This window comes from Meleagris gallopavo, chromosome 7 (genome assembly GCF_905368555.1).
Source record: "Meleagris gallopavo chromosome 7, MGAL_WU_HG_1.1, whole genome shotgun sequence".
NCBI classification, from domain to species: domain Eukaryota; kingdom Metazoa; phylum Chordata; class Aves; order Galliformes; family Phasianidae; genus Meleagris; species Meleagris gallopavo.
Window position 1 is genome coordinate 35,277,265 of NC_139410.1, and position 114,014 is coordinate 35,391,278.

Below are 114,014 nucleotides of genomic sequence, written 5' to 3' on the forward strand. Positions count from 1 at the left end.
TGTGACTGACTCTAGGTAGTGTGTAATTTCCAAATACCAACCACAGCTGGCCTTTGGAGTTGTTGTGCTGAGTCTCCACAGTCTGTAGAAAAATTAAACTCAAAATCTAGTATTTTTCTAGACATGATCAAATTTTAAAATGGAGGAATTAAGGAAAGAAGGAATGATGATACCTCTGTGGTGTGTGAACACGTAGATTTCAATATACACCTACAGAGATGCTGTCACCTCAAACAAAGAGTTTTGTGCTCCTTGGCAAGAGCTTTCCAGGACTCAAATGCTTGTTAAAACATGACTCAGATCTACTTATATCCAAATCCATGGGTTATGGATTGGTATCTCAGGCCTCCTGGCCCTTTGTTTCTGTGATTCCACACGGCAAATCCTATTGTCTGCAGGCAGATTGCTTGCATGTTGCTATTAGATGCTGCATGCTCCTCAAGGTTTTCCAAGGTCTGTAAGGTCATCAAGTTCAACCACTGACCCATCACCCCATGCACTACCATACAGCACACACCTGCAGGTGGAAACACTTCTCTACAAGCATCCTAAATCTGCTTGGAGGCCCATGGGCACGATGTCCCTGCCTCCCAGAAGTACTGCTATGACCTCTCCTTGATCCGTTTTGCTGCGTAAAAAAGAAGAGTGTTTCTATTCTTCTGACAACTACAAAGCTCTCACTTCTCTATTACAATGATCTCTGCATCCCTGCTTGGGTACCAGGCACAGTCCTGCTGGTTGCCTCGTGCACCCCATCTCCTCTGGTGGAGCAGGGGCCATTGGCCCCACTTGGGCTGGTTGACAGCACAACAGTCTTTCAGGACTTCCAAAATACTAGGTTGAATCAATGGCAGTCACAGTTTCTGAGGGGTTGGTGCCTTGCTAAAACCCTTCCTTGTAATCAATCCAAAGACAAGGGGGGGAGCTCAGCATGGCCAAGGTGCAGGACGCTGCTTGTTGATCAGCTTCAGAGCTATTGCATTTGTGGCACTTGTGTTGTAGCACAAGTTTATCCTATTTTCCCCAAAGCCTGCATAATATACATATAATATACATTTAATTAATGTATGTGATTTCATTTTCTGCCCAGGATACGACAAGTGTTAGGTATCATTAGCTAATACCTGCTGTGCTCCATTTCTCAATAATGCCGTATAGTTTTCCTAAAGCCATACGTTTCTCACTCTACAGTTATCCCGTGGACATGCTTTGTTCAAATTAAAGGTGGCATTTATGTATAAAAGCAGTCACAATGTACCATTGGGACAGGAGGCAATGCGACAGCAAGCAAATGGAGCATGCAGAGACAAAACTGCTGAAGATAGCACACAATTTCCTCCTTTCTTCGCCCCCCCCATGAACTTCAGTGCATTGGAGTTAGGTGGTGCTTACAGGGTATGAGGCACATAGGGAACAGCAGCACCGTGTTGCTCAGCTGGTGGGAAGAGAGCCAGATCATCTCAAACGTATACCCTCCATCATCTCTGAGTTTATATTTGGCAAAGGGAAAGGGAGATGAAGGCCTTGTTAATGACGCAGGGGTTGTAATGAATGCTGGGCTGGGTTTGTGAAACTCTGAACACATTTTGAACGCTGTGAGTGGCAGTTCCATTACACACACAAATGCCCTCATTGGCAGTCGGGTTTGAGAGTGTCTTGCTTGCTGTCAAACAGCCAGCGGTGTTCTGGGAGCCGAGTGAATTAAAGGGAACGGCTCCTTCCTCCATATCCTGAACTTGCTGGTTCTGATTCAGCTCGTTCTCTTTGCTTGAAAACCTTTGAGTAGTTCTTACGTGTAGTTAACATTTACAACACGGTTGGCATTTTTTGTTCCTGTGGCTTCTGAAACACAGCAGTCAACCGAGCGGTGGGATGGCCTAAAAGTGATGGAGAGGTTGGGTCAGAGGAGCAGCTTCTGGTGAATGCAGTCTTGTAGGCAACATATTCTCAGGGTAAAAGGATTTTTATGTCTTTCCAACAGAGGTTACTCTACCTCTACTCTACCTGACATTTCCCATTGTCGAGGATCTCATGGAATTGTAGAAATACAGAATCCTGAAAGCTGGAGAAACCCTCTGGGATCCCCACACCCAACACCATCCACCTCCCTATGGCCACTGCCCACATCCCTCAGTGCCACATCCCCACAGCTCTGGGACACCCCCAGGGATGGTGACCCCCCACTCCTTGGGCAGCTGTGCCACTGCCTGACTGCTCTTTGGAGAAGAAATATTTCCAGATGCCCCACCTGACCCTCCCCACCCTGTTAACCCTTAGCACAAGGACACTGCTCCTTTAAGTTGCATGTGAGGCTTCAGCTCAGATGGGCATTTTTCCTTCTGTCTGCAATGTCGGTGACAAACAGGAAATGAAGGCAGCTAAAATGAAAGCAGGAAACGGGTGCACTCTGAGCAGATGCTGGCACAGGCTGTGAGCACAGAGCAGCGCCTGGTGCAGGGCAGCATGGCTCCCATCGGGCATGAGGAGCCCAGAGAGCAGCGGGGCCCAGCAAGACCCAACCTGCCTATGCTAGAATAAAGGACATAAACGTGATAGATGGCTTTGTGTATTTTTCATATCATGTGCTCATGACACTTTTTTTCCATGTGCTAAAAATACCTTCCATAGCTACAGAATGGGTCCCCAGCGGCTCATGGCCGGGCTGATGGATACGCTTTGCCCCGAGCCAGCCCAGCTCCCTCCAGTTCCTCCCCTTGGGGTCTACCCAGCTACAAGCACTCTATTATTTGGCATTAAGAATAAAACAGGTGGGCCACAAAAGGAACCGACCCCCCAGATCCATAGCAGAGGATGAACTGCGTGACCTCCAAGGTCACTAGCTCTGGGTTTAAGTGCAGGAGGAAAGAGAGAAGATGGAGCTGTTGAAACTGCATGTGGGTGTGCATCGTCCTCACCCAAGCAAGCCCTGGTGCTTCAGCTTCCCATGGATACCATTGCTTCCTTGGAAACCCACTGTTTTCCCAGAAATAGGCACTACTTGAAGTCACCGATTCACCAGGCACTTGTTCAACATCACAGAGCTGCTCACAGTGCTTTTCCCATGCTGTCCATTCCTTGCTGTTTGCTGGCTTCTCTTGTCTTTTGTCCAAGAGCCCCACGTTGCCATTTTGGTGCTGGGAAGCGTTGGTGCAGAGGAGGTGGGAGCAGGGCAGTGCTGTGCTGGCTGTGGGGAGCTGGCTGCAGCCCCAGCCACACTGTGGTGTGCTTGTGGAAAGTGAGCAAGTTTAAACCCTCATTATGGAGGGGATGCTGCTGCATTATGGTATCAAAGAGCTGGGAGATGTGAGGTCCCTTGGGGCCACGCATCACTGTCTGCTGAAATCAGTGCAGCAGAAGGAACCGTGCATGCACAGATATGGGAGTGAGGAGAGCTGCAATGGTTCGTTCCTTAATGGTATGTGATAAGGGCTCAGAGCCTGTGCGTTTGGAGGGGCTGCCCACCTGGGTGTGAGCTTGAGTGTCTGCAGGGGATGCTTCCATAGAGTCATGGCCTGAATGTGAACCCTGCATCATGCAGATCTCAGCTCCCGATGTGCACCTTTCCAGCACTGTTTATTATTAGGAAGATGTGGGAAGCATACAATTAAAATTGTGTGTGGCCATCGAGAGGGATTGAGCTGAGTACCTCCAAAAGGTTATCTAAAGGCAATTGCAGCTGCCAGTGAGTTTGTAATATGTGTATCTCTTTTAAAGCATTGAACACCACTGGCTGTGGGGAAGTGGCTAAGATACATCCTGGTCTTTGTTCCGGGATATTAGTGCACATTTTGAGCTGAAAGAGTGAAATCCATTATCTCATGTTTCCCAGCTTGCTATCTCAGCCCGCTGGAAGCAAAGGAGGCTGCTTGTGAGCCAGGGATGTGCAGACCCAGGAGGATGCTCTGTAGATGGGCAGCAATGCTGAGCTCTGCCCGAGGCTCTGCTTCATGGGCACCTCTTGGACACTGCTTTCACCCAGGCAAAATTGCTGTGCTACCTTTGAGAGTGTAAAGCACACCAGATGTGCACCAGCCTAAGGTGAGGCTGCTCCAGCCCTGCTTTGGGGGAGTTGGGCTCATGGTTTTTAATTTGCTGCATCAGTAGCTAATGTTGTGCAGCTGGGGATGCTCTGCCCATGGAGGTGTTCAGGGCTGTCCTGGATGGGGCTTTGGGAACCCAGTCTGCAGGTGTCCCTGCCTTCAGCACAGGCAGGGACCATTTGGGCCAGATGGGTTTGAAGGTCCCTTCCAACCCAAACCACTCTACCATCCTACAGTTCTCAATGAGTGACCATGAAAGGAATTACCCCAGCTGCCCCTCTCTGGTTGGGGCTGTATGGATTTTGGGGCTCGTTGACTCCAAACCAGCCATTGAGAGGCTGCAGTGATGTCCTGCTGGAAGTCTTGTGAGAGGGTCCTTCTGCAAAGCCCCCCCTGAGCCAATGGCCATCACAGAGCCCCACGCAATGGAGAGCTCACACCTATCTGTAACAACCAAGGGCCACTCAGCCCAACCACTGCCCCTCTGGGAATGCCACCAAGGGAAACATTGCAGAGGAACCAGAATGCTCCTCGCTGAATCCCCTTGGATGGTGATAAAATCAAGTGCATTCTACCAAGGACAAGCACAAAGAAGTGACCTGGTTGTCCGTATTGTCTTGGAGCCAACCGTGATAGGACAGGATCCTCCTCTGGGGACTCCTCTGCTCTGTCATAGGAGCTGGTGTGGCTTTGGCCATCCAACACCCAACGCTTGCTAATGGGTTGGGAGTGATGGGTTGGAAGCACTGTGCTGGATGGAGGCTCTCATGTTAATCCCCTGGGCCACGGGCAGCTGCCTCCTGGGCTGACTGCACTGCTACAGAGCCAGGACTTTACCATCCCTCAGATTTACAGCACGGGAAAAAACTGTGACTTCTGGCAAATGTTAATTAAAATGTCTTACACTTTGCTATAATTAATAAAGAATACTTAATGAATCTAGTGCTCAAGCAGTGCTCGGGTACGCAGTGCCCTGCTGCAAGGCAGGCTACAGAGCAACTGTGCTGCATTACCACCAAGTGATGCGAGTTAACAACTTGGAGGTGTTTTGTAATCAGCAAAACATCCCTATTAGGAGTTCTGCTTCTTACTGTATTATTAAGTGCTGCATTATCCAGCATTAAGGGGTAAAGAAGGGAGGAGAGCTTTGGTTGCGTTTCTCCCTACTGTTTCAGTTGATGGATAGTTCAGTAACATTTCCTTTGATTTAATGACAAATTCCACAGCATATTTGTTCCCGGGAGAACAGGCAGATCTGTTCTTTTTCTTTCCCTTAAATGAGTACACGGCTGAGATTTCTGCTCATCTCAGGGAATTACAGCACATTGCGAAATCCTGCTTGGTTTCATTTGCTACCAAAAGTTTACTCTCCGTCTGGAGGCTGCCTCAAGCTCCAGCTGGATTCCTCTTCCCAGCCCAAAAAGGACCTAAGTTCCGGTGCTCATTGTAAATATTACATTTCATAGAATCACAGAATGGCCTGGGTTGCAAAGGCACACAGTGCTCATCCAGTCCCAACCCCCTATTGTGTGCAGGTCGCCAACCAGCAGCCCAGGCTGCCCAGAGCCACATCCAGCCTGGCCTTGAATGCCTGCAGGGATGGGGCATCCACAGCCTCCTTGGGCAACCTGTTCCAGTGCTTCACCACCCTCTGAGTGAGATTGTTCCCTTCAGCCACGAACCATCAAAGAGGAAACTTCTCTCAGCATCTCCTGCCGATGTCTGTAATGATTTGTGCTCTGATCAGCCCTGGATAAGCCGAGGGACAACGGGGCAGCCCCAAAACCCCGCGGCTCCGGCAGGAACCTGCCCGGCCCGGAGCGGTGCTGCGGCACAGCAGGGGTGCCGGGAATCGGATCCCTCCCGCACCCATCCCCAGCGCTTCTGCCGCGTCCGCTGCTCCTACAGCAAATGTGGCCGTATTGATTTCTGGCTGGCAACCCTGGGGGATGTGACAAATAGCTCTGCCAGCCTCTCACAGAAAGATGCTATCCCTATGAAGGAAATGGACGACGGAGTAAAAAATTTATCAGAGCGTGAATATCTCCCCCTTAAACGCGGCTGTAAGAAGTCACCTGTTGGCGAGGCTTTCGGCTGCCTTAATAAAAAGCCTCGGTGCCGCTGGCCTGGACGGGCAGCACGGGGCTGGCCAGGATGGGCAGCACGGCCATTCGCGGGGCCGGAGGGGTCCCGCCGCATCCCGACCGCTTCGCGGAGCCGCCGCCGCCCCCCGCTCCCTCCCGCTCCCCCGGCCGCGAGCAGCCCGGCTCTTAACGCGAAGGAAAAGAGCAGCCCAGACCTGTTGCCATCAGAGCGCGTTTTACTTCGGCACCGCGGCTCTCCCCGCACCTCGGGGCCGCGGTGCCGCTCGGAGCGGGGCGCGGACGGGCGCGGGCAGCGCTGCGGCGGAACGCTCCGTGCGGGGCCGCCTCGTCGGGGCGCGGGGAGCGGCGCTCAGTACGGTCCCACTACCACCGCCTCCACCTCCTTGGACGGCCGCCGGTCCTTCACCAGAAAGTTGATCATGCCCTCGGACTTGATGAGCAGGTTACAGCCGAGGAAGAAGATGCCGAAAACGACGGTGAGAGCCAGGACGCACATGACGGCGATCTGCACCACCCGCATGATGTAGAGGCTCCGCTCGTCCGCCGCCGCCGCCGCCGCCGCCGCCGCCGCTCCTCCGCCGCCGCCGCCGTCGGTCACCGCGGAGGCGGCCGTGCAGCAGCGCAGCGCCCGCTCCAGCTCCAGCGCCGCGCTCCCGGCGCCCGCCACCAGCCCCGCCGCCGCCGTGCCGCCGCCCGCAGAGCCGTTCATCCCGTCCGGCCGCCCCGCCGCCGCCGCCGCCGCATGCAGCGGGCCGGGCCCCGCCGAGCCGAGCCGAGCCCCGCCGAGCCCCGCGCCGCGCCGCTGCCCGCTCCGCCCGCCCCGCCCGGCCCCGCCCGGGGGTGGCACCGGGACTCGGGGTGGGGGGAGAACGGGTTTCTGTGTCGGGGTTTGAGGGCTGCGTGTGCGGGAGAGGATGTGGAGGAGGGTTTGTGGAGATGGGGCGGAGGGTTTCGGGGATGGGGCTTAAAGGAGAGAGTTCTGAGGGTGGGTTTCTAAGGGGTGGGGTTTGGGAGGGACGGGCTGGCACAGGTCGGACGTGGAGGAGCGGCGTTTTGCGGCTTGTTTTGCTTCAGGAAGGAAGTTTTGGGATTGCACGGGCAGACGGTGATGGGACGGGTGGGAATAGCTTTAAACTAAAAGAGAGGAGATTGAGGTCAGATGTTAGGGAGGAAATTTTTATTCAGGGTGCAGTGAGGCCGTGGCACTGCTCAGAGCTGTGGTTACCCATCCTGAAGGTGCCCCAGGCCATGGATGGGCCCTGGGCAGCCTGAGCTGGGGGGCAGCCAGCCCACGGTAGGGCTGGGGGCTGGGAGGTCCTTTCCAACCCAACCATTCTACGGTTCTGTGGTCTTTAAGGTCTCTTCCAAGCCAAGCCATTCTATGCTTCTGTGATATGGTTGCGTGCTGGGACAGCTGGGACCAGCATGGTGGGACCAGCATGGTAGGACCAGGAGCAATGTTTGGGGTATGGAGTGATAGGGGACAGCTGCTCCTTTCCTCAGGCTGAGCCAGGGCTGGGGGTATTTCTAAGCTGGGATGTGGACGTGGGCAGTGTCCACGGCTGGCTGGGAACATGGAACATTACACTACAGGAATGAACTGACAGGGAGCTGAGGGCCAGGCCAGGGAAATGGTGTTTCCTGAGTCCCTTGAGGTAAATTCATCTTAAGCTTGGGGGGCTGCAGCTGCTCACAATCACCCAGGGCTGGGGGTGCCGGTGCTGTGGGTCCCCCCCAGGCACCTGAGGGCCCTGCTGGCCGAGGCTTGCAGCCTTATCAGATGGGACACGAGGAGAACATTCTGTTTTTACTGCCGGAGGAAGAAGATAGTATTAATTCTAATTAGCAGCGGGAGTGCTGGCAGTTGTTTTAGGCAGAGGAAAATGCTGGAAGAGAAGTTCAGCTCCGCACAACTCCTTTGTGCAGAGCGCAGCTCCCTCCTTCTCCATTTGGAAATGTTTCCTAATAACAGCCTTTGCTCCTCGAGGCAGCAGCAGCATCTGAACTGTTGTAGAGACGGGGCTGCCGCAGCCAAACAGGGCAGTTGTGAGAATACGTGCAAATTGTGCCAGGAAACTGCAGAGGACATCTCTCTTGTTGTGTGTGTGGTGTCTCTTAACACTGAGATGCCACCTACTTTGGTGTTCTGTGGTGAGGAACAGATATAAAGAAAAGTTCTTGCTCTGAACAGGCACGACTGTGTGCTTGTCAAACCTCCCCACTGTGATCTAACGGCAGGGTTAAGGCAAGGTGTGCAACTTAACTTCTTACCATTCCTATCATTGCCTTTGTTCTCATCCTTCTGATTTGCAAGCCAGAACTGAGGAGCTTTGAGGAGCGAAGTTTATTTCAGAGTGTCTGTTGGAGAAAGTGTCTAAAAGGTTTGGTGATGCCGATTTCAGGTGATGCAGATTTCAGGTGATGCAGAGCACTTGTAGGGTTAGGATAGGGCTCCTTCCTCTCCTCTGCTCCAGGCTTGGAGGTGACCCCAAATAGGGGCACCCAGAGCTCACCTGCAGAGCAACCTGGGAGTTTGGGATGGAATGGGGGTGCGGAGAGGAATTATAGGATGGGGATGGGAATAGAGGTGGGAATGGGGGTGGGAGTGTGCATGGGGTGGGGATGGGATGGTCCAGAGAGGGAAAATGAGATGGAATGGGTGTGGGATGGGTGTGAAGATGGGGATGGGGATGGGGATGGGGATAGGGATAGGGATTGGGATGGAGATGGGGATGGGGGTGGGGGTGGGGAATGTGATGAGGATGGGATAGGATGGGGATGGGAATCGAGATGAGATTAGTTTGGAAATTGGATAGAAATGGGGATGAGCTGAGGATGGGATGGGGATGGAAGTAAGAGGAATGAGAATAGGATGAGGAAAGAATTGGGATGGAGTGAGATAGGGACTGAAACAGTATGTGAGTGGGATGGGGACAGGGGTCCTGAATCTATCTCTTAGGCAGCAGCTGGCTTCCAGGAGCAGTCACAAAGACACTGATGGGAATGGGGGACACCGGCCGAGCGCTGCCTGCACCTTGCAGCCACCGGGACCGCGGCAGTGAACTCGGCGGCTCCTCTGCCCGCTCCTGCCGCGGGTCCGGGCCCGGGACACGGCGGCTCCCGGGGCGGGGATGTCCGAAACCCCAGCCACGATGTGTTCAGACCGGTGCGGGGCGAGAGCCGAGCGCGGATTTCATGTCGCGCAGTGACACCTAGCGGGGCCGGGGGCGGGAGGGACAGGCTGCCTCCGCTTCCATCGGGGAAAAGCTGCGGGCTTTTCCGATGCGAGAGCCCATCGGAGCGGTTCCAGGGAACGTCGGTGGCTGCCCGGGCTTCTCTCTGCTCAGTGGATCATAGAATGATAGAATGGCCTGGGTTGCAAAGGACCTCAATGCTCATCCAGCTCCAACCCCCTGCTGTGTGCAGGTCACCAACCAGCAGCCCAGGCTGCCCAGAGCCACATCCAGCCTGGCCTTGACTGCCTGCAGGGATGGGGCATCCACAGCCTCCTTGGGCAACCTGTTCCAGTGCCTCACCACCCTCTGGCTGAAAAACTTCCTCCTAATATTTGAGAGAGGGAAGATTTAGGTTGGATGTCAGGGGGAAGTTCTTTCCTATGAGAGTGGTGAGTCCAGCACAGCTGGCCAGAGAGGCTGTGGATGCCCCGTCCATCCCTGGAGGTGTTCAAGGCCAGGTTGGATGGGGCCCTGGGCAGCCTGGGCTGCTGTGAAATGTGGAGGTTGGTGGACCTGCGTGTGGTGGGGGGTTGGAGCTTCGTGATCCTTGAGGTCCCTTCCAACCCAGCCATTCTGTGATTCTGTGATAATATCTAACCTAAACCTCCCCTGTCTCAGCACACAGCTGCCCCTCAGCAGCCTTCTGAAAAATTCACTTTAAAAGTGCTTGTAGCCATGGCTGTTCCATCCCAGCCTCCAGCTGAGCTCCGTGCCAGCAGCCAACACCTCCCAGGACCTGTCGGGTCCTACGTGCAAAGAGTCACACCTTCATCCCCCTCCATTTCTTTTATACAAAGTGCAAAAACTGGTAATAACTGCAGGGTTTGATTCCATTCACAGCATGGATGGTGCAAAAGGGAGTGTGAAGAAATCGAGCAGAACCAGTGCCAGATTGATGCAACTGGGTGTGTGCTTTATCCATGGGGTCTGAAATCATCAGTGTGCAGAAAGGCAAATGCAGCTGTGGTTGGCTCCTAATGCATGCATCTCTGCTACCAGCACCCCTGCTTTGTGCATCCATGCTTTGTGCATCCCTGCTTGTGCATCCCAATTGTGCATCTCTGTTTGTGCACCCTTGCTTTGTGCATTCCTGTTTGTTCATCCCTGCTTCATGCATCCGTGCTTTGTGCATCCTTTCTTCGTGTGCCCCTGTTTGTGCATCCCTGCTTCATGCATCCCTGCTTTGTGCATCTCTGCTTCGTGCATCTCTGCTTTGTGCATCCCTGCTTTGTGCATCCCTGCTGCATGCACCTCTGCTGCATGCATCCCTGTTTCTGCACCCCCACCACATGTATCCCTCCTTTCTGCATCCCTGTTTGTGCATCCCTTCTTCGTGCACCCCTACTGTGAGCATCCCTGCTGCATGCATTTGCTGCATTCACCCCTGCTGTGTGCATCCCAGCATGCAAAGCAGCGATGCTTCTTAGGGTCAAGACCTGCTCAGATGAGTTTACAAGTGCTATTTGAATGGAACTATTATTAGCAATTAAATGCGAAGCCATCAAGCGATTTTTAATAAAATTACTTCTAAAAGGGGATTTAAAAAGGGCGTTTTAAATGAAACCAATTTCCTCCAACCCAAACAGGAAGCCCTTTGGATAATAACGGAGTTGAACAAGCTAAGTGCAGGAATGTTAAAGATGAGGGAGGAGAAAATGGCATTTCTTTATGTGAAAGAAGGCAGCTCTCTGCAGGATGGGGTTACAGCCTCTCTCCTCAGAAGAGCCCCTGCTCTCTGGTTAAAAATAGGGTTCTTGGAAAGCACTTTATACCACCCCATTAGGCTTACGGGGCCGTAATAATGCTTCTTTGCCTGTCCGAATGTAAAAAGAAAAAAACAGTAATCAGTCTCTCTGCAGCCAGTTGTTGTTTAATGCTCTGAGTGCTGCAATGTGGCCCAACGTGCCACGGGGAAATTTGGTTTCTGCGGGGTTGTGCTGGGGGAGGCAAAAACAGTGCAGCATCTGCCAGGCTGCCTTCACCCCAAGTGAATGGGATGCTAAAAACAAGGGCTGGTGTGCAAACTGCCCTGCTGTTATGGCTGTGTGCAGAATGGGACATGAGCGACGTGCAAGGAACCTGGAACCTTAGGTAGCATTTATGATGCTGGTTGGAGGCAGCCCAAAGGCATGAGCAGAAGCCCTCGCTGTCGTTACACATTTTACCCCTTGCAGCAGCTGGGATGGCAGCAGTGGGATGGCCTGGCAGCTCCTGGGCTGCTCCTCTCATGGCAGTCTACAAATAAGCCATAAACATCAAAGCATCAACAGAGTCAGACAAAAACGCAATCAATATGGTTTACATTTACTTAATTAAATAGTACCTGATGCCTGACCTCCAAGTCTTTCAGACTGAATTAGGTTTGATATCTAATTATCAGTCATGTATTGATTTAAAGCAAGGATGTTTAAGTGGTCTGGTTGCCAGATATATTTAAAAATAAATCAGAAAGCTTTCGTTATTGTATATGGTGGGTCCTGGAGAAAGCTTGAAGAAAACCAAAACAGCTTTAAGGTAGAATAGTAGAAAGCTAGAGGAGGAAAAGCTGTGCTGAGGCTGATTGGTTTTGCTGCCTCTGTTGTGGTTTTCTGACACTTTTTTGCTTTTTTATTTGTTTGTTTGTTTTCCTTAATTAAAACACAAGGAAGTCTGGCAAATGCGTGTTCAGTCATGGAATGATTAAGGCTGGAGAAGCCCTGTAGGATCTCCAAGCCCAACCCCACCCACCCCTTTGTGCCCACGTCCCTCAGTGCCACATCCCCACAGCTCTGGGACACCCCCAGGGATGGTGACCCCCAGTCCCTGGGCAGCTGTGCCACTGCCTGACTGCTCTTTGGAGAAGGAATGCTTCCTCATACCCAACCTGAAAGGAAGGACGTGGGAAGTGTGCTTTTGCTTTGGCTCCTCTTGCCTAACAGCTTATTCATTTTTCGTTTCGTGTTTTCTCGTATAATGGCTCTACTGGAAAGCACTTGAACGGCAGCACCACAATGCAGCAAATGGAATTAAAGGATAACCGTAATTAAAGCATCAGGGGACAAAGAGCCTTTAGCTGTGGGCTGGGCACATCTGGAACATCCCAAATCAGGAACGCAGTGGTGCTGAGCAGCCCTTGGCCACCGGCTGGCCGTGCAGCTGTGGCTTCGGTGGGTCTGCACAAAGCTTTTGGTGGCTGTGTGCCGTGGCAAAGCAGGGCTGCTTCCACCCCCAGCAGTGCTGGTGGCGTGGGGCTGCAGTCAGAGGGGGATCTCCCGTAATTGCACAGCCCAAACTGGCGGGGAGATGTTGGTGACACAGGAGCAGAAACCACAGCATTGGTGCTGGGAAGGCTTCATGACTTTTGTGCCAAGCAGTGAAAGAAACGGGTATGAAAAGGCAGGGCTGTACTGGTGCGGTGCAGGGTTGATGCTAATTCCCAGCCCTTAATCCAGCTGAGATCATTATTTTGGGTCCTGTGCTGCAGGATGTGCTGCTGCCAGTTCCTGACTCATTGCTCCCTTTGGGTACCCAGGCCCAGCAGATTGGGCAGTGGCAGGCAGCAAACAGGAGACAACGCATTGTTTTTTTCTTTTTTTCCCCTGAAATCCCACCCTGGCTCACTTGGTTGCAGACGAGCAGTGGTTCCACTAAAGCGGTGTCTGGATTTTGAAAAGTGAATGAGTCCTACACAAAATAAGCAGCTCCTTTGCTGTGCTGGATGGCAGCCAGACTCGGGGCCTCGTGGAGCAGAAAGCAGGAAGGTGATCCACTGAGGCATCAGACGTGCAGCTATGGACATTAACTATTAACATAAGAACTCTAGGAGTTCAGCACGGGGTTTGCAAGCACTTAATGTGCTCGAGGAACTTTAAAAATTAAATCAAAGACGCTGAAATATTGAAGCAATGCATTTAGAATGTAACCCATGCATTGCTTTAGGCTGTGCCATGGGGCAGCCAGCTCAGCACCCAGCACGGGGCACTGCTCTGCATGCAGCAATGCTGGGAACATCCTCAGCACCCACAGGCAGGAGGTACCACAGTCAAATAAATGCACTTTTCATACCTTCTTGTAACTTCCCAAAGTAGGTGGGAAGAGCACAAGAGGATCAAACTAGAAAAAAAGTTGCATTTAAGTAAGTTCCACTCTGGGGAGTGGGGCTGGGGGGGATCACCATCCCATCACCATCCCTGGGGGTGTCCCAGAGCTGTGGGGATGTGGCACTGAGGGACATGGGATGGGGTTGGGGTTGGGCGTGGGGATCCAAAAGGGCTTCTCCAGTTTCTATTCTATGATAACAGTATGGTAATAGTAACACAAACATATTTAGTGACTCTATAGGGAAGCCTACAGGTGCATCTTAAAAAGGGCAAAAGAGGTTTTCCATGTGCTCTGCTTAGAAGAGGGTGTGAATGCTTTGCTCCCCCAGACCCAAGCTCAGCTGTTCTCTGCTCACTCTGCTCAGCTGAGCAAAAAGTGTGGACAAGTGATTTACGTGGCTAGCGACATTCAGACAACGAGCACGTGCTTTTAATTGTACATTTGTATACAAAGAAGGACAAACATGAGAGACCATCACCTACATTTTAATTATGTGAGTAATCGCAGCCCTCCAAACAAGCATTTGGAGCCAGAAAATGAGTAGTCTGAGTTATTTCATCTTTTTAGTTATCATTAAAAATGTATTTTTATCAAGAGTCAGTTAAAAGGTTAAATTTAAAGCAGTCCTGCCACTCGCTATCATTTTTCAAACAAACATGGCACGGCAGCAGCAGCCACAGCTCTTCCAGTTTGCTTATGGAAAGCTTCACTGCTGTGCCTTAATTCATCATTTTTAATTAGTGCTTTGAAGCAATGAGCCGTCCTTTGCATGGCAGCTCTTGATGTTAGATTGCATCTCATTGCACGGTGCTACCAGGGAAGGTCACCTGGCACATTCTGGGTTTTGCTGCTTCCTGGCAGTTCCTAATTCCAGCATAACATTGATCTTTATATTCTTCAGCATCCTCTCAGGGTTGTTTGTGGCCAGAGCCGAGCATGATCCCAAGTTCTCTTTGTGCAGAAGCCATGTGAAGAGCAGAGCTAACTGAGTGCTGGCCAGGGCACCCCGAAGTTGTGCTGAGAATGGGACACAGCAGCAACCTTCTTGGAAGGGCTGTGGGATGCACTGCTGGTCAGGATGTGAGGTTTTCTCCTTACAGCAATGCATGGGGTGTGCATGCAGGTAAGGCAATTTCTAGTCTCAGCCACGTGGTTGTGGACAGAGTGAGGAGTTTCCCATCACTTAAAAGCCTTCCTCTGACTCCTGGAGGAGTGCTGTGCCATCCAACCCCAACCCAGCAGCAGGGTGGGCACATTGTGAAGGGAAATGGTGGTCTGTGACTCTCACACCGCCTCACCGATTAGTGAAGAGCAGCACCAATTAGTGAAAAGAAGCGCTGCATCTCAGAAGTTTTGGTTTTAGACCCTCGGAGATTAATCACATGAAAGTAGGTCTCATAAATTATTCACCGTTGCTGACTTAATGCCTTTTTTGTGCAAAGGCCAATTATCAAAACAAACATTCAGCCTTCTGGTGATCAGTAAATGAGAAGAAGTCGTTCCCATGACACGTAATATACGTTTCCATTCCTACATCCCACCAGCACTCACAACTTCAAGTGTCTGCCCCTACACTTTTTTAAAAGGTCCATTAAAGAATAATAATAACAAAAAGGAAGAAAAGGATGTGGTAAAAATTCACCTGCCAAGAAAGACAAAACCTTAAAGGTCACGACAGCTGTTTTTGCCTCCAGATTAATGGAACTTGATACTAACCAAACTTATTTTACGGGCTTGTGTGAACCCAATTTTTTGCTCCAAAATGGCTCATTGGGGATATGTGTCTGAGAGGTGCCCACTACTGACTCTACAGGGAGATACTGCTGGCCTGCCCCAGCCTATCTCATGGAATCACAGAGCCATGGAATAGTTGGGTTGGAAGGAACATTCAGGATCATAGAACCATGGGATGGTTTGGTTGGAAGAGACCTGCAAGCCCCAACCCTGCTGTGGGCTGGCTGCCCCCCAGCTCAGGCTGCCCAGGGCCCATCCATGGCCTGGGGCACCTCCAGGGATGGGGCACCACACTCTGGGCAGTGCCACGGCCTCACTGGCTCTGGTCAAAGGATTTCTTTCTAAAACCTGACCTAAATCTCCTCTCTTTAGGTAAAAACTTTCCCCTGTACATGCAAGGGAACTGAGGACAGGAGCTGGGGAGGACTGTCTGATCCTGTGGGGCTGTGCAGGACTGGCCGGTTTTTGCCCAGGGACCTTGGCTTCAGCTGCCTCCAGTTCGACTGCTTCCAAAGATCTCCAATAGGGCACTGTAGCAGAAATGCTAAGTCAGGGCTTGAAGCAGTGATGGAGGGAAGGCAGGGCCAACCCAGGGGAGCTCAGGTGCATGCAATGTACCTGAGTGGAAGGGCTGGAGACAGGATCCACCCCTTCCCAGACCTCATTTAAGGGTGGGTGGTGGAGATGAGGGCATTTCAGTGGCATGCCCTGTGTGCTTGTGGTCTTCTAAAGGCGAGCAGCTTCTTTCCTTTATTTTTGTGCCTATGCCTGTTGCATTTGAGCAAATCCTTGCTGCGGTCTGGGTTCTTGCAGTTCTGCTGTCACTCCTGTGCTTTCCATCATGTTACAGGCACATTCAGCGTAAGGCAGTGAGAATCACATCAGGCTGGGTTATCTCACTGCTGGCTGATGTGGAAATGAACCTGGGGTGTGTTACACTGAGATGGTAGCAGGAGATCTAAACCATTTACAGGCTTAATCAGGCTGTGGGTTTGTGGGAAGGGATGGCTCTAAAACTGTATGCCTTTGGTGCTTGGTATTCAGAGAATTCCTTTCTCTTGAGCAAGAAGTGATGGGATCTGGGGGAGCTTCTGCTTTCCTAGATGAGGTGTTTGAGTGATTTTAGTGACTTTGTTGATCTTGCAGAAGAGACTTTCGAACATCCTTCACTCCTCTGAGAAATATGTGGTTGTGGAAAGCTGTTAGGCTTTTACCATTATTGTTTGGGTTGTCTTGAGGAAGGATGGATGGCCCTGTTCCTCTGATCACAAATCAGTACCGTAAACACTGTGTTCTGTAATTGCATTTTGTGTAATAACTTACAGGTCCTTTAGCAAGAACGTGCCTTATGGCTCCTAAGACAGAAGCAGTAGAAATATTTAGCTAATGGATTTCTCTAAGCTGCTGCAAAAAAAATTTATTTGCATCATAAAAACAGAGGGTTTGGAGAAGTTATACTTGTATCCATTGCCAAAGCAGAGCAAAATGATTTTCATCAGGTCCATCACTGAGGCTTAGAAAGTGGAGGGGATGGGCAGGAAGGGCAGGTCGCCTTACAGCTTGAGTGCCTGGCTGGTAGGAGGGCACTTTGCAAGCTGCCTATTGCATTGGGGCCAGGTGCTCTGGTGTTTCCTTGCAGCCTTTCCTAATGATTTTCCAACTTTAATCATTCTGTAATTCCATTGCTTGTTTTACCAGGAAGATGATGTTTATTCATCAAGTGTGATCTCTGGAATCTCTCCCTACAGATCAATCTGTCTTGCTCTGGTTATCCTTCCCATGTTCAGGCTCCTAAGACAGGCTGGTAAAACTTCAGCTATAGCAGAGATGGTTCTGCCTGAGCTCCTGACAGATGCTGCAGAATATTCCATCTAATTAACGATTACCAGGAACAAAGGTGCTGTGCCTGAACTTAACCTGCAGGGCTGACTCTGGTCTGGGCTAAGATACATCTCCAGGATGCACTGCTGCCCATCACTGCTCACCCAGACACCTGCTGGAGGTTCTGTGGCCATTGGGAAATACCCAGAAACCAAGCACCAGAATCATTAGCTGATAATGAGAAAAGAAAAAACAGCTGGATCCTTACTTGTCTTTACTTCTGTTATCTTCTCTGCTCGTTGCTGCTCACTCTCAGCTGTCCTATCTAGGTTAGGTGTTTGGGGATTCCTCTCTCCTGCTGTGATATCTTTGTGTCTGAGTTTGTCTTCCATAGACAGCCTTTCTGCCTGTGGCTGGCAGGGCTTCTATACCGGGGAGAGGCTTTCCTGCTCCTGCCTTTGCCTCCTTTGTCCCCAGTGCCTCTTCTCTCCCTGGCCAGTCCTTTCTTCCCCCATGGAGGGCTTGTCTCGCTTTTCTTTCTCTTTTATTTTCTTTTCCTTGCTACCCCTGTTACCTGTGCTTCACTTTATCTCCTGTCTTTATGAAATATTTACTCCCTTGCTGTCTCATGTGATGAAGATGGGGGTAGCTATGGGTGCACTGGGGGGAAATGGAGCTCTACGTGGAGCAACACAACCAGGAGCAGCAGGAGGTCCATGCAGCCATCACTGTAAGTCCCTGTGACCCCCCTGCAAAGCACTCGAAAGGGAAATTTGGAGAGTTATTTCCAGCAGTCTGACTTGTATCAAGCAAGTGCAACTTGCAGTACTAGGGATGTAATAAGAACCACCAAGGCGTTTCAAAGAAAGCTGGAAAATACGTCTCCCATTTCAAAGCTTTATGACGTCCAAAAAGTTGGTACTTGTTGTCTTGCCAACCTTGGTCTATTTTGCTCTCTCTGCTGTGGTCTTCAAGACTTAGGTTGTGTGTTATGGCAATAATGAGTACAGTGTACAGAGTACTTCAGAGATTTGTGCTCAGTAGCATCTAGATCTTTTTTTTTTTTCTGAGAACAATATCTAGGGTTTCATCAGTGTGCAGTCTCTACTTTTTGGCACATTCTTTATTTATCAATACTATGTGATCTGACAGTCTATCAAATTGATGATTTGGCCAGAGGCTCTCAATTATAAAAGCTCTGGAGTTTGACAATGTTTTTTTACAGTCTTTTATAGTCCTTATAGTTCAGGTTATCCTAACATTTTTTTCATCTATAATTTCCTGGATTCTTGTAGGTCTGAGTATTATTTGGTTGGAGTTGTGTACCACTTCAGTTTGTTGGTTTGATCTAAGCTCTGTTCTTTCACTTCCAACTGTCCCATCTCGTCTATCTCCTTTAAAAATAAGGTATTTCTCCAGCGTCTTCTGTAACAAAACCTGCATGGATGAATACTTCAGCTTCTCAAGAGAGTCTTTAACCTACAAAACTACTTCCTTTATACCCGTGTGGCTATGCCACCCTCTTGCTTCCTTGCAACTTGTCTGCTCCTGAGGTAATTCAAGTTCCCCTCTTGTTGGCTGTCTGATCTTTTCATTCTCTCTCGGCTCATCTATTACATCCTATGCTTAATTACCAGAGTTTGTTACTTCTACATCTTTGAAAGTAAAAGATGTGACACCTAGCTTGTGCTGTTGGCATGATGACCTCCAACCTCTACCACTCCATTCTCAGCTGTTAAGCGTAAAGAAAAAGATGCCTTATTCTCCTACTCCTTGAAGGGTTGAGTGATATTTTTTTTGTCTTTATTTCTTTAACAACATGTGGATTTTTTCAGACTGTATGTCTTTCATTGGTGCCCACTGCGTCAATGTTGAGCAGTAGGGGAAATTTCAGAAACAAAACGGGCATCTTAACTGCTGTGCTGCAAAACATGGCGTTCATCTCAACAGAGGTGACACAGCTTCTTTCCACTAAGAAATCATTGTTTTTTTTTTCCTCTCCCAATGGACATTCTTAACATGTGAAAATCCTTTACAATGTTACCACGGTGTTGGGAAAATGCTTATATGTTAAATAGCTAAAATAGGCATGTTAAACCTTTAATTAGTACTTTACTAAAGCAATGTCCCCTGTTGGCGCATCTCTGGAGCCCTTTCAATCTTTTCTTTAGGAAAATATTTTATTTCTTAATAGGAACTTAAAACTGAAAGTAGATAATGCTAAAAACAGATAAAGACTTATTTTTCATAACATTTAACGTGGCTTTTCACAAATAGGTAAGCAGAGTGTTATTATCAAGATGATGGTCTGAGGTGACGATTGCCCCAGATATTTGGCTGAACAAATAATTTTTTCCTAAATGTGAAAATTTCAGCTCATGTTTTCCCCCATATGTTTGACCTACAGCCTAATAACTATTTCATGTGGACGCTTGTACCCAAAGCATTCCCAGCCATGTGAGCCTTTTCTCAGCACAGGAAAGTACAGAGCTAAGCAGTCTGGGGAAACAAAAAGGCTTAAATCTGAGTGTTTTGTTTTTTTTTTAAAAAAAAAAAAAACACCCCAAAAAGTGAAAAGAAATTGTACTTGACAATAGGCATGCACATGAAAAGACAATGGAAACAAAACTGCAATCCAATCTCAGAGCATATTATGAGAAAGGAAGTTATGGAGAGGAAGAATTTGTTGCAGCAGTTCCCTGAATTCTCCACATGTTTAACTGCTAGTTCAAAAGGAATAGCAGAGCTGTTTCAGCAATTAATTCATTTATCCTTAATTTCCATCCACAATAACGTGGCAGTCAATCTCTCCTGCCCACACTGTTTCATTCCCATGACATTTCTCTCCTTTGCGGAGCTTCCCCTCACCCCCCACCCCCAAAACACCCCAAGCCATGTGCATGGATCTGTGTAGAGCACAAATCTGATTTCCTTTGATATGTGTAGCGACTATCACTGCAAAATTTATCTCTGAGAAATATTACCTCAGAAAACAGCAGTAACTCTGGGATCCTGACACTTCTCAAGTTAACCCATGTAAAGCTGCAGGGTGTAACACCACCTCCATTTCTCACATCATTACTTGATGGCCATGCCTACCTAATGACAGGCTAATAGATTCCCCATTAAAGCTCCTTTTTTAAAAAAAAAAATCAAAATCTGACATATAATCACCACAATAGATGTAAGGTGGTATTTTTTTAATGTTTCTGAGATGCACTAAGCATGAAAAGACTATTTTTTTTTTTTTTTTTCCTTCAAACCTTTCAAGAAGAGGCCTTTTCTCCTTTACTCCTTTCCCAGAGCAGTGATGAGCAGACCCATAGACTCAGGTCCCTTAGGAATAAAAGCACTGAGCCACTGAGAGCACAACCCATTCATTACCCAGGCAGTATATATGGGGGAGTATATTGTATAATGGAATACATATGTATTAACAGAGGCTTTGCAAAGCTGTTGCTCACACAGGATAAGCTGTAACATTAGAAATTCATTGCAGTAATGGCTGGTTTTGTCAACTTGGTCCAGAATGCTCTACTACTGTACTGCTCATTTACTCTTTACTACTGTTAAAGCAGTAAATGAGGGAGAAATTGAGTTGCTTACAAGTTATGCAACGTAGTTAACATTTGCTTAGTTTTATGTAATAATATTGCATTTTTAATGAGAACAGCTATAAAACGTAAAAATGGATGCAGCAGTTGCTCTTGCTGCATTAAGGTTTTGATCCCTTTACCCCATGCCAACAGCAGAGGCACCAGATGTAAATGGTTTCCTCAAGTAACACAGTGTGCTCAAGAACCTATTTGTTTTTTTTTCCTCTTCAAAGTTATTCTCAGATGATAAGCACCCAGTGGGATGTGTTTACTCATGTCTTCGAGTAGATTAGACATTTCTCCTGGGCACTTATGGGTTGTTCTCTGTTATTAGGCTTTTATTCCATCAATAACTTACTGTCACTTCAGACCCCCGCTGATTGGGACACCACATGGAAGAGATTTCCAGGAGGTCTCCAGGTGAACCTTAATTCCTACAGCTTTTTTGTTGTCTCTCAAAAGCCTCCGTGTCCTGAAAAATAGGGATGTCACCAGCATCTCCTGTCCTCATACAACAGTGAGCAGGCTTGCCATCCTCCTAAGTAAATGATTACAAATAATTAAAAGCATGCTGCAGTCATGCAAATCACTGTTATGTTAACTCAAAGTGGTTTTGAAGCCACCAGAAGCAGTGAAATCCCACTGACAGTTTCATTGACAGAACAATAGCCTACACATGCCATTCTAGAACAACATGAAGTTTCAAGCAGCTTTTACAGAGCATATGAATTGAACACTACAGATAACTTGCAGCAATGGCCCTACACTAGGGCTTGTGCCTGTGTAAGAATAGCAATGTAATTCTAGAATCTTACTCTTTGTTTTTAACAGAGGCAGGATCCCTAACATTAACTCTGTGCCTGCTGACAGCTAAGATGCCAACAAAGTCGTCTTTGAAGCCTTCAGAGAAGGGGTAGGTTAATGCTACGTTCTCCTGAACTCAATCTCAATTAATTTTTTTCTGACCTCACTCCTCAAAGCTGCAGAAGAAGGATCAGTATCACAAAGCTCCTAAGGTGTGAGGATAAGAATTCAGTGTTCAAAGCTCCATGGGCAACTTGCTGCCTGAAGAACTTCTGCCCGTGGAAGGGGAGCTGAAGCAGAGGCTGTGAGGATTTCTTGCACTGACATTGGGCAGACATAAGAGTAAGGAAACGAGGGCAGAAATGAAATGTAGATGCTATTGGCAAATCACACAGATGCAAAAGAACGTATGACTGGCAGAGAAAACAAACAGCTGTATGTTGGTATTGCTGAGGTGCTATGTTGTGATGAATGACCTGCTTCAGTGTGAAGGCTAAAACAAAATTTAATGGTGAAAGGACACACACAAAAAATGGGATTGGAAGAGTATTGGAAGAGTTTTCTTTGATATCTCTTCCATGTGACAATTATTAATTGGAGAAATGAAATAGGGAAACCAAAGGTAACAAATGATAGCAAGTTTCCCTTTCCAAAACAAAACAGAGTATTGAGAAAAATAGACAAAATGCCAATGGTCCTTGAAGATTGGACAGGGAAAAAGGCATGTTTGCAAGGACATGGTGTGAAACGCTTGTCACGAACTCAAATAGGTACTGAATTTGTTTGGGGAAGAACTCTTCATAGATTTCTATCACTGTGTGCTGTGTTGTTGTAATTGACAATTTCTGGGGGTAGAAGAAAAAGGGTGACAATAGGTTACATATGATGAAAAGGTTTCCAAAAGCTATGGGAAATAAAGTTTGTCTTTCAAATATTCAGAGACATTTAAGGTGCTTCCTTTACTAGCAGTTTTATTTTCGTAAGCGCAGAGTAATGAGATCAGATTGGGGTATTTTGTTTCTGTGTGTCTGTGCTGTCTCCCCATGCTGACAAAAAGCATTATAAAGGAAGAGGCGATATTACAGCTTTGTGGTAAGAAATCACATTTTGAATTCAGATGCCAACAGCATTCTTTCAAATCGGAGCTGATCAACAGAAAGAACACGGCCAGGATTAATTGGCTGTCGTGGGAGGCTAATGACTGCAGGAAGGAAAGCACTGTCAGAGCTGCTAACGGGAAAGTAAAAACCCTTGAGATTCTGTAATATTACTGAAAAATAATAATTAATAAAAGAAGTTTCATCTTAAAAGGAACAACTGGAATAGAAACAATCAGCAGGTTTTTTAGGGTAAAAGACTGCAACTCTATACAAGGGTAGATAATGGCAGGACAAGGGGAAATGGTTTGGAGTTGAAGGAGGAAAGATTGAGGTTGGATGTCAGGGGGAAGTTCTTTCCTATGAGAGTGGTGAGGTGCTGGAACAGCTGCCCAGAGAGGCTGTGGATGCCCCGTCCATCCCTGGAGGTGTTCAAGGCCAGGTTGGATGGGGCCCTGGGCAGCCTGGGCTGCTATGCAATGTGGAGGTTGGTGGCCCTGCGTGTTGCAGGGGGGTTGGAGCTTCGTGATCCTTGAGGTCCCTTCCAACCCAAGCCATTGTATGTATCAACAGGAAATCTGGAGGATGTGAGTGAGCAGAATAGAGGCTTGGTCCTACAAAGTGCTCCTTTGCCACATAACCCAACAAACCAGTGAAGTCTGGCTCCATACTAGTGTGTCTCTGCTAGCAGAGCTGCAGCAGTGTGCTGGTGTTTGGAGGTGCCAGCTGACTGCAGCCCAGCACCTGCCTGTGTACATCCCCTTTCATTCCAAAGATGGAAATGGGGAAATGGAGCTGTTAGAAGGCATGCACCTATGGATATCACAAGTACAATGTCTGCATTAAGCCTTCCAAGTCCTGCTCTTAAGGAGAAATTTGTAAGCGGTTTGTGTGCTGTTTTATGCTTACATCAGATAGAATAACTTTGAATGATGTCGATATGTTGAAACAGTTCTCTGATTTTAATTAATTGATGGAGAGGAAGAAAAAGTCTCAAAGTAACCAATTCGTAGTTGTAAATAACACACCCTGTTTTGTAAGAACTTAATTAGAAAGCTTTTCCTGTTCAGCAGTGGAACACTCATAATTCTAACAGTCTGAAATAAATAAGCTCAGAATTGGGCAGCTGTGCACAAATTAGCACTGTCACAGAGCTCAGCTTTTTTTAACCCTTTTGTTACACAGACTCAGAATGTACTTTAACTCACAGTACACTGCTGTACTTGATGTTTAACTCCTTCCTTGCTGTGTGCTTCTTCAATATAACTGAGTGCACACAGCCACCCTGCTCTGCTCAGGGCACACAGGGATACAGAAGAAAATACTGTTCTTCCCTTCAGTGAATCTGCAAACCTCCCCAAGCAAGGGACGTGTTAATGGCTGACAGCAGCCAAACCCAATCCATCAAGTGCACAGTGCTGGTAGCAGTGCTGGAGGAGGCAATTAAGTCCCTTCCAGGTTGGAATGGTACCTGAGGGCTGACTGTAGCACTGCTGATGCTCTCCTAAGGTGTGGGTAGTGTTTTCCCACTGCAAGAAAGATTTCAATGAGCGGCAAGGTTTCAGATGGATTCCTGTAGTGCCTTGCAAAATTAAACCAAATGAATGCATATTTTAACATGGGGAATTCTGCAAGCAATACAGATGGCATTTGGGTACTGCCTTGGGAAAACACTTGGGAAGTGCACTCACAAAGGGAAACTTAGTTTCTGATTTCATTTCACTTCATTTTCTACAAATAATATTTCTGCTATTACTGTTGGCCAAACCTCTCTTCGTTTAAATGGAATAAATGCAAATGTGCTGTGAGACACTAAGTTTGCACCACAGTGGGTAATGTCTGTTCATTTATTCGTCAAAAAGAACATTTGTGGTTTACTTTTGAGCCAAAAAGATTGCTGGCCGTTGTTACACATACAAAAATATGATGTCTCATTTAAGATGTGGCAGCAGTTACTGACAATAGCAAAACGAACCCCCGGAAAGCACTGCACATAGATGTGTTTTCCAAATATGAATGATGCGATCTGTGTGTTATTAAAATCAAAGATTTCCCCGGGCAGAAAGCCATTAAGCCTGAATTAATGTCATAAATATCTAACAGCTCCTTCAGGTGAACAATCGATCAGAATACTGCTGCAGTTATCTCGAATCACACTCCATTTGTATCAGTCTGGAAATGAGCAGCACGGTGCTGTGCAGGTGCTAACGTGCCTGCAGGTGTAATGGTGGACAATGTGCAGTGTGTGTCCTTGGGCCTGTGGCTCCGGCACAGCCTCAGCCCAATGGCTGCGCAGGATGCGAGGATTTGGATTCCATTTCCTTCCCCGCCTCAGAGAGCTTCGACCTGCAGCTCCCATCTCCCCAGAGAGCTGCCTAATGAAGCAGGAAGGAAATCTCTCTCCGTCCGTCCTATTAAAGCCGTATCGCTTTGTACAGAATCATTAAGTATTAACTGGGCCAGAAAGAAGGCAGAGGGAGGCTGTGGATTGTTGAGTCCCAGGCCTGCCTCCAGTCAGGCTTCCTTCAGAGCAGGGACCCAGACGTGGGCCTGCCCATCCCTGCCCACAGGGATGAAGTGACTGTGCCATGCTGATGTGCCCAGGGACACGGGGCCTAACGCCAACCTCACAGGAAGATCCAGCTCCCCATTCACTGCCTGGGTTGCAGTGCGGCTGTGCCGAGGCCTGCCAGCCTCCCCCTCCCACGTGATTTATTTCTTTTGTGACTTATAGGTTGTTCCAAAGCTAGATCACACTCCTGTTACCATTCCACACTTCCAAACTTAAGACTCCCGTTGCTATACTGTTTTACTTTAATTTCAGGAGCTCTAATTGAGTTTGTAAAGCATTATTTTTCCTCTGAGCTGAGAGCAAGATGACAGTAATCTCCGTGATCGATGCCTGTGAAGTTTCCAAGAGAACATGCTGAAATCCCAAAGGCTGTTTTATGGTGTGAATTCAAGATGCTTCCTATTTCTAACAAGAAACCCTTATGATTTCAAGTATTCATAGAGCATTATTTCTATGTAAGATTCTGAAGTACAGTTTGTCCTTCACGCAGATATAGATTGGAAACACAGATTAAGGGGAAAAAAAAAACAATTGATGGGATGATGCTGGCAGCAAAGGTTTTAATTTTAAAAAAGAAGACCATTTGAAGGGGAAAAATAAATGTATTATGGGAAGACAAAAAAAGGGTCAAAGAAAATTGAGTTGTACTAAAACGATGTCTTAATTCATCGTATAAAGCTTTCCTAAGAACCAGTCAGATAAATGGCTATAGGAGATGTGAACAAAACTGTGACTGAGGTTTCTCAAGGCAACAGGTCCTTATAAAACCTCTGACAGCGTAAAATGTTTGGACTATCAAAAGTAAGTATTACGAACACAAAGATGTGATGCATTTCAGGACAGAGGACCAGATTCTGTCATGCGTAGTTGAAGGCCCATTAAACTTGCTTGTGACATAAGGGGCTACAATTGCTCCTGTGCTGCCCAACAAAAATGACTTTTATACAGGTTTTTGAGAACCTTTACCCAAAATTTAGGATTTGGAGGTAGATTTCTTGAGGCTTCACTGTACCGGTACACTAAACTTGCCTGGGACCGTTCTCTGGCAATGCGACCACCTGGCATGGGATTTAGTATGTCTCTGGGAGCAAGGATGTTCTCAAGGAAGCACTTGGTAAAGGACTTGTGTTGCTATCATCACTGTAATGGTGATACAGATGCAAAACCATCCTGTTACAACACAACCACTTTACTGAGTCTTCTCAGCAGTGATTTTTATTCTGCAGCACATCAGAAGAATGACTGACACAGCTTCCACCTGGGAAAACATCATGTAAACCTTCCCCTCCCACCCTAAATGAGCTTTCTTAGCTTAACTGACTTCAAGTACTTTTATGCCATCCCTGTTTTTAACAGCTAGTCAAAATGAAATCACTTCTGGCCTAAAATGAATGATAAGTCGCAGGTAATGAAAAATCTGTACTTCAGACACTCCCACAATGAGTGAAAAAGCTTCGCTGAGGAGGGTATGGAAGTAATAAAGTTGTAATAAATGTCAGAAAGATGCGAGCTCTTCATTGGAGAAAACTCATGTACTGCTTTTAACAACTGAACCTGTCAGTTATATAAATGATAATGTGCACTGAGGGAAAGTAAGCTATAAATCCTTTATTTCTGAAATGAAATTCCATCAAACGTGAAGAAATAGGTTGGCGACAAAATTAATTCTCTGTTATGTCAAATATAGATGCATCTGGACAACTGTGTTTTGAATTCAGAGCAAAATGAATCACAGAATCACAGAATGGCTGGGTTGGAAGGGACCTCAAGGATCACGAAGCTCCAACCCCCCACCACAGGCAGGGCCACCAACCTCCACATTTCATAGCAGCCCAGGCTGCCCAGAGCCCCATCCAACCTGGCCTTGAACACCTCCAGGGATGGACGGGGATCCACAGCCTCTCTGGGCAGCTGTTCCAGCACCTCACCGCTCTCATAGGAAAGAACTTCCCCCTGACATCCAACCTCAATCTTCCCTCCTTCAACTTCAAACCATTTCCCCTTGTCCTGCCATTATCTATCCTTGTAAACAGTTCACCCCCCTCAGGGATTCAACCAAATTTGAAATTTCCCAACTGTTTTCTTGCCTCACAAATGCTCTGCATCCAGAAGTGCCTGTGTCCTTCAGATCATTCTCATTTTCAAACTGTGAACAATTTGGGAACACTATTTTTATCACCACTAACTGGTTCAGAGACATGAGTGCCAGTTCCAGCACATAGATATCCAGACAGCAGCAGGCTGCTGCACTCAAGGAATCCTGAGAAGGAATGCTCTTTGCCATCCCCAAGGCAGGCTGTTTCGGTGAGTAAATACCTCAGGGTGCTCAGTAGCAACTTCTCATGCGCTTCCCTTCCATTCTAGAAGGGCAGGACCACTCTGAAGTAGCCTTTATACATAGAGAAGGCAAGGCAAGGGCAGTTCCTACAATGGAAAAAAATATAAATTAAAAAAATCAAATGAAATCACAAAGATGACATGTGTCTAGGAGGCTTGAGGAAACTGAAGTCTAAAGCAACGGAATCACTGCCAAATGTACATAATTTATCATTACACACACCTGCTATATCAGATGAGAGGACTCAGTGCCACATCCTGCTTTAAAAAAGCTCTAAGATTTGTGTTCAAGGCATAAAGTATTTAAATGCAAGGGTATTTAAACCTTCTCATATAAGGCAGGGAAATTTATCTCAGAGGTTATCCAATTTGTTTTCAAGTGGTAAAACCAGGCAGTGCAGTTGTAAAGGAAGCCGCTGTCGGAGGCGGTGTGGGATTAACGGGTGCAATAAGTGTGATGGCTTTAATATTACAAATGATAGTTCCATGAGTTTGATGAATAGTTACTTTTGGTTTACCTGTGGTCCTGCGTTTGAGAAGATAATATAGAAAAAGCAATAAACTTGAGTAAGTAGAACAGTATAGGCTGCTGTTTGCTAAAAATAATAAATGGATTACACTGAAAGGCAGCACACATGCAATAACTGTCAGTCGGTTATCTATCAGCCCATTTTATTTCTATTAGGTGCTAGGAAAGAATACTGTATTTTGTGTAATTATCGATGTGAAATTCAGATGGAAATGAATTGGCTCTTCCTTCAGCTTTGTTTTCCTTTCTGCATACGACCATACACAAGTCAAAGAATCTGCTCCAGGAGATAAATATACATAAAATTTGTCTCCAACCTCATCTGCCAAGAAGAAAAGGTTACCTTCTGGCATGACAGATTGGTTGGAAGGTCACAGTAGATTTTCCAGTAGAGCTAGGAATACATTTTTTGGCACAATGATATGTATATACATTTTAAATAGCACAACACAATATTTAAAAGTACTTGTCAAGAAAAAACACCGGTTGTATTTCAGTGCTATTCGGTTCCTGTTCAAGCTTAGTGGATGTGAACTTAGGCAGGGCAGAAAGCCAACCTGCTGCTGAGTGGTCTGACTGTGCTGCTCATGCCTCTGGGCAGCAAGGGGTGGTCTGCATTCCTGTTTTCTCTGGGTGGGAAAAAATATATATAGGGAAAGAGGGGAAGATGAATAGCAGCGAAGCTGCAGAATGGCTTCTGCATAATGGGAAACTGATGAGACCTGGGCTTCCCTTCTGCCTGGGAAGGGTGAGGAAAGATTGGAGTGTATGAGATTACAGAGACATTTGTCCGCTGTTTTCCAAAACACAGAATGGAAAGCCCACCCAGTAAGAATACTAAGCAGCAAGGATAAAGCAAATATGAAGCTGAAGTGCTTTCATACAAAAGGTACAATTATTCTTGGAACTCTTGTGGCTCAAGCTGGTATTGAAACTAAAAGTTAAAAGAGATCAAAACTCTTAAGACGTTAAAAGAAAGAAATTTATACACTTCCAAAAAATAGATGCTACATGCAACAGTTTGAATCATAGAATCCTGGAATGGCCTGGCCTGGGTTGAAAAGGAGCTCATCCAGTTCCAACCCCCTGCTGTGTGCAGGTCACCAACCAGCAGCCCAGGCTGCCCAGAGCCGCATCCGGCCTGGCCTTGAATGCCTGCAGGGATGGGACACTCCCTTGGGAAACAGCTTTCTAAACTTTCAAGAGCTCTAATACCTAATGTCATTATTAAAGGTGAACAGAGACCACTTGGCTCTTCTGTAGGCAACGTTCACTTCTGCATCTCCACGCACTGTATGGAAAGCAATTAATGCTTACAACACCCATGTGAGGCTGGAGATAAGAGCGCTGCAATGCAGAGGAATTGACTTGCTCAGCCTGAGAGAAACACAAGATGGATTTCATGTCCTGGGCTCTACGCACCAGACTAAGTTCTCTCCTTCGTCCATACTAAGTCTGTATTGGGAATAATTTAATACTTTAATTTACGTCGCACACACTGAACTGCCTTTGCACCTCTGCGGAGGCGTTTTCTCCAAAGAGCAGTCAGGCAGTGGCACAGCTGCCCATGGAATGGGGGATCACCGTCCCTGGGGATGTCCCAGAGCCGTGGATGTGGCACTGAGGGACGCGGGCAGCAGGCATGGCGGAGCGGGGGATCCTAGCGGTCTTCTCCGACCGTGACACGTTTACTCTCCCTTCAGCGCACCGCTCAGAACAGACCCTCACAGCGCGCGCACGGCGGCACTGCGGGGCGGGCCGAAGCCTCTCCCCGCCATCCCGCCCGCCGCTATCGGCGAGGCGCCGCCCCGCACCCGCCCGCCCATCCCTCGCTCCGCGGACTCGCCGCTCGCCGGGTCCGCCGTGCCGGGCCGCAAGTATCGCGGGAGCCAGGCGCTGCCGCAGCCATTGGGCGGAGGAGAGGCGGCCACCGAGCGGCCGAGTCCCCGTCCCGTTCCCGGCGGCCATGAGGAGGAGGCGGGCGGCGGCGCCGCGCTGCGCCCCGGGCGGGGGCGGCGCTGGGGGGCGGCGCTGAGAGGCGCTCCTCCGAGAGACGCTCCGCCGCGGGTGAGCGCTGCCCGGAGCCGGGTCGGGCGTTTGACAACTTTCGGTGCGTGGCGGCTGCCGCCGGCTCAACGCTTCCCCAGGTACGGATGCACCGCGGCTCAATCCCGTCGCGGGTTTCCCCCTCGTGAGCCGCCGGTGTCTCAGCTTTCGGAAATAGGCTGGGAGAGGACGTGCGGGCGTCCCCGGGGAGCGCGCTGTGTGCGGCGGGTGCGGGGTGACGGCTTGGGCTGCGGGGTGACGGCTTGGGCTGCGCGCTGCCGCCTCCTGGGCGGCCGCCCCGGGCGCTGAGCCGGCAGCACCGGGCGCGGCGTCGGCCGGAGAGCCGCTGCTGTGAGCCGTGTCCCGCTGCGGGGCTTGGGCTGAAGGCGCTCCGGAGGTCCCTTTCTGCCCGCACGGCGCTGTGGCTCTGTGCTTTGCGGAGCACTGTGGAGTTGGGTATCTTCGCTGTGGAGCGAGAGTGGGCTGAGTGATTTGTTTGGGCGCTTCTGGAAGCAGCGAGAGGAAAGGCGAATGGGTAAGGCGCGCTTGGGATGATGCAGAAGAAAGCAGGAGGGCTTCTGCCGCTGGGTGTTGGGCACCGTGTCTCGTGGGGAGGGAATGGGCCTTCGGTCTCGGGCTGCTGTGGAAGCAGGCTGTGTAAATCCCTCCGTTGGCCGTGCAGTGCGTGCTGCTGGAGCTGTGCAGGGCTGCCGCAGGAGCTGCGCTCAGCTCCCGAACTGCTGCTCCCTTTGCAGGCGGTGCTCTCGCTTGGCCTGTTGCTGCAAAGCAGGAGCGTAATGTGGCATGCGTTTGGGTTCCCCTGGGATCAGCTGTGCGAGGTTGAGGAGTGATTTCTTCACCGGAGCGGTGCTCGAAGAACCCGGATCTGTGCCTGTGGCTGCGTTGGTGTGTGAGAGCTCAGTGTGTGCAGGTTGCGGAGGATGAGTGTGCGTTACGGTGAGAGCTGGTGCCGGTACGGCAGAGGGAAGCAGGCTGGCAGCCTCCTCTGCCTGTAGGTGAGTGTTAAGGAAGGACTGTGACCAGCTTTGCTTCTCAGGCACGAATGAAGGTCTGTGTGAATGCAACCCTGCGTGGCTCCAGGCTGTGTTGTTAGCTCCTGCCTCCCCCAGCAAGAGAAGTCTGATTCTCCCGAAGCGTTTCGGAAGGGGAGAGGTAGCGTATCTGTTCCCACTCTCCGTGCCCCGAGAACCCTATTGTAGGGGTAAGTGAGTTGTAGAACCATTCTTTACGGTCTACAGCAAAAGCTTACTACCATTTTATGTTTTGAGCATTGCTTGCAGAATCAGAGCGCGCTGCTTTCCTCATAATGCAAAGTGCTGCTGCTTTGGGTTGAGGCAGCGTACAGCACAGCGCTACCTGTGTCCAGTGATGGGAAAACTAAGGCCAAAGAAGGAAATAAGAAACTTAGAAACCTGGAAGCTGCCTACAATTCATAGAATCATATCACAGAATCACAGAATGGCCTGGGTTGGAAGGGACCCCAAGGATCTTGAAGCTCTAACCCCCCTGCCACAGGCAGGGCCACCAACCTCCACATTTAATATCACCACAGGCTGCCCTGGTCTACTGTTAGTATAGAAGGGACCACAAGGATCATCACCCGACGCCCCCTGCTGCAGGCAGGGCTGCCCACTGCTGGGTCAAGTACTAGATCTGATTGCCTTGGGTGTTTTTTTTGTTTGTTTGTTTTGTTTTGCTTTGCTTTTTCTTAATATTATTTTTTATTTTTATTTTTTTGCATGTGTGACATTGGTGGATGAATTTGACAGAGTGCTTGCACTGAAAATATGGGAGAGTCGTTTTTATCAACATAGGAAAGCATGGTATCCAGTGTTTTTGTTCAGTGTAGTGAGGCGTGTGGTCTTCTGGCAGATCTATTTTTCTTCAAAAACACTGAGATTATATACTCTTTCTTTCTGTATATTCTACTATCTCTTGGTGGTTCGCTTTTAAGTTAGAGCGACTATGATGTGAAATAAAAATTTGGATTGTCAGCAATGGCCTTTTCAGTATTCACAAACATTGCTTTTTGAGGGGCTTGTTTTGTGCGATTGGCAGTGAGAGAGCTCTGATTTCTCAGCACTGGAAATGGGTTTCTTTGGCATGTAGGAAAATGAATGAAGAGGCCATTCAGTTCACTAGGTGGGCAGACTACGTGCTTCCAGGTGATGCAGCTGCCGTTGTTCCTTTCAGTGAGCTCCCCAGCTTCACGTGGGCACAGCACCTAGCAGAAAACCGATTGCATTCAGCAGCCCTTGTTTTGGTGTCAGAGGAACGCTGCTGTTGAGCACATTGGTGGAGGCTGTCGCAGCTGGTTCCACATCTCTGTGGGATGCCTGGCACTGCGCTGGCATTGCCAGAGGAAATCCTTTGGTACATGGTTGTGCTGCTTGTACCATTCCTCGGGTGCTCGTCCCTTTGCTTTTCCCCTGGCTGTTGCCTGGCTTGTTGTACCATTTCATCAGCTTTTGAAGGGCTGGAAAACTGGTTCTGGGTGCTATCTGTCAGTTTGTCAGTACCACTCGAGTACTTGTTACTTCTTAATTTCAGTGGTCTGTGTGGGAGAACACCCACCATCTGAAAGCACAGCACATGCAGTCAGGTTTCTCTGTTAATTAGCTGCAGGGAGGCTCCAGCAGCTTGCAGGGGGATCCCTGCCTGTTTCCTGCTGGGGAGGGTGCAGGTTTGGGGAGGCACCACCTGGCTGAGTTGGTGCCTGTCTTCCTTTAGGTCAGCATTTTAATTGGGTTTACAGTTTTAGCGCTTTGGGCCAACAGATCTGTGCAAACAGCACGTCTTGGTGCAAGAATGTGAAGGTGTGGACTAAAGGCAAAGGAATCCTTTACCATTTTGCCATCACTTGCAAGCTCAGCGGTGTACAGCGAGTTTGCTCTGAGCACAAAAAGCTTTTCTTATCTGGATGTTGGGAACCTGGGAGGTTCACTGCATTGAGGTATTGATTCTGGGAGAAGCTGGTGCTAGGCATATTGCTTGCCTCTAGTCTGAACAAAGCAACAGAAAATAGAGGATAGACTAACAAATAAGTTTGATTAGGTGAATTAATAAGCCTTTTCTACTTTAATTTCAGAGTCATGGAACCGCTTTTTAAAATGAAGAATAGGTTGACTTTTAAATGTCAAGTTGTCTATTTCAGGAAAGGAAAGAGGGGGAGCAACTCAATCTTAAGACACAAAGCACTGGGTAGCTCTAACCTGATACACCTGATTTTCTTATTGAAAGTGAAAGCTTCCTGTATTAATCCCTGAGATTGGCAGTCTGAGCATTCTGAGTTCTTCAGGAAACTGTACATGAATTAATAAACTGCTCGCGGTATTTGGTGATGATTCATGCATTTTTTTGGAGATAATAGTATATATTTAGGTTTGATTAAACGAGTGTTAACTCTTGGGAGGCAAAATGTGTTTTAAACGTATTTAATATGTCACAGAAAATAGGATTGCAATCCTTAGTAGTTTTCTAAGCAAGTTTGCTTCCTCAGCTTTTTAATGATTATTTCTCTGGAAGCAACTCTAATGGATTTTTATTTATAACGCAGGGTAGCACATACTGCACCAAAACAAGGGCTTTGGTTTGTGAGATCTCGTTTTGTGATGTGCTGGCCCTGGCACACGTGGGTGCAGTTGTGTTTATGTACTCTGTCACTTCCTGCTGGCCAGCTGCCATTCGGTGCGGTGCTGCCCGTGTTGCATTCTGCTTCTGCAGCAGAGATTGGCAAAAATAGTAACACCAAACCATTCTCTTAGCAGTACTTAAATGTTGTAAATGAGCTGGGTTTTTTGTATACTGTACTCCTGTGGTCAGGATCACAGTGGTATCTGCGGCCATCCTGAGGTTTCTGGTTCTTAGCCTCTAGCCCGAATGTGCTGGAATGCAAGAGGAGAGCTGAAGGCTGTGCGTGGAGATGGCTTGTGAAAATACAGAGATGTCAAGCAGGGTGAGTTGCAGCCCCGACTGAGGTGGTGAAGTTGCATGCCTCAAAAGCACAGCCCGTGTGATAGATTCACTGGAGAAGGCAGCATATCTTGGTTGAATAATGAAAAGGCAGGAAATTACCTCTGGAGTCATAACAGTAATGCAATTCCATCCACTTACTCTTCTTCCTAAAGCACCTGTTATCTGCAGTCTACATGTGATAATTGAAACGTAGCTCTGAAGGTCAGTGGAAGCAGTTTTCTGCCCCCCAGCTCCTAACAGCATGCTTTTCCCTCAGTGTTCATAGTTCAGAGGGGTGTAGGAGAAGAATAGGAGGTGTTCTTCTTGTTGTGTGATGCTGCTGGAGAATAGTCTCTGTGGAAGATGTGGCCCCAGTTCCAGGAGTACACCTAGCATGTAGGTGCACTCTAGGACTCTCATGGTGCTTTTCCTATTAAATCAGTGAAGGTGCTTAGTGGGCTCTAGGTGATACTTCTGATTTTCTTTGGAGGATCTTCTGTACTGAGTTTATTTGAGTCTTGCCCAAGGCTTAGAAAACTTAACGCATACTCAGTTCTAAAAGTGGCAGTAGATTAAGGGGCCTATCGAGGGCGTGCTCACACAGATTGCAGACACTGGCCATTTGGAAATATGCAGAGATAAAGCTCCATACATTTTTCTGGATGCAGTTTTTGCTTGCAGTCCCAGGTGCTGCTGCTGTACCTTGCTCTTACCCTCACTCCCATGTTGCTGAAATTGCTGTCTTGCATCCGCAGCTGAGCCACGCTGACAAAGGCTGAGAGCAAAAAGCAGTGAGAGGAAAGCGCTGGGCTGTGAAATGGATGGATGCTTCAGAGAGGAGCATGGCTTGGGATAATCAACAGGTGTGTTGCAAACAGCGCTGGCAGGAAGATGCTGGCACTGAGGTCTGTGGTTTGTGGTGGGATCAGTGCACTGGCGGGGCTGTGTGGATATAACCAAGGAGCGCTGCCGGTGCTGGATGCTCCTCTGAGCCCTGACCCCAATTGATGCTGCCATTATTTTTAATGAAAGGGCGATTCTTTTGGTCTGCAATCTCAGAGAGATGGCATGAAATTAAATTAAAAGCTTTTTAGGCAACTGGACAGATGAGTGCTGAATGCCACGGTGTCGAGTCCCTGAGGAACTGAGGCGGGCTGCAGGGAGCAATGCTGAGCATGTGCTTCATGTCCCCAGTGCTGGGTGGAAGCAAGCTCTGCAGGGGACTGTTTCAGTACCAGATAAAGGTGATGTGAGCTTTTAACTCTGCCAGTTGTACAGAGCTTGAATTTATAACCTTTGTAAGATCCTCTTAGCGCTGCGTTTTGCTGTGGCAGTTTTAGGAAAGCCTGGCAATGCAGCTGAATTCTAAATTTGCATCCTGTTTTCTATTATAAAACCCTGCCTTTATTGCTTCCAGCGCTGCGAAACTGCAGTGTTTTGGGGCAGGGATTTCCCTGCTTTGTTGCTGCTGCCTACTGTTTCAGATTAGCTTTGTTCTTTGCAGTGGTAGCTGGGAGACCTGGCATATTTCTCTTCCCCATCCTCCCCTAAAGCCTCGATACTCCAGATTTTAGTAAAATCCCAAATCGAAGCAATTTAGGGCCGGAGTAATGGGGAGAGCTTGGGGCCAGGGCACTTGGCAGCTGGTGTGTATTGCTGCATAGGAACTCGGTGGCCCAGCATTAGTTGGGCTTCAAGTGCTAAAGCAGGTCTGATTTTTATTTATTTATTTATTTATTTTTCTTTTAAAGTAGTGGGATGAGTATTTAATTGAAATGTTAATTATTAAAAAAGCAAAGCCAAACTATAATTGCCATTGACTTTGTAATTGCTTGTCTGGCTGTCTTTATTTTAACCCCTGCAAACTGCATAGCTCCTGGCCACAGTGTTACAGAGGCGGTGGTTCCTGCACAGTCGGTTTAGAAACTGCACAGGTTTGGGAATAGGAGATTTTCCCACTCATCCCTCCGACTGCTACACTGCTGAGGTTCACTGGGTTGTATTAAACCAAGAATTGATGAGGAAAAGAATTCCTCTGTGTGATGAAGTGCTCAGGGAGGACGTGCTTTTGTGTCAGCTGGTGCTGAGCAAATAACTGTGCTACTCAAGGCTACAGAAGCCAATGACAGCTGCTGTGGTGATGGGCTGCGTGGGGGGGTGAAGGCCTCTGCTTGTTCTTCTGGTTTTTTTCCCTAATAAAGATCTATGTCATTTTTCTGTTGTTTTTTTTTTTCTTTGTAATTTTCTTCCTATCACTAAACCGTTCCTGTTGACTAGCATGAAAATAAATTGTGCTAACTGGAAGCAAGTGTTCCAGAGCCCATACAATTTTAAATCAACTGGCCCTGCGTCGCTCTGGTGAGAAAAGGAGCTGCTGGCTGTGTTTACATGGCAGATGAAGAGCTTTATTGATTATTATGTAGTAAAATAGCACTTCAAGCAGATTTCTAAAAAGCTCATTTAAATTGTTCTGTCTCCTCCGTCTCATTTGTTCAAATGAAGTGAAACTTAAACGTAAGTTTATTTATAAAATGTGTTGAAACTAAGATAAGTGGGTTAAAATGAGGACACAATTTATGAGAATGTTCTTTCTGAGAATCACAGAATGTCTTGGGTTGGAAAGAACCTCCAAGATCATCCACTTCCAATCCTAAAAGTCCCTTGGCTGTGTCCCCTTTCCCTTCCTACTGTGCCCCAGCACACTTGGGGCACCCCTAGGAGCTGGAGGCTGCGCAGAGACAGCAGCAGGCAGCACTGATTCCTTTCCATCCACCCCACAGCCAGCTCAGCCTGGTAGCAAATACTCTGTGAGTTTCTTATTCCCATCCTAGGAAAGGCAGTGGAGCAGTAAGGCCTGTCCTGTGTTTTGTTTTGCAGGTGCTGGGACTGCCATCCTGTGGTTCGGCTCCAAGGCTGTGCGTGGGGACGTGGCTGAAGCACAACTCCCAGTGCTGGCGTGGAACGCAGCGTGTAACGGTACGAGTGAGGTGTCCACATGTGGTCATCTGGCCTAGCAGACAATCCCAGAGCTCTGGGGGCTGGAAGGGACCTCTGGAGCTCCTCCAGACCAACCCCACAGCAGTTCCCTACAGCAGCTGCACACGGTGCCCAGGCAAAAGAGGCTCCCCCACCTCCCTGGGCAGCTGTGCCAGGGCTCTGCTCCCTCATAGCACTCAAGTTCTTTCTCACATCCCGTTGGGATGCACAAAGCATGGATGCACAAAGCAGGGGTGCTGGTAGCAGAGATGCATGCATTAGGAGCCAACCACAGCTGCATTTGCCTTTCTGCACACTGATGATTTCAGACCCCATGGATAAAGCACACACCCAGTTGCATCAATCTGGCACTAGTTCTGCTCGATTTCTTCACACTCCCTTTTGCACCATCCATGCTGTGAATGGAATCAAACCCTGCAGTTATTACCAGTTTTTGCACTTTGTATAAAAGAAATGGAGGGGGATGAAGGTGTGACTCTTTGCACGTAGGACCCGACAGGTCCTGGGAGGTGTTGGCTGCTGGCACGGAGCTCAGCTGGAGGCTGGGATGGAACAGCCATGGCTACAAGCACTTTTAAAGTGAATTTTTCAGAAGGCTGCTGAGGGGCAGCTGTGTGCTGAGACAGGGGAGGTTTAGGTTAGATACTATCACAGAATCACAGAATGGTTGGGTTGGAAGGGACCTCAAGGATCACGAAGCTCCAACCTCCCACCACACGCAGGGCCACCAACCTCCACATTTCACACCAGCCCAGGCTGCCCAGGGCCCCATCCAACCTGGCCTTGAACACCTCCAGGGATGGACGGGGCATCCACAGCCTCTCTGGGTAGCTGTTCAGCACTCACCACTCTCATAGGAAAGAACTTAAAACTATTAGTGAGAACTAGTGGTGATGAGTGGATGGTTGGACTGGGTGATCCTGTGGGTCTTTTCCAATCTTGGTGATTCTCTGATTCAAATGTATTGTTGCAAGGAAGAGCCTAAAGAGGTGGGTGGGTAACTGCTGTGTTCTTTTGCAGGTGTCTTTGGTGCTCTATGACAGTACTCAATTTTTTTCCTTCAGGATTAATTAAAAAAAAGAAAAAAAGTAAATTGCTTCTAGTCCTTGCAGGACATATTTAAAGCAGCACTATAAACACAGTATTTGAGGCAAAAGAAAACTTCTTTGTGTTAATGTCTAATGTTCAAAAAAGTTGCTGTGTGTTTTTTCTTGGAGTCAAGAAGTGGTTGCAGTACGGGTTAGAACTGTCTGTTAGCACTGCTTTGACCTTTTGCATGTTCTTTACTAAAATATATTACATTGTATTAGAATACCATTAGAATGATTGAGGTATACATGGTGTGCTTCTAAATAAAAGCACAGTGGAGACTACCTATGAAATCTGTAAATTTAAATAGTTGGTATTCATGGACGAGGGTGGAAAGGGCTTGGGCTGAAACGTGAAAAGTGCCAGCATGCTTCACGTGGAAGTACAGTGTTGAGATGTTCACTTTTTTCAATTCAGACTATATTTGTTAGCTAATTGAGCCCTTTTCTTCTTTTAATCGCAGTGGGATGCGTGCCTTTGCTTCCATGTTGGATTTTAGCTGTGGGAGTTTGGTGCATCTCGGCAGCAGCGTTCTTTCTTTAGCACTTTAGCTGGAGAGGAAGCAAAGCGATGAGGAGATTTGTTTACTGCAAGGTGGTGCTGGCCACTTCTCTCATGTGGGTGCTTGTGGATGTCTTCTTACTTCTGTACTTCAGTGAATGTAATAAATGTGATGACAAGAAGGAGAGGTCCCTGCTGCCTGCTCTGAGGGGTGAGTGCCAAGTCTGAGCCATCTCTCGTGGCCACAGATTTATTATTATTTTTTAAATTATCTTTCTCATACCTTTCTCTGTGCTTCCTAAATTATTTTTACAATTCAAACAGACAGAATACCAAGATCTGAAGTACTCTGTTTTATTTCGCTGGTTTCAGAATTGCAGATATCTTAGTGTCTGACCTTTTACCATATTGAAGCCTGAGCCTTGTGCATTTTTTTTTTCTGCAAAAGCAATATAAAATGTCTGGTGCATTGAAGAGGAAAAAAACCAAAATAATTATTATTTGGTAATCCAGTATTTGAAGTCATTCTTACGATTAGAGAGGAAAGATTCTGTTTGTGTAGAATGTACATAGAAGTAAGAGGTAAGTAAGAGGAAAGTAAGCTTTCCATGCCTTTTTAGTCATAATTATTGCTCTGTAAATGATTCATGAAGACAACTTTGCAGTAGGTGCACAGTGTAAGTGGTGACAGTTCACAGACTGAACACAGCTGTCAGAAGTCCCCCTCTGATGTGTGTTGCATCTTGAAGCATACAAGTGACAAGTACAAAAGCTGGGTGCTGTAACAGTGAGCTGTGCTGGGTAGTGACATTGCTTAACAACGTGCAAGTGTTATCCCAATTAACACAGAGCTGGCTTCCAGTCAAGCCGTCTTTACTTGTATCTATTTTTGTACCACGATTGAAGAAAAATATGCTTATTTCTTATACCTGTTTTCTGCCCTAGAAGAAAATTAATACTGGTCAGTATTTAGCAGTCCCTGCTTATCAATGACGTATGCAGAAATTTTGTGAAAATGTCAGCATTCTGCATCCTTTTACCATGGGCTCTTCATCTGTAGGGTTGTGTTCTGCTCTTGCTGCTTTCCCCATACTGATACTGCAGGATGCCTGACAAATCTCAAGGTGACAGAGGAGTAACTTCCCAGGACGTGGACCAGACAGGGTGTGGGGATGCTCTTCCAAAAGCAGTCAGTAGAGTCAGAAAAGGTTTGCAGTCCTTCCTTTCCTCAGAGGCACCTCGTGTCTTGTAGCAAGCTGCACAAAAGCAGAGATTTCTCTGGAAGCTCAAGTTTTATCTCGATTTCTCTTACAGAAAAGCTGTAAGAGAGGTAAGTTTTATGGAGAGCATCGCATGAAGTGGGGGCTGGGTCTGGCCTATCTCTGGACTGAAGCACACTGAGGCAGCCAGTGAGAGGGGTCTCAGAGGGCATCTCTTGGCTTGCATGCAGGGCTGCTCCCCTCTACTCCTTCCTGCAGGAGCAGGGACCACAGCTGTTGATGTATCTGGAGCATCCAGAGCCAAGGTGTGCTGCTCGAGCCAGGGCTCCGGGGGGAAGAGAAAGTTGGCAAGTTTGCAAAACGGTCTGTGAAATACAGTGTTAGTATTGATGACAGTTCTGTTTCAAATGCTTTTTAAAAGATATAAGGACAGCTCGGTTCTGAACTTCTGTGGGTTTTTTTGGTAGTTTTTTTTTAAATGGGTGAAATGACAGAGATGAATGCAGAAGTTGCTGGCCCAAGGGAAGAGGTTGGAAATGAAATCTTATGTTGTGAACTAATTGCATTTAATCTAATATTTCTAGCAGATGGTTCTTCTGAAACATGCAAGGCTTGCAAAAGGCAAGGCAGGGTGCCTTCAGGTCTGGCTGAAGAAATAATCCTTCTAGTATTTAAAGCAGGAGTGCTTATGTGTGGACTGGAGGTCAGTTTGCTCAGCACGCTGAGCTTCCAACAAAGGAAATGCTGTTTATGCCAAGGTAGTCCAGTGGCCTGGAGCTTTATCAGTTCAGCTTTATTTTTGTTTTCCATTAATTGGAATAGTTCTGAGGGACTCGAGAGGCTCGTGCTTTGGTTCCTGTAGCTCCATCCTTCCAACAGCGGTGTCTGGGAGACCAAGTGAAGGCCAGCATCCCTTTGGGTTGTGTGCTGTGGGGGGACTGAAAGCTTAGGATGTGTCTGGGGGACAGAGAAAGGTGCTGTGGATTTGGAATGGAGAAATACTTTCCTGCAGAAAAATACTCGGATCTCTTAATTTCAGAATCAAAATTGTTAATTAAAGACAATATTTTCTGTTACAAAAGCTGTCTTAGGAGATACTTGTTTAGAAGCTTTTGGAAAAAAATACATGTTGAACTTGAGGAAGTCAAAGTCTCCAAGCAATAAAGCAGGGATCATGTGCATTGACTGAAATAGTAATTGTTAGGGAGTGTGATTATTTTAATTAAAATGAGCGAGAGTGATGAGATGGAATTGTATTTTTGAATGCTTGTCTTTGCAACATGACTCATGTTTTTGTAGTGTGCCGTATGCTTTAGACTTCCATAAAGTAGTGTCAAATCCTTAATACTTTTGTCTAATGTTTTAATGCAGATTTCTGTTCCTGTATTATGAACTGTATTCTGAAGTAGTACAAAAGGGCTTTCATAAAATTGGTACTAGTTATTAAATTGCTATTTTGAGGACAACTCGGTGTAAAGGAAAGGTTCATTTATTCCAACCCTGTAATGTATTTGTGTTTCAAGAGAGAAAAGGTCTGTTGTGATCATGTAAAGCAAGTGAATGAAACATTGGGCTGCGATATGAAAAGTTTGGGGTTATGGCCAAGTTTAGAAAAGAAGGCATTCATTTTGGTAGTTTCCATAGTAACGTGTTTATCTGTCAAATTACTGTATGCATTGGGCTGTCTGCATTCACAATGGGAGCAGATATTTTTTAATAGCATGCCATAAAGATTTAATGGCTGGAGGGATGAATGTGTACATTGCGCTCAAGTCTTGCCACAAATTTGTTGACAAATAAAACTTGAAGTGCTGACTTGGGTATTGTGATGGGACGGTAGGCTAATTTCTAGATCAGTTTCTAAAGATCGAGGGGAAAACTAGAGCACAGCAGATGCTTTTGTCTGGTTGCAAGCATATAGAAAGAAGCAAAGAGAAGAAAGCTTTCCTCAGAGATCTGGTGCCCCCTGATCGGAGCAAGCAGGCTGCGGAGGAGCCACATTTTCCAGCAGGCTGTGGAGGCCCAATGGCAGGATGCTTCTCACTGCAGTGATGGAGGATGAGGTGTTGTAGGTCAGCTTTGCTTTGGCGATGGCAGGATGTGATTTCCAGCTGATGGGTGGGTTTTTAGGTTTCCTTTTTATGTTCAGATGATTCATAAAATTACTGGAAATTCTTTCCAGCCAGCAGCTTTCCTTTTTTTTGGAGTACCTGTCACCTTTTAGACCCGCTTGCTTGCACATCCCTTAGTTTTGTGGGAAGTAATAAGTGATTCTTGGAAGCTGTGTGCTTCCAGCATCTGCTTTAATAATGGATATTGTCGATGAATTATGGCTCCTTTTTGTTATTGATGCCATGCTTTAGGCCTTGAATGAAGCTTCATTGATTCAGGAAAGCTCTGCAAACATAGTCTGCGTGCTCAAGCCCGGTTGCAAGAGCTGAGGCTTAAAAATGAAGCTTGATTTGCCATCGGCCTCTTTTAACCCACTGTTAAACAATCCTTAACTTGTTCTGAAAATAACAATGTAGCTGAGCACGGAAGAGCAGGTTTCCATCCTAGTGAGCTCTGTGTAGGTGTTATGAAGTGCAAGAAGACATTGGAGCAGTGAGATCTGCGGAGAGGTCATAGAGCACTGGAAGGTGGCACAACAGGTTGGGTGGCTCTGTGCTGCAATTCTTCTGTTTTGCAAAGGGACAGAAAGGTTTTTATAATACTGGCTTTAAGCCGTGGTTCTTGTGATTACCACTGTGCTTTTTTTTCCCTTTGTGAAGTATCAGTGATGTGGAATTGGGGGGCAACTTTTGCAAGAAACACTAATTGGTGTTATCACTGAGAAACGCTTCTCAATTATGTTTCTCTGTAGTAGTGCAGTATGAGACTTGAATAACAATTACAGATCATGATGTCTGTGTGAAGCCCTGGTTGTTTGTGTATCTGAGGGCTGCTCCTGGAGACTGTTTTCTGTAGCTGTCGTGCAGAGTACTTCTCTATCTGTAATGAAAGTTTTCAGCTGCAGACGTTCTCAGGAGCCTTGATTGCCAAACCTGACAAGCTGAAGTGTGCATTTATCTGCATAATAAAGAGTGAAGAATCAGAGTGGAATTTATTCCAATGTCGTCCTTCTTGTCCTTGGGAGCCTAGTCTGTATTAAAAATCAATTAATAAGAAAACGAAGCCAAAACAAGAACCCCAGGCTCTTACCATGCAGAAAAATGAGCGAGGTGAGTGAATACCATTGGGTATTTTGTGCCCTCTGTGATATCCCAGCTACAGAGAGGTGCTGTTCACCTTCTTGTTGGGGTAGGAAGGCCTGTGATTAATGAGAGCTCTGGGTGCCTCCCAGTTCCCACGTTACGTGGCGGTGTTATAACAGTGCAGTGCAGAGGCTGTGGATGCCCCATCCCTGGAGGTGTTCGAGGCAGGTTGGATGGGGCCCTGGGCAACCTGGGCTGGTGTTAAATGTGGAGGTTGGAGCTTGGTGATCTTTGAGGTCCTTTCCAACCCAAGCCACTCTATGATTCTATGGTATGAATTTCTGCATCAAACCGGTGTAACTTCTTACACCTTTGTCTTGTTACAAGCTTTTCTGAGGCTGAGCAGCAAAATCAAACACATAAATATATTTTTGTTCAAATGGTTGATGGGGTCATATAACTAATGCTTGTGTGTACATTATGTGGAGTTTCTTCCTTTTGGGAATTGGACTTGATGATCTCTGGAGGTCCATGAGTGATTCCTTTTGGCATTATGCTGCAGAGCTCCTGTCAGGGCTCTGTTAAGGTCGGAAGCAGCCTGGAAACATTTAGCCCCTAAATCTCTTAATAGTTTGTCACCGTGCCGGGGCTTAGCTGTGGCAGAAATAGCCCTTTCCTCCCGAGGATCATCATTAATTACACACTCCATGGCTGTTCTACGTGCAGAAAACCTGTAGCAGTGCTTTAAAAATTGGAACTTTGGGGTGGGATAAGGGAGAGAGGAAAGCTGCATGTGTGCTGTGTGCTTCCTGAGGAGCCATTCTGCAAAGCCATGCGGACGGAGTGTGAATGTACACCTCGATGTCTTCGCTCCCTCCATTCCCCGTTGCTTCTTTCACCGATACCACACAAGATGTAATCTTGCTTTCCTTTCATTGAGAGAAAACAGCAGTTGCTATTGAGATGACAAAAACTTGGCTGGCAAACAGGCCTTTTAAGAGGAATTCCGATAAACATTTGGTAGAGGGGGCTGCTTCTTAAATGCACAAATTAAGAACTGGAATTCAATTATCACTTGGTCAGTAAGGCCTTATTTCTAGGCTTGTAGGAGTAAGTATAGCACTGATCGCTTAATTGGCTTTTGGCCCTTCTTAAACTCGAGTGTTGCATGCATTTCTGTGCCAAGGAAGGTGCACACTGCAGTGCTTTCCTCCTCTCCTCCGTGGGAACAGGGATGGGTATGATGCTGTCCCTGTGCTGCCTGATTCCTGGGTTTACACACTCCTGGAGAATCTGGTGTGGTTTATTATAATACCCATTATTGTGCTTTGCACAGCTTGCTCTTAAATGTTAAGATAATTTCAAATCTAAGCAGCTGGAAAGCATTTTTATATGCAGAATGCCTGTTTGTATGCTTTGTGTCTCACAGTGCTGCAGTCCAAGAAAAAAATATGTGGAAAATGGTATTTTGTGGTAATTTAAGCAGTGCTTTGTCAAATTATGTTCTGAAAGTACAGTGGTCAGCAGCACACCGATACTGTGCGGAAGGGTTACGTTTGCTGTGTTGAGTTATGAAATATTTTCAAGTACAAATAAGCTATTTTTTAGTTAAAGGGTGTTTATTTTGTAAAGAAGCTGTCTGTCTGTAAAAGTGCACTGATGCTTGGTATAGGCTCTATAAAAAGCAATTTTTAACACTTTGGCACTGCTCAGTGATGATGTGGTTAAAAACAGAATCACAGAATGGTTGGGTTGGAAGGGACCTCAAGGATCATGGAGCTCCAACCCCCCACTGCATGCAGGACCACCAGCCTCCCCGTTTAATTCCAGCCCAGGCTGCCCAGGACCCCATCCAACCTGGCCTTGAACACCTCCAGGGATGGACGGGGCATCCACAGCCTCTCTGGGCAGCTGTTCCAGCACCTCATTGCTCTCATAGCAAAGAACTTCCCCCTGATACCCAACCTAAATCTTCCCTCCTTCAACATAAAACCATTTCCCCTTGTCCTGCTGTTATCAAAGAGTTGAAAACCTATCTTGAGTGCCCATTTCTCATTAGCTCTTAAAGGTGGTTGTATGTAAACGTGTGCCTGTGTCTTGTGCCCAGTGCCTTGGCCAGTCTTGGCTTTGTTTAGTGGAGGGTTAGTAGAGGACATTGTCCAGTCACGAAGCCTCGAAGCTAGAGCTGCCATGTTCTTGGTAACTTCACATTCCCACATCTGCAAGGCAAGAGTGATAAAGCTGTGTTTGTCCAAGTTTTGTTGCAGAGGCAGATGGAACGCCAGGCTCTGGCCTTGGGACCTCGGCATCACTGCACTCAGTGTAAGTGCAGAGGGACTGTGACAAAGAACATCTAAAACCAAACCAAAATGATCCTCACAGTGGTATCAACCTCCGCAGTGTGGTATGCTGTGCGATTAGTGCAGTGAGTTCAGCTGTGTGTTCCTTGCTGCTGCACGGAGATAATTCTGCACTCCGGAGTGCCTTGAATTGCAGGAGCAATATTGCTTGAGTGATGTTGGTATCTGAAAACCAAATAAAACTTTAATCATAAAAGACTTTCTCCATTAAGCGATAAGAGCGCTTTGTAATAAAAGAACTTGTCAGTCTTCCATGGTTTAGGAATAATTTAACCACGTTAAATTCCCTCGATTTAGGCTTTATGTAATGGCAATTTCTCCTACTTGCTACTCGGAAGTTTAAATACAGCATATAGGGACCTTACTGCTGATGGGTTCAGCAGTTGGTTCCACTTTTGATAGTCTTAAAATTTAACTGCATGAAATTGCCCCGTTTTAAACTTCATAAAACGTCGATTTGCCTCATTCTTCTACTGGGTGGAAATGATGATTTTGGATTGAATGTATCGTAGCATTAACATAGGCAGCGTGCTGGTCTGTGGGATGGCTTGGTGCTGTCTGCTTGACAACATGTATGGTTGTGTTTGTGTAACTGTCCCTGGGATTGTGACCTCCTCTGTCACCAGGACCGACCCATTGCAGTGGGATGAGGTCTGCGTGACACATCAGTGATGCTGGGCCGTGTTCGAGGCCTTTGGGTGCCTCAGAATAAGATATGGGTGTTGTTTCCTTAGAGGAGAAGTGCAGAAGTGAGCCCAGGCGGGGTAGGAAGAGGTATTGGTTGGGCCTTGTTTGTTTTCTTTCTGGTTTGTCTCCTCTAAGGTCTGTCGCTGTTTTGAAGATTAAAGATTTGTATCGCTGATAAATATTTCCTTTAAGCATTTCATTTGATTTCCTCAAGGATCCTCTATTTACTGTCGTAATTATTTATGTCTCTGCTTAGCCCTCCGTGTTAGGTACTTTAATCCTTATGTGACATGACAAGACAAGGAAAATGGGAACATACGCTGTGTGAAAGAGCATTTATATTTAAATATAATGAATACTTGAATCATTTCGCTTTAAGAATGATTGTTAGATGGTTCTGGTGTGGATGCTGAGCAGAGAGAGCTCAGTTCCTTCATATCTATTGCTGAGCAGAGAAGAAGATCAGCATCTCTTGGTGGGTATGGGAGGATCACGGGATCACAGAATGGCCTGGGTTGGAAGGGAACTCAAGGATCATGGAGCTCCAACCCTCCTTGCTGTAAGCAAGGCCACCAACCTCCACATTTCATAGCAGCCCAGGCTGCCCAGGGCCCCATCCAACCTGGCCTTGAACACCTCCAGGGATGGACGGGGCATCCACAGCCTCTCTGGGCAGCTGTTCCAGCACCTCACCGCTCTCAGCAAAGAGTTGTGTGCACATAGTTGTTGTGTATATCCCTTGCTGCTTTGTTTTAAAGGTGCTAATATTCAAGAAAAATGTTTTGCTGTTTCTGTGGTGCAGATTTCTTGCACTGTCTTCTTACTGCTAGCTTTAAAGCCAGCTTTAATTAAACTGCTGTGCTTGAAGTGATTTTCTTATGGGACTGTTTGTGACTTTCTGTAGGTGTAGAAGTTGCTCTGACACTACTTTGAAAAAGAGCCAGGTGTCACAAATGAGACAGGGCACATGCTTCACAGAAATGTTGTTCATCTGGTGTGTATTTTATGGCAGCATGAAGAATAAAGTGAGAGGAAAGAACTGCTTCCCCATGAATAGGTCACGCACCTCAAATTTAGCCACTAAACCAGCCTTGGTTTGTGTACTGACCATCAGTGGCCCAAGGTACAAGGAGTGAATAAATAAATCATTTAAATGTATTAAAATTACTCAGTGTGATGAATATATATTATTTCAGTCATTATCCTTTCTGGTACTGTAGAAAATGAATCTTGTAGGTAAATACTATGGAATGAACTTTGGCTGTAGATGCATAACTTTGTCATTCATTTATCTGAGGCCATATGCCTCTCGTGTCTCCAGGCAGACATCTGGAACCACGAGGGAAGGTAACCTGCCTGGTTTTTGGGTTTTCAGAGGAATTAAATAGTCGGCTTTGCTGCTCTCATCTGCTCTGGGTGAGCCCTTCTGGGGCTGCAGGTGGGGGGAATGGTTATAGGTTAACTGTGCATGAAAATAGAATGATGAGAAAATAATGATGCATTCAGGACTTTATGATTCTGTTTCAGGTGTTGTTATCAAACAATTAAGAGATAGCTGGTTCTTTTTTATATATTAAAGAAAAAATCAACAAAACAGCCTGTAATAGTCTGTTTCTCTTGCAATATGATAAAGTATAATTAAAACATGCTGCCAGAATGGAAGTGTAATTGCTAATGTCGATTACTGTACCGAGGAGACCTCCAACAAGGGAAAGTGTTGGGCATTCAGTGGCAGTTTGGAGCTCCCATCTCTGTATTTTCAGATTCCTGCTGCTTTTATGGTCAGAATTGTTATCCTGTAAGCATGGAAAAAGAAGAAAAAGAACTTTCCTAAACTATCACAGTGGGTACAGTTAAAGCCAGTTCTTGAAACAGTCTGTAGATAATGGTGCCATTGTAAGCCTTAATTTTAGCTTGCAAAGGCCTGTGCAGGCATTTTTAATTAAAAATACCTTTTGCTTTGAGGTTTCTATAATTTAGGGTGGAATTGATATCCAGGCTGGATTCCATGAAATCCTTGCAGTTACAGCAGAAATTATAAGTTAGTACCAGATCTACATGCTTTATGTTGTTCTACCCTGCCCAGTCTCCTGTGGGCACACTCCAAGCTTTGGAATGCTTGTGATGATGACATTTAGGATTTCCTGTGATTGCTTGCTAGGAGTTGAAACTCTTGTAACCAAAGGTGAAATTTTAGTTGGAGTGAAGGGAGAAAATGAAAAGGAAATCTTTACAGTTCAGCATGATGGTCAATATTTGTGGAGGTAAGAAGTGTTAATATTTCAAATGGCCTAAAGCTGCTAGCAGCAGATTAGGGAGGCTGCTGGTGTGGGAATGAGGCAAGCTGACCCACATAATGACTCTGACTTTATTCCCAGGCCTCCTGCATTGTGACCTCTACCTCTGAGGGACGTTCATGGGATTTGCTTGGCTGTAATCTCAGTTGGCTGGTATTGATTCAGGCATCAGAAGTCATTCTTCGTGCAGGTGCATGATGCTCCAAAGCCCTCTGCTAAGAAGGGAGAAAATCTCAAAGGAGGCTCTCCGTCCATTGAGCGTTTGGAAGCAGTGAACTTGTGGATGAGAGTCCCCAGTAATGGCAGAACCTGCTCAGTGGATCGTTCAAGTGGCTTAGCAGCAGGTTACAAGCCTCACCTGAGGGTATACCAGGTTATGCACAAAACTACTGGGTTGGAGCTGTGGTCATGGAGAACACAGTGTTTGCTCTCTTGAAAACGCTGCGTTGTAAACAAAACTTGTGTGTTGTCCAGCAGACTGAGAGGCAGCTAATGGGATTTACCTAAGAACCTCTGGGAATTGCCCACTGGTAAGCTCATCATTAATTCCACATTAGTGCAGACTGCTGTCGGCCACACACGGTGTCTGGTTGCTGCTGGGCATCTGTGCTCACGGCAGGTGGGGAGAGCAGGAGTGTGGCTGGGTGTGGGAAGGAGGGGACAGGTGGGTGCCGTGCATCTGTTCTGGGAGAGCCTTCCTTCCTTAGGTCAAGTTCTTCATAGAATGGCTTATGTTGGAAGGGACCTCAAGAATCAGTGAGTTCCAGTGCCTTGCTGTGGGCTGGCTGCCCCCCAGCTCAGGCTGCCCAGAATCCACTCACAGCCTTGGGCACCTCTAGGATGGAGCACCCAGAGCTCTGGGCAGCACTGCCAGGCCCTCATTGCCCTAAGTGTACATTCTGAAGTTATTTCCCGCATTGGCACCAAAATCATTTTGAGAAGGTGTATTTTTCTGGGCTCAGTGCTATCCTTCTCCACATACATAATCTTCAGAATTAACTTCTGGGGTTGAGGTGTTCACAGCAATGAGAACAGCTCTGTATGTTTGCAAGTATTGGTGTAAGTAGTTCGAGAGCTGTGAAACTAATGGGAAATAAAGAAAAGGGAAAGAAGTAAGGATTTGCCTGCCTCATCAGCTTGGGAATAATGAACAAACATGAGAGACAGTCGGGTGTGTTTCAGTAGGATTATTCCTAATTTTTTCTCCAGTTTCCTGCCATGGAAGCATCACATTCAGGATAGCTTTAGCCCTGCTCAAGCATGGCTGCTGCCTGTGGTGCAGGCAGGGCTGGATTTATGGCTGCCTCGTCTGTGCCAGCTGGTGAATGGCAGTGATGGGATGTCACTGGGACAGGAGCAGTGTGAGCCTTATTAGTGCTTGGAAATGTTGCTGGCTCTTAAGAGGCGAGACATATTAACCCATTTATTAAACAGTATCAAAATTAATTTTAGTTTCCTTTTAAAGCTTGCTGTTATTCTCTTCCTTGTTCTGAATTATTCTGCAGTCAGCCTGCACAGCTCCTTCGCACCGCAGGAAGAGCTCGAGGCTTTGTGTGCTTGACTTTGCTGTCTCTCTTTATGAGAAATTCCCCTGGATGTCACAGCTTCAGTCAGCGCTGCTTGTGCTGAAAATGTGTGCTCCTAAATGGGCTCTGTTCAGGGAGCACAAGTAATTACTCTCCTGCTTTTGTGTTTGCTACCTGTTACTGCAGTCTGTGGAGCTGTTGCTTTAGAATTTGTTTGAAGTCTTTTAATCTTTAGACCCTGCACTGTGTGCTACCATAATGATGATACTAACACATCCATTAATTTAGCTAATGCTTCACCAAATTTACAGTTGTCTCATCTGTTGCAGCCGTACAAAGCTGCTGAAACACGCACAAGATGTCACACCCCCACAGAACCTCTCCAGAAGAATAAACATATTTATGTCCCCTCTAAACGCATGCTGTCTGTTTTCCTGCAGGCTTCGTGCTGTGCTGGAAATAGGTTTTACTCAGTTTTAGAGGTACACGTTTAAAACATAATTAAAGTGAGTTTGCATAGAAATTACTTCTTTTTTTCCTGCTCACCCCCACGTGTGCTCAGACGCACGCTGTTTGCTTGGCTGTGAGTCTGCTTTTGGGTTCATTTTGTCTGAGATGTGATCATCTTTGACTGCTAGGTTTCTATTTCTGCATTTTACAAGATTTTGTTGACAGCACACTTCCTGTCCTTTTGCTATCTTTCCAAATTAATTTTTGTCACTGCAATTTTCAGACTTTTTAGCCTATTCTTCATATATGTATTTTTTTTTTCCTAAATTAGGTTAGTGCTCTGCTTAGTGTTTGGACTTTGTCATCTCACTGCCTCTCATAAGAGACTCATTTTTATTTTTAAATCTGATCTGTGTGATCTGATGTATGTTCATGCAGTTCCATGGCAGGTGTTGGTGCAGTGGGCAGTGGCTCTTAGTGGTGCATTGGGCACATGGTTGGACTTGGTGGCCTTGGAGGTCTTTTCCAGCTGGAAATGATTCTATGAACCAACAAGCGAAAAATCTGACAAAATAAGTAACACATCAATGACTGTTCTGTAGAGCTGGCAGTCTTGTACCAACTGAAGGCCCAAGCCCTGCTGTGGTTCTTTCTACATTCTACAGCCCCGACTGGTGATAAGGGAATAGAAAATGCTATTTTTGCAGCTCGAGCCCCAGCAGCTCTGTGTTTCTGACATGGGCAGCAGTGAGGACAGGAGCTAAGTGCCTGCTGCTAATCCCTGGGATTGCAGCCTGACGGGCAGAAAGCCTCTAAGTGGGAGATAAGCACATAAGGAGGGATAATGTGTGTGTTACTGCTCGGCTGAGGAAGGAAGAGGCACAACGACCTGACCCCACAGAGGTCCCCACCTCTCATGACAGCTCTTCCCTCTTGCTCCAATTGTTGTTGTGATGAGTTTATTGGAAGCAGAACCAATTGATGAGGGTATCTCCTTGGTACTTCTCAGCAGCTGCTCCATTCTCACTAAGTGAGATTGTGTTCAGGATGAAGAATTGCTCTCAATTTGTACCTGGCTGGCAGACTGCTGGGTTGCTGAGCTGATCGCACCCAGAAGACTGCTGCCGTGGGTCTGGGCCCTTGCTGTGGGGCAGGCAGCGATGCTCGTGGGGGCAGCATCCTTGGAAGGTGGCACAAACTAACCTGCAGCTCAGCGCTGCCTCATGTAAGGGCTGTAATAAATCAGAGAGGGTCTACTGCCCAATGCAGAGCTGCTGGAGAGAACTGGGTGCCCTCTGGAAGTGCTTTTTCCTCTCCAGCAGCTGGAGGAAGGCTTTATCAACCACTGATAGGTAAACTTAAATTAGCTTAATCCAACATTGTTTGCCTGTCTAATGTTAATGAGATCCAGGTAGCACCATCTGGTCCCCTAAGAATCACAGAATGGCCCAGGTCAGAAGGGACCTCAAGGATCATGAAGCTCCAACCCCCCCGCCACAGGCAGGGCCACCAACCTCCAGTTGAGTCCCCTAATGAATGATTTTTTCTTCCCAAGATGTAGACAAACGCCTGTCTTTGAGCGTGCTGGAGCTAACGTTGAGCTGTTTAATGAAACCACAGGCACTCAGTGGTGCGTGGATGCTGTTTCCCTGGTAGGATATAAAACAAGGAAGAGAAAGTAGACCTCCAGATGAGTGATGTAGGAGGCGGTTGGGTGCTTTCCTTCAGCCTCAGGAGCAGGTGATCCACATTACTCTCTTCCAAAATAGCAACCCTGATTGCATTTCAAAATAGAAAACAGGTCAAATAAAGGGCATAATTTCAAGCTTAGCTTGTTTCAGTAGAGTATTGGAAGGTGTTTTATCATCAATATAGAAAAACTAAAAAAAAAAAAAAAAACAACACAAAAAAACATGATCTGGTATCAAAGTGAGAAAGGTTTTGTGGCTCACATCATCTTCACGTTTTTCTCTTTGCTCTTCTTGAAAGGAATTAAGGTTAAGACATGAAGGTTTTCCTCCCCAGGAGCGTTATGGCTGTGGGAGATGGAGCTCTGTGCAGTGGTGTTTTCAGTTCCCTCCATCTGGTGCCACCTCTCCGTGGTTTCTTTCACCATCCTGCCTGCACCAGCTGCCTCAGTGCACTCCTGCCTCATCACCTGCCTCGGCTTCCTTAATTGCCGCATTGATTGGAATTAATGGCATTAGTGGAACAGCTGGCATGTTGCAATAGAAAGGAAAATTAATGAAGGAGGGCACAATTACATCAGCCTGTACCCTTGCTGGAAGTTTTCAGCAGTAAACTGCTCTCAAACTATTATAGATGGAAAATAAGGCAATTCCTGCCTCGGTTTTGCTCTTCCTACAGAGGGAGAGGGAGCCAAATTTAAGTGAGTATTAGAAATGCTTTGTTCCTCATGTGGGTGCGTTCATCCTCACCCTTGCTTAGTGTAATGGATTTCCCAGTTCTGTGGTGCAGGTTGAGCGCAGGTTACATAAGAACAATTAATATGTGGCAGGATTTGTGAGGAGGTGAATCTTGTCAGGCAAATAAGAGATTCTTCTCAAAAATTCATGTGGTTCAGCTGGGAAACTGACAAAAGAAAAGCTGCATAATTTAATTATATCACAGAATCACAGAATGGCCTGGGTTGCAAAGGACCTCAATGCTCACCCAGTTCCAACCCCCTGCTGTGTGCAGGTCACCAACCAGCAGCCCAGGCTGCCCAGAGCCACATCCAGCCTGGCCTTGAATGCCTGCAGGGATGGGGCATCCACAGCCTCCTTGGGCAACCTGTTCCATTTTACAGTTCTGGTTTTCCACTGAAACAAGGAGCAGGCTGGAAGACATTAGCTAAGGTAGTGCTTTAATTTAATTGGATCCAATTATTTGATTGTTTTTCTTTCTCAGTACTTGTATTTAAATGAAAAGCCATCCTATGTTTGTAGCTCTGTGTTTGGAACTGCTCTGTGTTCTCTTCCAGGAACATCTTTCAGGAAATAAAGCTTTCATTGTAAACCATAGACTTTTAAGATGCACAAAAGTCTGTTGTTAGCATGCATTGCTAATGGCAAATTAGTTTTTATATAATTTTAGGCATTTTTTCTTTTATCAGCTCTCTAAGAGAAAGGAACGTGCCTGTGAGTTACGTCTTACTGTGTAGTTTGCTCTTATCAAGGGTGCAGTGCTGTGTTGATCAGCACCAGTGCCTTACATACATGCTGTCAACCTGTCTGTCTAGACAGCACCTTTGATTCCCCTTCATCTATTTCAGCAATTAAAAATGCACTTCAATTAAGACGTGTGCATACAGGGTGGAGTTTCTTGAAGAGTGATCAGCTGTGTGTGTGTGCAAAGAACCATTGGCTGTGTCTGCAGGCAGATACCACACTGCTGCTCAGCACCAGGGAATGGAGCAGAACATGTGGGTGTGCACTCTGTGCTTTCTCATTAAGAAGAGTGAAAGTTCTTCTAAGTTGTAAAGGAGGCAGAGTGAAGGCTGCTCTGGGTTTGGAAAGCCAGCTTGTGCTCGTGGTTAAGTGCAAGTTTAAATTTTCTGCCTCTTTAACTGTTGGAAGACTCTCCAGCTTAAGCTCAGATTATTTATGTTATGTTTCTTCGTTGTTTTTTTTTCTGTGCATCTTAAGGTGTAAACTCTTTTGGCATCATTTGACTTGTTGCTTACTGCATAGGCTGCTCGGTTGGCTGCGTATGGAGATGGGAAGTTACTGATTAAGTAAGCAGTGGTGGGATATGTTATCATTATGAAAACAGTCATGAGGTCCTTTCTTCACCCTTGGACAGTTTCTTCTGACAAGAGAAGGATGTTACACATTTGATGCAAGTGAGACAGAAATATCTGCAGTATTGAATGTCTGCAGGTTGGTTTTTTTTGTTGTTGTTGTTGTTTTTTTAAGCTAGTTAAAAAAAGCTGTAACACAGCCCCAAACTGATTTCCTTTCTCCTTGTCTGTAATTAGAGATGAGGCTTTTGACTCATGGTTGTTTTCAGGCTCCAGGTGTTGCTTATGGAATCCTGGTACACTGTTGCATCACCTCTTGCTGAGGAGCAGTCAGCAAGCCTGATGTATAACCCTGCCCACAGCGTTAGCACTTGCTGGTGCTTTCCAACAGATGTGTTACAGAAATAGGAACTCTTCCCCTTTTGCATGTGTGGTTTGTCATTAGGCATCTGCAGCAGTGCACTTACACTGCTCACTGCTTCAGTCAGTGCATGCACAGCTCTTCTCCCCAAGGAGATGGATGGTTTTCTGTCTCTTTGCTTGCTTACTCCTTTGTTAAGCATGGTTTGCTTTGGAAAATATCCTTTACTATAAGGCAGTCAGTTAGATGAACAGTCACTGACCTTAATATGAAGAATCACAGGTAAGGGTTTGTTTTATTCATAACTTAATTATTTTTCTCAATTATGGGGGTTAAGTCTAGAACTGATGGATACACTTACAACATTCAGAAGGCCTAACTTGATAGACCTGTGTCATATTGTGTCTGTGAGAAGTGGAAATCAGTGTTTGTTAAGAGAGCACGTGCGTTTTTAAAACAGTGCCAAATCTAGCAGGTCTTATTGCAATAATTAAATAGGTCGTTAGAAGTGTTTTTGCTGTAGAACAGCATTCCACAATTGGAAGGGAACAGTGATGGGTGCTGCCCTGTGATGTGGGGTGACCATCTGCAGGAGCACGGCCATAGATCCCTATCTGCAGATGCACGTGTTGCTTCAAGTGACAGCTGTCCTGAAAGCAGTTAAGTCCAGCACAGGTAGGTAAATAAATGGGATTTGGGAGAGGAATCACTTGGGCTGCGGTGGGGCTGCTGGGGCTGGCAGCTGGCAGGGCTTTGGGCACTGCAGTAGAAGGACATACAGCTATTGGAGAGCATCCAGAGGAGAGCTGCGGAGATGGGGAAGGGCCCAGAGGACAGGACGTGAGGAGTGGCTGAGGTCCCTTGGTTTGTTCAGCACAGAGCAAAGGAGGCTGAAAGGGGACCTCGTGGCACCACTGCTCCTCGTGGTAACCCACAGCTCCTCGTGAGCAGAACAGAGAGGCAGGTGTTGAATGAACATGGAACTGTTTGTGGGACAACCACAAAGAAGAATCTTGCTCTGAAGATACGTGTAGATAAATCCAGGTAGCTAGCAGACGCTTCCTTTTTCAACACAAAGCCTGTTGATGAAAGCAGTTCACAAGACCCTGAAACAGGGAAGCTGTATATCTGTAATGATTGGACGTTATAAGACCCTCTGAAACACTGGACTGCCAGCCAAGGAGGTCAGGAATGCTTTAAAAAATAAATGCAAGTCCTTTTGCCTTTATTCCATTCAGTTACTGCCAGCTTAGTGTTACCTTGTGGAAGATTGCTTTTCCTGCTGCCATAAATCATGCATTCGCTGCTCTACCCTCAGTGTTTTTTGCTTCATTTGTAAGGTGAATTTCTCAGAATAACTGCTGCTGCTGTCGACCAACACGGCATGATGTTCTGTGTGCAGACTTGTTTGAGGGCTGCTTTGTGGCAGACTCATCAGCGTGCCGTCGTGCCACCATGGAGCTCCTCCATGCTGATGGGACCAGCTCCAGCAGCAGCAGGTGCAATCTGCTGGCTTTTGCTTGCCTAGCAGCTAGCATTGGGGTTTCCATTACATCTTGATTAATATTGATATGTTAACGTATCTTTCCTGAGCTATTGCTCTTTAATTATTATTTGGAGGGAGGTAGCTCATACCTGGTTGTATGCACAAGCCCAGAATTCATTAATAACAGCCATAAAGGTGACAGATGAGCATCTGACTTACTGGGATGCCATGTTTTCCTTCAAGGGAAGGGGGTTGTGTCTGCTCACTGCAGCCTCTCCTATGGGCAGCAGTGCTGTGTGAGTGGTGGGATGCTGCAATGCACTTCAGAACGGGTGCAGGCCTTGACAATCCTTCTCTTGGATTTTGCTCCAGGACTTATTTTTATTTATTTACTTGCTACAATGAAGGAGTGAGATGAGTAGACCAAACTTTTGCTACTATTCTTGTGAGCTTGATCTTACAGCCCTGTTTGAAGTATCTGAATAGCTTATTTAAATTAGGAGTCGTCACTTTTTGTCTTGCTTTATGCAGCTTTGCTTCTCTCTCTCCTGAGTGTGAAACCACAAAGAAGAAAGAAATAACTAGATGTTCTAGATGATATCTCATTAGGCTTTGAATTTCTGTCAGTATCACAGCTGTTAGCATGGTGCAAACAAGGCCAGTAATGGTGGAGACCTTTAGCTTTACGAGATTGCAACGTGTGTGCAGGTTCCTTAGGAACTCGTGAGGAGCATCAGTGCCTTCCATCAGCTCTCTTAAGGCAGCAACCAGCTATAAGCAGAGCTCATGTCCTTCCTAGTGCTGCTTAAATCTGATGTACGCTTTGTTTGCACTGCTCGTGTGGGGCTGGCAGGAGCAGTGTGGTCTGCTGTGTCTCTGGACAGCACGTGTGGAAATGCTATAAAAGATATTTATGGCAGAAATTGCAATGAATTCTGATGCTTCTATTATTATTATTCAAATGCAACTTTTTTTTTTTTCAAATTTGTGGAGCTCTTGTCTTAGAAGACATCGTAAAGCAAATGACCTATATAATGATGTTTATGACAACTTTGTGGGATTTGTTACTACTGTATAATTAAAGTTAGAATTCTTTATGTTCCGGATTAAGATGAGTCTGAGCACAGTTCTGAGCAGCAAAAGATATATCATCCAAATGGCAAAGGACTGCAAATTGAGCCTTTAGTTTATTGGATTCTGTATGGAGTTTATAACAAATTACTTGGGCATAAACCAGCAGAATAATATTGAGTGTTAGAGCCACTGTGGAGGTGCAATGAAGAAAGAATTACTTGTTCAGGATTCTGGGGGATTGATTTCATGCCTTCTGGTAAGATATGATGAGGAACTGCATAATGCAGGACTGCTTGGGAAGGGCCTTTGCTGGCAGAGGCAGCAGGGCAGGCAGCTCTGCCTCTCTCAGATCACATTTAAGTTACCACTGGTTTTATTTATGTTTTATTTATTTATTAATTCTTCCAATTGCAGTTCTACTCAAAACTGTCTCCCTTGGGCATCTCTAGCAGCTACATGGATGTGGTCCTTGGCACCTGGATCTGAGTGGCCCTACTCAGTGGAGCAGGCTAGGACCAGATGGTCCCTGCCAACCTCAGCCTTTCTGCTCTGAAAAATGAACATAAGTCATGTTCTCTCAACATCCTCAGCATGAGTAGAGAGACACTGTCGTTTACTGGGGTGTTCTTACCAGTGAGCCATTCACATCTTATCTTCTAGCCATTGTGTTTCGGAGATGTCTGTGAGCACAGCAAATTGGGCAGACGGCAGCTGCTCATGGCTTACAGCCCTTAAGCTACTTTCTTCCCTATCGCTATCCGAAGATTGATTTTATCCTCACCTAGTTATTTTTAACTTTCCAAACTACAATGCCAGCATTCCATTGATTTCTTAGAAAGCTGGGAGGTTTTCTATTCACACCGCACATTTCTGGCAGCTGCAGAATGGAGATTTGGGCCGAAGTCCCTCCCTGCAGCACTCTGCCTGTTTTGAAGCCTTCTGACTGCTGCTGTTGGGGAGCATGAAGGCTGTATCATAGCTGTGCTGGGCATCAGTGCTATTTCCAGCTTTCTCCTTAGTGATTTCAACTGATCAATAATATATGAAGAATGACGGGATGACGGAATAGTTTGGGTTGGAAGGGACCTCAGAGCCCCCACAGCCCTCGATGTGCCCCACCAGATAGGGCTGCCCAGGGCTGTGCTGGGAAAGGGAGACGGGATAGGGATGGGCGTACAGGGACCCTACTGCCTCTCCATCTGCAAAACAACATCGTTCCAAAGCACTGCTGTGGAGGTACAGGGGCTTAAGCCAAGGTATGTGCAAGGCAAAGAAACCTTTGGAGAGAATGCATGGGTGATGAGTCCTTATATCCCCTGTGTGTCAACACAGCAGCAGTCCATGTGCAGAGTCCTTACTGAATCCTTAAATAAATTAAATGCTTTCAAATCTATTGAGGTCAGCTTTATTTTTCCTTTTCTTATCTTGAATTTTGTGCTTCGAATTCTGTACTCCACCAAAGACCTCAGTGCTTCTGGTAAGCCCTTGTGAGGAGGCTGTGTTCATTTCCAAAGCAGGCCTGTTTCCTCTGACAGATGATGACAAATGTCTGCAGGCAGAATGCTGGATAAATAGCATTTTTATTCTTTGTGGGCATGCTTCGTGTCAGTTCCATTATGCCTGCATGCACCAAGATGGTCACTGAGGAGATGAGAGTTAATTCTTGTGCTCAGAAGCGAAGCTATTTCTGATGGACACTTTTTTTTAAAAAGCACTTTTTATTAAAAAGCACAACCTCTGAAATCTGCTTCAGTGAGTTAACAAACAGAAGTGCTGAATCACTGCTCCTCGCTTGCAGCCTTTAAACAGAATTAGCTAAAGCATGGTGAGACACGTGTGGATGCCTTCTGGAATGGTGGTCAGTGTATACAGCTCCTTGTTGAAACCATGGGTGTGACAGTATTCCTAAGGAGCCCCAGTTCTCCAGTTTTTATGTCTTTAGCTCGTGAAAATTCTGTTTCCTCAGCTGGGTCAAGGCAAGAGTATAATCCACTTACTGCATTGCTTGGATTTCTTGGAAGGCTGTAAAATATCCATCAAGGTAGATACTAAATTTGTGCTGTGAGTGTCTTAAGTCCAGTTAACTCTGTGTGGGGGGGGGAAGCTTTGGTGACCTTCTGAGATCTGCATCCATCTGTTTGTGTCATTTCCTTCCATCCTGTGTGTAGACAGTAGCAAGAAGACTCCACGTTTATTAACCATCGTGATTTCCAGAGAGGAGGAGGAGGACAGATCTCTGCTTTTGCAAGGTTTTGACAGAATTGAGTTGTTGGTGTTGAAGGACAGAGCTTGTTGCAGTCTTTGCAGAAAGAAAGGTATGAGGAGTGCACTTACCTGGCAGCAGTCAGTGGGTTAACGTGGCAGCACATACATTCAGCCATCCTTCTCTGTATTTATCATTGAAGATCATAGAATCACAGAATGGCCTGGGTTGCAAAGCCCCACAGTGCTCATCCAGTCCCAACCCCCTGCTGTGTGCAGGTCACCAACCAGCAGCCCAGGCTGCCCAGAGCCACATCCAGCCTGGCCTTGAATGCCTGCAGGGATGGGGCATCCACAGCCTCCTTGTAAAACATGGCTTAGCATGATGCTGCACAAACACAGCAGCAGCAGGAAGAGGCTGATGAGGAGTGACTCACCTTTCTCAAGGTAAAAAAGAAGCTTCTAATGAAGGCATCACTGTTTTCCTCTTTGATGTTAGTATTCCCATTCCATGGCACTGTAGCCTTCCTTGCAGCACTGTTGTGACTTTGTGCCTTTTGAAAGCTTGGGTGACATAACCTGCAACCCATGTGTGTCTTCTCTGCAGGCTTGACAAGCTGATGTTGCTGCAATTAGCAAAATTAAACGTATTTCTTGGTCGCAGCGTTGCATGTAGTCTGATTGAAATGTAGTCAGGTATCACTTTGCTTTGAGTAAAGCCGTGAGAGTGGGAAGGCTGATCAGGAAATTCCCAATTAGTTTTGTTGTAAAGCTTCACAGAGCTGCTGCTGTCCTGAGCTTTGTCTCGATGAACCTTAGCAAGCAGCAGAAGCGCATGGAATCTCTTACTGAAAACTCAGTTTTACTGCAGGGTGTATAAATAACCGCTGCCTTCAGGAAGAGTCACTGTAAGTTTTCAGCTGAGATGAGTGTGAGGCAGTGTTATGGGGCACTGCCCATGTATTGCTGAGCTGGCAGTGATTCCTGCAGCAGCACAGCACAGCATCCTGCTGCAGCACAGCATCCTTGTGGTGTTTGGATGGTACCCCACACAATTTCAAGAGATACGGTTCTGTTAGATGGTTTGCTCGGAGAGGCAGCAAACTTCCAGTTATAATGATGACTGTTCTAATAATACACCGACAGATTTTTTTCTCATGTCTGTTTGCTTTAATGGAAAGCTTCTGATTTCTACGGAAGAAAACTGTCACTAAGATACTTTCAGCCAAACCCAGAGTACGTCAGCATCCCGAAACGAGCCCATTTCCTGCTGTCTTACTGCCTCAGCAGTGTCTCAGCATGGCTGCTTGCTCCCTGCTGGGCTCTCATTGAGCACGGGCCCTTGGGAAGCAGGGAGCTGCTCCTGCAGAACTGCCAGGGGAAGGATGCAGCCCTCAGCCTTCTCCAGCCAAAAAGAGGCAGAATTTGCTTCCATAGCCAGAATTTGCAGCTTGAAGGACCATCTCTTCAAATTCCAGTGTGCAGACTCTCCAAAAAGTGATGGCAGAACAGAGTTTAATTACCAACCGTTAGTTCCGAGTACTTTATGTCTGCATTATGCATTGCATTAATATCCCTTATGAAACACTCCAAGGGGAATTGAGTTGTGTGGACAGCGTGCAACTGGAAATGCAGCTTCACGCACAGTCGTAGTGAAAGCAGTGCGCTGTGGGTGCAGCATCCAGCAGTGCTTCTGAGCAGAGCAAGTCATAGAAATATATCACTGGGAAGGTGTTTGCTGCTCAGTGAAGCATACACTAAACTGCAGGCAGAAACCTCCTGGGTAAATTTCTGATATTCTTCTAGCAAGTGTGTCTAGACTGTGTTTCTGAGGATGACTGCCTTTTGCAGGGTTGAAGGGGTGTTTGTTTTTTAAAGGACAGGTTTATAATGGCATGTGCCATTCAGTTGGGAATAAATTAACAGCAAAAGAAATAGGTCAGAGTGATTTAATTCATGTGCTCTTCAAATACTTTCAGCAGCTGTACAAATGTTGCCCAGACCTTGTGCTTGCAGGATCTCCCTGAGAACCTGGTGCTGGGTTTTAATCCTTATGTGAGTCTCTCAGGAGGATTCATGCACTGTCACTGTGATTCCAGCTGAAAGCTGCAAATGCTCAAAGACACCCCAGTGTTCAAAGTTGCCCTCTTGCTGTCTTGTGTTGCAGCTGTCATTTCCAGAAACCAGGAAGGACCCGGTGAGATGGGGAAGGCGGTGCTCATCCCAAAAGACGACCAGGAGAAGATGAAAGAGCTGTTTAAAATCAACCAGTTTAACCTTATGGCCAGTGACCTGATTGCTCTGAACAGAAGCTTGCCAGACGTGAGGCTGGATGGGTGAGTGGTACTCGGGGCTCTGCTGCAGGTGAATGGGGCTGTGGCTGCAGTGCATCGTGGGCTGGCTGCGGGCAAATCCTCCTTGGCTCCGGGTGCGTTGCTGGGCTCTGGGTGCAGCCTGCTTATCTGGAGCTTACCAGCTCTAGATTTGGCTTCTTGTAACACACGCTGAGGCAAAGAGTTAGTGCATCACAGATGTGCAGTTTATTTTGTGAACTGATGAAAATTTCCAACTTTCAGTATGTTGCACTGTGGCACGTAACGCAATGCTGTCTGGTTTGTCATGTTGCCTGCACTACTTTGTTATTACTTTTTTTCTCCTGGAAAACTTTAAGCTTTTAAAGTGATTAAAAAAACTCCCACCGTTGTTGACTTCATAGCTTTTTGTAATTAAGTTATTGGCATTGAAAAGTTGACGTGTTAATTCTGACAGGAAGACAGCACTACCAGTGCCAGAAGTTGTCCTGCACAGTGTAACCTCCTATTGGTTCCACCTGTAGGCTTTTCTGGGATAATCCTATTTTAAAGAATCTTTTTCAGAACACTTTGCACTTGTTTAAATCTGAAGACTTTAAAGTCTGTTTATTCATTTAAATCTGATAACTTCTGATAGCCTGTTACGTGACTGCTGCTGGCTCCCCACCTTCTGGGCATCTGCCATTCCTGGAGGGATGCTCGGAGGTGACCTCTCCACATAACTCCCATTTTTGGCAGTTCTGCCCTGCCTGGTTGCACAGCTACTTAAACCAGAGTGGTTTGGTGCAGTTACAGGCTGTGGCACTGAATACTGATGCCTGTTGCTGAATTGCTGACATCCATACCATACCTTCTTTTGACTAGGCTTGATAGCAGCAATATGCAGAAACCCAGCTGCTAAAGGCACTGATGTGTTTTCAGTGTGATGGGAATGGAAAAATCAGAGGCTCCACACAGCAGCTGCTCTCTGAGCAGGTGAGCAAGGCAGTGAATAGTGATCTGTCGTCAGGCACCTGTGCTGGCAGCTGGGTGGGCACTGACTGTGCTGCCCTCCTCTCATCTCCCAGCTCTGCAGTGCTGGTGAGGTTCTGCCTGCACTCAGAGTTCCTTAGGGTGGGCTCAGCAATGGATTGATGCACCTGAGCGTCGGCAGATTTAGGAGAACTGTAAGGCAGAGCTATAGATCAGAAAAACCCCAAATGTTTCCCGTTTTTGCACAGCACTTTAAGGGTCACAGAATCACAGAATGGCCAGGGTTGGAAGGGACCTCAAGGATCATGAAGCTCCAACCCCCTGCCACAAGCAGGGCCACCAACTTCCACATTTAATACCAAACCAGGCTGCCCAGGGCTCCAAGGATGATTTTGTATCCTAGCATTATAATTGCTGCAGCTTGCAAGAAATGCAAATGTAGAAAAATGTGAGCTGATCTAAATGTAGGCAAGTTGCCAGATATTCTAAAATTTCCCATTTCTTTTACTTTTTAAACAGAGTTGTCACTTAGCTGAAATCTTGCTAAGATTTCTTTCCAATTAGATTCTTCAGGTCCCTATGAAATTTTAAATCAAATAAACACTACCTCCCTCCCATGCATTTTATTTGTGTCTGTAAATAGCATAATTGTTCCTTAAAAACCACACCTAGTTCACAAGCAACGTGAGCGATGCTTCTCCAGTGCATGACCATTTGTAATCTGGTGATGCTCGTTTTCAGTAGAACAGCACCTAATGTTACTGCCAGCAGAGATGCACTCTGTGCAGCAGAAGCACCAGGAAAGCTTTACTGCTTATCGCTGCTTTGCTCCCTGTTGCCTGCGCTTCCCTGTGCAGGAAGAAGGAGCCAAGAAGGCACTGCTTGGTCAGCTTCAAAAGCTCCGTCCTCCCCCTGTGAGTGATAGTTGAAAAGAAAAGGAATAATGAGCAAATAGGTAAAGTTTTCATATCAGTGAATGGCTGTGCTTGGTGTAAGGGAGATGAGCTATGTAGTGCTGAGATAAATCTGCCTGCGTGCGTTTCTTTTGTGAGAAAAGCTTTCACACTCTATCTGCATTGAAAAGACAAAGTATTTGGGGATTTCAAAAAAAAAAAAAGCATCTTTTTGTTTTTCTCTTCTGAGATGCTTTCATTACGTGTCCTGTCTTTAAGGAGGATTAAACTGTTCCAAATGCCTACTTACGATGCTTTGCTCTTAGGGAAGAATACAGTTTTTCAAGGCCAGGCTGGATGTGGCTCTGGGCAGCCTGGGCTGCTGGTTGGCGACCTGCACACAGCAGGGGGTTGGGACTGGATGAGCATCGTGGGCCTTTGCAACCCTATGATTCTATGAGTTTTATGGCTAATGCATTTAGTATGCAACAGCAACACCTGCAGTGGGTGCAGTGGGGCAACAACCTGCCAGGGGTTGGAGATGTGCTGCAGATATGTGGGATGGCTGAGCCTTGTTATAAGTGCAAACTTTTCTTTCGGAACCAGGGAGTTTTCTGGCAGGACTTGCCCTGCTGCCTGGTGCTGATGAGCTCATGGCACTCAGGCTGTGTCTCTGGCTTCCCACTGTGCCAGGGGATCTCAGCCCGTGGCCTGAGTTGTGCTGGTAATGGCCAGCCTGAAGGTGTTAATCAACGTCAGGTCTAATTATGAACAGTCAAATTCAACGTAGAAATGTGTAATTTTGTTTCTAAGCATGTTCTCTCTTTCTCTGAAGGGAAATCTATCTTCAGTCTTTTCTGAAAGAATAAGTTGCCAGTGCTATTCTGCAAATTGTTAAGCCTTTAGTATCAGATTTCCTTATTATGGAAATTTAGGTTGAAGTCAGCTGTTGTGCTGTGTCTCTGCTTCCAAGCATGCATACAGCTCACATAAGAAAAAGGCTTTTATTTTTCTGCTCTGGGGAACCTTTTATAAAAGCAGCAGTCCTGGGTGCGCAGAATTTGTGCCCATTATCAGTAACCACAGTGGCAGAGGTGCTGCATAGAAGCCAGCAGACTGGGCAGGGCTGTGAGCTGTCAGATACCTGCATGAGTAATGTTTATGCTGTCAGAAGCCCTTCTGGGGGTTATCCTTGACAGCCATGCTCGGATCTGGCTGGCCTTGTTGCCTGCGACTTATGGATACCTGGGAATATTAAGGGACTTACCCCAGCAATGCCACTTCAGGTGAAGGTAAGAGAATCCGTTATAAAATTTCAGGCAGTAGTCATAATAAGCAGTTAGCACACTTCTGAAGGACTGAAGGTGATCAGCTGCTGCTCTGGCACTCATTACAGTGCAGGTCTGGTGGTCACTTGGTGGTGGGTTTGTCCGATCGTGGTCTAGACGTGGTCATTGCATGTCTGGGAGGCCTCTTAGAAAGACTTGGTAGAAAACATGAGAAGCAGAAGCAGTGCTTTCACTGTCATCTTGCTTAGCTTCAGCTTTTTCTTAATTGTAACTCTGGCTTGAGTGCAAAGCTGTGGTTTTGTGCTGCTTTCTTCAAGTCCAAAGCCTTGGCTGTTGTATGGCTCTGTGTGCTCAGAGCAGGGAAGGGACTCTGGACAGAAGGAGCAGCCATCGCTGCCTGAAATCCTTCAGTGCCTCCAGCCCTGTGCCTGGGCAGGGAGCGTCCAGTTCAGCCCTGAGAAGGGAGAGCCAATTATTTTGATTTCTGGTGGTCTCATCTAGTCCATTTGTCTCATGCCATGAAGTGTTGCCTTATTTCTTCTTCCAGCTCAAAGTGGTCACTGAAGTGTGTTCAGGTTTTACCTGCTTACAGCTTCCTATCAGTAAAAGCTACCTTGTTTTTAAATATTTTACTGTGCTTATAAAGTTATGCATAGAGAAATTCTAAACCGTCCCTAAACAAGGAAGGTCAGAGAGAAATTAATCAGCGCTTTCAGCTAGAAAATGTTTGTGAGTGACACATAAGGAATTATTTTGCCTTGTGTATGTGGAGGGAGAATTTCCTGGGATGACAGCCTGCAGGGAGGAAAGGTGCCCATGGGTAATCTGCACAACGTGGAAGGGAGTTCCTGATGTCAGATAGCAGCAGTGCCTCAGGAGGTGCCTACAGCCCCTGCAGTCCCATCAGCTTCTTCCAAATTGCTGAGCTCACAGCCCCCAATGCTGCCAAAGCAGCTCTGGCCTCAGTGAGGTCCTTATGTGTGGGATTGCTGCTGAATTTAAAGATGCCATAGCTCTGATAGGGGGCGAGGGATGCAGGGGACCTCTGAGCTCTGCCAGGTGTGCTCAGGCTGCTGGAGCACTTCTCACAGGTGGGCTTTGGGTTGTTCCTAAAGCCATGTAAGACCAGAGCTTTGCTTTGTTTGGCTTTGCATTGTTATTGCTCAGTGGAAAATGCTGCTCCTCCAATTACTTTATCACAGTGACAGTCAGTTATTTGTGGTCTTGGCACGGAGTGAGCAGTGCAGAGATGAGGACGTTACATGTGTGCCAAACAGAGCCTGCTCTGTGTGACAGAACACAGGCACAAGGGGAGGCAATCCGGGTCAGGCACCAGCAGCAAAACACCCATGTGCAGGAGGAGAAGAAGAAAGTGTGAGTGCTCAGCAGGGCTGTGTTTGTACTGCAGGGTTAAATCCAAGTGGCTTACTGTTGTTCCTCTGGAAATGGGGGAAACTTCTCTGTGCCAAAGGGGCAGAAGTGCTGCTGGAGAGAAGGGAAAGTACCCTGGGCTTGGCTAAGTGCCTGCGGCTGCTGGCCAGGTTTTGGTGCTCGCTGGTGGCCAAGAGCAGGGCTGTGCTCCCTGTGCCACCTCTTGGCTGTGTGGGGATGGCTGTCCTGGCTTCTTTATATATGCTTCCTTAATAACTGCTTGTCCATGAAAAGGGGTTGCTGTAGGACTAGAGCAGCATAAATCTCATACTAACTGCAACCAGAACTAAAGGCTCTGCCTTGGGCAGGTGGCAGAAGCTGCAGCTGCATCCCAACGAGCATCCAGCCGCAGTGGGGCTGTGTCCATCTGTTAAGGGCAGGTGTGAGGTTCAGCCATGCCTCTGTGGGCTGCTGTCCCACCCCATTGACTCCTGTGCTTTGATATTGCTGATGGCATCAGAAAGAGTTCCCTTTGTTACTGAGAGCTCCAGGAGAGCCTTATAGAGAGCGTTAGCATCAGGGTATGTCTGCTCCGCCAGGCATTTTGGGATGGACGCAGTGGTGTCTTGTTTCCTCTACTGCACGTGTGAGCAAGAGATTTGGGGATCCAGAGTTACTACTTGCTAAAATATTTTGAAGAATACATCAGAAAGTAGTGGAAGGTTAAGGTTAGCCTGGTATTGTAAAGTGGGAAAGATTCAGCAACGCTGTCATAAAAAGCAGCGCTGTAAATGGAGCAAAACTAATGATGAAAAGCTGTCCAGGAAAGCCTTATCTGATGAGTTGTGAGCGCTGTTACAGGTTTGTCCTGAATTAAGGCTGCTGTGTTCAGGTTTGTGGGGGTATTGATGCTTTCACTTGGAGTTAAGGTGAAAATCCCCTGAGCTGTCTGCTGGAAGGCTCAGGATGGCGGATCTGCAGTATTGACTGCGGGTTCTTTGCTTTTAATAATGCTGTGTTGTGCAATTGTGGCCTTCCTCAACATGAAAATAACTTTGAGCATTCAGTAAACAACTTGGGAAGTGATTTTTAAGATCTCAAAGCAGAGTTTGGGTGGAAAATCCCGGAGGAATATTTGATATTCAGGGCTATACCTGGAGCTTTATGAACACTGATAGCTGGAGGGATGAGTGAAGGGTTGCTCCTACCAAGTGCAAACCTGCTTGTACTCTGTAATGAAACACCAGAAAACAATTTTCATGCATCTTCACATCCTTCATCTGCTGGCTATAAAAATTGATTGGCGCTGGGATTTATTGATACAATAAAATTCAGTGAGACAGCACGGCTGCAGTCCTGGCACTCTAAGGGAAATAAATTCCTTTTCAATTATTTTCTATTTACCTTTCATTTGCATTAATTTCAGTCTTAAAACAGGAACTGGTGCAGTTCAAGTGAATGTATTGAAGCAGAGCTCCAACAGGTGTGTGCTGAAGTGATGGGGCAGGTGGCAGCGGTAGGGTTTGCAGTAGGGAGAGGTGACAAATTAGTCCTAAACCAAGTCTTTTTTTATGCACCTGCTCCAATGAGCTTTTCTCCTGCTCAAGTGTCGTACCATGCATTTCCTTACAGCAGTTTAAATTTCCTCACAGGTCTTATATACAGTATACAGGAGAGAAGTGTGTTTCAGACAGCAGGATTCTCTGAGCACAATCACTTAAGTAGAAACGAAGCACTGCTGACTGCAGGTAGCCTGGTGGAGCTCCAAAGTGCAACTTCTAGAAAGGATTGCACCAACATCCAGCCTTTTCTATGCGTTTCCATCTTTATATTCTCAGTAATGCAAGGTAATAGTGGGTAATGACTAAATAATCATCAAAATCCCCCAGCTCGTATAAACTACATCTATTTAACACAGTTCTTTATGTTCCCTAATGCACCGTATCACAAATACTGCATAATAAATTCTACTTACTGGTTACGTTCTCATTTTCCCTCCAAGTGTTTTGCTTTCCTGCATGATTTTCTGCCTTGATTTTCTTTCCTGAGTGCCTCAATATAATTCTGGAAGAGAAAAATCACAGCACAGCCCTTCATGTTCGTGCAATTTGCACACAGCCAACGGGAAGGATGGTAAATAGTCTCACTGTTTCCATATTACTGATCTTGGAAAATGTGTTTTTCCTGCATTTAAACAGCTGTATTTACTTCATGTGTATTTATAAAGTAACATCTGATGAGTGCAGAAGGAAAACCCATGTTTCTGGGGAAGTCTTGCCAGCATCAGTGTGTGTTAACAACTCGTGTGCATCGTAAGGAGTTTTGGGGGTGGTGGAGTGGCAGTCCTTGGATCTGTGCATAGCATGCAGTGCATGGCTTACCTTTATCTCTCCTTCAGCGAGCTGTGTGTTCCTGAAGCAGAAAAAGTGCAGTGTGTGTCAGTGCAGTGGTTGCAGTGAAGGGAAGATGTTATCTTCTGTATGGTTACAAACACCTCCAGGTGACGGTGCTGTGATGGAGATTACACACACGATGCATGGCTGTAGCAGTACTGGCACGTCTTGTTTAGCTTCCAGAGCTGAGTGCTGGCACAGGACCCAGGGAGCAGCACATTGCCTCCATGGGAGATGCGTGAGCAGCTTGCAAGTGTTAGGTAGCCAGCAGGTCAACGTGCTCATGGAGTTATTGAATCCAAGCAATGGATGTTCTCACCATGGGACCGGTGCTTGTGGACTGAGGTCATCCCAGCAGCCAGTACAGGAATCACCTCTGTTACACTCATCAGTTAGCAAGCACTGATGACTTTGTGTCTGTGCAGTTTGTCTGCTCCAGAGCAGCTGCTTATTTAAAATTTGATCCTTAGGTCACTTCTTTCCAAGGAGAGGGGCTGTGGGCAGCCTGAGCTTGTAGGGGCAGCCAGCCTACAGCAGGGGTGGGCTCCTTCCAGCCCAGCCATTGCATGGTCCTGTGATGGTTAAGGCCCCTTCCAACCCAACCATTCTATGGTCCTGTGATGGTTAAGGCCCCTTCCAACCCAACCATTCTATGGTCCTGTGATGGTTAAGGCCCCTTCCAGCCCAACCATTCTATAGTTCTGTGATCTTTAAGCTCCCTTCCAACCCAACCATTCAGTGGTTCTGTGGTCTTTAAGGTCCTCGCCATCCCAAACTATTCCAAGTTTCTGTGAATATTCTGTAAGAAATAAAACAAAATGCAACATGAGCTATCCCTTGAGCTCAAAAAGCATACCAAAACATTAGTGATAGCTAAAGCACAAACGGAGACGATCTCCAGTTTTATCTTTGTTCACAGAGTTGCTGCTTAGGTGATGCCTTGCTCTTGGCCTCCCCTTTGCACAGCCAGCCCTTTACTTTTGCAGGCGTTTCCAGAATCTCCCAGAAAGCTGAAGAAAGTTGAGTTGCTTGTAGAACTGCTCCTCTGGGAGCACCTTTCAGATTTGATGACTGCGTGCTGTGGGGTGGAAATCAGTGTGGGGCCCAGGTTGCCACCCGGAGCAGACTAAATGCTCCTCTGGGTGGGCTGAGCGCTGCAGTAATCTACTGAAATATGGATTTAATACCATCATATAGACAAAGTACATGCATTTACATTTTCTACTGAAATCAAATGACCCAAATTAAGCAAAGTGAATAGATTTAATTTAGTCTCTGATGAGCGGACCAGATATCAACAAATCCCAGTTCATCGCTTGATGTACCCGAGAAACTACACATAGCCAAGCAGCAGAATGAAGTCATTTGGAAATTGAATAATCCTCCCCCAGAGGGGATAATCCCAGCCTGGAAGTGTCTGGGATGCTAAGGAGGGGATGAGCAGCAGGGTCTGTTGCTGTGAATGGAGCCAGGGCTGCCAGAGAAGGACTTGACAAATTATGGGTCCCTTCCAACTCTGGAGATTGGATGATTCTGTGATCAAAGCTAGTGAAAAGCTGCAAGAAAGGAGATACCTGCCTCTTTGTGTGCTGGCCTTTAGCTGCTAATGCACGTGTCTGGACATCTGTAAACAATCCCATGGAGCAGCTCTCTCCCAGTTTTCAAAATTGAGTCTCTTGTAAATATAATTCAAGTGATTGCTGTGAACTGTGGGACAAGCAGAATTTATGCCAGCTTTGTATATACCCATTCAGTGTGCCTTGGAATTAAATCAGTTCAGAATGTCTGATTTTGGACACACTGTTCTGCTGAGCTTTGGCTCTTTTAGGCACCTCTGTTGTCATGGATGATCACCGAATCATAGAATCCTTAGAATTGGAAGAGACCTGTAAAGGTCACCTAGTCCAGCTCCCCTGCAATGCACAGCTAGGTCAGGTTGCCCAGGTCCTGGTCCAGCCTTACCTTGAAAGTCTCTAGGGATGGGGCATCCACCACATCTCTGAGCAACCTGTTCCAGTGCCTCACCACCCTCACTGTAAAAGACTTTTTCCTTTTATCTAACCCAAATCTACCTTCTTTCAGCTTGAAGCCACTTCCCCTTGTTCTATCACAACAGACTCTGATAACAAGTGATGAACTTTTTCTATGTGAACTCTGAATCTAAATCACGATGTCTAGATGTAAAAAGATTGCTGAAGTTGGAAAGGTGGGATGGTGACCAGCAGACCTGAATGGTGGTCTCTATCCAAATGATGTGAAGGCCATTACTTAGCTCTCTGTGTGTGTATTTGTATATGTGTTCGTACACACGTGTATGTTTGGTTTCTGTTAACACCGTACCTTCTGCAGTCAGATCTGGTGTTCAGTGACTATCTCGTGAACCTTTTGTCTGTTCTGCAGAATGCAGTGATGTTCAGTGTTCTGTATTAAAACCTCACCTCGCGTTTTGAAGGCTGTGATCACGATTTCACGTACTTTTTTAATGGCAGCGATCTGGAAGAAGAGATTAAACTGAGTTTTGTTATAGTAGGTGATGTTTATGAAAGAAACCGTATGGACAAGCTGGCTTCGCTGCAGGCACCTGGATCGTTTGTTTTCCTGGCTCTTAGCAGAGAGATTTGATACTGGAGGAGCTCCTCCTAAAGAATTCATGCATATGAAGATTCCTTCTGGCCTTCCTGTCGGTAGAGCTCACTAGGGATCTCTGGATTCACTTTTTTTTCTTTCTCCTGTGTTGTTTTTTTTTTTTGGCAGGTGCAAGACCAAAGTGTACCCTGAGGAGCTCCCAAACACCAGTGTGGTCATCGTGTTCCACAACGAGGCCTGGAGCACCCTGCTGCGCACCGTGCACAGCGTGCTCGCCCGCTCCCCGCGCCGCCTGCTCGCCGAGATCATCCTGGTGGACGATGCCAGCGAGAGGGGTGGGTGCTGCAGGAAACTGTTGGCAACCCTTTGTGCTGTGCTTTGTCGCTGCAGAAGGCAGAATCCCTTCCCCCGTCTCTCTTTTGGTCTCTCTTTTGCTGCATTCCCAAATGGGATCGCATCCCATCAGTGGGATGGATGGGGCGATGAGCGGTTTTCCTTGGTGCAGGCAAATGCAACGTTCATTTGCAACCATTCAGTGCAAGGAGGGTGCAAGCCAAGCCATCCTTTACTTCTGCTCCATGGAGCACTAACTTCACTGTAGTCACTGCCCTGGATTTCCCTGCTTCTGAAAACATACAGGCTTGTTACTTCTCTGTGCCCAAAGGCTAGTCCTAGAGGGCCCAAATGGTGCACTTTATCAAAAATAGCTGTAGTCATATTAAGCCATATACAAATGAGCAGAAGTACAATCTTCTTACACCCAATACTGATTGCTGATTTATTACTGGGAAACAGACTGTGACTTAGTTGAAGATCCTTTTATCTCTGTGATGTTCTCATGAGGTGCTCAGGTCGATGTGTGCACTCATGGATGTGTGCTTTGTGGCTTCACAGAGCTAAGTTCCAGCATGAGCCTCTGTAGCTCTGCTCTTGCTCTTCAAAAAGCTTTACATGTGTCAGGAGGAGTTTCCTGCGCTGTGCCAGTGTTGGTCCCTGGCAGGGCAGAGCATAACACATATGTTCTGCAGCTGCATTTGGAGCCCTTAGGAGTTGCTGAACCTAGCTGTAACAGAGCAATAGAACAGTTGGGTTGGAAGGGACCTTAAAGATAATCAAACCATAGAATGGTTGGATTGGAAGGGACCTTAAAGATATTCAAACCATGGAATGGTTGGGTTGGAAGGGACCTTGAAGATAATCAAACAATAGAATGGTTGGGTTGGAAGGGACCTTAAAGTTCACAGAACCATAGAAGGGTTGGAAGGGACCTTAAAGGTCACAGAGCCATAGAAGGCTTGGAAGAGACCTTAAAGGCCATAGAACCATAGAAAGGTTGGGTTGGGTTGGAAGGGATGTCACAGCCCAGGTGTGGACTGGCTGCTTCCCAGCTCAGGTTGCCCAGAGCCCATCCATGGCCTGGGGCACCTCAGCTCAGGGCAGCAGTGCCAGGACCTCGGCACCCTCAAATAATGTTTCTCTATTATTATTATTATTATTATTTTTTCTATTGCCTTTGGCAGAATTTCTGAAGGCCTCCTTGGAGAACTATGTGAAGAAGCTGGAGGTCCCAGTGAAGATCCTCCGGATGGAGCAGCGGTCAGGGCTGATCCGTGCAAGACTGCGAGGGGCAGCGGCTGCCCGGGGGCAGGTGGTCACCTTCCTGGATGCACACTGTGAGTGCACCCGTGGCTGGCTGGAGCCATTGCTGGCCAGGATCCGGGAGGACAGGTGAGACGAGAGTGGGGGACAGCAGATCCTTGCAACATCAGCTGGGGCTCTGGGCCATCCCTCGAGCACTGTGCTGCTAAAGCAATAAAAGTGCAAAAAAGGTTCATTGATCTGAAAAAGAAGATTTTTTTTTTAAGATTTATTTTGCAGGAAGGTAGAGGATTCTATAAAATTTATATCTAACATACTGAACCTTAGTGGGTGGAAGGGACCTCTGGAGCCCCATAGCCCAACCCCTGCAGGAGTTCCCTACTGCAGTGCACTGCACACAATCCAGGGGGGTACAAATATCTCCAGAGAGGGAGACTCCTCACCAATCTGAGCAGATGTGGCAGGGCTCTGCCACCATCCAGGTTAAGAAGTTTTTCTTCCTGTTCAGATGGAACTTCCTGGGTTCTGGTTTATGCCACGTCCTGTTGCAGGGCACTGCTGAACAGAGCTTTCCTGCAGAGGAGCCACGGAATAAAACAGTGGGGGGATTCAAACAACAGTTTCATTTCCAAATGCCTTTTATTTTTTTCCTCACAGGAGGACTGTTGTGTGCCCAATCATCGACGTGATCAGTGATGACACGTTTGAGTACATGGCTGGGTCAGATATGACTTACGGAGGCTTCAACTGGAAGCTGAACTTCCGCTGGTATCCCGTGCCCCAGAGGGAGATGGACAGGAGGAAGGGGGACAGGACCTTGCCTGTAAGGTAAGGAGGGGAAATGGAGTTCTGGGGTGTTTGGCTTTGCTGTAGGTAGATGATAATACTGAAGTTTTGCTGCAGTATTAGAGAATACACACCAGATAGCTTTGGCAGAAAGCACCAACATCTGCCCCGTCCTTAATGCTGTAATGTAACTATCAGATAACTATCAGAGCTGAGAAAACTCTGTCAATATTTCCTTTAGAACGTTCAATAATTCAAAATAATACTTGCTTTCTAAGTATTGAGCTTCCTTCTGTGTTTGTTATCAGCAAGTAGCCTTGTTGAACTTGTTTGCAGACATTGCTGTTCTCATGACTTAAAACAAATATTAGAACATATTGCTGAAATGGAAAATTTTGGACATTTAATCCAAGCATTTGGTTATGGTCTGCACTTCTTAAAATGCATACTGCCTATAAAATAACAATAATGACAGTGCATACCCAGTCAAAACTAATCTAAGAATATATCCTGAGTTCCTCTGAGCCTTCCCAACCTCCTGTTTCTAATTGCTGAAACCAAAGTCTGTAACAAAACCTCGAGAAAAGTTATAAATGAAGTTGAAACCAAGCAGATTGAATACGTTACTTGCCATGGGTTATTTGCTCAGCTCCAATAGCTTCTGTCATCTTCATGAGAACTGAAAGAAAAATTAAAAAAGAAAAAAAAGAAAAAAAAAGAAAAAAACTAACTTTAAGTTGTAATAAGTGGATGTAATGCTTTCAAACCTGTCTAAAGAGACGTCATGAAATAGAAAGAATTCCAGTCCTTCAAACCCCTGACTGTGGGTGACAGGCAGATTAGGAGAGAGGCAGCTCAGGGGATGGCAGTTCCCAGCAAAGCTTTGCAAAGTTTCCAGGTGAGGCAGAGGGTGGGCACAGAAAAGCTTTTTGGATCTGCTGATACACTGACTGATGACAGTGGCCAAAATCTGTCACTTTAATTATTTCAAAGCCTGGGATCAGAGAAGTGCTGAATGTTTTACATCTCTTTCTCATCAGACCATCTCTGGAACCAACTTGCTTTCCAGTTCCTTACCCAGTTAAGCCTGAAGTGTGTGTTAGGTTCATAGTGTTAATTGTTGTAACGAGCTGCACAGCCTCACGCTGTGCTGGCTGGCACTGCTGGCTGCTCCTCCAACACCCTTGGCTTTGCTCCAGCCCTTCTGTGCCGACACAGGAAGCTTTGAAAGACGGGCAGAAGGGAAGCAGTACTTAAGGTTAATCCAGAATCATGCACGTAACTGACTCCTAGAGTTATTAAAGCAAAGCAGCTTTTCATCCTTTCCTCGCTGGCTTATAGCTGGTGATTGCCTGGTGTTCTGGGAGCCCTCCAGGTGAAGATGGGTGTTAGTGGAGGGTCAGGACTTAATGAACGATGCAGCACATCCTCTAATTAGCCCTGTAACAAGTATTTGAGAGGGAGGTGGTGGTTCCAAAGGTGGTGTAATTGGGCTGCTTGGGATGCAAGCTGTTAGCTTTTAGGCACAGGTGCCCTTTCTGAACAAGCAGTGGAGACTTTTTGATCAAAAACAGCATGTGAGATTTCTCCTGGAAACACTGGCAGCTGGTGAACACCGAGAAGAGGTGTAACAGTCTTCATATGGGAAATAACATTTAATAAGTCATCGGCTGCTTTCAGTGCTGGCCACTATCTGGAAATGCTTATCAAAAGCAATCCGAGAGATTGTGGCAGTAAATCAGTCTTGAGGTGTCAGAATCACAAAAGTGAACTTGCATCCAACGAGAAAAAGTGGAATATTTCAGTTGAGTTCAGAAGGCTTTTGGCAAATGCTGCTCCTTGTCAGTTCTAAAGATGAGAGGCCAAAAATAAGCCAAAGCCAAACCCACACCAACCGTTTGGGAACAAGCTGCTGACTTCATTTTTTTTGCATTGCCTTCCCCGTTCTGCAACATCATTTCAGTCTCATGAAGATTGAATATGGGTGCATTCATCTTTTTCTCTTTGCAATCAATGGAATAAGCACAGAATACGTAAAGATCAGTGACTAATGTGCTTGTATGTGTAATGGAATCATTGCACTCAAATCCTGAGTTTTATTACACTAAAAAGCCGTGTAATCAGAAAAAGTGTTTTACTCAAATTCTTACCTGTCGTAATAACAATGACAAATTCCTACTGTGACTTTTTACGTTTAATACCATCATGCAGATTAGGCATTATCAACCTGCGAGTGCAGTGAGGCCGTGGCACTGCTCAGAGCTGTGGTGCCCCATCCCTGGAGGTGCCCCAGGCCATGGATGGGTCCTGGGCAGCCTGAGCTGGGGGGCAGCCAGCCCACGGCAGGGCTGGGGCTGAGGGGTCCCTTCCAACCCAACCGTGCTGTGATTCTTTTAATTATTTTAAATAAAATGTATTGTTGGTGTATATATTGTTACTGTATATACATTTTCTAATGGAAAGATCAGAGTAGTTCACTGCTAAGAGATCACTGGTTGGCATGAATGGGTTTCGGCCATCACTGGGACCATTAATCCCAAGGGGGAGTTAAGTACAGACTGTGTGTTATCCTCAGGGGAAGGCACACGATCCTTTCTAATTAGTGGATGTGCAGCATAGCTTGTTTATTTGCTTAAGGAATTAAAGAAACTCTTACATTCACAAATCAGGTATTTCAGCCCACTGAAATATCCATCCTTGTGGGAATCTCTGGAATTGATGGGAAAAGGTTAATTAATGCAGTGACTCTGACATCCTACATCTCCCTATCATGCAGTAAAAGCACTTTCTTAATGGAATCTATTAGAAAAGTTGGATTGTTTGTCATATTTCTAGCAAAAAGAACAGTGAGAATTCATAGGTGCCTCCCATACCGATGAGCAACGCCTGCCTCAGACAGAACGGGTTCTGATGTGGCTGCTCCCACGTACACTATTCCTTTGCTGGCCATCACACCTCAGTCCCTAGCACTTTTCCCCTTACTTTTTACTTGTAATGCTTCAGCACCAGCTGTAAAGGAGCACTGCTGTCGCTCACTGCTGTTCTAAAGTTCCTCAAAGACTTTGTCTTGTTCTTATTCTCTAAATGCTGTCACTTCTGCTGTCACTGGAGTAACACCTGGTTTGTGCACTTGGTACATGGCTTTGCAAAACATGTCACTTGAAGTGCAAAGCTCCTGTTTCATTGGGCTGCCTGGGGCAGAATCCATGTGGCTGCACAGGTAGAGCTGAGGACACTGGAACAGGGCTCTGGGCAGTGCAGCTCGGCCGCAGGTCTCTCAGGTTTAGTGGTAAATGCCCATGGAGTGCTAAACCCAATGGTCTCATTCAGTCTCTCACTGGTGTGCTCTTCTTTCCCCACTGCAAAACAGTACTCACACGTCCCGTGCCTCCAGGTGAGCTCTGTGCTGAGATCACTGTGCAACCATCTTGTCCTACAGCTGCAGGATCCCAACCAGAAAGCACTTCTCACTGCACTTCTCTACGGATATTGCCATATTTGCCTTTAATTGTTTTGGAACAGAAGACAGATGAAACTTGTACTTAAAAATACTTAAATATACGTGTATATTTCCAGAAAATGTCAATTAAATGAGTTAGGAAGAGGAAAGAATACAAGATGAAATGTGAGGACCTCATTTTATTTGTCCTCTTAGGCTCTGGCTGGTGCTGTAGGTGCTGAGGTGAGTGCTTTGGGCAGCAGTGGGCTGAGGTTTTTGCAGGGGGTTACCTTGGGCGAGTAATGTGGGCTGGTGCTGGGCAGCACTGGGAACTGGTGCTGGGAGCATTGGGATGCAGCAGAGTGGGGCTTAAACATCTGTCTGCTGTGCTCTTCCCTATGGGAAGGCAATGGGGCGAGCATGGGAATAGGAATCCTGCTTGCTGCTCACAGTCGCAGAAAGGAAAAGCAGACCTGTCTCCAAAAGAAAATGAGAAGTGGGTTGGAATGATGGCTAGCATTAATCATAGCACCGTATTGCTAGTCTGACTCCAAGTAGGCAAAACAGAACTAATAAGCACAAAACTGAGAAAAACTGCAGAGATGCTCCTCCTTGCTGAAATTACTGTTTCAGCTGTTTTTACAGTGAGAGCTCTGCAGTTCTGTTTATGCAACATAAAATTTACTTAGCAGAGACGAGCTCTGCCTGCTGCACCTCAGTTATTTAACACTGTGGTTCCTTTGCTTTTACAGCGACTTCTAACCCATGATAGACATTTCAGTCTATGAGTAAACCAAGTGCTGACTCTGCTTTTGGTTTCATTTTAAATAAGTTTTGCGTAGACGTATACACTAAGTAACCAATCATAGACATTTCTTTCAGCTCTCTCATTTTACAGTGGTAGCATCTCAGCTCTGGGGCAAGGTTGTGCTGGGCCCAGGTGGAACAGGCAGGAATGAACCATAGAATCATAGAAAGGCCTGGCTGCAAAGGCCCACAGTGCTCATTTCATTCCAACTCCCTGCTGTGTGCAGGTCGCCAACCAGCAGCCCAGGCTGCCCAAAGCCACATCCAGCCTGGCCTTGAATGCCTGCAGGGATGGAGCATCCACAGCCTCCTTGGGCAGTCTGAGCTGAGCTGGGGACACGGGGAAAATAGGAAATGTTGGTAAGCTTGGGGCTGCAGGCTGCCCCTGCTCACGTAGCAACTGACTGCAGGCAGGTTTCCAGCTCTGTTAAATTAGTTTTCCTGAATTGCACGTTAACCATTCTTATTGACATGTTGTTCTGCAAAAAAAATCCTGGAAGCATGATTGATAGCAGTGTTTGCTTAAGGATGTCACCAAACACATTAAGTGTGGAAGCTGCACTTCAGATGGGCGGAGGTGCTGGTGCTGTCTTGTGGTAGAATCACAGAACCATTAAGGTTGGAAAAGACCTCTGGGATCCCCTGCCCACCCCCACCGTGCCCACTGCCCGTGTACCTCAGTACCACATCCCCATGACTCTGGGACACCTCCAGGGATGGCGACCCCCCCCACACTCCATGGGCAGCTCTACCAGTGCCCAGCTGCTCTGGAATTCTTTCTCATACCCACTCTGACCCTCCCCTGGTGCAGTGTGAAGTCCTCTTGTCCTGTCACTGCTACCTGGGAGTAGAGGCTGAGTCCTCCCCTCCCTCACAGTCCAACCTCCTTTCAGGGTTTGTAGAGAGCAGTGAGGTCTCCTCTGAGCCTCTTCTTCTCCACACTGACCCATCCCAGCTCCCACAGGCACCTCCATTGGACTGTGCTCAGACCTTACACAGCTCTGCTGCCCTCCATGTCTTGGTGGTCTCGGCTCCAGCACCTCCACGTCTTTTTGGGGCCCAAAATCTGAACGCAGCACTGAGGTGCAGCCTCACCAGAGGGACAGTCACCTCCTGCTGACCACACTACTGCTGACACAACCAGGACGCCGTTGGCCTTCTTGGCCACCTGGCACACTGCTGGCTCATGGTCAGTGGCTGTCGGCTGGCATCCTCAGATCCTTTTCTGCCACGCAGCCTTCAGTCCCTGCCCCACAGCTGCAGCGCTGCATGGTGGTGGTGTGTGCGGGTTCAGGGCACAGAGTGCTCAAAGCGGTGCCCTGGGCCGTGCTGCCCTGTGGGCGCCCAGTGCTGCGTGGCATGGCCGTGTCCCAGCAGCTCCCAGCCTGGGTGTGCAGGGCTGGGCGGGAGCACAGGGCTGTGCTGCTGGCCCTGGTGTAGGCGTTGGGTCTGCAAAGCCTGGAGCAGGCATCGGTGTGGGGAAGCAGGGCAGCTTTACAGGACGAGCTGCACGCTGCTGGGATTTGCCTGTTGTAAGGATCTGTAATTCTGTTGGGTGAGATTACGCCCGGTAATGTTACGCACATTCAGTCTCCCTCTAAGGCAAAGCTGAGGCATTGAACTCCCTTCTCTAAGCATCTCAGATTGGATTTAAGTGCTGTTCTGGATGCAGTGCCAAAATTCCATCCACTTTACCATTGCAGTGCTCCTGAACTCATGGCAGCGAGCCGGGGAACCGCGTGGTGTTTTGTATTGAAGTTGCTGTGCGTAGAATGTATTGATAGTCAGAATGTCTGAGGAGATGTGTGCTGTAGTATCACGCGATGAATTCCACAGTGTCTTTCAAAAGGTATTTTTTCTTTTCTTTTTCCTCTTTTTTTTTTTTTTTTTTTTTTTTTTTCTGTTTGTTTTCAACTAGGACCCCTACTATGGCTGGTGGCCTATTTTCTATTGACAGAAACTACTTTGAAGAGATAGGATCTTACGATGCAGGAATGGATATCTGGGGTGGAGAGAATCTTGAAATGTCTTTTAGGGTAATTGCCGTTTTCCTTCATTTTCTGTCAACAAACACTTTTGCTGTAACAGTTCCTACATTGGGGTTAGGGCTGCTGTGTTTTAGCTGCCATGCAAGTCGTGGGTTAATTGTAATGCTGCAGCTATTTGGGGATGTCTCAATACAGTATTTGGTCCTTTTTACTGCATGAAACGTTTTGTAACTGTTTGGAAACTTTGACCTTGCACTTCTGAGATGATGTCTATATATTAGAATAATATATCTTTGTATGGAAAAGTGAGGCTTTCTGCGAGATGGTGCAAATGCTAACTGACATAAACAAGGTATGAATGTATCTAGGTTAAAAAAGAACTGATGTCTGTGCTTCTGAAAGCGTATTTTGGCTTGAACTTGGGAGTTGTGGCCGTGATGCTTACACTGCATGGGATGGCACTGCCTGCAGGAGAGGGTTGGTACATTGCCTGGGACAGGAGCAGAATGTGATGGAGTGAAATGCATTTAGTGATTGTCCTTTAGGCATAAAGGAAAATTGAAACACTGAGTCTTCAATGAATAGCCTGTAGGAACGATATTGGAAATGGTTTTTAATGCCTGTGATGGATCACAGTTTTGGCACTTGAAGTAAGTATGCAAAATAAAACCTGCCACAGCTGCCCTATACCCGCAGAACTGCACAGGTAGATTCTTCTTCCATTTTTTCCTCTCTCTTGTTTTCAGGGACGGTTGGTTGGTGGAATGTTTTCTGTTGACAGAGCAGGCTTTGAAGGGTTCTGTCAAGCAGATATTTCTAGAGGAGATCAGCTGAGAACCTGAAAGCATCTTCAGGCCATTTTCTATTAACTACACATCATTCACTTTCCGGTAAAATGGAGAGGTAGAGAGACTTACTCTGAGTGTTGATGTTTTAAATCACATTTCAGCTTTCTTGGTGCACAGCCTTCCAAAGTGTTCCTTGGATGCACACGGGATGCAGGCGTGTGTAGGAGCGTATGTTCAGCAGAAGCCTTTAAGGCAGCACGTTTGCTTCTTGTCTTTTTAGAAGAGATCCCTGCAGCAGGGAATAGCACAGCCTTAGGGCATCGGCCACGTGCCTCTCCTGGGTTAAAGCTGTGGGCTGGTGCTGCTGCCCTTTTTGCTGAGCATCATTGTGAAGCTCACCTTGTTCACTGGGATGGTGAAGGGCAGAGATGTGCATTCAGCCCTGACCAGAGGAATCCCGCAGCAATTTGCTGTCACTTCATTTCCTTGGTGCATAGAAAAAACCCTTCCCAGAACCAGCTTGGGGCTGTTGCATTCTCTTAGCAGACAGTCTGAAATATGTCACTGCGTTCTGAGGAAGAGCAGCACAATTCCAGTGTAAAACATTGAGCCCTGATGGCACGGCTGCCCCACGCAGCTCCGTGTGCACTGTGCTGGAGAGCACCATCCTGCTTCTGCAGGAGGGTTCCCACTGAGCTCAGGGAGCATTAGGGCTGGGAAAGCACTCAGAGAGGAGGACAAACGTGTTTGCAGAGCTGGGAGGTTGTGTAGGATTGGAGTGGAGGCCAGCTGTGCTTGGAGCATGTGTGGGTGTCCAGCCTGCTGAGCTGCATGGGAAATATTTAATATAGTTAATGTATACACATAACAAAACTTCTTTTTATAAATATATGTCATTTAAAAAAAAAAAAAAGTCAACAAAAACCTAAAACTAGTGGTATGGAGATATATGGCTAGAGCCTTTCTCTTTAAAGAAAGCCAACCCAGTGCATCAGCTGGGCTTGATCGATGAGGGAGGTTGGTTAGATGGTTAGCAGGGAGGTTGAAATTAGATAATCGTTGTGGTCCTTTTACAACCCAGGCCATTCTGTGATTCTGTGATACAGCCCTGCTCCTTCTTCCCTTACCGTGAGAACTCCTACATCAGTCAGAGCTTCATACATTTCAGACAGCACATACAGCCTGGCCATCAGCACACAGCTGCAGCCCTTCTGCATCTCTAACATCCATGAGCAAGCAAAAGCAAACTGCACCTTATTCCTTTCAAAGCACACATTTGCACTTTCTAGCCTTGTTTCGGCCAATTTTGTTCTATTTGAATATTTTTTAAGAATATAATATGTTTTTTACCCAGTTATTTTCAATATGCTGTCCTAAGTTATAGAAACTCCTTTTTGACTACTGAGTTTTCAGAGCATTCTCTGGTCTGGAAAAAAACATAAAATTTAAAAGCAGATGAAAAATGTTTAAAGAGTTCCATACAATAAAAAAATTATGGCAAACATTCAAGAATAAGTGCTGTTTTCATTAGCAGATTTCCTATCTGCAGCTGCGAGAGATTCCTGCCAGGATTTTTTATTATTATTATTTTTTTTTTTTTGTAAACTGCTGCCATCCTGCAGAGCGGATCACGAAGGACAGCTGAGCAGCAGCTCTGCTAACAGAGGAGATATCGATTTACCCTGAAAGAAGGGAACTCTGTGCAGCAGTGCTCAGTGCCAGGAAGTTCTAATGGAATGGGGCGCCTGCCTCTCCAGGATGGAAGCAATATTAAGAGCAGTATTAGGGCAGTGCTGTGACCAGATCCAGAGCTGTATGCACTCAGGGCTGGCTCCCTAGCAATGTCCTTGAACTAAGAGTTAGTTTCAGTGCTCCCCTCACTTCGGAGACACTGGAGAAGCTGGGGCAGTGCCCTGGTGACTGCAGCATGGCATGCTTCAGTACCCATCTGCTGCAGATGCTTTACATCAGATTTTTAATTGTTCATTTTTGAATTTTTAATTCTAAGGCCACTATCTCTCATAGAATCACAGAATGGCCTGGGTTGAAAAGGACCTCAATGCTCATCCAGTCCCAACCCCCTGCTGTGTGCAGGTCACCAACCAGCAGCCCAGGCTGCCCAGAGCCACATCCAGCCTGGCCTTGAATGCCTGCAGGGATGGGGCATCCACAGCCTCCTTGGGCAACCTGTTCCAGTGCCTCACCACCCTCTGAGTGAAAAACTTCCTCATATCCAACCTAAGCCTCCCCTGTCTCCCATTCCCCTTGTCCTATCACCACCCACCCTCACAAACAGCCGTTCCCCCTGCTGTTTATCCGCTCCCTTCAAGTACTGGAAGGCCACAATGAGGTCTCCTCTGAGCCTGACAAGGGACCAGCAGCAGCCAGTGTTCAGCCTGATGTATGGGAGGGCTCTTCTTCTGACTGCAGAATTACAGGGATGGGAGCATGTTTGGCTGTGGTTCGGTAAGCAAGCTTAGCATGTTTGTTGGTTTGGATGGCAGGGAGACTGGTGCTGTGTTGTTATGGGCACAATGGGATGTGACACTGTAGGGTGGAGGGGTCACATGCATGTAGGATTGTCTTATCTTTGACAGTGCAGTGACATTGGAAGTGGGTTTTTCTGGTCTGAGTGCTGTTGGGGTGTATAAAGCCCTGAGTAACCAGTGATGGGATGAGAGGGAATGGCCTCGAGTTGCACCAGGAGAGGTTCCTGTTGGATAGTAGTAGCAGAAATCTCTTCTCCACAGAGCAGTCAGGCAGTGGCACAGCTGCCCATGGAGTGGGGGTCACCATCCCTGGGGTGTCCCAGAGCTGTGGGGACGTGGCACTGAGGGATGTGGGCATGGGGGGTGGGTGGGGTTGGGGATCCTAGAGGTCTCCTCCAGCCTTAATGGTCCTGTGGCTCCAATCACCTCACAGCCAGACTGAAAATGCACCTCTGTGTCAGTATGGGGGAAAATATCCGAGGTGTGCCGACTCAGTTTCGGTGTGGAGGTCTTGTGGGTTGACATGAGAGGTATTTCTTAACTCTTCCTCATGCACCACTGCACAGCAGCCAGCAACTTCAACTCATTTAACATACTCAGGCTGAAGTGTTAACTTTCTGGTTGCAGCAGTCACTGGGGATATTCCAGCACAGCTTCAACCTGTGGGAATGCAAGAGAGCTTTGATCTAATGCCGCCATCCATAAACACACGTTAGGTAGTGAATACTAAAAGAAACAACCTTTTATGGAAGTAAATATTTCTAAAATGCTGTCAACAAAGTCATTAGCATATAAACAGCAAAACCAAATGCCTTAAATCTCTCCAGGCTGAAACTTTAGTTTTATTTTAATGCAAGCTCTAAGAAGTTGTCTATCTCATTTGGACTTAGTTTTACATATCCTGTCACAAAAGGAGATTGCCTGGCTCCTGGGAGGGCCGTTTCCTTGCAATAACCACAAGTGCAGAGCCACCCAAAACGACCCATCAGCTAACCTGCAGGAGTATTTTTTCTGCTCATTTTAATGTGTTATTTTTATCTGCATGCAAATTGATCATTATTAACCTTCTGCATTTCTGATGGGCGGGTGGGAAGTGGCTTTACCTGAGCGTACAAAAATGACAGAAGGGGCAAAGGATCTCAGAGGTGGGCTGTGCAGAAATGGGATGGAGTTTAATGCACTCCTTTTGTGCAGTAATGGGAGTGACTGCCAAAAGTCTGAGATCGAAAGGTAGTTTTAAATAATTAATGCCTGTATTTAAAATGGGATAAATTATCTTGGCATATAGGAGCTTGCAGTGAAGAGTGATTAATTGTATGCTGTTGTATATCTTGTCTATGCCAAACCAATGTGATCCTGCAAGCTCTAGCCACTATGAACCTGGGGAAAGGAGTCATTTTAGCAGTGAGTATTCAGGAAACTTGGTTTTGCTGTGGGCTTTTCTGGTTGTTTTTTTTTGTTTGTTTGTTTTTTGGAATGAAAAAGTTAAAGCCCTTCTGAGCAGCATGCAGGTTTATCTGCATTCCTATGACAACTGCAATAGCTAGCAGCTTGTAACAAGGCAGCCAAAAATACACTTAAAAATGTACAAAACACACATATAAAAGTGATAGCATGGGAGGAACCTCCTGCCAAGAAGGAGGGTTGGGGTGAAGCTGTGAGAGCACTGATCTCAGCACTGACAGAGGTTAAAATACCCCTCAAACTGTTTGTGCTCACTGCTATCCTGTGTAGGGGATTGCTGCTGTTCTGCTGTGTAAATACATCAGCAGTGCATATTTTGGGTTTAATAAGTGTTCTCTTCTTGGTGCACCCACCGACCTGAAGTTTCACCTGAGCTGACTGGTTGTCACTGAGCTGCAAAACACAAGATGTTAAACGCCAGAATATTTTGATGTTGTCGTTGCTCATCCCAACAGAGTACATCACTTAGCATACTAATGAAATCATATAAAAGGATCTAGTCCTAATTAAATAAGATCTGCATTAAGTTTCTATGGTAACTGTTATGTCTGTGTCGAGGAGCTCTAATTACAAGGCTGTACCAGTGATCTTAAGACACCAAACGATTCTTAAGCCCTGCTTCTTATTAGGAAGAGGTATTGTGAGTTTTAGCCCTGCTCTCTGCTTAGCAGGAGACCAATGCATATTGGGGATGAGTCTGGGTAACGAGCTGGGCAGCTGGTGGTACCTTTGTTGGTGCCAAAACTTGTCAGTGAGCCTCGGTGTGGGGGGAGCTTCAAGGAATCACCACTGTCAAACAGCCATGTTGAGTAGCCCTATAAGCATCCCTTGGGAATCCTTCATTTCTGTACACATCTGGAGTCAGCTGTCTCTAGTTCTGTCCAGTTGGACCTGGAACCTCTGCTGGTTCCTTTTCTAGTTCTTCCCAGCACCCAGAGAGGCAGCAGGCTGCAGAGCAGATTGCAGGGAGCGCAGCAGCTGATGTACATCACACCAAGACTACTGAGCTGCCAGAAGAACAGTACCTCGTTTACCAGCAGGATGCCTAGCTCAGGATTAAAGGATTGTTTATACTGGTGCAGACACATTGAAGGCACTAAGCTTGCTCAGGGTGTAGATTTGGGACATCTGTCTGTGAGGTTCAAGGCGCCAGTGTTTCTTGTTCGATATTAACCATAGTCTGCTGTGCCTTCACTAGTGTGGTCATGGACTCGATTCTGCTTTAAAAACTACAGATGTGGGTAGATAGGTTGTAAAAGTTCTTCTCTGTTTCTTTAAATATTATGTATTCCTTCAAAACTCAAATACATGGTTAGCATTCAAACCCTATGCTTGGAAACATAGTACAGGGTTACTCCTTTCTGAGGCAGTGGTTTGTACGTATTTATATCATAAGACCACACAACCAGTTGTGCCATTCACACAAGTTTTCGCTTTGTGGTTAAGGTCTGTGTGGCTTCATTGCTCTCAGGAATTACGTCCCTACTGTTCCCCTTAAACTTGAGTTTGAAATTCCCAGTTGAATTGTGACCTGGGGAAATAAATGAGGAGATAGCTGCTAACCTATCAGAGTTCTTCCTGCTGTAAGCTTTTCATGTTTTGTGCTGGCTTTAGTCAACCCTTTCTGCATGTTTTCGTTTCAGGTTTGGCAGTGTGGTGGCTCCCTTGAGATTGTCACATGCTCACACGTTGGCCATGTCTTCCGTAAAGCAACCCCTTACACCTTCCCTGGTGGCACAGGACATGTCATCAACAAGAACAACAGGAGGCTGGCAGAGGTCTGGATGGATGAGTTTAAAGACTTCTTCTATATAATATCCCCAGGTAAGAAATTAGTTTCTGAACGTGTAATGATATGTAAAGCTGTCTGAAAAAAGGAAGATGCAAACGTGAGATACATACAGGTAAGTCTAAACATGTATGCATGTATATGTACTAAACATAGAATTGCAGAATGGTTGGATTGGAAGGGACCTTAACGGTCGTAGAACCACAGCATGGTTGCATTGTTAGGGACCTCACAGCCCCCAGCCCCACTCCTGCCTTGTGCTGGCTGCCCCTCACCTGCTCAGGCTGCCCAGGGCCCCATCCAGCCCTGTGCTGATCTCTGTTCTGAGGTCGTGGGATGGCAGTGACTCTCTGTGATATCCCAAGGCACACAGATGTAGGTTTGCTTTCTGGTAGTTATCAGAGTTTCAGTGCTTGCCTTCCAGTCCACCTAAAGACTTTCACTAGTACAGTTTCACAAACACTGAAAAATAAATACTTATAATGATTTATTGAAGCACCAGATATAACAGATTTAAGATTGCCATTGATAATAGTTGCAATAGTGCTGATATGTGATGTTAGTGGTAGCAAAATAAATGCTATCCTGGGTATTCCTCACCAAGAGTGCTTACTTGCCCTTGCATCCTACCCTTCTCTCTTCCCCTCCTTGGGGTGATGTTTAACATGACTTGAGTGGAGAGTTGAGTACTACAGTCACAGATGTTTAATGTGTTCTTCTTTGAGCTCATTTTCAAATTCAGAGCTGTTAAATTTAATACTAAATTTCAGCCTTCTCCTTGGCAGCTGTTACTCGTTCTGCTGATTTATTTGTTGGTTTGGGATTGTACATTTTTTTTAATTGCCCTTTCCTGGCCAATATACTTAGAACCACAGAAGCATGAAGGTTGGAAAAACCCTCTAGGATTCCCAACCCAACCCATCCCACCGTGCCCACTGACCATGTCCCTGAGTGCCACAACCCCCAGGGATGGGGATTCCCCACTTCCTTTGTGAAAGCCCTGCTTTTTAAAGCCACTGGTATTTTGTCTTCAATCCTAGAGCTGGATAAACAGGCATTTGTGTGCCACACTGTCTCGCTCCAATTTATAGGAGGGAGAGGAGGTTCTTTGATATATGTATACCTGATGGGAGATTAAGAAACGACAGTTCAAATGTTGGTCCAACCAGCTTATTACAAATCTTAATCAGGGAGATGGGGGAGAAGGGCGATAGAAAAGACAGGAAATAGAAGCAAGGAGTCTTTGTAGAAGAGGAAGATAGTCACCACCATGGATCCAACGTGGTTTGTAGTTCAGTCATTGATCTTCAGTAGCGGTGGGTCGTCAGGCGTTGTTCCGTTGATGACAACAACTTTTCAATGGTAGTACCAAATTATTTATAAGTCCAAAGTGGTGGAGTCAGCTGTCTTTGGAGTGGCAGCTCCTGGCTCTGGGGTCTCAGCAGAAACTCCTTTGTTCCCGTCTTCCAGGCCTTGCCAGCAGATAAGAGGGAGCAGGGATGCCCACCTGCATCCTGATTTTCACAGGACACGATGGTATCATTCCCCAATTTTCCCATATCAAGCTGGGGTTATTTAGTCACAGGCCAGATCTTCTGCCAGTAGACACTCCTGAGCACTCTATTCCAGAGGCAAGCAGCTCTGAAAGAAGATGCTTTCAAATGTCCATAAAGTGATGTTGATTGTCACACGGTAGCACCCATCACTTGCCTCCTCAATAAATCAGTTAGAGTCTTATCACAAGAAATACCTCAGGAAGCAAGCTTTGAGCCAAAAAACAGGGGGTCTCACACAAACTGTAGGGAAGTGCCCTTGGATGTTCCTCCTTCTGGATTTAGCAGCATGCAGAGAGTTCACATAATGTGAGTGAAAAGCAGCAGTATTAACAGAATCCTCTTAAATATGGGAAGTGAGCTGTGTGAAATAGGCAGGATTGTGTCCCTTTATAATTGATAATTATATCTACCCAATTGAAAGAAAAGGAATACAGTATGTGATGGAAAATTTGGCTGTTACAAATGTAATTGGTTTCTATTCTCCTGTAAGAGGAGGGAAAAAAGTCAACACAAAAAGTCCCACTGAGAAATGGATGTCTGTGATGGCATAAGAGTGAACTCAAAACCTGATATAAGCTGCAGTAGAGTTCAAGTCATAAAGTTCTCCCATCAGATAAGCCATTCTTTTATGCACACCTCCTTTATTAAGTTCAGCTTTTGTGCAGTCCCATACTACCAGATTCCTGTTGCATTTTTCTTGAACTGTAAATGCTTTTTTAATAATTGACCCAGAAAGTGTGCATTTGCTGGTGAGGATAAGACATGCAGATACTGCCCATTCATTCCACTTTGGGGCTGGCACTGTGCACTCTGCCAGTCTTTGCTGGGCTGATGAGGAGCTTGCTGCTTTAATGCCTTCAGCTAAGCTGCAGCTCCAAAAATACCTAACTAAGGGCTATTTAAAATACAGTACATTTAAAATGAGATTTTAGTAAAATACATGTAAATGTGACTAGAATAATGATGCATATGGGAAAATAATTTAAGAGTTCCAGTTTCAAGAATGCAAGGTGAAATTCGTGCTGTGTAGTTTATTTTTTTAAAAGAAAAAGTGTTTTCTTTTTCCTCCTTTTCATTTCTTTGGTTTTAGGGTCTTCTAATCAGCAGTCCATTTAATTACAGCAGGACTGCCCTAGTCCTCCTTGACTTTTTAATGCGTTCTCACCGCAGTATTGTGAGTTGAATGGGGAATTCAGTCTGAATAAAAGGTTAGGTTTGGGCGTTAACAGTTACAATGAAAAGGACATGAAATAATAAGTCTGATATGAGCCTACCAGTGGCAGGCTAGACTATTTCTAAGCAACATCTGAAAAACTGGAGCAGTCCCCTCTGCTCCTGACTTCTCCTGGTCTGCTCCTTTGGTTTGATGTGTCAGTGCTCCAGTGCAGTAGCTTAATGTGTTCTTTGGGTTGGGATTTAGTTGTGTAAGTGGATATGAGAGCATTTTGGGAGGTGTGAGGGAAGGCAGCATTCCTCCCAGCTGCTGGTTCCTCTGGAGCACTGCAGGCATGGCTTGGCCAAGCAGTCTTTTGCCATGGTGCTGAAGGGGTGCTCCCTGGGCTGGGGAGCAGGGAACAGTGCTGGGTCATTGTCTGAAGTTGCCTTTATTTCTCTGTTCAGCTGGGGAGAAAGTGCCTGGTTAGAAGGTCTAGACACAAAGCTGGCATTTCTGGGGGCAGCAGCCATCGTGCAGCTCTGTCCTGAACCACGTCTGCTGTGCACAGGGTCAGATGAAGATGTGTCTGGAAGTTTCTCCATTACAACATGTATCTTGGACAGGAATAACAGGTTATTTTCTGTTACACTAGCGAGGAGTTTCTGCAGTCACTTTGGAAAATACCTTTACAGTTTCCAGGGTTTCAACAGGCAATGTTTGTCAGCAATATTTTTTAACCTGGATGTCCAATCTTAGGCTTCCTAGCCAGCATTTCATCAGCTGCATTGGAAGGGAAGAGACATCCCTTCTTCCATTGAAAAGCCCAGTTCTCGCCGCGGGCCATTTTAATTTAGGCTCCCAAGCACAGCTATAAATGCAAGGCTATCTTTAACAAACCGTTTTGCAGCAGCCTGTCATCCAGCAGGACACGTGCATTGCTGCTTTCTGCAGTCATTGCCTGGGGAAGAAGGCAGTTGGAGGAGGCATCGCTGTCCTCCTCACACCGAGAAGGACATTTCTCCATCAGTTTCCCTAGCAGCATTTCCCCAGGGCTGGCACAGTGCTTTGCCCTTTCTTTTATGCCTGTAGGGTGCCGAGGTGGCTCTAAAGGTGCTCTCTCCATTGGAAGTAATGGAAAGTAGTAAGCCAGCAAATGAAAAAAATCCCTCAGCATTTCAGCTCCCATTCCATCTGCTTTGTCATCACCTCGGTGTCTGCGTGTTCCTCACTGCTAAGTGTGCCTGGGGGACACACGTCCCACTTGGGCACTGCAGCTGCTGGCACTGCTTGCTGCATTGCTGGCAATTCACACTTGTAGGTGTGAAGGTAGAGCCAGTGCATGATAAAAACCTTTGGTTTTCCTCAGAGCAGTTTTTGTAGGGGCGTAGAATATCCCGAGTTGGAAGGAACACGTAAGGATCATCCACTCCAACTCCCAGTTCTCAGAGAGGCTGTTTCTTCAAAGAAAAGTTAGATTAAAATACCAATGCACTTAACTCTGTGTATTGTTAGATGGAGGCTTCTCTTTCTGTGAAGAAAATTGCCTTTTGCTTCCAAAGTGAGCACAAACTGGCAGGATTGAATGCTGCTGAGCATCGTCTCTCTTCTGCACACAGCTGCGTGTTTGCCTATTTGCAGCAGGTTTGGATGGAGAACCTACAACACCGTATTAATGTGGAAGAGTGAAAGCAGGTCAGTGATAACAGTGGTGTTGGCAGGACCGGGTGTGTTTAATTCCAGCCCCAATGCCCGGTGCTATTCCTGTTGCTGGCAGTTATTTAAGGATATGCTATGTAAACTGCCAACTAAAATGCAATCACAGTGCTCTGTGGGACTCAGAAGTAAAGGCAGGAGAAAGGTGCTTACGTATTCTAGAAAGATTGATTGAAGTTAATATTTTAACAGCAACAAAAAAATCTTAACAAAAATCCATAGGAAATAATTGATTTTTTTATAGAACATTGCAAAATGTCAGAAATTGTTCCCAATATCACTGAACTCCTTTTTTTATCCTTCTGTCTGGCACACATCTCCTTCAGGTTATTAATGTGAAACGTACAGATCTCCAGATAATTCTGTTGGAGAACAAAGCAAGATGCATTTCAGTAATTAGGTCTCTGAAGCTATTATCTATCAGCAACACTCATCTTCCCCGCTCTCCTCTGGGCTCTGCTTCACTCTGTGTCTCAGATGATGTCCTGAGAGGAACCCGTGGCTGCTCACAGCAGCATTGCCTTCAGTCTCTCTCAGCATAATTAGGGCGCACACCTCGCAATTATAGTTGGAGGTGAAAGTCTTCATTAATCAAGTTAGGGATTGCTTTCTGGAGGCTGTCTGTGCTCCCTGCTGGTTCTGAGGCACTGGTTTTGCTTTCTGTCCTGAGTGGGCCCTGAAGGTGCTGTTTGCTGAGGCTGCCGTGGGTCCGTAGCTGTCGGTGGGATCACGGAATGTAACTACAGTAAGGAGTGCTTACCTTTTGGGTTTGGTGGCAATCACAGAATGGCCAGGGTTGGAAGGGACCTCAAGGATCACGAAGCTCCAACCCCCCACCACACGCAGGGCCACCAACCTCCACATTTCACAGCAGCCCAGGCTGCCCAGGGCCCCATCCAACCTGGCCTTGAACACCTCCAGGGATGGACGGGGCATCCACAGCCTCTCTGGGCAGCTGTTCCAGCACCTCACCTCTCTCATAGGAAAGAGCTTCCCCCTGACATCCAACCTCAATCTTCCCTCCCTCAACTTCAAACCAATGCAGTGCAGTGTTTGACAAGGAGCTTTGAATTTTACTTGGCAGGAGCTACAGCCTGTAGTGTGTGATTGCAGCCTAAAACCACAAGATCCTGCCCGGTAACTCGGGAGAGTCTAGAGAATGTCAGAAATACCGGGCACACTTCAAATAGGATTAAAGGAAATCCCTTTCTTACAAAAGAAAAAAATGCATTAAGTTATTCTGAAAACAGCAGAGCTGCTCTGTGTGTATGTCCCACATTGATGTCAGTGGTGCTCTGAGGCCTGTTTCACTTGTGGTAAGTCAGTAGGTCCTTGCAGTGTTCCAAATGCAAAAAAAAGGCCCTTTCCCAGCTCCTTTGCAATGCAGAGTACCCAAAATTGGGATGGCCGACCTCATCCCTTTGGGGCAAAGTGAGCCCCACTCTGTGACACCACTTGCTATGCTTTCCTTTGCACCAGTTCACTCATGCTCTGTGTCTTATCTTTCCTTGGCTTTACTAATGAAAAAACTAATTGCTTAATAGTAACTCCTCACTGTTAGTCTATTTAGCAGTCAGTTTTCTGTTATTTTCACTGCTGGGCATTGTTATCAGTGTAATTGATGTACACCAATAGCACAGGATTACACTCCAGGTGGTGCTTTGCTAATGCCAACATCTTTATCATTTGCAAAATATGCATCTTAGTTTATTATTCTGAGACACCTAAATATTTATGTGTCTATCTGGGTGGATTTGCACACCCATACCTTCCCAGCTTGCTCCACTTACCTGGTGTGGCATTTCCAGCAGCATAATCCACTTCTTTCTCTGGCTCTTCCAGCATATCTCATTCCACTCGGTGCATTCCTAAATATAGGCAGCTTTGTCAATCTGTGCATTAAAATACTGTAGCTAATCACTGCACGGAAATAATTACAGCTCAGAATAGCCTGCATTTGCAGAGTCAGCTGAAAAGCTCATGCCCATCCTCGCTTGGTTCTCTGTACGCCCACTGCATCGCTAAGCCACGTGTCTGTGCCTCACCCATCAGCTCGGGGTCAGTTCTCCTGCACCAGCTAGGCTGGTCAAGCAAGGCTAAAATGCAGAATACCACAAGGTTTTTCAGGCTCCTTGTTTAAAACATTTCCGAGGATTTAAATATAGCACTTTAAAGTTTTAATTTCAGGTTGCAAGATAAGTGCTTGTGTTTACTCAGCAGATGATGTGCAATCCTCCTGTCGAGTGTAATTATATAATTAGGTTGATAATGACTGTATCAATCTTGCAAGTAAGAGCTCTCGGTAAACATTTCCACTCTTCAGCAAGCTTTTCAGCTGGTGGGGAAGAGCAGAAGGAACCTTTGCTTTATTACTTTTCATGTGATAAAAGCAGAATGAGAAAACAATGCACTCGTCAGTGGTGTGGAATATGGTGCCCAATATTGAAGTGCCGAGTCACGTAAAACATGGTGGGAATGTGTGGAGGAGGGAGGCTGGCATGTTTGTTCATCCCTGGTGTTACTGCTCTCCTTTGGGAAAGCATCTTACTTCATAGGCTTGTGTGGATGTTCAGAATGAAACTCATAGAAGATGCTGTAAAATGGAGACTGATGGTAGACCTACATGTCTAGACTTAAAATATCAATACAATAAATGCCAATTAGCAAACAGTTGGTTTGGGAAGAGCATAATATAGCAGTACTTTATGAAGTGTTCAGCACTTTTTCCAGCCACAAAAACAGTTTTTTTGACTTGCATTTACAATGAAGATCAGCTCTTGCCTTGCTATGGTCTCTACAGTGGGGGTTTCCCTTAAAGGACTTAAAGGTGTTTTAGCAGCAGACACAACACCTCCTAGGGACGCCTGGTTTTCTCTGTTTTTTATTACAAAGAAGTTGTGTAACATAACCAAGGGCTTAAGGCCTCTATAGGAATAGGACTGTCTGTTTTCTTCTCCTGCAATGGTCCTACTATTTAATTTTTACTCTTTAGTTTTGGATGTTTGAAACAAAACTCGAGGGTTTGTTTTGAACTCTGCCTTCTTTCGAAAGCTTTCCTGAGATGTGCACTGCAGGAGCATCTTAATGCATCACTATTGTTAGCCCTAATGGTGTTCCATTGATGACTGTTGTTGTAGAACTGATCCTCTGCTTGTTTTACTGTCAGGACCAACCTGGTGATGTAGGATTCAGTCTCAGTAAGCCTCTGCTTTTCTCTCTACAATATCCATATATAAATAACATACACTGCAAGTGTGTTTCTGGGGTAAATGTAATTCAAAGTCTTTTTCAACAGAAGAGGCCGTGCTTGTGGAGGTATTGGCAATATTGACTCATTCTCTTGATGAATAGTATCTTTTGTGGTGGACACCCCAAATGTATTTTCCCCAGATGGTGACGTTTTCCCATGCAAAGCTCAGAATCTTCATTCCATAATGTATTTTCTGTTAAGAAACAGCTGCATAAATTTCTCTTGCATCACTTCTGCAGTGATGTGAGACCTCCTCAGATGTGCTTTTTTGTTACACATCTTTCTGTGGCGGTGTAAATAGGATTCCAAGGAGTCCCACTGCCAACTTTGTTGATGTTTTAGCTAATTAGAAAACGCACACATTAGCAATTAATGCATCTACTTTTGATAGAGATGTAAAGTGGAGCTCCCTGGGTTTTGGAATTGTGCATGATTGTGTGTTACTTTCGGAATGGGGCTCTCAGAAGCCTGGGAAGCAGAGGCTGTTGGATGTCCCTCAACATTGTCCCTTGTCCCTCCTGCTGGCCCCATCCATTGTCCTCTTTTGGCTTCATATTGGGATGCTCCCATTATTTCCTGCCCTATAAATGGTTTCTTGACCTATTGAGTGACCTTCAACGTTGGATGACCATAAGTGGTGTCCACTGTCCCTTCTGGTGGCCCTCAAACCTCCTTAGGGACGTTTAGATTTGGGGACATTGGGGACATTTAGATCAGGTGCCACTGGGAGCAGTTAGCCATGCTGCCCACGTGCTGCTCTGCTCCCACTTCTCTGCCTCTGAATCACAGAATCATACAATTGCTCAGGTTGGGAATGCACCAGTGTACCACGGGACACCTTCCTCTTTGACTTCTCAAGGAGCAAATGATGGCAAAAGCCTAATTTGGAACAAGTTTTCTCAGGGTTATCTTTGCATAAAGACAGTCATTCCCAGTTCTGCAACTTCATCTTACACTCCAGTGAATAGTTTCCATCTTTATCATAGTGAATAAATATCTTCTTACACAGAAATGGTACATTTAGCCAGTTTTGAAGCTGTGTCCTTGTATACCAATTTCCAGGACGTGCCCATTAGAAAAAATGCAGGTGTAATGCAATTCTGCAGCTATTCAATTTGTTCCACTGGCAGCGCATCTGCTGCTCTGTTATTATCATCTGCCTTTTTCCCTGGGACATTTGCCTTTGCACACAGCCCTTTCTTTGCCTTCCTGCGATGTTTCATCGTGTTTTGCATTCAAGGACATTTCACTTCCATTTTCTTAGTGGAATGCAAGAAGGCTTATTAGTCACTAACCATTTTTGGTTTGTTTGTTTCTTTCTTCTGAGTCCCATTGATTATTTAGTGATAGGATGAGGGAGAATGGCCTTAGGTTGTGCCAGGAGAGGGTCAGGATGGGTATGAAGAACAATTCCTTTTCCACAGAGCAGTCAGGCAGTGGCACAGCTGCCCATGGAGTGGGGGTCACCATCCCTGGGGGTGTCCCAGAGCTGTGGGGATGTGGCACTGAGGGATGTGGGCATGGGGGGTGGGTGGGGTTGGGGATCCTAGAGGTCTCCTCCAGCCTTAATGGTCCTGTGGCTCCAATCACCTCACAGACAGACTGAAAATGCACCTCTGTGTCAGTATGGGGGAAAATATCCGAGGTGTGCTGACTCAGTTTCAATATGTGGGAACACGCAGAGGAAGGAAAGAGACTTGATTTGGAAGGTGTTCTGCTGATCCTGCTGGTGTTCCTGCTGCAGGGCTTGGGGCTTTGCTCCTCCTGTGGGATCCCTGGGTCTGAGGTTAAGGCTGCGGTGGGCACCCCGAGAGCAGCCAGGCCTCCAAGCCTTGCTGCTGAGCATCATTAAACATAGGGCCCAGTGCCTGTGTGCCTAACACCTGCCTAAATGCCTCTGAGCTTCTTGGCACCAGGCAAGCACGTTCCATTTCTTCAGAGGTTTTGGTGGTACAGTGCTGATCAACCAGTGCTGATTTAACCAGTGGCACTAATTGGTGGGTATCCCATATTTTAGTTAATTATCTAGAGTTATATCGCATCCTACGATTGCATGATGGTACGTAGAACTAATTTGTCAAAGACAGCTGGTAGATATTTGGGAGCATGAGTAAGGGTTCAATTTTTGGCAGTAGGGATGAGTAGTTTCCCAGTTGTCACGTGCTGGATTTCATTAGGAGTGGATATCACCTTGTGTTAGGATGGGGCATCCTTGGGGGTTCACCTATGTAATAGTTTCAAAATGAGATCCCATGGTTGATGGAATGCAGGTGATGGAACGCAGCGTGGATTTCAGATGCAGATCTGGTGGTGCCTTTCAAGCTGCGACCTGGAGCTGTTGAAGTACAGCACTGCCACTGAGAAGCAGTAAGAGTCGCCTGTCACCAAAACAATGGAGCTGTGAATCTGCATGCACTGCAGCTTAGAACAGAAATAGAATGAGATCCCGTTGTCTCCTGCTTACTGTCTCTCAGAGGAAGGCCTAGTAGGATGCACAGCTCTGTCTAAGTTGTGTTGGTCTCAAGCAGGGCACTGCGAGCTGCTGCTGCAGGTCTGCCTTTAGCCCAGAGCCATGTGCAGGCCAATCTGCTTGGTGGGACAGCAGGTATGGGGTTTGCCTGTTGGCCTTCTTCATCTAGCTCAGCAGAAGTGCCTGAGTTGTGTGCTCACCACAAGGCTCTGCCTCCTGCATCCTCTTGTTGTGGTCCTCTCTCTCTGACACAGACTTAAAATCATAGAACCACAGAATCATGGAATCCTTAGAGTTGGAAGGGAGCTGTGAAGGTCATGTAGTCCAGCTGCCCCGCACTGAGCAGGGGCTCCACAGCTAGATCAGGTTGCCCTGACTTCTGCCATCAGTACACAAATTTGTGAACATGGCAAGCTCTTGGCTTGGGAGCATCATCTCTTCTTCTGTCCCTGAGGGATTTCTGTCTGATTTCCTCTCTCATTGAATACTTATCTGCATTTTTTCCCGTTGTGATCCGTATTTTCTATTTATGGCCCATTTCCCATTCAGTAGTGTGCGATGGAGGTGGCTTTCTTTCTGCCAGTATCAAAGTAACTTAATGCTACATCACCTTTTTCAAAGAGGGAACTGGGATTCATCGTTATTTGGTCTGAAATCCTTGGATTCTGTGCAATTGGACTTTGGTCCTCAATTATTAAATGAACATTTTAGGGTATGAAGTAATGGAGGAATTCAGTGGCCCCACCTATCTGAATTGGTAAATCATCGGAAAAGAAGAAAAGGCACTTTTATCAAGGGTTCCATTTAGCTGAAGGAGTTGCTTAGTGCTGGTAGATAGCTGTGGTGTAGCAGTGTGTCAGCAGGTGGGCCCGGGTGGGAGGGAATTGGCCGATTGGTGATGTCTTCCTTTGTGACAGCTGCTCTTTGACCCTCTGTTTCTCTTAATGAAATGATTTCAGGTGTTGTGAAGGTGGATTATGGCGATGTGTCAGCCAGGAAAGCGCTGAGAGAAGCCTTGAAGTGCAAACCCTTCTCGTGGTACCTGGAGAACATCTACCCTGACTCGCAGATCCCGCGGCGCTACTACTCCCTGGGAGAGGTACAGTGCACTTCCTTGCCTCACTTCATCCTCAGATCTTCCTCTCTTGCTTTGAGCAGGTGATATTTGCACTAAGCCTTTTTAACGTGCTTGTTGCTGTTGGGAAAGCATTCGCCGTTAGGGATTTGTCTTTGAAACGGAGCCGCGCGTCGAAAAAAGTGGGGGTTTGTGACTGATGTGTGAAAATGATTAAATAATACACAGCATTTGAAAAAAAACCTCCAAGTGCAGCACTGTTTATCATGTGGAGTAGAATAGGGTTGTTTTTGTTTCTCCCTCTGCCCCTGTTTCTAATGAAGTGTGCTCGCCCATTGGCACAGCACAGTAGTCAGCCTGGCTGTCCAGCGCTGTGTCACCACCATCCCTCGTAACCCTGTGGTTCAAGTACCACTGAGCGTGGAAGGCTCTTTAAAACTCAGATAATTTGCTGTTAAAAGGCTTCTATTGAGTCGTATCTCAGCTGACTTTTGAAAGCTCTTGAATGCTTTGATTTAAAGGTACTGTTGGAATAGCAATCAAAGGCGCAAATGGCTTTATTGCAGCTGGGAAAGCAATTTGCTATTGAAACTTGCCATTGGAGTGGGAAATAAAAGCCACTGTAGGGCTTCAGGTTTAACTACGACTGAATAAAGTGTAACGTGGTTTTACAGCAAGCAGAGAACTCATCTAACAAGTGTCAAATGAGAGCGTTTTGTGCGATATTGTCAGACTGGAAAATAAAAGTACGAGGAAGTCGTACAATAGTTATTAAAACACTTTATTTTTAACAACAGTGCCTCAGTTTCTATGGAAACAGGAATTCGGTACCTACGAATTAAAACCTATGCCTGAGTGTCACAGATGCTGACTGTGCCTGAAGCCTGAGTTCCACCAGCAGCAGCAAGGGGCAGGTGGGAGAGCACCAGAGCTGGGCCTTCACAGGCAGGTCCTGGCAGTCACTGGGATTTTATTTGCAGCTGAATTTTCCCTGCAGTTAGAATAGAACTGATAGGTGGATGCTGCACTGGATTATTTCCTGGGTAAACAGAAAGAGGCGTCAGAAAGCGCATAAGCTGTTGGCAAAATGTGGTGAATGCTGAAAACTCCTTTTTGCATTTTGATCATTTGAATGCAAAGCAAAGGCAAGGCAAGGATTGTTTTGTAAAGCTGAGACATAAACATTGCAGATGAGCTTTGGAGTCACTTTTCATTTTAGTCCTCTGAGTGAACAAGCCCAGGGACTGCCTTTCTCATAGAAACACTTGCAGTTCTATTCTGCAGGAAGGTGATGTGAGACAAAAAGGCTCAAATGGAGTTTTTCATGATAATGAGTTGGGGAAGGTCAAAGAAGGACATGAAACCAGCATTTTTCCCTAAATAAAAATGGTGCTTAGGCCATGTTTCCATTTCCCCACTGGTCAGGGCTGGAAAAATTCCCAGTTCCCAGAGCTCACCCCTGTGCTGTACTCTGCTGTTCTGTGAGTTCAGTGCAGCTCAGAAGTGTTTGGAGGAGCAACACCTTGCTGTCACCATGATGCTCCACATTGCTTCTGGGTCTGGTGATCTTTTCTGACAGATGCATGAGCTGAGCACCGCTGGAAGTGGTCTTGTAATGCATTGTACTGCTGACAGCGTGTCTGTAATGCTGGGTCCTGCACAGCTGTGTTGTGCAAAGATGGCAGAGGGATGGTTTGGGTCAGCAGACGTGGTCACTGCATTTGTCTGCTCTGCATAGGGTGGGTTCTGAGGGAACATCTGCTGAAAAGTACTGGTGGTTTCTGTGCTGATGGGAATGCTCCAGGGAGTGTGACGTTTACAAATTGCAAGTTAAAACACATTCCTGTAGCCGAATGCATAGATAACTGTAGGCTGCAGGAGAAAATACATGGTGTAATTTTTCTCTGCACAAACATGACATTACAGGCGTACTGTTCTAAGGCACCTTTCATCTTTTTCTTTCTTCAGATCAGGAACGTTGACACCAACCAGTGTTTGGACAACATGGGCCGCAAGGAAAACGAGAAAGTGGGCATCTTCAACTGCCATGGCATGGGAGGGAACCAGGTAGGAATGTCAGCAAGGGTGTAGATGTCCCATGGGCCAAATGGTGATCTGGAAAACCTGGTGAGAATTGGCTCACTGCAGCAGACGTGTTGGATCACTGCAAAAAAACCTGCAGCAATCGGTAAATGTAGTAATAAAGGTTCTAAACTGAGATTTTGAGCTTTAAGTTATGCATACTCTGCCCTGTCCCTGGAGGTGTTCAAGGCCAGGTTGGATGGGGCCCTGGGCAGCCTGGGCTGGTGTTAAATGTGGAGGTTGGTGGCCCTGCATGTGGCAGGGGCTTGGAGCTTCGTGATCCTTGAGGTCCCTTCCAAACCTGGCCATTCTGTGATTCTGATTCTGTGATAAAGCCATTTTTTCATGAGTGGCTTTCTCCAGTGTCACGTCTGCTACAAACAAATGAGAGAAGATGAAGGACCTCAGAGCAAAATCTTCCACTTTCCTTTCAGAAGTCATCATAATAATCCCAAACTTCTCTCATTGTTAATTTGACTTAGGAGATGGAAGGGTTCTCGTTTTTGGTAAGGCTTCATGCAGCCAAGGTTCTGTTTGCACCTTGGGTGTTTGATGTATCTAAAGATTCCCAACGACTAGTAAAGAGCACTGTGCTTCCTCAGCCTTCCCAAGCCAATATATCTCAAAAAAGAAAAAAGAAATTTTACTCCAATGTCTGTCCCTTATCCTGCACGCAAATTTTGTTAGTAACTGGGGAGGTAACGGGGGCACAGTTGTAGCTGTGGTCTGTTGTGCATCATGACCAAAAGTTCTCCTGACTGTGGGGATGAGTCCAAGGAGCTGGTGGGGGCACGTGGGGCTGGAGGGCCATTCTGGGGTGTAGGCATGTCCCTGCCATGGGCAGGAGGAGTGCTGCTGTCGTGCACTGCACCACATTGCGTGGCATACGCTATTTAATTAGCTCTGAGATGCAACCTGTTGTTCCTCACCCTCTCTTTTTATACAGTGACGTTAATAGGATTATGTATGTAATTAATATGGATGTTAGTAAAATGGTAGCTTGATAATTTTACGTTGTCTTAATTAACATTCATTTTTCTTCCTGAAGACTGCCTGTTTTTCAAATCCATCTTCTGTAATTGTTAAGTCAGACATCGCTTATTCTTTCAGAGGATGTAATGGAGTATTGCAGTTATCAAAGAAGAGAGGAAAAAGAAAGATGCAAATGAAAATACATTACAAAATCTGAGTATTTGCTTTCCGTAAAGCACAGCAAAAAACAGCTGCTATGTCTCTGAGGCTAGAAGATGTCTGATGTAAACTTGTTTACTCTAGGAAAACCAACACAAATAAGTTAAAATTTTAAGTAGAAGTTGCTTCGGGATAAATAATAATGGATAAATCTCTCAGTAATGAGCATGGCAGGAGATAAACTATCTGTACAGTGTGTACATGGGAATGTATGAGTGATTCCTGCAGCCGAATTCTGCTACTTGCAGTGAGCAGTACTTGGTGCTACAAATGTCACTGAGCTTTGCATTAACAGAAAGTGGGGCTTTTTTTTTTGTTCTGGTTATGTCCAGAGCAAATGCTGCACTTGTAGCTCGTCTGAGGAAACCTCTCGAAGTGATACCCATCTGGCTTCCTGGGTTAGCCCTCAGCTATAAATTTTCTTTTTTAAATCCTTCTGAAAAGTAAGAGAATGAGGTGGGCACTGTGGATACTTAGCTTTCTGCATGTCAGCAAGCACTGACAAGGCTAATGTTTGCAAAATAGAGGTTACACGGTGTTTTTAAAGGCCATAGAATGTGCTTTGTACACAGAAAAGTAGGAATATGTATACTTACAGCATATGAGCATTAACAGATCTTTGATGTGGGCTCATCTCACCCCTTTCCAACAAGACAGTGTACTTCAGAGTGTGATCTCAGCAGAACACTCCTGGCTCAGTATTTAAAAGTGCCTTTCCTCTTGAGAAAAGCCCATCTGAGTGTTAACTGTGTCTGATGTGTTCTTAAGTGAAAGCAGCACTTGGAGAGCCTCAGATTGATTGCAGAGATTTATCACAAGATGAATAAATGTAACAGGTGGTGGCTGGTACTTTACCATGCCTGTGGAGCCTTGATTTTCATCCGGACAAGTGGCTGCTGAGCAGTGAATAAGGAGTGAGAGAAATGCAGAGCCCACTGATCCTTGCAATCTGCACTTTCCCATATCTGTCTTACTGCTCAGACTGGGACCTGGCAGCTCCTCTGCTGTCTTTGCATGCTGTTTCATTTTCCATGGTTGCTCTAAATGACTTATATGAACCTCAACTTCACAATACTTGCCTCTCTTCCCTAGACAGCTGTATGCAATTTATAGATTTTGCAAGTTTTTACGGAGCATTACCTTTACTTAACCTAACGTTGCCTTGTGCTGGGGCCAGCAGCACCATCAAGGCTTTGAACAGTGGGCTGGGAATGCTTTGAGATGCTTTGAGTAAATCAGGGCCTTACAGTCCTGCCATCATCCTCCATTTCGTCCTCTTATGGTCTCCACATTTTTCTCCACCTCCTTTCTGTCTCCAAGGGGTGAATGCATCGCTGAAGGCATTCTGTTAAAGAATCTCTCTGAAGCTTATACCTAGTTTGATAGAATTTTGTTGGCAGATGGCTGCTGTGTCTTCATTTATTTCCTAATTTTATTAAGAGATCTGCAAGTTGTGTAATTCTTGCACACATCAGCCTTTAACATGGATAATCCTTGGTGCCAGCAGTTAAGGTAGGTACTCAGGGGAGTGATTCATTTAAGGAATTATGGAATCATTGAGGTTGAAAAAGATCTCTAGGATCCCCAAGTCCAACCCCAGCCCATCCCAGCATGTCCCTCAGTGCCACATTTCTACACATTTCTTGAACACCACGTAGCAGTGCACAGGGTTGCTGGGACTGAAGCTCATGACACAGCACTTGGTCTTGTTGCACTTCATCCAGCTGACCTCAGCGCAGTGATTACCCTGTCCAGATCCCTCTGTAGGACCTTCTGACCCCCAGGCAGATCAACACTTCTTCCCAGCGTGGTGTAAAGGAGGCCCAGGTTCTTCAGATGGGGACTCAGAGTGTCACCCATGCAATCCAAAGGTCTGTGGGACTGCCTCTGAGCTCGGCGCTCACACTTGCATTATGCTGCAGTCTCTGTTCTGTGTCTCCAGTGTGTTGTTCCCAGGAGGTAAAGCTGAGTGGCTGATGGCTTTCAGTGCATAAAATTTATTTTCTTAAATGTGGTATTCCTTTTCTCATGTACTATGGACTTCCACAATTAGAGAACCTTGCATGAAATGCTTATGAAGTCCATGATGCCACATGTTGTTGGGAGAAGAAAGGTGTGGTACTTCACTGGAGTGGAAATTATAGAATCACAGAATGGCCTGGGTTGCAAAGGCCCACAGTGCTCATCCAGTCCCAACCCCCTGCTGTGTGCAGGTCACCAACCAGCAGCCCAGGCTGCCCAGAGCCACATCCAGCCTGGCCTTGAATGCCTGCAGGGATGGGGCATCCACAGCCTCCTTGGGCAACCTGTTCCAGTGCCTCACCACCCTCTGGCTGAAAAACTTCCTCCTCATATCCAACCTAAACCTCCCCTGTCTCACTTCAAGACCAGAAATGTTATCTATTGCTGCGTTTTGCCAACTGCTTTGTCACTGCAGGCACTTTCTCTTGGCAGGTGTTTTCCTACACGGCAGACAAGGAGATCCGCACGGATGATCTGTGCCTGGACGTGTCGCGGCTCAACGGCCCGGTGACCATGCTCAAGTGCCACCACATGCGGGGGAACCAGCTCTGGGAGTACGATGCTGAGGTACTGGGTTCCCTGTGTGCTCCTGGGGCAGCGTGTTGGTGACCATCCCTGTATACAGCAAGTCAGCCACGTGCTGGGCTCAGTGAGCTGGCTGTCTTGGATATCCTTAAAAAACTGAAGAAGCATTCTGCTTGATTTATATAAATGAAATGGAAAACAATATGTATTTGTCTAAGTTAGAGTTTTAGTAGTTTGTTTCTGCTGGTTCTTGAAGCTTTTAGACTGGATTTGAACTGTTTAGTTATTTTCCTTGTGCCAGTCACCTGCTTTCTTAGCTGCTGGGATGGGACAGGGCTTTCCCTGGGTTGTGAAAGGAAGAGCAGTTTCTACAGATGCAGTGACTTACAGATAAGTTGCTGCATTAATACCGAATGCATGTAAGAATCTCAGTATTTTAGGGCTGAATTAGTACCTCTCTTTAAATGCAACAGGGAACAGCAGGTTGAAGGCCTTAGTTCTGAGCTTTTGCTTTGAAATGTGGATGTGAGTTTTGCACAGTGAAGTCCACACAAAGGTATTGGCATTTTTTCTACTAGCCTCTGGTAAAAAGCATGCAAGCCTACCATTGCACAGCACTGAGCTGCCAAGTAGGAAAACAGCAGTTAACCCCAGTGTGTTTGCCAGGTTTTGATTCATTTTTGACTTTACCATCTGAATTTAAACCAGTGTGCTCTTTAGCGAAGGTGATTTTCTTCTTCACAAAATGCATTTGGGTGGTGTTAAGTGCTCGTGCCAGCAATTAATGTTGGGGATTTAAGACCTTTCATCTCCCCTCATTTTATTCCATAAGCAGATTGTAGCACTGGTCGGTAGGTGTGCATAGAGCTCAAGACCAGGCTTCTCACCAAACGCTTTTTCCTCTGCTGCCAGCACAGAGAGTGATCTTTCCTGATAAAAAAATCAGAATGCTGGTTGCTTTTCTTTGGATATTTCAGGCACAAGCTGCAGCAAATGAATCCCACGTGGAGTTGTGACACTGAGTGCCTGATGGTTGCAGTTGCACGGTTACGCTGTTCTAGGCTTAAAAATGCCACCTTAGCTTTGGCCTATTTCCTTGGCAGCAAAGCTGGGAAAGTGCTGCAGAGCTTGGAAGGTACTGCCTTATAACAGCACAGTCATTTGCAGCCCTCTCCAGCATCACATAGCAGCTGCTGCTTTCAGCATTCTGTCTGAATAGGTCCATTTCTTCCATCCCATTACGTTTCCCTTTACTTTTAGCATTAGAGACAAACTATCTTCTTACTTTCAGCATAATAGATCCTCAGCAGATTGTAGCTGTGTAAAAACGCCATCAGCCATTAGATGGAGCTCATAAAAAAGAAATACTCTGCGTTTTGTGCTCAGACCTTACATAAGGGATCTCGCAGACGGCTGCTTTGCTGACTGCTCTGTGCACAGAACAGTCCATTGCATCACACACCTTCTTATTCGCAGGAGTTATTTGTTTGAGAAAATACTTTTACTCTGCAAACATTCAGACTCAGCTTGTGAGCTTTTCTTATGGAACAGTGTAGGTGTTCATTATTTAGGTTCATTTGTGGATAAATCTCAGGTGTTCCTGGTGTTAAAATTCCCCTAGATGTGCCTGGCATTTATATTCTTTTAAAAAATAAACAAGGAAATGGGATAGGAAAAGTAAATCTCAGCCATTCCATACATATTTGTGAAGGTATCGGATGGAATCAGCTTGAAGCAGGGTGTTTAAAATGCCCCTCCTTTCATTTTCCCAAACCAGAAAGTGTCCACATTTGTGCAAAATGCTTTTGAAACATAAATCACTAATACATGTTAATGTGAACTAGAGATGTAATAACTTTTTGAGGCAAAGATGCTGCTGTTAGAGGTGTGGGGCATTTGCCTTGCTCTCAGTGCCACGCTGTCTCTGTGGCTCACAGCACGGCTGTGCACCTCCTCCTGCAGGTTCCTCCTGCAAATAAAGCACGTTTTGTTTAACGTCTGCAAAGAAATGAAAGTCCGTGTTGAAACAAACTTGCTTTCAATCAAGATGCGGGTGTATTTTTTTAGTTTTCAGGTAGATTTTCCATGGTTCTGCTGTTCCCCATGGCTGAGCACAGCGCATGCTGCCTGCAGCTCTGGGCTGCCGTGCTGGGCAGCACTGCTGGACCTGCATTCTGCCACTGCTTCCTGCCTGCTGGTTTTCCCTGAGCTTAATCCAACAGAAAGTTGTGTGCACCACGAATTGGTGGATGGAATGTGGCTTCATGGGAATGCGTGGTGAAGAAACTCAGTGTGGGAGCCCTATAAGAAAGCTCAAGCAGCCCAGGCAGCTCTTTCTGTTTCCAGTGCAGACTACCGCTGGGCAGTTCAAGCCACAGCAGTTTGCAGCATTTCTAAACCGAGGGTTTTTTTTGTGTGTGAATGCATTTACATCTCGGCAGGAAATTCATTTTGTTCGATTTTTTTCCTTCTAAATCCATTGCCTTCTGTTATTGATTGGTAATGCTTTCATTTCCTACTCCTTAACAGCCCATTAGGATTCCTGGCCCATTTTCAAGCTGCCTACTTCACTGCAAGGGCGGCTGTATAAATCAGTTCTGTCAATGGCATGTGCCAAGGTGGACTTTCTCAGCTTTTGATGGCTTCCCATCAGCATGCATTGTGTAATGGTTTTATAATGCACACATGGTGCTTGCCTTGGGAAGGGATGGGCTGGTGGATCCCATTGTGTGTCCCCACAACACCCAAGCAAGTTTTAGACTGTGTAGGATGGTGAAATCTTAGGATGTACGGTAAATGCAAATGGTCTCAAGGAAGAAAAAATACTAGTCATGTTTGATAGAAAAAGGCTTCATTTCTTCATGCATGAATAACGATGTCAGGATTTGATCGTGCATAATTACTCTTAAATTTGTCACTAAATGTGACATCTGCACAAAGCGGTGGAATTTACATTCCCTGAAAGATGAAGATCTTCACAAAAAATGTGCCTTGAGTCACTGACTCTCATTTCCTTCTTTTCTTTTTCCTCCTGTCAGTATGTTGGTAAATGGGAGTATAGCTTTGAGGTAAGTTTGGAAACAGCTGCAGCCCCTGTGCCAAACCCTAGAATAGTGCATCACCTCCTCCCCCAGCAGCACAGTCCTTTCCTTGCAGGTGCCCCAGAGCTTTGTCTGTTCAGGTAGCAATTCACTGGGGTCAGGCTGCCAGTGCTGCACCTGGAATACAGGTGTTCATCGGGACACACTGGGAACTCAGGAATATTTATGGCTTGGCATCTTTGGAGCTGATTTCATAGTATCATAGTATCATAGAATGGCCTGGGTTGAAAAGGAGCACAATGCTCATCCAGTTCCAACCCCCTGCTGTGTGCAGGTCGCCAACCAGCAGCCCAGGCTGCCCAGAGCCACATCCAGCCTGGCCTTGAATGCCTGCAGGGATGGGGCATCCACAGCCTCCTTGGGCAACCTGTTCCAGTGCCTCACCACCCTTTAGGTGAAAAACTTCCTCCTCATATCCAGTGGGGATCCTAAACCACCCCTGTCTCAGTTTAAAACCATTCCCCCTTGTCCTATCACCATCCACCCTTGTAAACAGTCACCCTTGTAAACCCCCTGCTGTTTATCTGCTTCCTTCAAGTATTGGAAAGCCACAATGACAGGACTGGACCTTAGTCCATGGGCATGCCTGTCTGTATGTGTGCTCTGTGCATGTGAGCTGGCCCTGTGTGTGGTCACAGTGCCATCTGACTCCAGGGTATCACAGTCAAGTCCCTTCCCTCCCTCTATCAGCACTGCTGTTAGATTGACCTGCCTTACTGCTGTGGATGTCTAGTCAAAGGCTGTGGCTTTCTCCTTTGCTTCTCCTCCCAACTTTGCTGGTTTTCTTTATTTTCACCACTTTTTTGTCATGCAGACCCACACGTTTCTACACATAATCACCCAGTCGTGCCTGACACTCAGCAGGATAGAGGATGGCACCCATGGTCCCACCGTGGAGGCTTGCAATGGTAGCCCCTTGCAAACGTGGATGCTAAGGAACTACACCAGGCTGGAAGTCTTTAGAAACATTTTTTACAGCCCCACTGATTATTTCCTTTAACAAGCTGTTGGAGGTTAGTATCTGAAAACATCTAATGCAAGTTCATCCAAACACAGCATCGAAAGCAAATGTCACAGTTAAGCTCCTTGCAGGAAAATGCTTTTCTGTTCTCTGCCTGTTTACCTCAAGAGAATTCCTTTCCTAACTCTTGGTATATATAATAGTACGTGTGTTTAGTGTTAGTTGTTAATTATAGCAGACAATCATGAAGCATTAACCAGTGAAGGAATCAAAAATATTGTGCTGACCACTGCCTTTCTTGCCCAGATAGTTTCACAGATGTGTATGTGTAGTGGAAGACAGTGGGATCACATAAGTTCAGTGGCACAAGCAGGGGTTGCTCTCATTTCTTAAATTTTCATGCAGCAAACTGTTCCCTCCATGTCCAAGTGCACCGCTCTGAAGTTGAGCACTGCTCTCATTAGTGCAGACCCCCAGAGCTCTGATGAGCTGAGGGATTTCCCCTCAGAGCTATCATTTGCATACATTGCTAAGTATAAAACAACATAGCTCTTGTGCATCTGAATGTGTGTGCAGCTCGCTCTGCACCCATCCGTGTGTTCTCAGCTTTGAGTGAAATAGAAATTTTAGGCTGCCTTGTATGAGTATTGTATTGCCTAGTAATTAATTGTTTCCCAAGCAAATGAGGCCTTTTTTTTGTAATGGCATAAATAATGATAGAACACAGAAAAAAAATCTATGAGACGGTTGAAAATCCCAATAATATGTCAGTCTAGCACTAAATTATACGCTGAAAAGAAGGGAACAGCTGATGAAGGCGACGGCAGCTTTTTTAGACTTCTTTGCATTTCTGGTTATAGCAGAAAATGATAGCTGGTTAATTGCTCAAAAAACAATGTGAGTGAAGAATCAGTGGTGCTTTGAGCTGTGCTGTTTAGTAAACAAGCTACTTCTGTTCGCATTGCTAACTCTTTCCTCCAGTAATTAGAGAAGAATTGCTTATATTCATCACTGAATGCATGTCAGATGGTCCTCCCAGTGATTTCTTACAATATCTGTAGGATTTTCTTTGAGAAGTGTGTAATAGTTCGTTTTAAACCAAGGAGCCAACCTCTAGGAATGAGCCAGTGAAATAAGAATCGTAATAGAAACGAAGAGTGTTAGTATGTGATGTGTCGATCCAGGATGGACTGCAGTGTAAAATTACATGGTGTAGTAGCCCAGGTATGTGTCTGCATATAAAACCAAGCAGAATGTGTTGCAGTTGTTAATGAAATCTGTTCCCTTGGCTGTTCTGGCTAGGGCAGGGTTAGAACCTGCATGGAGCTGCTGTACAGAGCTCAGACTTAGTCCTCAGTGGTACGTTCACCTTCCCTCAGTCTCTTTATGTATGTGCGTTCCCAGTGCTTTTGAGCAGATGATTTCAGGTAAAGAATGTTCAGCTTCCTTCTGTCTCCTTCTGACTCCCCCATTCCCCAGAAATAGTGCAGTGTAGTCAAGTAATGAAAGGGACAGGTGTCCCAGAGAAGAAAAAATATGTTGAAAAGAGAAAGATTATCACCTGTATGATGATGTTGTTCATGTAATACATAACAGCTTGAAGTTTGCTTTTGAAGCATAGGTTTTTCATTAGCAATTATTTCTGAACTAACACCAAGTGGCCTGAAATGCATATCTGTTTGGGTTGTTGGAGTCTGAATTCCTTAATCATGGAATTGTTATAGAATCATAGAATGACCTGGGTTGAAAAGGAGCATAATGCTCATCCAATTCCAACCCCCTGCTGTGTGCAGGTCACCAACCAGCAGCCCAGGCTGCCCAGAGCCACATCCAGCCTGGCCTTGAATGCCTGCAGGGATGGGGCATCCACAGCCTCCTTGGGCAACCTGTTCCAGTGCCTCACCACCCTCTGGCTGAAAAACTTCCTCCTCATATCCAACCTAAACCTCTCCTGTCTCAGTTTAAAACCATTCCCCCTTGTCCTATCACCATCCATCCTCAACAAACATCCATTCCCCCTCCTGTTTATACACTCCCTTCAAGTTGTTGGAAGGCCACAATGAGGTCTCTCTACAGCCTTCTCTTCTCCAAGCTAAACAAGCCCAGTTCCCTCAACTTTTCTTTGTAGGAGAGGTGCTCCAGCCCTCTGATCGTCTCAGTGTCCTCCTTAAACCAGAGCACTGCTGCTAGTGGTGATGTTCACACGTGCTCACTGCTGTGCTTTGTGTTCCACCTGCTGTGCCTGGCTCAGCAGCAGGACCCCTCGGTCTCCAGGCAGTGATTGGGGTGGCACAGAGCTGGGCCTCGGGTAGAGCTAAAACCACCCACAGAGCATTTCCAGCTGTGATTGTCTTGTTGCTTCAGCTCTTCCACTTCTCTTTGCAGAAGCTCACCCTGAGGCACGTCAACAGCAACCAGTGCCTGGACGGGCCGTCGGAGGAGGACAAGCTGGTCCCCAGCATGAAGGAGTGTGCGGGCGGCCGGTCCCAGCAGTGGCTGCTGCGCAACATGACGCTGGGGGCCTGATGGCCCGGCCCCGCGGCTCCTGCCGACACGCAGCCCTCGGGCCTGCTGGAAACCTCTCACCCCCAGGAGGCCGCGGCCCCGCTGGAAACCACAGCCCTGTTGGAGGCCTCGTGCCCGCAGGTGGCCCGCCGACCAACAGAGCCGTGCTGTGTTGTTCTCCAGCAGGGCTCCACGTGCCCCCTTGAAACCTGTGACTGCTCAAAAGAAGTGCATCGGAGCTTATAAATATCAAAATCTGCGCCGTTAGCAACGCGAATGTCCTCGGTGACTGTTTCAGGAGAAACCTTTGTGAAATTTGGTGGGAGAGGTTGGGTGGAGTGTGTTGGTGTGTGTGTGGTACATGGTGCTGCAGAGCAGTGACACGGCACGAAATGCCTTACGGAGCTGATGGCACTGGGAACGACGGCCAGTGGTTCTGCAGCCTCCACGTGTTGGTACCTGGCTTTCCTGGCAGGGCGATGGGATGTTGGCAGTGGGGAAGCCCTGCAGTCGACAGGCCAGTGAGGCGGCGTGCAGAGTTTCTCATGTCGAGAGACAGCGGCATACCCACGTGTGTGTTTGAAACAGCAACAAAATGGGGCACGTTCGTAAACTGAAATTGAATGGAACAACAAAAGAGACATTGGAACAATGCTAAGAAGGAGTGACACGCGTTGAAATCTGCAGTAGGAAGACTGGGTTAGGGTTAGGGCCTGCAACCTCACACCTGGCAGACTTAAAGGGTTTTTGCTGCTTCCACTCAATTGGTCCTCTGTGAGAAACAGAGGCCAGGTGTCAGGCTGGACCCAACCTGCAGCTGCTGCTTTTGAGCATCACTGTGTCCCTGCATCCTGTGTGAAACGCAGTCAGGAGCGTTCCTCCAGGGATCCCCTGTCACAGTGGGTACAACTGTGGGTCGGGTCCAGCTCCAGTAGAGATGGCAGATGCTTATTTATATTTTTAATAATTTTGTGGCTTAATCATTTTGCTTTGTTAGCATGGTTATTAAAGAAGCACTGATGACACGTGGTCATGTCGGAGGCATCGCAGGAGCTAATGTGTCAGCCTGTGGCTGGGTATGGGAAGGTGACCTGTCCATGTCAGTATCATTTCCGTTGGCCATCACAGCAGAGATTCACATTATTATGGGCTAGTATTCTCATATGTAGATAGTAAAAATTCGTAGGCCAGTTATATTTTCTAGATACATATCATTACGTGAAATCTAGAAGCCTGTTCAATTTGAGAAGTGTTTGCTGCGTGTGCATGGGAGCTGCCGTGTCACAGCAGCTGGCACGTCCATCCCGACAGCCCTGCTCAGAGCAGTCTCAGGCACTTCCAGTCTCACCTTAAAATCCCCCCAGAACTGTTGAGTACGGCTTAAAAGCCAGCAAAACAGAAGACGGCTGTAATCTTTCTTTGCAGGAACAGCATACAAACATCACAAACGTAAACACCAATCTCCATGCAGATTTTCTTTTTTTAAATTATTTCTTTATCTCCTTTCCAAGGGCTGTTCCGGATGCACAGCCACTTAGGCTGGTGGGTGATATATCCAGATGCGTGGCTTTTGCTTGTCGTTGCAAAAGTAAAAGTTATGGGAGGTCCTACAGCATCCATGAGCGTTAGGAGTGCGTGCTCATGGTGCCAGCTGATGGCTACCTCCAGTGTGACTGTGTCACTGTGTGACAGAGCATCCCCAGTGCTGAGGTGGTGGCTGCTGCACCTCTTAGAGGCTGTGTTTGCACTGGGACGTTCTCCTGGCATCGTTGCTTGAAGGTGGTGGTGAGAGGTGCAAGCAGTTTGCAATTGGCTAGGCTTGAGGTGCAGTCTCAGAGTGGCTGAGGCTGAGAAATTACATTCTGACTTAGAAAAAAAGCACTGAATTTAGCCTCAGGCACAGTGGGTGTTTCTGTTGGCTCGAATCCCAGACCTACCTCCTTGATGAAGGGTCAGATCCTGGATCTGCATCCTTTGTGAGAATGTGGAAAACCCCTAAGTCCTTCCAGAAGAATTTCACATAAACCTCACGTGTAGAATGAGGCGGAAGTGGTGAGGGGCACCTTAAATGCTGATACAACATCAAGGGTAACAAATTGTGATGTAGGAAATGAATGTAAGTTTCTGAGTGCTTGGACCCCGGTCTTTCCTCCGTCTCCTAAATTTCTGTGTTTCCTTGGCAAATAATTTGAAATCTCTCCTTCGGTTGTGTTCTCACAAAGAGCAGCACTCAGAGTCACAGAACACATCTGATAAGCATGGTTCTGTTTGGTTCCCCGTTTACAAAATACCTCTGAAGGGTATTGGGAGGACTGGCTTCTATTTGCACAATGTGTTTAAAATAAAGAGAACTCTATGAATACTAAATATAATTATTTTATCATTTTCACCAGAGAATTGCTTCTAGACCTTGTGTTAAGAATTGCACTGATGAAGTGAGGGCCAGCCATAGCGCAAGGGGTCATCAGCACCCTGCGAGCCCAAGGAGACAGGAGAATCCAGGCACAAGTGGGACCTGAAGCATTGAGGTGTTGTGATCTGCCCAGCTAGATGAGTTTCTCTGCACACATATTTCCCAGTCACTAGAAGGATTTGTTTCTTTGAAGAGCGTTTTGAAGGAGAGCTGTGTGCTTTGCTGCAAAGCTGTGCGTTCTGACTTTGTATCTGCACCTTCTGGTTGTGTCTGCTGTGGGTGCTGGGCTGAGCCTCCATGCTCCCTGGGGTTCTGTGCTGTCTAAAAGTCCTTGCATTCCCCATGTGGAACGACTTGGGGAGACAAAAGGAGTTGGTGAGCCCCAGTCTGTCCCAGCAGCAGGAGCTGAGCTGGGCTGGTGGTGCTGAGTGGGCACCAGCAACTTCCATGGCTTTGTGTCAGCGCTGCTTCTTCAACACTTGATCACTTCCATCAAGAACCACTGCCCCAACAGGTTACCAGCCCTGTTTATTTTCTCTTCTCCACATTCAGGCCAGCTTGGTAAGTGTGCACTGATGAACACCTGATAGTTCCTGGGGGGAGCATTGGGATTGTGGGGGCTTTGGTGAAGTGGGGGATGGCACAAGGCATGGCAGCCTGCAGCCTTGCTTAGCAGCGCTCCTGGATGAGGGCGAGGGTTAACTTCAATTTACAAAGGCAGATTGTGGATAAAGAATTGCACATTTTAAATGTTGTAACAGTTATTAAATGGCATCCCGGTACTCTTTGCTGTACATTTAAATATTTATACATTTTTGTAGAATTAAAATATACTGGTTTAGTTTTCTTCTGGTGCTTCTGTCTGTTTCTGCTTAAGTGGTGCTATGTGCTGAAAGGTTGGCTTTGCAGCACAACCCATCTGTTTGCCCAGCCCTTGTTTACATGCACGGTTTGCAAATGGCAGAGAGATGGGAGGTGGGGTGGTTGCTGTCGTTGCCTTTGGTTTCTCCTTGGGTTGCACTTAGGGCTGAATGTTCCAGCATGCAAAACCCAAAACGTCACCTCCTGGGGTAAGCATTCTTCAAATGCTCCATCAAACAGCTGTGCTTTGCGGGAAAATACCAATGGGAACGGTACAGCTTTCCTATAAATTTGATTTCTCTCTGGAGTGGGGCACAGGAGGGCCAAAGGATGAGAACTGTGGCTGCTGCTGATGCTGCTCAGCCCTCCTGGCAACAGTGCCAATGGTTGCAGAGCTGCGTGCAGCGTAGCAGAGCAGTGATGTTGAACACACGGTGCCAATAACGGTGTTTTAGGCTAATTTTGGCAGTTGGAGGATTTTCTTTCTTTAAGTCACATCTTGAATTGTGAGCTGGTTGGTTCTGGTGAGGGTAGAGGAGTTTGCTTTAAAAATAAAGGATTGTAAGCATCAGTGCCAAAGAATCCGTGGCAGGTGGGGAGGCTGGGGCTGGGTTGTGGCATTGGCTCCATGGAAGGGGCTCCAGAGAAACCCAATCCCAAGTGCTAGCAGACCACTAACACGGTTATGTCAGCTTTTACTTTAATTCCAATTCTTGTCTAAATCAAATCTTTTTGGTATTAACCTTGTGAAAATGAAGTCATGGTGTTAAAAGAGTCAGGGGAGGCAATGTGGCCTTCATCTGCAGTGCATCACAGGGACTGGCAAAGGCACTTGTGCAAATAAAGAGAAAAAGCAGATAAATCTTTTCTCTCAAAGCCTACCTGCTTCTCTGTTTTCTAAGCCTAAAACGATCCAGACTGTCTGCAGAGAAAAATGTATTTGTGTGTTTGCTTCTAATAAGCTGCAGTTTATATAAAACATCCATCGCACAGATGCCATTAAAAAAAAG

The 114,014-nt window shown here is 46.3% G+C and overlaps 2 protein-coding genes across 3 annotated transcripts; one reads left to right on the forward strand and one right to left on the reverse strand.

Annotated features, from left to right (window-relative positions):
* Positions 1 to 6,342: 6,342 nt before the first annotated feature.
* On the reverse strand, positions 6,343 to 7,102 carry RPRM (reprimo, TP53 dependent G2 arrest mediator homolog). Its single transcript, XM_085228329.1, has one exon. It carries the CDS (start codon positions 6,852 to 6,854, stop codon positions 6,495 to 6,497), a length of 360 nt encoding a protein of 119 aa, XP_085084455.1. The 5' UTR covers positions 6,855 to 7,102; the 3' UTR covers positions 6,343 to 6,494.
* Positions 7,103 to 29,754: 22,652 nt separating this feature from the next.
* On the forward strand, positions 29,755 to 112,990 carry GALNT13 (polypeptide N-acetylgalactosaminyltransferase 13). 2 transcript variants are annotated; one of them, XM_085227995.1, is made up of 14 exons: positions 29,755 to 30,098; positions 34,728 to 34,835; positions 36,850 to 36,948; positions 38,522 to 38,770; positions 61,326 to 61,494; positions 71,143 to 71,309; positions 72,495 to 72,702; positions 73,231 to 73,401; positions 79,524 to 79,641; positions 85,978 to 86,158; positions 97,228 to 97,367; positions 99,312 to 99,410; positions 103,071 to 103,205; positions 106,202 to 107,049. In XM_085227995.1, exons 4-14 carry the CDS (start codon positions 38,629 to 38,631, stop codon positions 106,346 to 106,348), a joined length of 1,677 nt encoding a protein of 558 aa, XP_085084121.1. In that variant the 5' UTR covers positions 29,755 to 30,098; positions 34,728 to 34,835; positions 36,850 to 36,948; positions 38,522 to 38,628; the 3' UTR covers positions 106,349 to 107,049. The 2 variants fall into 2 exon arrangements, with proteins under 2 accessions (XP_085084121.1, XP_085084122.1); XM_085227996.1 differs by lacking the exons at positions 34,728 to 34,835; positions 106,202 to 107,049 and adding an exon at positions 109,611 to 112,990.
* The last annotated feature ends 1,024 nt before the right edge of the window (positions 112,991 to 114,014 follow it).

Coding starts and splice junctions, on each gene's coding strand:
- RPRM (XM_085228329.1), bottom strand. CDS start 6,854: ATGAACGGCTCTGCGGGCGGCGGCACGGCGGCGGCGGGGCTGGTGGCG.
- GALNT13 (XM_085227995.1), top strand. CDS start 38,629: ATGAGGAGATTTGTTTACTGCAAGGTGGTGCTGGCCACTTCTCTCATG. Junction 71,310..72,494: donor GGACGATGCCAGCGAGAGGG/GTGGGTGCTGCA, acceptor TGCCTTTGGCAG/AATTTCTGAAGGCCTCCTTG. Junction 72,703..73,230: donor GCCAGGATCCGGGAGGACAG/GTGAGACGAGAG, acceptor TTTTCCTCACAG/GAGGACTGTTGTGTGCCCAA.